General features: G+C 42.9%; 1 protein-coding gene and 1 pseudogene across 14 annotated transcripts; one reads left to right on the forward strand and one right to left on the reverse strand.

The window, feature by feature from the left end:
- Window positions 1–6,053: 6,053 nt before the first annotated feature.
- Mcur1 (mitochondrial calcium uniporter regulator 1) lies at window positions 6,054–72,126 on the reverse strand. Of its 14 annotated transcripts, none has more exons than XR_015439316.1 (12): window positions 71,628–72,113; window positions 66,148–66,267; window positions 62,307–62,410; window positions 61,716–61,817; window positions 60,785–60,826; window positions 59,592–59,663; window positions 56,537–56,590; window positions 55,034–55,148; window positions 45,906–46,022; window positions 44,115–45,329; window positions 14,438–14,542; window positions 6,054–7,342 (listed from the first exon to the last, which is right to left on the reverse strand). XR_015439316.1 is itself a non-coding variant. In XM_087181785.1 (10 exons), exons 1-10 carry the CDS (start codon window positions 72,022–72,024, stop codon window positions 45,199–45,201), a joined length of 1,254 nt encoding a protein of 417 aa, XP_087037911.1. In that variant the 5' UTR covers window positions 72,025–72,113; the 3' UTR covers window positions 29,218–45,198. The 14 variants fall into 14 exon arrangements, 9 of the variants coding, with proteins under 9 accessions (XP_087037911.1, XP_087037917.1, XP_087037915.1 ...); XR_015439317.1 differs by having other exon boundaries at window positions 71,665–72,111; XR_015439318.1 differs by lacking the exon at window positions 59,592–59,663 and having other exon boundaries at window positions 71,628–72,125.
- Window positions 53,933–54,067, forward strand: LOC147826199 (U2 spliceosomal RNA; annotated as a pseudogene).
- Window positions 72,127–144,179: the final 72,053 nt, after the last annotated feature.

Below are 144,179 nucleotides of genomic sequence, written 5' to 3' on the forward strand. Positions count from 1 at the left end.
GCTACAGCCCCAGGCCCAAGGGAAAAAAATATAAGGAACATAACATTCTTGCTCTCAAGAAGTTTCAGCTTTATGGAAAAAAACCAGTTACTTACACAGCCATTTTTCTAGGGTAGAGAATGAAAAGTGCTTTAACAAAGACAAAAAGTGTCATGGATTTTTTCTGATATCCCAAGAAAAGGAATTCTCCTGCCTAATTCGTTGCTATAAATGGAATGAATTAATTCTTCAACTTAGATTTCTTTGTATCTAGGTTATAGAGCAGGGATAATTGATACAAATTTTTTTTTATCATAATGGTCCTCAAGGAAGCACAAGACCTAATTTGTGATCTAAGTACTTAAAGTGATTTAGTAAAGAAACTTATTTCACAGATCTCTACTTCTTTCATGATGGCTACATATCATTTTATGCATGGTAATTAATTTTTTAAACATTTTTGTTTGTTTTCCTTAAGAGCTTTCAAAGATACACAAAGAAAAATATACTTAACAATATGTGAGATTTTCTAAAATTGCAATATTTTGAAAATGTAAGAACATCTGTATCTTAAAAAGCAGCATCAATAGTAAAGCTGTTTCAAAGAGTCCTTTAGTGTTTTTCTGTTCAGTTGCAACTGGTTTATTTAACTTAGAAAGAGACATCGATTATTTAAAGAGGAATGGAATTTGCTGTGGAATTACTGCTCTGGTTCCTAATATCACCAACTGTTTCTTCTATGTAGCTTTTGCCATTGTACTTATGAAAACTTCCTATAGATAAATGGATCTTTGACGTTTTTAAGAGACTCATGCTGCTCCCTGAGATTCAGTAAGTATAATAAGAATAGTTGACATGACTGGAGAAAAGCAAAGCCACTCAGATGTCGGTGTTGGGATAGTTGGCCGATCTGCTCAACAACCAAGGGCATTTTCCATGCACTGCATAAACCTCAATACATATATGATCCAATCTGCACTTGACAAAATTATGTGAAGAACCTATTAGAGGTTGCTTTAAGAGTCAGTGGTAGCCAGATGTGATGACACACACCTGTAATCCCAGCACTCTGGGAGACTGAGGCAGGAGGTCACAAGTTTGAGCCCAGCCTGGGCAACTAAGTGACTTTGTGAGATCCTGTCTCAAAATTTAAAAATGTATAAAAAAAGGCTAAAGATATAGCTAAGTATGAAGCCACTAGGATTCATCCTCAGTACCAGAAAAAAAAGTTATGAGAGTATAAGTGTTCAAGTAGTCTCCTGGTCAGATTCTTTTTCTTTTTCCTTTTTTCAGTACTGGGGATCAAACTCGGGACCTTGCACTTGCGAGGCAGGTGGCGGAACCACTGAGCTAAATCCCCAGCCCCAGGTTCTTAAAAAAAAAAAGCATATGCATACACAGACACACACACACACACACACACACACACACTGTTGTAGACCTAAAATGCCTTCCCCCCAAACACGTCCACATCAGATCTCTGGAATGTGTGAATGAGAATTATTTGAAAAAAAGGTCTTTCGCAAATGTGATGAGGCATCTTGAAACAAGATCCTCCTATGGGCTCTAAATCCCATGACAAGTGTCCATATAAGAGAGAGGCAGAAGGAAATTGGAGACAGAGAGACAACTCACATGGGGGAAGGTCACAGGAAAAGGGAGCTGACAGAGATCAGCCACCGGCCAAGGACAGCACAGCCACCAGCACCTGGAAGAGACAAAGAAGAGCCTCTTTCTCTGCAGCTGGGGGTGACTCAGTAAAACCCAGATGGCCCACCTCAGCCTCCAGAAAGATAAGAGAATAAACTTCCAATGTTTTAAGCCACCAAACTTCTGGTCATTTGTTGTGGCTCCTGGGAAACTAACATACATGTACACACACACACACACACACACACACACACACACACACATCTAGCTTTTTAGATTCTGGGGAGAAAAAGTTGTACAAAGTCAGGAGGATTAACCATACTGTCTATTGTGGAAGCCAAAGTGCTGTAATAATCACATTCCCTCATCAAAATCGCAATGATTTTGAGTGTATTTTTCTGTAAGACAGAGTTTTATGTGTCATGCAAATTGTACAATGCAAAATTAGGCTTGGTATTTGTCTTGATAATTCTCACTCTCTCTCTCTCTCTCTCTCTCGTTCTGACCACATTTCAGCAAAGGAAGGGGTTATATAAGTGCTCTGGTTTAATGGAAAAGTAATTTTGCGATTGGGGTATGAACTGAAATGGCTGTTCCACTGGGCAGAGACATAAATGCCATAAAATTACCTTTAAGGACACTCTTAGAGGGCCACTGGGCTGCTGCAGCTCAGGGCCATTACTTTTTAACCACTAGATGCCTAGTGTCATATCTACTATGCTTTAATAACCATTTAAAGCTCTGACCCCCATCAGAGTGACACTGAAGAAAAGGTTAGGAGCCCTAGATCAAGTTTCCTAGGGAGGGAGCCTCACATGGGGTTTTTGGTGTGAGCATCATTTGCAAGCGTGCTCTTAGGGGCAACCACAGGGGGAGAGGGAAATAGGAGGGTGCAGAGGAAGGAGCCAGCCGAACCCTAGACTCGGTAAGTCTGGCTTCAGTCAGACCCCATAGGGAGCTCAGAGTGCCTATGCACCACCCAGCTGTCCCAATTTAAGGCTTGAGTCCAAGGCTTTTATAACCTGTATTAATTACTCATTGGCCACAGATCATGTCTCTCCCTAGGGTAGCACAAAATCCTGGGCATCTCTGGGCAAGGAGCCATTGGCAACCAACGCTCCCTGCAGCCCTGGGGTGGGTGCACCAGCAGGTGGTGGATGCTGCTAGGAAGACCAAGAGCAGCCAGGGATGCAGGAGCCTCACTTCCAGTGGTTTTTCTAATTCCACAGCCTGTCATTTCAATGAGAACATCTGCCTTCAAAGAATTCAAAGCTGGGTGTGGTGGTCCACACCTGTAGCCTGTAATCCCAGCAGGCATCATCTGGGAGGCTGAGGCAGGAGGATTGCAAATTGGGGCTCAGCATGGGCAATTTAGCAAGTCCTTGTCTCAAAAAACAAACAAAGGAAAGAAAACAAAGAAAAAGAGAAAAAGGCTGAGGATGTAGCTTAGTGCAAAGTCACTAGTTTCACTCTCCAGTACAGAAAGAGGGAGGGAAGGGGGGGAGGAGAAGGGGGGAAAGGGGAGGGGGAGAGAAAAGGAAAAAGAACTGGCCAACAGAAAAAATACATACATAAAACACATGTTGACATTACTAAAGAATGACGGGATTTCACAAGTCTTCAACTCATATGGGGAGATACATTCAATGAATATGTTCACATTTTTATAGGTTTAATCTGGGAAGGTCTGTTGCAAAGAAACTAGTTTTTAGAACACATGTGTGAGCAGGAGCCCAGACTGACACAACCATGTTTATTTTCATAGTTTTGTTATCTGTTGACCCCAGTGTCTGTTGGTATCCTTGTGGTTTATCTTAGTCTGTAAGGTCCTAGTACTTACAGGTCACATCTAGTTATTGTTCTGTAAGCAACATGTTGCACCATTATAGGCTTAATAACTGCTTCTCCTTGATGATGCAGGGTAGATACAAGACTGTTTACTTTTGTTTGTTTGTGGGTTTTTTTGGGTACTGGGGATTGAACTTGGGACCTTGTGGTTGTGAGGTAGGCGGCAGAACCTCTGAGCTAAATCCCCAGCCAAAGACTGTTTACTTTTGATGGTGGTAAAGATATTCTATGAAATGATGGCCCAGGATTTTAAAAATATGACTGAGGCATCATCCCAAGCAGGAACTGCTAACTCAAATACCTCTGGAAGCCAGATAGATAATGTAAAAGTGAACCAGGTCAGGTATATGTTAATAACAGACTGGAAAGCATAAAGGAATTTAAATTGAAGTGTTCAAAACACTACATGGGCCAAACAAAACACTCCCTGGGTTCAGGGCTGGCCACTGGGTCACCAGTAGGTGGCCTAAAAATTGAGCTTTAACTCAGAACCAGAAATTCAGGCCAATCACAGATGTCCCAGATCTGTTTTATATTTGTTTGGGTGACCAAGAAACCAAAAGCTGTCATTATTTGTCTCTGCCCACATTGGGTGAACTGAAACACCAGGTTTTCCAGTAAAGCTGCTCTGCCTGTAGAACTAGACCTAGAGATCTCAAGATAATTCCCAGCTTGGTAGGGAAATCTGAGTCATAGGGGCCCCACCAACAGCATGAGAAACACCTTAGAAGAGCCAGTTTCCTATTATAGTGTCCTATATCAAGTAGCTCCTTAAATACTTCCTGAGGATACGAACAAGCTTGTTTCATAACACTTGATTCTTGGTCTTTCTAATTCACCCAATGGTTTTCATTCTAAGAATGATTTTTTACAGTTCAATTATGATGCAAGATTATATGTAGTATTATAACAAGTACCGGAGGGACGTGAAGACATCGAACTCTGATACCCTCATATACTGCTGGTGATGGAAAGATTAAGCATAGTGTTATCTCAAGGCCCAGGATTTCTACTCCCGAGTATCTACCCAAGAGAAATGAAAAACACATCCATGAAAAAATTTGCACACAAATGTTCATAGCAGTATTGTTCATAATAGTAAAAAAATGAAAACGATCCAAATGTCCTTCAGTGAATGAATGGAGAAATCAAATGTACATCTACACAAGGGAACATGATATGGCAATATAAAGGAATGAAGGTCTGGTAAATGTTACATGGATGAACCTTGAAAATACTATGCTAAGGGAAGGATGCTATCACAAAAGGCCACATATCCTCCTATGAGTCAACTGATATGAACTCTCCAGAGTAGGCAAGTCTATAGAGGCACACATAGATTAGTGGATTCCAGGAGCTCAGGGGAGTAGGGAAACAGGAATGGATACAAGATTTCTTTTGGATGAAATGTTCTAAAATGCATCGTGGTGATGGTTGTACAATTTTGCGAACATACTAAAAAAATGAATTGCACCCATTAAATGATAAATTAGTGGTATGTGAATTATACCTCAATAAAGCTCTTATTTATAAACAGATGGCAGGGCTAGGGGTATAGAACTTGTCTAACATAGACGAGGTCCGGGGGTTTGATCCCCAGCATGGCCAAAATGAAAATAAAAAGATTACATGAAAGTTTTCGTCAAAGCCACCAAATACTGTGTTCCTGAATCTATTTATAGTACAACTTCTGATGCTTTTCTCACTTGTGGCAGTCAACAGACGTTTGCTAAATAAATTTCTATAAAGCTAGACTAGTCTATAAATTGGAGTGGAGGATTCTTTTTCTTTCTTTCTTTTCTTTTCTTTTCTTTTTTTTTGAAGACAGAGTCTCACTGTGCATTTCAGGATGGCCTTGAACTCGTTATGTAGCCCAGGGTGGCCTCGAACTCACGGTAATCCTCCTGCCTCAGCCTCCCAAGGGCTCGGATTACAGGTGAAATGGAAGATTCTGATCAATCAAATTTTTGAAGTTTCTAGATGATCTCCTGAAAATCTGTGGATTTTTTTTTCTTATGGAAAAGAAACTAACATAAATATTAGCATAGGGCATACTGTCAGTAAATAACAGTTCTTTCCTTCTTTTAAAAGTTTTAAAGGTCTATTACTTTACTGTTTTTACTTAGTATGAACTTTGCCAGCATTATAATGGATTATCCACTGAGACAGGGATAGGAATTTAAAAAAACCAATCATATTTGTGTTCGGTAGTGGGTGGCACACTAGGCTAAGGAATGGTTTTTCAAATGTTAAACTGTGAATAATGGGCCAGTACAGTGGCTCTCAGACTTTAGAGCACATCAGGCTGTCCAAAGACCAAAGTTTGAGAATCACCGGACTACTTCTTCCTTTTAAATTTTGTTGATCGAATGATTATTCAGGGGATCAACACTTCCCCAGCCCTTTTTTTAAAAAAATTAAGACAGAATCTCACTAAGTTACCCCGGCAGGACTCCAACTTTCGATCCCTCTGCCTCAGCCTCCCTCCGTGCTGAGATCCCAGGCATGTACCACCACGTCCTGCTGTATCATGCTTGCATTTCAAAACAATCAAAAAGTTACTGGGAAATTGATAACACAATTGAAAGAACTTTTTAATTTACTGCGCCACTTGAGAATAAGTTGCCAACACGCTGCATTCACATCTTTGTGGAATTCCTATACAGTAACAGGTGTCTACCATCACCCTGCTCAAAATTTGCTAGTTGCACCAACAACATTATTCACAGCCAAAGGATCCAGGTCAAAATCACTCACTGCAGTTTCTCGTCCTGTGTCTGAAGTCCTGGACCACTGCTTCAGCCTCTCCTTGACTTTCATGACCCTGTTGCTTTTGAAGATTGAGGCCTGTTGGTTTTTAGAGAGCACTTTTTAAAGTTTACATCTGTCTGCTATTGATTCTTGAATAGATTCAAGTTACGTGTCTTGTGCAGAGATATCACAGAAATGGCTCTGTGTCGTCAGTGAATCTCGTCAGGTGGCATGTGATTGCTATGTGTTCCATTAGCGATAATGCTACCTTTGATCACTTGATAAAGGTGGCATCTGTCAGGTTTCTCTGCTACAAATTTACTTTTTTTGTTGTTTTATTTTTCAGTTAACTAATACGTTATAGAGATGTATTTCCAAATGATATAACTATCCCATTCTTCCTAAAACTTGCAATTTATTCCATTATTTATGTGTAGCTCTATGGTCTTGTGGTTTCCTTTTATATCCAATAGGCTTGTAATCCATCATGATTTCATTTATCTGGATGCTCACATAGTCCCTGATTAGACCAGGAAAGCCTCTTCCTGCTGGTTCCATGTCCTCCTGACATGTCCCCTCACCCTTTGAGAGCTTCCTCGTCTTCTGGCACAAGAGAATGCTCTACACTCATCCTTTACTTCCCAAGCCGCAGACCTGGGAATCAGCCATTTCTCCAAAGAGCCGTGGCTCCTTTTGGCTGAGAACTGCATTTGATGCTCAGATCTGGACACCCCATTGTGCTGGGGTGTTACTGTTGCTCTTAGACCTTCTCAAGAGCCAGGGAATGCACATACACATAAGCATTTGTCACCAGTAGCTGTGCAACAGATTTAGCAGTTAAAACAAAGCACATGTATTGTCCTACAGTTTTTGTGGGTCAGGGGCCTGGCATGGCTTAGCAGAGTCCTCTGCATCTAAGTCTCACAGTGTCAGCCAGGGCTATGGTCTTATTTCAGGGAAGGATACACTTCCAAGCTCTGTGGTGATGGAATTCAGGTCTTTGTAGTTCTGTTGAGCTGAAGCCCTTAGATTTATGCTGACTGTGAAGTGGAGGCTGCCCTCAGGTCCTTGGCACATGGGCCTGTCATTGGGGAAGTCACTGCACAGCAGCCTACTGTATTAAAACAGAGAGAGAGAGGGAGGGGGAGAGAGAGAGAGAGAGAGAGAGAGAGAGAGAGAGACTCCATGTAAGATGAATGTTACCATTCTATCCATCACAATCATGCAAGTGATATCCCACTATCTTTGCTCTGTTCTATTGATTAGAAAATGGCCATAGGCTCTTTCCATGTACCAGAGGAGGGAATTACACAGGGCAGGAATAGCAGGAGGTGTGGGATGACACCTGAGGCCACTTCACAGGAAAGAGTTTCTTACTATAGTGACCTTACCAAGTGGCAGGTGCACAGGGAGGAGCCAGGCCTGCCAAAGTGATCAACTGGGGTCATCTTAGAGAGTCTGTCTGTCCCAGTACACATGCAAATGGATGCATTCATGTTTCTTTTTCTGTCTACCCGTCCATCTATCAGCTATCTTTCTATCTCAAAAATCTTGGTTCATACTAATAGTATAATTCATACTAATAATACAATTCCAATCTCACATGATGCCATGCGTCTTGGTTTTCTCCCTTTCTATATTTGTGATTCTCTTTTCCAACATTAAGAAACCTTAAGATACTGATTTACGGGCTGGGGATTTAGCTTAGTGGTTCCGCCGCCTGCCTCGCAAGTGCAAGGTCCCGAGCTCCATCCCTGGTACCAAAAAAAAAGAAAAAAGATACTGAAGATTTGATCAGTCCTGTTTCCACGCCATCCACACCCACAAATGGACATGTTACTTTCTGCTATGCTTTGATGCCCCATCTTAACCTGGCCCATGCTTTAGTTTGGATATGGTCTGAGTATGTCCCTCAAAGGTTCATGTGCTGGAAGCTCGTTTCCCAGTGTGGCAGTATTAAGGGTCACTTCTTTTTTCAAAAGGTGGGGTCTAGTAGAAGGTGATTAGGTCGTTGGGGATGTCTGCAGGAGGGATCCCTGCATTTATCATGAAACCTCAATGAGTTCACTCAAGAGTGGGTTGTGCTCCCATGCTTATAGTGGCATAGTTTGTAATAGCTAGATCATGGAAACAGCTCAAATGCCCATCAACCAACGAATGGATAAAAAAGATGTGGCTTTTCTATTCAATGGAGTACTACTCTGCCATAAAGAAGGATGAGCTTCAGACAATTATAGCTAAATGGATGGACCTTGAGACCATACTCTTAAGTGAAATATAACAGACACAAATTTTTTTTTTTCAGTACTGGGGATCGAACTCAGGTCCTTGCACTTGCACAGATCAGACACAAATGTTTAAATATTGTGTTGCTTCTCTGGTGTGAGAAACCAAAAGTGGAAATAAGGACTAAAATGTATAATAATATTGGAAAATGGGAAGAAAATGTTCAAATGGAAAGGGGAACAAGGGAGGGAGAAAGAAAGGAAGGGACAAGAAAAAAATGAAAATACAAGGAAAAATGGAAACAAAGCTTTTGTACATAGGGAGGGCAGGGGAACTAAGGGGAGGGTGTGATAAAATAAAATTTATTTTAAAATAAAGAGTGGGGGCCGGGGATTTAGCTCAGTGGTTCCACCACCTGCTTCGCAAGCACAAGGTCCCAAGTTCAATCCCGGGTACCAAAAAAAAAGAGTGAGTTGTGTTCCAAAGAGGAGGACGGGCTCCCCACTCTCTGGCCCCCCGTCTTGCTCTGTGACCCCCTCACACACACTCCCACCGTGATGCAGTATGCCGTGTGGTGATGTAGCCAGAAGGGCCTGCCCAGAGCTGAGCAGAAGCCAGTGCCATGCTCTTGGACCTCCAGAGCCATGAGCCAGGTAAACTTCTTTTCTTGACAAATTTCCCAGCCTCCGATATTTCATTGCAGAAATGGAAAACTGACCAACTCATCCCACATGTGAATGCCTCTGGCCCTGATGCACAGCAAGCATGCCCACGTGTGGGTGCCCCTCACCCTGTGGGCTCTGTCTGCTCATGTCAGGCCTCCCTTTGATGAAGACCCCCTCTACCTTGCACGGCCAAAGCACACTATCTCCCCACTTCATGAAAGACTATCTTATTCGGGCCCATGTAAAACTTTAGGACAGAGTCATTCAGGAAGAAAGGGAAGGAACACATTTCTCTTTAATGTTTTCATTTTTTCCCCATTAAATACCATTCCCCCCAAAGATGATAGACAGTATAAAACATTCCCTGAACAGATGGTACAAAGTGTGAGTGGCTATTCTATAAATCTGTGGCTTACTGGTGGGAGATGAAGGAAAAACTCTAATGTATGAACCAACAGAAAAAAAAATTTTTTTAAGAGGGAGAGGGAGAAAAAGGACAAGCAAACAAGCCTAGTCTTTTTATTCTACCTCCATGCCCTGCCCAAGCTCATCTCTTTTGCATTCTGGGGACTGAAGCCAGGGCCATCTCACTGAGCTACATCCTCAGCCGGCCCCCTACCCTTTATGAGACAGGGTCTCACTGCATTGCTACATTGCCCAGCCTAGGCTCAAACTTGTGATCCTTCTGCCTCAGCCTCCCAGAGTGCTGGCTTAACAGGCATGAGTCACCACGCCCAGGTGTTTTCCAGTCTGAAATGCCCACTCTTCTCTCTTTGGCAGTTCAGTGCTGCACTTCAGTCAAGCTCCTGTGTATCTTCTGCACTGAAGTTCCTTATAAACCCAGCTCAGCCATTTTCTTCTCTTTTTAAAATTCTAATCCTCCAGGTGTGGTAGTGCATACCTGTAACCCCAGGTACTTGGGAGGCTGATGAAGGAGGATGCAAGTTTGAGGCCACCTGAGCAATTTAGCAAGAGGATCTGGGTTCAATCCCCAGTACTGAAAAAAAAAAATCCAATTCCAATCCCTACTCACATCTCTGTCATACACCTGCTGCACTGGATTCTATATGACCTCTAGCTTTTTCCAAATATGCATATTTTTTTTCTGAACTAGAAGTTCCTTAAAGATAGACTATATTGTGTCTTTTGCACACTTAGGTGATAGAAACCAGCCACACCGTAGAGGGACATGATGTTTGGATCCAGTAGGACTTGAAAGGGTAGCTACTAACTATTTATGTTTTGTTCTCTTGTTTAGTTCACTCTCTTGACTTGTGGCCAATACAGCATGGAAATGTTCACTAAGTATACAATGAACTGTCATTTAGCAGTTACAGTAACCATGATCTCTCCAGAACGATGGACCCCAGACTACACATGCAACACACTTCACATACCTTAAGTGGACAGTCAATGGCATGCGTGGAAAACTGGAAGGATGGCTTTATTTATGCCCCCATTTTTCTGAGCCCTGTACATCTTACTAACCACATAACTTGGAAAACTTCACTGAGTGTGAAAGAGAGAGATCAAAGATTAAGATGGTCTTCTGATGCAGAATCAGAGTTTAAAAAGTCAGCAGCCTTTGTTGTGATAGGAGAATAATAAGAGCAACTTCCTGGTGTGCTGTGTACTTTCCAGCCCTTATGGTATCACAGCCATGGTACTGAATGGGTTGCTTCTCACAGATCTTTCAGAGCTCTTCTGTGTATGGAGCTACACGTGGTTTGAATCTCAAAACCAGAAATCAGAAGTTTGTCCACTAACAGAATCCCTAGAAACTGTATAGGGGTTGGATATCAATCACAGTGGCAGAAATATTAAATGGTTTGACCCAAGTCACTAAAATGGATCAAAATGTGGAAAATCTTGATCCTTTGACAGATATATTTTCCTAGAGTCCTTGTAGATATTATCATTATTTTTTTTTCTTTTGTTGCTGTTCACAACTACCAAGAGAGAGGCTTTGGGCTGCACACTGCGTTGGAGTAACGATGTCAAGCGTTTGCTTACCACCCTGATTGAACATCCCCAAGCAGACTGAGGCAAAACATCACACAATCCTGACACTGCTGGCGTGGAAGGCTCCGTTCCACGGGGCTGAACGTGGCCCCTTTAAGGGGGGGAGAAGGAAGGAATGCGGGGGGGGGGGGCTGCCAAGGCACCACGTGAGCTGGTAAAGATGATCCTGAACTTTAGCACATGAAGAGAGCCAGGCAAAATGTACACAGTGCTCTTTCTTTTCGGCAAAAACAAGAGACAAAAGACACCTCGTAGGAGAAAAAGGGAATTTTTAGATATGATAGTTATAGCTATTTTTAGAGGATTTTCCCATCAAAGTTAAAGTTGTTTTTTTTTTAAGTGGAACATTTGAGTCTGGTCCCATAAATAATTGGATACACATGTGTACACAATCACACACATGCCCCTTTAGCTGTCCAGGGAATATCTGCAGAAATCAAACCAGCATTTTGATGTTTGTTCTGTATGTCAGGGAATTGCACGGAGGTTGTCTCTGAGCCTTCTTGCTCCTGTGAAGCCTGGGTGTCATGAACAGAGCTAGATATAGAAGGAAGTGGGACATGCCTCAAATCCCAGTGCTCAGGGAGGCTGAGGCAAGAGGGTGACAAATTCAAGCCCAGCCTGGTAAATTTAGCATTTAGTGAGGCCCTGTCTCAAAACTTCAAAAATAAACAAGGCTAGGAATACAGCACAGTGTGATGCCCCTGAATTCAAACCCCAGTACCTCAAAAAACAAACAAACAAACAAAACCTATTGAGGTAAGAGCCCATTATAAAGGAGTTTGGGCAGTCGCAGGAAAGTTAAATTTATTCTCCAACACACAAATGGTTGAAATGTTCTTTATCTGAGAAACTGAGTAAAAAATGAGAAGCTTCTTTTGCTCAGGAGAAAGTTCTGTAAAGAATTCTTTTGTTTAGAAAATACCCTAGTTTTGGATATACAGTGTATCTGAATCTTCAAATTATACAGTTTGTTTAATTTAAGTTCCATCTGTATTAATCAGAATGTTATTGAAAAATGCTGGAAATGATTGCTATTTCCTCTGCCAGATGATGAGGTGAAATAAAAGGAGCAGAGCTTTTAAACGAGACCTAGCTATAACCCACTTCTGTTCCCAACAGCAGACACGTCGTTTTGCCTCTCTGATCTTCAATTTCCACATCTGCAACATGGGATCATTTCCCTAGCCTCCCCAGCCGTGTGCGTGTGCGGCAGCCAGGCCAGCGCTGGCCCGAAGCAGGTGCTCCGGGAATGAAAGCAGCCATTGTTTTTGTTAATTGCAGAGCAGATGCCTGCAGGGGTTGCACACACAGCCAGCAGCTCAGACCTCAGACAGGGACGGCAGCCAGCACCTCAGAGATTTCAGAATTCAGGTTTGGATTGTACAGAAAAAAATACAAAACCCCACGTCCTTCAAAGCCCATGGGGGCACAAAAGGGTAATTCTGTATGATTCCCTGACTGGAGGAACCTGGAGCTGGCCAGCGCCCCCAGACAGAAAGCAGAACGCAGTGGGTGGGGGTCACTGTTCTTAGGGGACGGTGTTCCTGTCTGCCGTGGTGAAAAGTTCCAGAGGTGGATGAGCTGTGGGTGTGTAGCAATGTGGAAGCACTTAATGGCACTGAGCTGTACACCTGAAAATGGTTAAAAGGGCAACATTTTGTGTTATACACATACTTTACCACAATTTTAAAAAGAGAAAAAACTCCACTGGAAGGAAGCGAATCAAGACACATCTAATCACTGAATACTAGCTGTTAGAGGAAATGAGGTAGATTTGATTCTACTGACATGGAAAGATGCCCAGGATACACTGCTAAATTAAAAAAGCAAGTTGCAACCATATGTGCAGTGTAAGACCAGTTTTTCCCCCTTGCTTGAGTTGCTGTACATTTATTAACTGACCAATCTTCACAACACTCCGAGGGCATCTCCTCTTATCATTCACTACCCCATTCTCCATGTGAAGAAACTGAAGACTCAGACGGGCCAAGTGCCTTTCCCAGGACCAAGGCCTCTTGCTTGGTGGAGCCAGAGTTTGCCATCCAGAGGCAGCTACCTGGCTCCCTTTGGGGGTCTGAACCCCACACTTCATGCCGGGCTCCCCAGGAGCATTTCAGATGCACAGATTGTCTGACCCCCCCCCAAAAAAAGTCGGTGGGGAACAAGATCCCCAGCGGTTCCTGTGCACATGCAGAGAAAACCAATGACTAAACCATTACACAACACACTGACAGTTTTATAATAACAACAAACATGAATACAGACAGAAAAATGTAGTTGGAATTCTTTGGACTTTTTAAAAAAATGAGCAGTTAATTCTAGAACTTAGACAAAAAAATCTGTATAAAATTAGTCATGAATCACTAGGCATAGTGGTGCATGCCTGTAATCCCAACACTCTGGAGGCTGAGGCAGGAGGATTGCTGCAAGTTGGAGGCCGGCCTGGGCTACATAGTGAGTTCAAGGCCAGCCTGAACTACACAGACAAACCTTGTCTCAAACAAACAAACAAAATTAGTCATGAGTAAGATTAATTTATTTTTTGCATTGCTGAGGATTGAATCTAGGGCCTCTCATGCTAAGGGTGAGCCAGGTTTACATCCTGAGTTATTGTCCCATGAAAGTTATTCCATCAGAAGCTAGAGACTTTTTTTTTTCTGAAAGCTCCTACCTGGAGCCTTCCCAAAGCAGTTCTTTTGATATTATTAAATTTTATTAGTTTAACTCAATTCTGAATTGAATACATTTCTTTGGAATATGGTGACTCTTTGATTAATTTAAGAAGAAACTTTTAGTAAGCAAATAAGCAACAGACTTGTGAGGAGGCAAATTTAACCGCTAAACAAAGCCAGATCCTTTCAAGGGTTTTAGTTCATGAATTGTTCCCGATTATAAGTGAGACATCAAGATTTATTAACAGAATGTGACAGTGTTCCCCCAGTCAGTCCAGAAGTACTTAATTTATTGGGTAAATATAGTTTTACATGACAGAATGAATTTTCTTAGGAATAATTCTACAATTCATACACTTTTCAAGTGGTGTAAATTCTATTACCCTTCTACATCCACCCTGGCGACTGAACTGAATTAAGTAGTTGGTTTTTTGGGGTTTTGGGGGGTTTTTTTGGTACCAGGGATCGAACTCAGGTCCTTGCGCTTGTAGGGCAGGTGGCAGAACCACTGAGCTAAATCCCCGGCCCCGAGTTAAGTAGGTTTATTTCATTAGGCTTTGAATAGTATGATATAGTTACCATGATGTTGATTAAACCCTGAGTTAGGACCATTTCTCTTACCATCTCCATGCCTCCATTTCTCCATCCGTAAAATGGGCACAAGTAGGGTAGAAAAGTTACCAGATGGGAGGCTCTGGTGCAGATTCTTTGCAGGTTCTTGGTGTCCTAAACAAAGAATTGGACAAGACATACAGAGAAGGTAGCTAAAGCATGTATTTATTGAAGATGGAAAAGAAGTTTGTTCTACAGGGCAAGAGCAGGCTGGTGAACAGACTCAGACCGAGGATAAGGGAAAGGGGTCTTTTGTATCTAAAATTCCTGGATTGGCTTCTGCCTCAGGCAAATGAGGCACTGGGACAGTTGTCCTATCAAAAACTCACTCGGCCTGGCGCCAGAATTAGAAATTACTCTATCCTGGAAGACTCACTTGGCTTCCGGCCAGATGTGCACGAAAGACTGAAAATAGCACTTTTCTGACTGACCCTGCAAACAGCGCCAGATTCAAGTGAAGGATTGAAAATATTTCTTTGTGATTGCTTCTGTGTACAGCGATCGGGAGTCGCAGTCTTTTGGGGTCCCGCGTTCTGCGCATGTGCTTTGGGTTTCTATGACCTTTGACACATCCCGCCCAGTTGTTCCGCAGCAGGTTTGCTCCACCCCTAGCCTCCTTCCTCCACGGCACAAGGTTGTGCAGAGGAAGGAGAGCACAGATGTTGGGCACCATTCCCAGCCTGCGTGGCATCAGGGTGCTCCTCTGCTTGGCAGGTTCCGCACAGATTAAAGGAGTTAACACACACAGACCAAGTGAAATTGTGCCCGGCACAGAATAAGCACCATTTAAATGTGGAATAATTTTAACAGAGAAGGTCTTAATTCAAGGAGTTACTCCCCTCCCATAAAGTTGCAATGAATCTCAAGAGAAATGAATGTGAAAAGTCTGACGCACTTTCCTCAATCAAAAGTAACTGATTTTGGGGCCGGGGATTTAGCTCAGTGTGCCACCGCCTGCCTCGCAACACAAGGTCCTGAGTTCGATCCCCGGTACCAAAAAAAAAAAAAAGTAACTGACTTGGTAAATGAGTACAGCATTCATATTTGCACTTAACCTGAAAAGCGACTTATAATCTAGACCGAAATAACATCGTTCAGCACTAGATGCACAAGTAGAACTTGCTGGAGAAGAGGCTAGGAGTGCAGGTTGTTGACCACACAAATGCCCGATCCCACCTCTGGCATCACCAGCTTTAAGACGTTACCCTCAACCTCAGAGTCCTGGTTCTAAACCCAATTTCTTAGGGGTGATGGGGCGAATGACAATGACATCACAGAGCTGTCAGGAGGGCCAAAGGAGACAAAGCACATAAAGCCATGTCACTGTTTTGGGCTCCAGCACAGCACTCAGCTGTGAGTGCTGGTTGCTGATGTTTTATCTCATCAGCCTCACTGTTTTTTTGTTTGTTTGTTTTTGTTTATCGGTACCAGGGATCAAGTCAGGACCTTGTGCTTCTGAGGTAGGCACAATGCCACTGAGCTAAATCCCCGGCCCTACTTTCTTGATCAGCAACTAGCTTTTTCCCCTTCACCCTCCACTCCCCTCACACCTGCTTCTTTCTAGAAGCTGCTCACCTCCACTATCATGACGTCAGTGTGCTCTGCCTTCTTAATCTTTGCTGTGTAGTTTTTATTTGCAACCCTTAAACCGGCCCAATCCAAGTCTTACCTCCTTGAATTGAAGCCCAGGGAAGAGGCCCAGAGAGGTGGAGCCTGATTCCACTACTTAGTACACACTAGTTCTGCTCCTGTCCCTTAGGGATGGCAAGTTGGCAGTGGGTTTGTCCTCATCACGGCAAATGTGGTTTTGCTCTTATAATGTCATGGTATAAATGGCCTCAAATGTAGAAGGGAATGTGTCCTGGGGTTTTGTTCCATGTTTAGCTCCTCAGGGCATCTTTAAAGAACAAACATTAATTGTTGCCACGCTTAGTAATTTTTAAAGGTTGAATTTGTACATGATTACTCACTTGGTCATGAAATGAATCTGCTGGAAACCAGCTGGGTGTCAGACATTGTGCTGGGTGGGAGACACAGAAAAATAAGACACACACTGATTTTCAAGGAATGTCCAGGCTTGTGAGGGAAACACAAGGAAATCACAGTCACATAAAAAGTGCTGAATCACGCAACACACGTAAGGGCTACGATGATAAGGCACTTGTCTAGCATGAGTGAGGCCCTGGGTCCCATCCCCAGTTCTGTAAAAACCAAAAACAGATAAGCTTAGGGCTCTGGGGAGAGGGGCTGGTTTATCAGCCACCACAAGGAAGAACGTTAGGCCCACAAGCTGTCCCAGTGCAGGGCATGGTGGTGCACAACTATAATCCCAGCACTCAGGAGGTAGAGGGCGGAGGATCACCGTGAGTTTGGGGCCAGCCTGGGCTACATAGCAAGAACCTGTCTCAAGAACCCCCCACAAAGAAAAGTTTGAGTCCTGAAAAGAAGTATTATGTCCAAAATATGGAAAGAAGATGCCAATATCAAATAAATGTTCAAGTGTCTGCAAAATGTAACACAATGACAACCATATGCAAGTTCACTTGGTATTTATATAAAAGGTCCACATCTGAAAACAATTTATAAGACTAGTGTTGTTCACTTGCCTACAACTCTCAGGTACACAAAACTATACCTGATTATCGCTGACCGAAACAACTGTAAATTGAAATGATTACTCATAGTCGGTTTCCAAAACAACACTGTAAAACAAATTTCTTTCAAAGCTGTTTGCACCATAAAATTATATTTAACTTAGGACGCAGACACATTTTAGTATGTGTAATAGGAGGTGGGGTGGGGCATCTCAGGTTAATGGCAAGGCCCCCCTGGGGCCTTGGAGGAGCCTCGGTTACTGCCACAAAAGCACCTGGGAATGGTCCAGACTAGGAGACCAAGAACAGCCTCCGGTTAATGTTGACAAGGAGATCTGAAGGGAGATGCAGGCAGCTATAGTGCTTCTTAGGGCTGCCGTAATAGGTGAGGCAGGGGGGTCAGGGATTTAGCTCAGTGGTTCCACTGCCTGCTTTGCAAGTGAAAGGTCCCAGGTTTGATCCCCGGCGGCAAAAAAAAAAAAACCTGTTAGTTACATGAGCCCCTCTCCCCTGCCTCACCTATTTTATTTTTTATTTTTTATTTTTTGGTACCAGGGATCGAACTTGGGACCTTGCGCTTTCGAGGCAGGCGGTGGAACCACTGAGCTAAATCCCCAGGCCCCTAACAGGTACTTTTATTTGTAGCTGCCCCAACTGCCTGTGACCAGGCCTCATCTGCATCAGATACCCCACTGCCAACCAGGGAGATATTTGCTTTGGCTGCAGCAGACTTTACTTGTGGACCTGTCCTAGTGACTCTGCCCGCTGCAAGGCCTCAAATCACGACTATGCTAGATAAGCAACCTCACAAGAGTCAGTCCACACAGGTCCCCTTTATGCTGCGGCACTGCAGTGTAAGCTCTCATACAGCTTCTTCGAGATGGTGGATTCCTGCTTTCCATGATTTCTCTCTGGAGTAGCTCATGCTGAGCTGGTAACACTGAACAAGCTGCTGTTGCTGAGAGCGGCGGGTGCCCAGAACTGGTAACACTGAAGATGGAGAGCAACAAAGGAATGCTGGGGGCTGCCATCTCTGGTGGCCGAAAGAGTTCCCAAAGCCTGTGGGTCACTGTCTGCCCTGAATGGCAAGGAGGGATCCTAGCACTGAAAGAGCTGAGAGCGGCTGGCATCCAAGGCCCAGGCTGTTAACACCAAGAGAGCTGCACTTTGTCAATGTGTGATTCCTATGCAAACCGACCAAGAACTCTCACTGACTGGTAACATCTTGAAGCCAGTATGAGGAACTATTGCTTCAGACAACCCTGAAGGAGAGGGTGGATCACTGTCAGCAGGTTCAAGGATCAGCCGGTGTCTGATTTCCATCCTACATGCACCTAAGAATCCACGCTAGCCAGTGACTAAGATACCATCAGCTGTGCAGTTTAAACAACAGAAATGTATTTTCTCACAGTTCTGGAAGCTGAAAGGTCAAATTCAGATATGGGCCAGGCTGGTTCCTTCTGCAGGCATGTGAGCCTGTCCCTTGTCTCTCCCCCACCTTCTGACAGTTAACCCCGCTCCACGGGACTCTTTGCCTTGAGACAGTGCAACTCTGGTATTTACATGGCATTCTCTCCTGTGTCTCTCTGTGTCCAAATTACCCCTTTTCATAAGGACACTGGTCTTATTAAAGTCAAGGCCACCCTACTCCAGTATGACCTCATTCTAATATAATTCGTTACATCTGCAATGCCTCCATTTCCAAATCTGGTCGTATTCTGAATTCCTGGTTCAGATTTTAGTGTATGACTTTGTAGGAACACAGTTCAGCCCATCACATGGGTGCGGAAGTGAGGGAGGAAAGCCCAAACAGCACACACAAAGGCCTCACGAAGCAAAGAGAAGCCAGGCGTGGTGGCGCACACTTGTAATCCCAGCACTCAGGAGGCTGAGGCAGGAGAATGTCCAGGGGCTCAAGGCCAGCCTGAACTACATAGTGAGTTCAAGGCCAGTCTGAGCAACACAGTGAGACCCTGTATCCAAAAACAAAAAAATCCTGAGTTTGATCCCTGGTACCAAAAAAAAGATAAAACTGGTCTGGGGATTTAGCTCAGTGGCACTGCACCTGCTTCACAATTGCAAAGACCTGAGTTCGATCCCCGGTACCGCAAAAACAAACAAACAAACAACCCCAGAGAGATCTGGGATCAGAAACTGGGAACAGAAAGGAATGATGAGGCTGGCATAGGCAAGGGAGCAGCTCATGGAGTATCTTGTAAACCAAATATGGGTTTAATCCAAAGGTCAGGATTTTTCACTGTGATATTTAAATATTAAAATGAAACAACCAAGCAATCCTCATGACTCTCCACTCTCCCTTACCCTCAAAATCCTGAAAGCCACTAGGAAAGAACCAAGCCTGGGGCCGGGAGATTTAGCTCAATGGTTGTGCCACCTGCCTCACAAGTGCAAGGTCCCGAGTTCAATCCCCAGTACCAAAAAAGAAGAAAGAACCAAGCCCAGAGCTTGGGGGAATCCTCTGAGTCACATGGCTCAGGCCTGGAACAACCCAAGTCACGATCCAAGGAAGTGACTCATGTCCAAGTCTCTGCTTTCCACTCAACATGCTATTTTTTTTGGTCTCACTTAGAAAGCAGTTGTTTTGTTGTGACAAAATCTGATCATGATTCATTGGATCCACTTTTTAAAAATCTTTTTGGTACTGGGGCTTGAACCTAGGGCCTGCTACATGTAGATGCTCTACCACTGAACTACACTCCCAGCCCCCTTTAGACCTATTTTTAAAAACTAGAGTTCTGTAATAGTAAATGAAGCAATCTAGTTCGTATCGCTATCTCTGTGTAAATGTTTTATGAGGGTAGAGTTGACTGTGAATCTGCCTTAGCAGACTGAATCTAAGACTGAGTTTTCCTGCTGATGTGTCTGCCTGCTTCAGTACCACATGAGCACCTTGAGGGCAGAGAGCACTTCTACCTCGTTTCTATGTCCTGCCAGTGAGCACTGCGTTCAGTAAATGCTAAACTGAAGACAAGGACTGCTCCATCTGGTCCAGTGGACTGCTCTTGGATGGGTGTCTGCGGTGTCCAAGGGAGTGGACTTTGCACACAGTTTTAATGCCACACTGGGACTGACATCTTTGTCAGCCCAAAGAGCTGATAACATAATACCCAGGAGGCCCACACTACTCTAGACAAAGATCCATGGCGAGCCCCAAACCCAGGAGTGATCCTGCTCTAAATAGAAAAGCCAAATGCACATCAGAAATCTCAAACAAACTAGGCATGGTGGTGCATGGCTGTAATCCTAGCACCCAGTGGCCGAGGCAGGAGGATTACAAGTTGAAACTCAGCCTGGGCAACTAAGCAACTTAGTGAGACCTGTCTAAAAATTAAAAAAATAATGTAAAGGGTGAGGGAAATAACTCAATGTGAAGTCCTAATTTAATCCTCAATACTGAGTGGAGGGAGGAGAAAAAAAGAAAAAAGACACGATCCAGAAATCAAGGGGAAAAAATGGACAGATTTGACTACATAAAAAATATAAACTTCTACACAACAAAAGATGTTTTAAAAAGTGAAAAGAATGGCTAGAATGAAGTATTTACAGCCTACATCTTAACTAAGGTTTAACATCCTAAAGGCACACACAGAGCTAGAAAGAAAAAGGCAATCTCAGAAGGAAAAGAGGCAAACGGGAAGGACAAGCCATCGGTGTGGCAGCGATACAAATGGCTCATGAACAATACAGAGTCTTGCTAGTGATCCAAGAATCGCAAATTAAAACTGCAGTGATTTACTAAAATGTGTATAAATTGTACTGAAGTGATTTGACATTTCTCAAAAATATAGTAAACAAGATAAGAAATTCAAATGGAAGAAGTAAAACTGCATAGAGGAAAATTTTTTACCTATCGGACTGATAAAAAATTAAAAGAACCAGTGTCTCTAAGGTGATGGGGTGAAGGTCATTCTTGGAGAGTACTCAACTTGCTGTAGTTTTAGAGGAAAATTGTCAACAGCTATGAAAACTGGAAAGACAAGTTAACGTTCAGAAGTCCAATGCCAGAGATTGATTCCATTGTTAATAAGGACAACTAGTCTTAACTGAGCACTTACTATGTGCCAGATCCCCATCCAGAGCACTTCAAGAAACATCTCAATTCCTTCCCAAGATGGCCAGGGAATGTAGACCAATAATGACCTCCCTTTTTCAGAAGGAGAAACTGAAGTTCAGGGAAGTGAGGCAGCCTGCCCACATCTGCACAGTTAGTCACTAGGAAATGTAAACCCAAGCGGTGTGTCTCAGTTACTTTTCTCAGCGCTGAGACACAATACTCAACACCTACAAGATAAGGGAGGAAAGCCTTATCTACTATTTCAGCTCTCAGTGTGTAGAGGTTTCAGGCCATAGTCAGCTGGCTCCAAGGCAGGGTGGCATGGCAGAGGGGCATCTCAAGAGGAGAAACAGCCCATGGAGAAGCAGGCAGAAGGTCGAAAGCAGCAGGCCTCCCTGTCTCTTTTATCGCATCCAGGCTAGAAGCCTTTTGGGTGGTGCCACCCAAACTCAGGGTGGGCCTTCGCATTATCCATACCCAGAACTATGCTAAAGCAATCAGTGGAATAATCTAGCACGTATACCCTTAATCTGACTATCACACAGCCTGATCCAGCATCACACACCCATGCCACCCAGCCACCTCCCAAAAGCCCCTATGAGCACATGAGGCTTTGGGGACAGCCAGGTACAAGTCATGACAAAGTCTGATTCCAGACCTGTGCATTTAATCACCACCTGTAATGTGTCCCACACATGCAGGAAACGAATATTCACACTGCATAATATGGAGGTGAAACCCAAAGTTCTGAAGAGATTGAGATGAACTGCCGCATGGTGGTCATTTGAGAGAGGAGGTGTGACATGGAGGAACAAGAGCTAGACAGTAGGTAGAAGGCCTGGATTCAAACTCCAGCTCTGGCAGTAACGAAGATCTTAGGAACACCACAGAGGCTGGCTTGGTTTCCTCATCAGCAAAAGATGCAGTTGGATTAAACAACTTTTAATGTCCCTTCCACCTCAACAATCTCTCTAAGATTTATCTATTGATGTATTCATTTATGTTAACAATTTTGGGGGGAGTAAAAATAGCATATGCACAAGAAAGCTATTCCAGCAATACAAAAGTACACACAGTGACAATTTCCCTCCTGACCCCAACACTCAGAACCCTAGCTTCTGCCCCACTATAACAACTCATAAGATGCTGCTGCATATTCGTATGTTCCCCTTTTTCATGTGACTCCCCAGAAATGGATCTGCTGGGTAAGGAGAGATGTGTTCTAGACCTTAATAGATGTTGCTCAATTGTTCAACCAAGAGGACAATGCTTATTTCTCCAGTTCTTTATCAACACCTTCCATCATCAGACTTTTTCATGGTTGCTATTTTGCAAGATCAAAAAAAATCACATCTGCTGGATACAGTGGCACATGCCTGCAGTCCTAGCTACTCAGAAGGCTGAGGCAGGAGGATCGCTTGAGCTCAGGAGTTCAGGGCCAACCTGGGCAACAGAGTGGGACTATTTCAAAAAACAAAAACAAAAACTCATTGTGGTTTCTTTCTTGGATATGAAGTTGAGAATCTTTAATATGATTAAAAGCCACTGACTTTTTTATATGAATCATTTGTTCATATACTTTGCCCTTTTTCTTTTGTGAAAGTAAAATTTTTCTTGGATTGGAAAAAATGGGGCATCCTTAATACTCTTCTTATGGAAAACTGGGACTGAAAAGATGGAGCTTTCCATTGGGTTCTGAGGGGTGGCAGCAGGGGTGCTCAGGACTGAACTACGGGACAGAAGGACTCATCTGTGGCTGGTCAGCTAAGAATGGCCATCACCTTCCAAGGGGGTTAAAGCAACCTCAGCAAACAAGCAAAGAAGAACACGTGTGGAGGGGACTCCTGACCCATGACGCCTAAAACATTTACTTTCTGACCCTTTACAGAAAATGCTAGCTGACCCCTGAAAAGCATGAACAGAAAAGGGAGCTTGAGCTGGGGCCTCCGAGAAGAGGGAGGAGGTGCAGACAGACTGGGTCTCTGTGGGGAAAGGAGTCGAAAGTCCATGCGTGGAGGGGTTGATGGGGTGAGTGTAGCAAAGAGCTGGGAAAAATGAAGATAAAAAGGTGCCTTAGCAAGCAGGTCACTGTGATTTCAGCAGAGAAATTTTGCATACATTTTCGATACAAAATGTAAAGAAAGAAAGAAAGAGGGCCGGGGATTTAGCTCAGTGATTTCACCGCCTGCTGCGCAAGCGCAAGGAGCAGAATTCGATCCCTGGTACCCCCCCCCCCAAAAGAGAGAGAGAAACAGAGAAAGAGAGGGCAGATGAGGTGGGTGTGGGGCAGACCTGGTCATTAAAAATGAGCTTAGTACAAGAACTCAAAAATTGGCTTGAGTTCTTTCAGACAGATAATTAGTATAAATGTAAATGTTTTTCACATCATTCATTTCTTTAAAGTACACCTCGGGTCTGTCTGATTCAAGGGAGAGATCTTTCTATTTCTGATCTCTCCTTCTATAAGGGCCTTGGGGGAAGCCAGTCCACCTGGCTGGGGTTGTCGATGCAGCGAGTTGTTCAGCAGAGGAACCCTGGGGACCAGGCCACCGGGTAACAGTGCCAGAGATACAGTCTGGCTTTCAACACCAGCTCTTCTCTACTCTACGGGTGTCATGATTAACTTCTTCAACACTCTGGGGGCATCTGCTGTCTTGTTAACGTCTAGTAGGCATCCACAAATGTCTTCAATTGTTATGTTCTTCATTTCCAGACATTGTATTTTATTCTTTTTCACCCTTCTATTTTCAATACCCTCTTTCATTTTGGTAAAATCAACATAACTGGAATATAATTTAGGTACAGTAAAACACCCTATTTAAGAATACAGGTTGCTGGATTTTGACAGACTTTCACATAATCACCATAATAATTAAAATTTAGAATATTTCTGCCACCACAGAATATCCTTTCCTATTTCTTTCCCTTTCCTACCTTTTATTGCTCAATAGCATTCTATAATATAAACACACTATTACCTCTCTAAGATTGAAAAATTGTTATTTGACAGGCTCTTGCTAAGTCTTCCCTGAAGTTTGCAAGCTTCCTGACTCAGCCTCCACAGTAGCTGGGATTCCAGACAAAACATTTTATTCTAATCCTTTCTCTTGCCAACAGACGTTCTGGTTATTTTCTGCTTTGTGTTTGCTTGTTATAAAGGATGCTGTGTGCATTTGTATGCAGGTCTGCAAGGCCACATTTTCGTTTTTCTTGGATAAATAACTCAGAGTGGAACTTCTGGGTCCCATGATTATGGAACTTCAGAGTTATTTTCCAAGGTATTTGTTATCATTGTGAACTTTTCCCAGCAATGTATGAGAATCCCAGTGGCCCTGCTTCCTTGCCACTAACTTGGTGTTGTCAGTTTTTAAATTTTTATCCATTCTCATGGCTGTGTAGTGGCATCTTATTGTAGTTTAATTTGACCATCTCTAATGAATGGAAATGTTGAGGACTTTTCATGGATTTATTGGCCAATTTTATTTTTTATTTTATTTTAGTTTTTTGGTACCGGGGATTGAACTCAGGTCCTTGCGCTTGCACAGCAGGTGGGGAAACCACTGAGCTAAATCCCCGGCCCTATTGGCCAATTTTATAACTTCATTGGTAAAATATTTGCTTAAGTCTCTCATTTTTTTTTTAAGTCTCTCATTTAAAAAAAATTAGGGTTCTGTCTTATTGTTGATCTGTAAGAGTTCTTTATATATTCTGGATCCAAGTCCTTTTTATTTCTGTTGAACGTGAATGTCAGAAGTTAAAATTCTGATGGAGTTCAATTTATTTATTTTTTTATTTTTCATGCTTTTTCATCCCAGATCAGGTATCTTTGCTGAGTCAAGGCTGTGAACATATTCTGACCTACCTTCTCTTCTCTTCAGGGCTATTAGCTTTTGGGTATAGATCTTTGATTATTTCAACTTAATTTAGGGATGAGTGTTTGAGACAGGAACTTGTACATAGCCCAGGCTAGCTTAAAACTCAAGATCATTCTGCCTCAGCCTCCTGAACCCTGGCATTACAGGAATATACCACCATGCCTGGCTTCCTGTTAATTTTTTTTATATGATATAAAAGTAAAGGCTCATGTTTTTTTCCACGTAGAGGTCCAGTGTTTCCAGCATATTATAATGAAAAGATATCTTTTGCTAGTTGAATTACCTTGGCACTTTTGTCCAAAGGCAATTGACCATATATAAGACACATGACCCTAATATTCTATCATTTGCCCATTCTAATATTGTCACACTGTCTTATTATAGCTTTATAATTACTAGTGAAATCAGTGTAATTTCTCCAAATTTGTTTCTTTTAAAAAATTCTTGGCTCTTCTGTGTCCTATGCAATTCTATGCAGAATGAGCTTGTCAATTAAAAAAAAGTGTGGTAGAATTTTGGTAGGCATCGCTTTGCATCTAAAGATGAGTACTTTTTTATTAAAAGAATATGATTTAAGCGAGCCATGAAAATGCTATAATTCCAGCTACTCAGGAGGCTGAAGCAGGAGGATTGTAAGTTTGAGGTCTACTTGGGCAACTTATGAAGACCCTGTCTCAAATTAAAAAGGACTGGGGGAGAGCTCAGTGGTTTTGCCGCCTGCCGCGCAAGCGCAAGGACCCAAATTCAATCCCCAGCACCAAAATAAATAAATAAATAAATAAATAAATAGGACTGGGGATGTAGCTCAGTGGCAGAGTATCCCTGAGTTTAATCCCCAGTACCACAAAGAATAAAATAAATAACATCAAATAAAATAATATAATTCAGGGCTGGGGATTTAGCTCAGTGGTTCCACCACCTGCCTTGCAAGCGCAAGGTCCCAAGTTCAATCCCTGATACCAAAAATAATAATAATAATAATATAATTCAGAGTTGGCTGGCTCTTATGCATGAGAGCTTGTGTATTCTGAGATATTTTTACTGTGAGCTCACATTCCTTGGAAACCTATCTCTGGTAATTTGTTTGGGACTGGATGTAAAATGCATTTTCCAGAGAAAATTTGTGTTTATTTTTCCCAGTCACAATTTATTACCCTGGATTACTTTAAACTAAAATTTAAACAAAAATAGTTTCTCTTTTTGTTGTAGAATGATGTCCAATTCTAATAATTCTTTGCTTTTTCGGTTTTCCCATGGATGTAGGAGTGAAGAAGAGCAACCAGTTTATGGCACTGTACATGTGTGTAGAATGAAGTTATAGTAAGGTATCGTGTTCAGATAAGATTAACCAATTGGGAGAGAGGGGAGGACAGGGATGAAAAAAGGAATGAAAATGTGTTATGTATCCATACCAACTGCACACAAGGAATGGAAACATTGTGCACTGCAAACACAGGCTAACAAAGGAAGGGATCTAAAAACAGATGAACCCACTAGGGGCCTGGGGATGAGGCTTAGTGGTCCAGCCTTGGCCTGGCACGTGTGAGGACCTGGGTTCCATCCCCACACCAAGAAAGTAAAAAAGATGAACCAACTGGTACAGGGCTGGATTAGCTAATTCAGAGAACATGCTCCTTCTGAACTATGGGAGTTTTTAGGGTGACAGAGAAACTGAGCTTCATTCCTTTAGTTTGAAATTGGAGCCAACCAGCAACGGGCTTATTCCAAATCTTTATCACAATTACAAATTTACTGTGCAAATGTAAAAGTAGATAAATAGGTTCACAATATTCACCACTGGTGGTGTGTGGAGGCGTTTGTGCGTGGCAGTATAAGGCAGGGAGCTTGTGGGGGTGAAGGGAGAGACTAGATAATGTTAGCAAGCAGATAGAGGGGAAGAGGCAATAAAAGCAAGCAGGTGCTCAGCCTGCAGGAATTTTACCTTCATCTATCTGACTTCTCTAATTTTTAATGACATGTTTTCCATGCAGGTGGAATGGACAATCCCAATGTCTCAAGGATCCCTAGCCCAGCACTGTTCAAATTCTCCAGTGGCCAGGAATTGCCTGGAAATCTCATTTAAATACAGATTCTGAACCAGTATGTCTGGGTGGGACCTGAGATTCTGCATTTATAGCAAGCTCCCAAGGGATCTCAATCCTACTGGTCCATGGGCCGTATGGTAGAAGAGCCCTAGAAAAATATCCAGCCTACAGTTTATATTTGTCTGTTTGAAATTCCACCATCAGCACTATTTCATCTCTTTTTTTGGTGCAGGGGGTGGAATCCAGGGCCTTGTGCACGTAAAGCACATGTTCTTCTCTGAGCTGTCAGAACCCCAGCTCCAGCACTGCTTCTAAAAGTACAAATATCATTATTCATTTATATCTTGATGTGAATTTGTTTACCAGATCTTTGTTGATTGGACAGCAATAGTTCATAGGCAAGGGATTTGCAATTTTCAACAAGATAATACTTTATAGGGCTGGGGATGTAGCTCAACAGCAGGGTGGGTGCTTAATATGTGTAAGACCCTGGTTGATTCCCACACTGTAAAAAAAAAAAAAAAAGAAAAGAAAGAAAGCAAAAAAAGAAGTAGTTACTGAAACACCCCTTTAGCTAAATCCCATTTTATATCCTGAAAGCATACACCTCCATAAACTAACAGGGAATAATTACATAATACCGAACCACAGTACACCAGGCATACAAAAGATGCCACATATAAAAAAGACATAAGAGAAAAGTGTCACACACTTGTGTTTAATCTCTGTAAATAGCCTCAAGAGGGGTACTATTCTCATTCTAATTTAACAGACAGGGATTCTGAGGCCTGTAGGTCTTTTCTTCTTTTTCCCTCCCTCCCCTTTCTTTTTTCTTTTCTCCTTGCCTCTTCTCTCCTCTCCTCCCCTCTTCCCTTCCCTTTCCCACCCCTCCTCTCCTCTCTTCTCTCCTCTCCTCCCCTCTTTCCTCTCCCCTCTCCCGTCTCCTCTTTCCCCTAGCCCCTCCCCTTCCTGTCCTTCCGGCCTGTCTTCCTTCTTTCTTTCTGACAGGGCCTTTGCTATGTATCCCAGGCTGGTCTCAAACACGCCACTCTCTGGTCTCATTCTTCCTGAGTGCTAGGAGTGTAGGCATGCCACTGCACCAGGTTCATTTGGTACAATTCTTAAAATCACTCAACTTGAAAGTTGTGGGCCTATCTATTGCTAAAAATCATTCTTAAATTTTCATTCGTTCATTCATCAAATATTTGTTAGGTCTGTCTGTGCCCAGCACTATGCATGCACAAGGTTCTGGGGTTGATCCTAAGCAGAGAAAGGGGGGGGCACTCTGTGTCTTTTGATTATCTCATTCAACCAGAAAAAAACATCTACTGCTGACTAGGAAGCTAAATGAAGAAACTGTACTGAAGGACCTTAGAAAGCAGGCTTCTGACATCTATAGTGAGAAGGTGAAGGCACAGAGGCACGATGGTACTTTTTAATTCCTCAGTAACTGCTAGCTTCTTTACTTACAGGTGGGATTGCTTTCAAGGAGGAAAGGATGACTTGGTAGCAGCTGGCATGTTGTGGCTGAGCCTGGCACTCACAGAGGTAAGGAACAAGTGGTTTGTGGCCCTCGAGAAAGGAAGTCTACTGCTCCTGGGCATCCCAGAAAGCAGCCTCAGGATTGCAACTCCAGAGCCAGGAAAGCCCTCAGCTGGTAGGGTCCAAAGTGTTCCAGCCATGGTTGTCTTTTGGGAGGAGGGAAACCTGGTAGAAATTCAGCAGGCCTAGGAAATCTGGGTGCCTGGCTTTGCCCTGGAGTGAGCCATTTCTATGAAGGCACTTGCTGTGACTTGTCCTCCTAATGGGGAGTGGGGGACCTAACAGCCTTCACAAGGGCCGCCTCAGAGGCGCGAATTCTCTCCCTCTCCTTCTCCCTCTCTGTCTTGCTCTTCCCCTTTCTGAGTGAATATCTGACAGAGTAAATGATAGGAGACCCTGTAAGGTCTTCTCATATCTTCCTTCTTTCCAGCTGCTTTGGTTAGAACCTCATAAAAATATACCAGCTAAATCTTAAACAGGGAGAGCTCCATGAAGCAGTGGAAAGCTTTAGAGTGATTTCTACACAAATCAAAATGCTCCTTGATGAGAAATGCTTATCAGGATATTTATCTGCAGGAAAATCTTTGGTGACCACTACCGTTGGTCCTCTGTATCGGTGGGTGCTACATCCATAGATTCAACAAAATGTGGCTTGAAATTATTTTTTAAAATTTTATCTGTATTGAACAGATACACTTGTCAATATCCCCTAAACAGACTATAATGACTATTTACATTATGATAGGTATTACAAGTCATCTAGAGAAGATTTAAAGGCACAGGAGGATGTCCATAGATTTGTTTGTTTGTTGGCTTGTTTTTTGAGACAAGGTCTTGGTAGTAGTTCAGGCTGGTCTTGAACTCACTGTGTAGCCCAGGCTGGCCTCCAACTCACAGCGATCCTTCTCCTGCTTCAGCTCCCAAGTGATGGGATTATAGGCCTGCACCACCATGCCCGGCTCCAGGATGTGCATAGATTTTACACAAATATTTATTATTCCAGTTAATACAAAGAAATAAGCATCCTCTGATTTTAATGTCCATGTACATCCAATCCTCTACAGATATAGAGGTACTCCTGTACTCAGTGAGGAATTTTCTTAAAATGTTTTCCCCAGGATGTAGAACAAACTGGTGAGACTCTCTCAATTAACTGCATATGGTGCTGCTGAAATGCTCTATCCCATAAAGTGGGGGAGGAAGGAAGGTGGGGGGGTGGTGTTCAAATGAGCAGCTAAAGCCAGGAGAGCAGCTGGAGATAGCAGTGTGAACAAGCTGTTTCCCAGGTGACTTCTTTAATTCAAGAGGCCCCAGGAAGTCAGCGCCTGGATAAGGATAGAGAACTGGGATGACAGGTGCACTAAAACCAACAGGTAAAGGAGAAGCCAGGGGACACATCTGTACTGCGTTATGGTTTCTATTTAGATGTCCCCCCAAAGCCTCATGTGCTCATAGGTGGGACTGTTGGAAGGTGACTGAATTGTGGGTGTGTGATACTCATCACTAGATTAATCCACTGATGGGCTTAGAGCTGGGTGTGATGTTGGGAGGTGAAGCCTGGTGGGAAGAGGTGGGTCACTGTGGGTGTGGCCTGGAATGGTACGTGTCCCTTCTTTTCCCTTGATCCCTCTGTGCTCCTGCCTACCCTGCCATGAACTGTTTCACCTCTGCCATACTGCTCTGCCTTGGAGTCAACCAACTATGGACTGAAACCTCTATAAACTGTGAACCAAAATAAACCCTTCCTCCTTTGAGTTGTAGGTGTTGGGAACTGTGTCTCAGTAACCAAGACAGAAAGAGAAACTGAAGGAGGTCTGGTGAAGTTGGGAGGCTCTCATTTGTTTGGAGGCCTGGGGGTCTTGGGCTGGGCTGTGAGGGCCCAAAACTGTACCCTGGCAGCCTGCCCTCCTGTTATCTTCCATTGACTGATGGACTCATTCATTCTTTCATTCAACAAATACTGCATTATCAAGCTCCCACTATTTATCAGGCATTCTTCCAGGTTCTGGAGATATACCAGTGAGCAAAACAGATTCCCTGCACCCTGGGGAAGGAGGAGGTGAGCCAATAAACAAGCATGCAAAAATGCCATAGGAGACAGGAGAAAAAATAAGCAAGGTAAGAGGGATGAAGAGCATGTGGCCTGGGTCATTTGCTATTTTCTGCAGGATGTTCAGGAACGGTGTCTATGATGACAGCTGTCAGAGACCTAGAGGAAGGAAGGGAGGGGCTAGGCTCCTCCTCCAGACACATTACAGACCTTACTCACAGTGAACCTGGAAGGGCCCAGAATCTTCCATTAATGCTAGGCTTTACTATCCACACCATTGGCAGAGCTCATAAACGATTGGTAATGGCCTAGTCAGGTATGGTGGGGCATTCCTGTAATCCCAGCACTCTTTGAGGCTGGGGCAGGAGGGTTACAAATTGGAGTCCAGCCTGGGCAACTTAGCAACTTAACAAGACCCTGTCTCAAAATTTAAAAAAATATTTAAAAAGGGGAGTTCAGTGTGAAAGGCTTGGGTTCAATCCCCAGTACTCCCCCTCCCCCAAAAAGCTATAATGGCTTCAATCGAACTTTATTTATTTATTTTTGCTGTACTGGGGGTGCTGTACCACTGAGCTACACCCCCAGCCATTTTATTTTTCATTTTGAGACAGGGTCTTGATAAGTTTCCCAGGCTGGGCTCAAATTTATCTTAGCCTCTCTGAGTACTGGATTACTGGCCTGTGCCACTGTGCCTGGCTGTACCTTATTTACTGAGATGCTTATAGATTCCTTTTTTTTTGGCACTGGGAATTGAACCCAGGGCTTTGCATGTTAGACAAGTGCTCTATGAGGGAGCTATATCCACAGCCTTTTCTGTATTTCATTTTGAGAGAGTCTTTCTCCTTAACACAGGCCAAAGCCGTTACCACCATCCTCTCTGGAGGCACTGTGGGCTGTGCACATCTTCGGCTCCCTGCCACAGGCTGCTATTGGTGTGTCCAGCACAAGGAGATATGTCTACATGAGATTTCAACCTCTTAATTTCTGAAATCCCTCCCTAGCCTTTTGACTGTTCTTATGGCTCTGGTCCACATCTCCCCTGGGTCCCGAATGTGACTGGCCCTGCATTCCTGTTCCCTTTCTTCACTGGCAGGCTGGACCACGATTTATTCAGTGACATCTGGAAAGTAACTTTCCTGCCCCATGTTTCAGCTTTTAAAAACTACATACCATTCTGCTATGACACAGTCCTATTGTGATGGCCTTAGTTTAAACAAAAATCTGTGATGCTGTGAAGAAAACATTATATATTTAGTTTTCTATTAGTTGGAGTGGAGAACTGAAAGTGTAATTATAGGTGTACCCTGTTTTTGGAAAAACTGACACACGGAAATTCTCATAACACAGTTATATTTATATGGAGAAGATTTTTCATGTTAAAAAAATCTCTTTTGGTTTCCTTTAATTTCTGCAAGTATAGTCATAAAATAAGGTCAAATTTTCAAAAATTCAGCCCAACATTTCAGATACTCACATAAAGAGAAGCATGTCTGCACTCTACCCAGGACTTGCTGGGCTCCTCCTCCTCCCAGAACCCTTAATCCCTAAGCTGCAGCTGGGCAGCCTCGTGCCTACCTGTGTCAGTCAGCTTTCTCTTGCTGAAACAATCACCTGAGCGAATCAGCTTATGAGGAGAAAAGGCTGCCTTTGTCCCATGGTTTCAGAGGTTTCCATCCATGATTGGCTGACTCCCTTGCCTTCGGGCTTGTGCAGGTAGCACATTGTGGCAGCAGCATGTAGCGAAAACTGTTCACCTCATGGCTGGGGCACGAGAGTGAGGAAGCGGAGGGGGGGGACCCCCACATCTCCTTCAAGAGCACATCCCCAGGGACCAGAGACCTCCCACTGGGCCCCACTTCTTAAAGGTTCTACCACCTTCCAAGAAACGCCAAGGGCCGAGGACCAAACCTTTAACACGTGGGCCTGTGGAGGACGCTCATCCAAGCCATAGCAACAGGCATAGATTTGGCGCAGCCTGGACTCTGGAACCAGAGCTGCCCTGGAAGACTCTGGCTTGAGGCCTTCTCTTGCTTCCAAACCCTTTCCAGCTACTATCCACTGCTCGGCTCCTTTGTGTACCAAAACTCTTCAGAAAGTTGTCTATACCAATTGCCTCTCCTTCCATTTTCTCTGTCTGTCATCATTCAGGGTGCTTTGGTCAAGGTCACCAGGCAAATGCAAAGAGAACTGTTCAGTCCTCAGCTTGCCCGACCTCTCCAGAGCTGGTCACTCCCTCTGCTGCGGAACCCCTTCCTTACTTGGCCTCTGGGCCACAGCTGCCTCATGCTTCTCTCCCACCTCCCTTGTCACTCTGGGTTCTTCCTCATCTTTCCAGTCCTCATCCCGCAGAATGTTCTGGGGCTCAGTACTCAGATTTCTGACCTTATTCTACAGTCACTCTCTAATTGATATTGTTATGTGGATCTACTATCTCATGAAACCTGCCCAGTTCATGTTTCAGTAGTGACCTGCCTTCCGAATTTGATTCATAGATCCCACTGTTGACTTGGGGTTTTCACTGGCACATTTAAGGAAGCATCGCAAATTGCATACAGCCACATTGGATACAGCTACAGCTACAAGGCAGAATGAGCTCTCATTCCACCTTGCAAGCCGACTTTTTCCACAGTGTGGGATGTAGACATCCCACCCCAACCTCCAGGACCTGCAGATCCATTGCCTTACATGCGGAGACTACAGATGTGATTCAGCTCACGGTCATGATGAGGAGATCATCCTGGATCGAGTGGGCTGGCCAATGTAATTGGGAGGGTCCTTGTAACATGGAGGGAGGCAGGAGGAGCAGAGTCAAGGAGAGAAAGAGAAACAGTGACAGCAGAGCTGCAGGCTGGAACGATGTGCTTTACCATAGCGCCTGAGGCCCCACACACTCTGGCTTCTGCTCTTGTCTCCATGCTCATCTGCTATCCCTCCTCCCTGCTCACTCTGCACCAGTCACACCAGCATGTTTCCCAGCTCAGCCCTCAGGCAGTGAGGAATGCTGCGGGCTGACAGCCCAGGTGCTGAGGATGACCCTGGCTGGGGAGAACCGCTCCCCCCCACATCCCATCCTGTCCTTTCCTGTGCATCAGCATCTGATGGCTGAATGACTTGGGAGTGCAAGGGCCCGGTTCCAAGCATTCTGTCTTCAGATCTCCCCACATGGTTGTCTGGGGCTGTCTGTGTTAGTCAGCTGTCACTGTGACAAAATACCTAAGAATAGCAACTTGAAGGAGGAAAGATTTACTTTGGCTCATTGTTTCAGTATATGGTCAGCTGGATCCACTGCTTTTAGGCCTATAGCAAGGCAGAAACATCATGGCGGAAGCTGGTCACCTTGTAGCACTGCCAGAAAGGGGAGGAAGACAAGGAGGGCAAAAAGGAGGGAAGGAGGGAGGGAAGGAGGGAAGGAGGGAAGGAGGGAGGGAAGGAGGGAGGGAGAGAGAGAGGGGGAGAGAGAGAGAGAAAGAGAGAGAGAGAGAGAGAGAGAAACAGATAGACAGACAAACAAGATATAGCTCCTGAGGACATAGCCCCCAAGGATATCCTCCTTCAACTAGGCCCCACCTTCTCGGTTTCCATCACCTCTCAATTGCCCATCAAATTATGACTCATCAATGGGTTAATCCAGTATTAAGGTAGCACCTTTGTGATCCAATCACCTTCCAAAAGCCTCACCGCTGAACATTGCTGCATTGAGGCCAAGTCTTGCATACATAAGCCTTTGAAGGACGTGCACTGGCTCTGTATCACAGCTCACCTTCCTCTGCCACCTTCCCCTCCACTGCCTCCCACAGCTTCACCCAGAGCACTCTCTAAACATCATGTGTGCTAACTGCCATCTGATGGGTGCTTTCTGGGAACGCAATCTGTGAACCTGATGTCTTGGCATGTCCTCCAACAAGCCAAGTACCCCTGGCCTCAGGGATTTTTGTAACTTTTATTCCTTTCATCTGCAGAGCTCTTCAGCCATGCATTCACAAAATTTACACCCTATCTTCCTTCAAGTCTCTGCTCAAATATCCCATAGCCTGTGACCTTTCCTGATGACCTTACATAAAACAGCAAACCCCACCATCACCACCAGATCTTCATTATGCAGCTGAAGTTTTCCTATACTATTTATCCTCATCCAATATATATTTTGTTGTTTATTTTCTCACTCCAATCTAGCTTCATAAGGGCAGATATACCAGGCATGGAGGTGCATGGTTGTAATCTCAGCACTCATGGATCACTGTGAATTCAAGGCCAGCCTGGACTACACAGTGAAACCCTATCTCAAAAGAACTAAAGCAAAAACAAAAAAACATAAGGGCAGACCCAGTATTTATCTATTTTGTCTGCTAGTACATGTTGACAGGAACAGTGCTTGATTAGTACCAAGTCAGGCTGGTGCTGGTCTTGCTCTGACTTGATTCTAGTCACTCACTGCTATAACCTTTGTGACTAAGGTCCTACCTTGAGGGCTTTCAACTTGACCACTTTAAGTCCATTAATTCTTTTTCCCTTGGTGCTGGAGATCAAACCCAGGGTCTTGCAAATGCTAAGCATGTGCTGTACCACTGAGTTATGTCTCTAGTCCCCGACTTCTCTGATTCTGAGTCAATGCCTTCACAGCTTCCAGTGCATCCTTCACAACTAAGGGTCTGCTGTGTGGCCTCCTCCACAGTCTCTCTAGAGATCCAAATCTGTCCTGAGAGCCCAGTTCCTACATACTTGCTCTTAGGCCGATAGGAATCCCACCTCCCAGGTTCCAAATGTCTTCATGTTGTCGATTTCTGGAATATTCCCTGGACCACCTGCCTAAGGAAGGGCTGGCCAGCCTCCCTGAAAGGCACATTCACACTGTGAGTCCCACCCTTCCCCATCAAAGAAGACATTGCTACAGGAGATGATGTGAGCATCTGGGCCAGAACAGCCTGGGCGTGAGTCCCAGCTCTGCCACTCCCCAGCAGGGCAACCTTGGCAGGGCACTCACTTCCCTGTACCTTTGCTTGCTCCCTGGTATAGCCAGGCTTGTGGCATCAGCCTGGCAGAGAAGCTGGGCAACAAGACATGAAGATGCATGGAAAGTGTCCAGCACATAGTGGACAACTGGTAAATATCTCCCACCGGCACTGAAATCCCCTGGAATAGCGGCCCCCTTGTGTTAAATGGGCAAGCACAAGAGGAAAATTTAAGAGTAGGTAGCTCCATGTGCAATAGAAAGCATTTGCTCTGGGGAAGCATTCAGTATGACACGAAGCCCCATGATAATTCCAAACATATGTGAACAGTACGATAATCTGTGCAGCAAAATTATACTGTCAGCCACCTCTACTAGGTCCTGGCATCATCTCATGTACATGAACGCAGGGCTCCACCTATGAATGGTAACCTTTAGTGTCCAGGTAACAAAAACATAGACAATGGCTGGATTTCCCTTTCCCATCCCCATCTCTGCCCGATTTAATGGAAACAGTTACACTAAATCTTACCAAATTCACACCAAGCTTTTCTAGTTCCCATCACTTGCTATTCAAAAAGGAGGGAGTAATCACTTAAGAGGCAGGCAGGGTGTGGTTGTTTAACACAGTGCTGACAGCAAGTTCAACACAAATAACCAATGTTGGCAGACTGCACAATCCTGAAGTTATTTTTGTGATGGCCGAGGTTTTTCCTTTTTATTCCATTTAAGGGCCCCCGCCTCCCTGCCAGGAATTGGCTAATGATTTCCAATGGATAGAACTCCACCTGGTACAATCCAGTTAGCCCACAGTGAATGTGCAGTGTCCATTAGCGGTGCTGTGTTGACTCTATTTCAGTGGATCTCAGCATAGTGATGATGGCAAAGGAGCTGCTGTGGGGTTTTTTCATTTGTAATTTGTACTCTCGCTTTGCAAGTGTCATCAGCTCAGCAAAGAGAGTATGAAATCAGAGAATAAGGTCGCCATGACTTCTGAAGTAGGAGGCGTTGCTTCCTGGAGAATCAAAACATGCGTAGACACATTATGAAGGTGTTTACGTGAAGGGTTAGGAAGCTTCCTTGAACAACCTGGTGAGCTGTTCCTCGGTTTGGCAGCCCACCTCAGACGGGCCTTGTCACATGGTGTTTCACTCCCTGCAATCAGCAGGCTGCTGTGTTCACTGCCAGCTGCACTTTCCTGCGATACTGCTAGAAAGAACGCACTTCAAGTCACTATTGATTACTCTTTAATCCACACCATGTTGGGAATGGAATCAAATCTGACAGACATGGTATCTCCTCTCCACACATTTTATCCATTCCAATTGACAGGGACGAGAACTGTCCCTGAGGGTACGTAACATGTATCCAAGAAGCCAGGCAGATTCCTTCTTTGTATTCAGCCCATGACTGTTCAGAGATACCCAATTTCCTCCTGGGAAGTTGAGGGTGGTGGTCAAGAGGGACATTTGAGTTGAAGAATATTTCCCAAGAGAAGCCTTGGCATTTAAACTTCACTTGCCATTTTTTAGGAAAGTATTACATGCTTATGGTAAAAAAAATGAACTGAAATTAACCAGGACATGGTGACAAGCCTGTGTCCCTTACATGACTGACGCCCCTAGCTCCTTTCCCCAGAGCAACTACTGTTATCATTTTGTTGTGAATCCTTCCCATGTCTCTGCATATGCATTTGATTTTTGAAATGCATTTTAACATGTTCAGCTCAAGTGTTTCATAGACACCTTTTCCAAACAGCTCTCCATGGCAACATAACTCCGGAACACACACCCAGACACACACATGTACACACACAGCCATTCTTTTAAGCACAAAATGGAGGGGAAATGATGCAACAGTAAACCGCAGTGGTTAGTGGCTTCTCAGATGGTTCCAGACAGCTTTTTATACAGAAATAGCTCAGTGAGAACAGCCCAGCCTACTCAGGCTGTAGAACAGATCCCAGGAACTTGTCTTTGTGCAGCCTTCCCCTTGGAGCTCAAGTCTAAACACCTCAGAGCTTGGCAGGCTGGGCTGCAGGCTATGTCACCCTGCTCCTCAGGATTTCCTTGTTCTCTCCCTCAGAACTGGCAGTTTCCTTATAGCTTACACCTGCTCCTCACCTGCCCCAGCAACGTCTAGAAGTGGAAAGCCCCTCAGGTTTTTCTTTCACTAGGGTGCATAAAACCCAACTCACTCTCCCACTCTAAAGAAAAGGACCAAAAACCCAAAACTGAACAAAACAGATTTTTTTAAAAGCCCTAATACCAGTAAGTGCAGAGCACATTCTCTTTTTTGTTCTCTCTCTCTCACCATTTCACAGAAATAAATCAAGAAAAAGCATTCAGTCTATGAGGTCTCCCAGAAGCCAAGGGATGCACAGTACTGTTGAAATCTGGCAGATGTATTTGTCGTTATCGTGGAGTTAGCAGAATGGGAGTGATACGGAGTCGCTTGATAAGCTGTTCTAGAGATTTCCCATAGCTGCAGCATGAGAGAAGACATTTGGGCATTTTTACTTAAGTACTGCTATAGCATAAAAAGAACTGTCATAATTATTAGGACCCTGAGTAAAAATCTCTCATCTAAAAGTAACTTCTCACGTAGGAGACACACAGAAACCAATGGAAAAGGAAGGCGCCATCTGTAAAGTGAATATGCACACTTAGAAGCGCAGGTCTTACTTTTGGTCAAAGAAATATTTACTTATCATTTGGTGGACACCGGAAAGATCACTCTTCAAGAAACTATGTCCTTGCCTGTTGACTAGTGCCTGAAAATCCTTTACTGGTTTCCTTAAATTCTACAGTAACAGACAAAGCGGAAAAAGCAAATTCTCCTACAAAGAACAGCAATGACTAAATGCTCATTTCCTGAGCACTTAAAGTAAATGCTTCACTTCCCCTGCTCAGGACTTACACAAAGGTCTCCTTTAACCCCTGTGGTGGCTACTTCCAGTGTCCTTGCCTTTGCTAATTCATGCCCTGGCTGTGCCTTTCCCTTGAACCTGGGCTGGCCCTGTGACTCACCTGTAGCCAATACAATGGGGCACAGGTGATGCTGTGTGGCTTCTCCAAAGTCAGATTAAGAGAAGCTTTATGCCAGCTGCCTTGGTCTGCTGGAGTGCTTCTGCTGGAGAAAGCCACTTGCCATCTAAAAAAGTCCAGTGCTCCTGCGACTACCATGACGTGAGGAAGCCCAAACTAGCCTTGTGGAGGAGCTGCCTGGCCAACCCTCAGCTAGTCCAGCTATCTCACACACTAGACATGTGGATAAAGATGCCATCTTGGTATAGTTTTTGGATGGTTCAAGTCCCAGCCTACATCTGACTAGAACAGCATGGAAGACCCCCAAAAACTTTTACCAAGGAAAAAACCTAAATAAGCCCTCTAGCTTCATTTCTTCTTAGTCAACTTGAAATTATTAATTTTGGAGGTCACAGCTGGGCAATACGTCATTCGTTTCCCACTAGCTTTGTGGTAGGTAGCATCTCTGATGTGTGGGTTGAGATAATAGTTGCCTGGGTGACTGCCCAGGGGCCTGAAGGCTGCTTTTACTGAAAATGCTGACTCTTCACTTGGGCTTGTAGATGTTGGGTGGATGACTAAACAGGAACTAAAAGGCTCGGGGTATTGTGGCTTCATATTGCCTCTGTCCCCTTTGCTGTCTTAACTCTTAAGTCAGAGTCTACTCAAGTCTCTGTGCAGACATGTTGATCATTTAAAAAACATTCTGTCCAAGCCTGTGATATAGGGTTGACTTGGCCTGGAGCCCACTGGAGCTGGTATATGTTTCTTCTACCTGATTCTTGGGCTTTGTCATTAGCTCAAACACTGCAAGTCCTTCAGCCCTATCATATGGTCAGGGCGTTTATGCAGGAAGATGATGCTGGCTGTAAGAGGACCGTAACAGTTCCCAAGCAAAGTGGACCACCTGTTAGCCCACCAGGTGCAAGGCCAGGTGCTTTGTGCAGGAGGGTGATGCCACGTATATGGAAATTGAACAGCTTCTAGGATGAGTTGACTGTGACCACCCAGTGGTCCAAGTCCATTACAAGAAAAAGCATCTTTTGAAAACATGCCCGTGGCCAATGGAAATTATTGGGATTTATGCAATCCCAGCAAACGAATAAGAAATCTGCTGCTCTTTGTTCTGGAAGCAGAAGCTTAGTCATTCTCTTGACCAAACACTTGCTGAAGTCTTTCACTTCTGATAAAGCTCTGTCGGTGCAAGAGTATGTGTGCTTGCAATAGTTGGCTTAGTCTCTGGGTCAAAAGATCCTGTTAGTGGGCCAGGGACTTAGCTCAGTGGCACTGTGGCTGCCTCCCAAGCACGAGGTCTTGAGTTCTATCCCCAGTGCCAAAAAAAAAAAAATCCTGTTATTTCAGTAATCTAAGGCAGCCATTTTGACTGGGAAGAGAGCCAGTCTGAAGACCTGGTTTGCAGAGGATGGAAAGCAGAGATACAGAAAGAACCTGGGTCCCCGACACCAGGGTGTTGGAAGGTTGAAGATCCTGCCCAGAAAGGCTAAAGGAACTGGAGATGAATGTCCCAAAGCAATGGCACTGACTGGAGCTCCTCCAAAAAAAGCAAAAGGGGAGACTTCCTTCTCCTTTCCCTTTTCATCCCATCCAGGCTACAAGCCTATTGGTTGGAGCCATCCACCTCCATGGTGAGTCTTCTGTCTTCAAGAGTCGATCATCCAGACACACCCAGACTGTTTCACTAGTCCACTAGGCATTTCTTATTCAAGCTGACACTGCAGTTAACTATCACCCTCACCTTTGGGATGGAATTATAAATGGTGGGATTTGCTCCTTTCCTAAGAGTACAGGAATTTGTGTCTTTAGAGAGTTAGAGTAGGAAGAATACATGAAGACAATGGGCATCTGACAGAAGAGAGAATAATGCATTGACCTTAATTGCCAACTTGATTGGCTTAAGAGAGGCCTAGGAGATTAGTACAGCACGCTACTGGGTGCGTCTGGGTCTGGGTGGGTCATGGGGCCGGAACTGGGGACTGCATCCTTCCCTGCCTGCTCCTCTTGGGTTCTTTCCCTTTCTCCCTATTTCCTGGCTGCCATGAGGGGTCACATCTTCTGCCATGATGTTTCTGCCATGGAGCCAGGCGAATGTGAACGGAAGCTCCTGAAACTGTGGGCTAAAATAAACTTTTCCTTTAAATTGTGTGTGTGTCAGGTAACTGGTGACAGCAATGAAAAGCTAATTAATAGCAGATATGGAAGGGAATAAAGAAAATGTTCAGAGGGAAGAAGGAGGATTCATAATTCCTGCTGAATTCTATTCAGGGCTGCCCCCATGCTCTGATATTCCTCCATGTCCTTAAATCAAGTGTTGTCCTTTCTCCTCTCCTTTCCTCCAAAATAGATTGACATAATATGTTGTTTTGCAAGACCCACGCTGGACGAGTATAAAGCTAGTGTTCCTTTGAGGCGTAGGCTGGTTGGTCCAAGCACTTCTATAAACTGCCACCTCCCACATCATATTACTCCAAAGACAGTTATAACCACAAAAAACAAAACAAGACAAAAAGAACAATCCGGAAGATTCTGGTTGTCAACGCAGTGAGAAGGCAGCAGCAGCAGACTCTGCCCAACACACCATGGCATAAATTCAGTGTTTTTGTGACTGTGGGATCCCTAGCCCGGTTCCCTCTCAGAGGGGTTCATGTCTCTTTGTCACTTTACTGCTGTCTCCATTGCAGGCCTCTTTCACCCGCTTCCACTCCGCTCCTGCCTCCTCTGTACCCCTCAGAGTCATGGGGCTAATTTTAACCTGCAATCTGAGCCAGGAACAGGGAAGTCCCAGGTCCCAGGGCTGCAGCTCAAGGAAACATGACACAAGGCTCTGGCAAAACAAGACAAAGCAGATGGTGACAGCTCCTTTCTGCCCAGAGTTTAAAATAAGAGCAGACCATCTTTGTTAACAATTCGGATGAAAAACTTTCTTCTAATTTGAAATAAATTGCTGCAGGAAACAGCGACTGAAGGCTCTCTCACGTACAGGGCATTATCTTGGGACCAGAAAGGGGCTTTAGTAAGGGAACAGGCCTTCCAGTGGAATTTGGAAATGGCTGTAAAACAGGACAGATACACACACACTAAACACAGCGAGACACACTAAACACAGCGAGACGCACTAACACAAAACTGTGTTTAGGTATTGGGGCTTCCATATCTAAACTAAGTCAATGACAACTATGAGACAGATACAACCAGCCCCCTGCGGCCGTGGATTCAGTCAACTGAGGTTGGAAAACAGCCTTTCCCCCCACAAAAAACAGAGTCTGCACTCAGCATATGTGGATTCTTTTCTGGTCGCTGTTCCTGAAGCAACACAGTATAACAACTATTAATGTCATACTAGGTATCATAAGGAACCTAGAAAGCATATGAGAGGATGTTATGTAGCTTGTACGTACATCTTACGCCATTTGGACAAGGATCTTGGGCATCTTAGGTTTTAGAGTCTGAGGGGGGTCCTGGAACCAGTCTGCTATGGGGACAACTATCTGGTTAAGACCCCTACTTTGCCAGGCGCAGCACCACATACCTGTAATCTCTGCTACTCAGGAGGCTGAGGCAGGAATGTAAGTCCAAGGCTACTCTGGGCAAATTAGCCCAGACCCTGTCTCAAAATTTAAAAATATTAAAAAGGACTGGAGGTGTGGCTCAGTGGTAGCACGGTTACCTAGCATGTGTGAGACCGTGGGTTCAATCCCCAGCACTGCTATATACATAAATACAGCTCCCAGTTCACTGATGAGGCAACTGAGAGGCGAAGTCAGTTGTCCACGGTCACACAGAATTCAAGCCAAGGCAGCCCGGATGTGGAGGCCACACTCCTCCCTTGACACAGGACCTTGACAGGGAGAAACGCAGGGAACAACGGGGTGGGTCTAGAAGCTTCCTGGAGGAAGTACTTTTTCCTTTTGAGGATTGAACCCAGGGCCTCTGCTCGGAGCCTCATCCCAAGGTGCTCCCCCACCTCACCCTCTATTTCCGTTCCTTGAGGAGGTCTCACTACGTTGCTAAGTTGTTCAGGCTGGGCCCAAATCATGATCTTTCTGCCTCAGCTTCCCAGAGCGCTGGGATTACAGTCACGCACCACCTTGCCTGGCTAGGAATGTCGGGGGTACAAAGCCTCCTTTTTGCTAACCTACGTTACATTTTTTTTTTTTTTTTTGGTACTGGGGATCAAACTCAGGACCTTGCGCTTGCCAGGCAGGCTCGGCGCCACTGAGCTAAACCTCTGGCCCTAACCTATGTTACTTTTGACGATTGCGCCGGACCTTGTCTAAAGGACGGTGTTTTCCTCACGCGTTTCCCTCTGATCTCACCGGGTACGGGGGCCTCAGTGCTCGAGTCACAGGACTTAACTGTTCCAGGGTCAGACAGAGCCGGGGGGGGGGGGGGCTGCAGAGGACGACGGGACCGCCTGCTTCACCTCCTTCTCTGGTGGAGGAGGCGGCCGAGGCACGAAGAGATTCGGGGATCGCCCCATGAGGCGCTGCAGCCCCATGCCTCTCAGCCAGGCCTTCCTGCCCACTGCCCTCTCCGAGACCCGGATGCAGTGGCCTGAGTGGGCTGGCACTTCCGCTGGGGTCCTGAGGCTGTGCAGGGAGCCCTCCTGAGAGGCCTCTGCGTAGGTTTGGGCAGCCTCACCCACCACAACCCTCTGTGTGTCCCAATTCACTGGCGGCGGTGAGCAAGTGCTGCAGGAGACAGGGAGACAGGCTCATGAAAGGTGATTGCAGTTTCTCTACCTCAGCAAACTTGTATTTTATTTTTTTTATTTTTGGTACTCAGGATTGGACCCAGGGCTTTCACACTGAACTACAATCCCCAGCCCCTTTTTATTTATTATCATTATTTAAAAAATATCTTGACACTGCCTGCCTCACAAGAGCAAGGTCCAGAGTTCCATCCCTGGTACCAAAAAAAAAAAAAAAAAAAATTAATAAAAAATATCTTGAGACAGGGTCATTCTTATTATTTTGAAATCTTAAGACAGGGTCTTGCTAAATGGCTGAGTTGCCCAGACTGGGCTCAAACTTCCAATCCTCCCGCCTCAGCTTTCCAGAGGGCCAGGATCATTTTAGATATACAGATGATGGCTACAGATGGTGATTGGTTTTCCCTGAGCCCTAATAAAAGGTAATTTAGGGTTCAACAGCAACCAGAACACCATCTTCTAAGGGCACTGGTCAGGAGTTGAGTAGCATCCAGGGGGACTTAAGCCTGGAGGTGTGGCACATTCAGGAGAGATGAGCTGAATGCTCCGAAAGAGGTGCTTTTGATTTCTCTTCTTCGGCTGCCCCAATACCTGGCAGCCAGCCTGGCTACAGTCACCCATGGCCAATCTGGGGGACATTTGCTGGGAAATAGCCCGGATGACTCTGCCTTTCTGCTGCTTCGCTGTCTCCTCAATTAGATCTGTGAGAGACTCTTCCCCTCCCCACAACCGAACCCCAAATCTGACTGACACCGTGTGGGAGAGCCCTCCTTTCTTCCCTAAATAAGCAATCTTCCCATACCTTAGTGAGTCCATCCATGCGTGGTTGCCCCTCATGCTGCAGTCTCCTCTGATGGCATGTTCTTGCCCGCTCATGATTTCATGTGGAGCATGCTGAGCAAGGTCACTAAGAGCTGTGGTATCTGAGGCCGCTGGTGCTGAAAGTGGCTGGCAGCTGGAGTGGGTAACACTGAAGTTGTTAGCTGCCAGAGAAGGCAGACAGTAACTGAATTTTGGAGCTGCCTTGTCCAGTAGCCAGAAGAGTTCCTGAGGCCTGTGGGTAGCTGCCTGCTGCAAATGGCAGGGAGGGGTGCTAACACTAAAGGAGCTGAGAGCTGCTGGCATTCAAAGCTAGGGCTTTTTTTTTTTTGATACTGGGGATTGAACTCTGGTCCTTGCACTTGCAAGGCAGGCGGCACAACCAGTGAGCTAAATCCCTGGCTCAAGGGCTCTTAACACTAAGCTAACTACACTTAACCAATGTGTGATTTCTATACAAACTGAGCAAAAGAACTCTCAGCCTATAGGTGATATCTTGGGTGGCTGAATCTTGGGTGGATCCTGCCCTTTGGAAGGCCCTGAAGAAGGGGGAAGATAATGGTGAGGGATGCTAGCAATGGAGAAGCAGGTGAAGAACCAGCCCATGTCTGATTTCCATCTGACACGTAGCTAATGTCGTACACCAGCAGGTGACAGATCTGCCAGCAGCAAGCTGTGTGATCCACACAAAACCCTGCTTCAGTTCTTCATCCTTATGATGGAGGTATGTGTGGATAGCTGATTTATGAGATTCCTTTCAATATTTGCTCTCCTCTTTTTAAAGAAATGAGAGCCTTCTGATGTTATTATTTTTTTTGGTACTGGGGATCGAACTCTGGACCTTGCCCTTGCAGGTGCAGTGCCGCTGAGCTAAATCCCCGGCCCTGATGTTGTATTTTTATGTCAGTGTATTAGTTAGGGTTCACTAGAGAATAGATTTAATGTAAAATATATGTATCATTATATGAAGGATTTACTGGGGGAGGTCTATGGGATTATAAGCATAAGAGTCCCAATGACTGTCTGCCAATCAGAGGTGGAAGAATGCAAAATGGCTGTCCATGCATTCAAAGATGGAAGACCTGGAGCTCACTGCAGAGTCCAGTGTGAGCCTGTGTTGTAAAGCTGAAGAGTCTACACTGGAAGCCTAAAGGACTGGAGATGAATGTCCAAAGGCAATGGCAAAGACTGGAGTTCTCTGAAAGAAAAAAGGGACAGCTTTCCTTCTTTGTTTTTTAATTCTGTCCAGATTACAAGCCTATTGGTTTTTCACCTACATCTGGGATGGGTCTTCTCACCTTAGTTTGGGGTCTACATGCCAACCATCCATGGACACACGCAGAGCTTTACTAATCAGCTGGGCAGTTGTTACTCGTGCCAAGTTAACTTGTCACCATTGATGGTCATAGTCATCTTTACTGAGATATAATTCAGTATACCATGTACCCCTTCAGAGTGTGCAATTGATGGTTTTTAGGATACTCACTGAGTTGCACGGCTATCACTGTAACCCATTTTAGAAGTTTCATCACCTCAAAAACAAACTCTGTGTCATTAGCAGTTACTTCCCATTTCCCCTCAAGTTCACCAGCCTTTAGCAATCACTAATCTATTTTCTGTCTCTGTGGATTTGGCCTATTCTGGTAACACACACACACACACACACACACACACACACACAGACACACACGGACACACACAAACCATCACCAGAAAGGGGCAAATACAGATGAAAATTTTAACACAGAGAGATGGGGGTGTAAAGATGGTGTACCTTGCAAGGGTGCAAAGGTGTCCATGTTTTCTTCTGCCTTTTTCAGGCCTGAGGTCCTGCTTTGCTTGAGAAGTGTGCTCCCTTGGGGTGTCCATGGGTCTCCAGGAAGGCTGAGAGCTGGTGAGAAGAGTTTTATATGCAAAAAATGTGGAATTTGGGTAAGATGTGGATGCTCCCAAGGACCTGGTTGGGTAGCCCAGGTTTCTGGGAAACTCTGGAAAAACTGCTGAAAGAAAATATTTTCCAGTGAAGTGCTGTAGATGGTCAATCTGGATAATTAAGAATGAAATATCCTAGTTAGCAATCATGTCAGAAGAGTCTTGAATCAAATGGCTGGAATTATGTAAAGCCTAAGCAATGGGCTCTATGTTGCTATCAACCCCTTAATATAAAGATACTCAAATAAAAAAGTGAACATTCCCAATCACAGTGGGACCTATATAAACACCCAGGAGCTTATGGGACTTCCTAGGTACTATCTGTATTCTTCCAGTAGCTATTACAGTCTGTACCCTAGCCATTCCAAGATTTTTTTTTGGCTAGGACACTGTGTTTTTCTCAGTAAATTGTACTCTGGGGTGGTTGCAGGGAGCATACTAAGGGAAAGGTGTTTATTTGGTGGTTGTGCAAATAGAATTACTAGTATTTCTCTTATCACACACAGACTACTTAACGTTTTCTATGCTACATGTACAGAGTTTATCTTTCACAAAGTGTTTTCACATATTTGACCTCTTGGAGCCTTACCAAGTCTGGTCAGCCAGGTAGGGTATCTGTTCCCTGGGGTCAGAATGCTTCAGTGTGAGTCTGGAGTCACCACACAGGGTGCCCTTGGAGAGTTACTTCTATTTTCTATGCCTCAGTGTCCTTATCTGTAGAGATCATTACAGAATTTATTTCCTGGGGATGTGAAGATTAGATGAGCATTGGAGACTTCGGAACTGTGCCTGAAATGCAGTACATCCGTGCTGTGTAAGTATTCCCATCACCATTGTCCTCATTAATTTAGAAATATGAGGACTAAGGTGCTATCAACCAGATGCTTATGTTCCCCCCAAATCCCTGTGTCGATATGCTAACCCCAGTGTGGTGGTATTAGGTATTGGGGGGTGATTAGCTCAGACCCTTCAAGATGAAGTTAGTGCTCTTAAGGGACAGACAGGTGAGGAGACACAAGGACACCGCCATCTGTAAACCAGAAGCTGGATCTCACCAAACACTGGCTCTGCGGGCGCCTGGACCTTAGACTTCCCAGCCTCCAGAACTGCAGGATGGAAATGTTGTTATTTAAGGCGCCCCATCCACAGTATTCTGCAGTAGCTCCCAGAGGGGGCTAAGACAGAGCCTTGGCGAAGCTACATGGCTTTCCCAAGACTGCCACAAATGGTGAGGCTAAGAGCTACACCCAGGGCTCCTGACTCATCCTATTAGTGGTTGTCAAATTCTCTGCCTGTGAAAATGGGTGTTTTGCAACCATGACACAGTGTCATGTTGCTAAAACAAAATCATGGTTTTATTAGCACACAGGAAAGCCAGTAGGTAGATGTTCCTCCTAAACATTGAGGGTTGCTGGTCTGCTAGCATTTGCGGGTGCTCACAACTCAACATGACAGTCATAGAAAGATCAATGGGGAAAACTCAGGAAAAAACTGACCAGGCCTCATGCAACAGCAGTTTTGTTTTCATAAGCACCCGACCTTGCTATTCAGTTGCACACATGCATCACAGCCCTCATTCTGCAGGTACACCTGCTCTGAGGGAGTGAAGACACTGAACATGTAATTTGCAACGTCCCTCAAAGGTCATACTTTCTAGTAGAAAACACAGTGGCTTCCAGGTCCCTACCCTGGAAATAGCATGAAGGCCACTGACTGAGTTTCGATCATTCTTTAAAAACCACCAGCTCTCCCAACCCTACGTAGATTTGCTTTTTTGGACACTTCCTATAATTGTGCAAAGTTCAAACCCCGCGTGTATGATCTGAGGAACTCCTGTAGAAGAGGGAAGATGGAGCCAGCTAGCTGCGAGGAGGGATGGGGTGCAGTACAAGGCCCAGCAGCACCGAGGCCAAGCCAGCAGCTATCGCTCCCCTCTTGCTGTCTGAGGGAGGGGGCAGTACCTCAGTAATGCTGCTTTCTGGTTAGGACCTGTGACAAAGCCAAGGACAGAAAGCTCTGAATATGGAGTTCTGAGAAAGACCCCATGTGCATGTGCGTTCTCTAATTAGCCTCAAGCATCCGAGCTAACTCAGGGCTACTGGTGGGATCCTAGAAAATCACGATGACCCTGAACAATAAGAAACAGGTTTTGTGGGCCAGGGATTTGGCTCAGTGGTTCTACCACCTGCCTCGCAAGCACAAGAACCCAAGTTCGATCCCCGGTACCAAAAAAGGAAAAAAAAAGAAAAAAAAAGAAAGAAAGAAACAGGTTTGAGAGCCAGTAAAAAAGTTACGTGAAGGGCAGTAAGAGAAAATTATCCACACACCCCTGGAAATAAAAGGAAGGCAACTTCTGAGGTGTTTCTAGCAAGTAAGGGATGGCAGCTTAATCATGTGGCTCTCTGTAGGGTACAACCTGTTTTTTATCTTCATGAACACTAATCAACACTGATGAGTGGCAACCCAGCAATAATTTCCAGCCTCCTTCAGGCTGGGCCACCTCCTACCAGAGGAGCTGAAAATGCGAAACATTCCCTTTGCAACCTGTCTTTGTAACTCAATCTTGGCCTATGAGCCCATGAGATACAATGGCATTTCTTTTGAGAATGGCCTTTATGCACCTCCTCCCCATGCTGTCAGGTGAGGATGTGATGCCTGGGGGTTCAGCAGCCCTCTTGTGATCAGATAACCTTTAGCCCGAAGCTGAAAGCTATCATTTAAAGGGAGATCAAGAAAGGAAAGTTGAAAACAGTCTTATTCCTTGAAGGCATCACTTAACTCATAATCCAATCCTGATATCACCTATCTTTAGACTTAAAAGGTTACTAGACAAAGCCACTGCTTATTTTATGTTACCTGCACAGAAAGCACCTGACACAAATGTAAAAAGAGAAAAAAATCTAAGTGTGCATGGGTTTGTTGAGTGCCTTGGTCCTTTGAGCTTTATCTTTTCTCCATAATCTTGATTACTGAGGTTTGCAGATAGCCATTCTTAGGGTTGGAGAGGCACTGGCTGTCACAGCGCCCCTCGGAAGGCTGCGAGGTTCCTATAAACCGTACATACTACGAAAATGCAAAAGAGAAACGGTAAGAAATACTTGCGCTGGGAAAAGACACCAACGTTTGTGCTGTGAGGGGTAAGATACCAGCAAGCAGCTTCGCTGTGGATCCTGACCAGGAAAGGGTTTGAAGACCCTTTGCTGAAGGGCACGAACCACAGATGGTCAGCTCTGAGTGCAGCTTTCTGGGCTTCCTGGGCATCCATACGAAGCTGACCTGAAGCTTCAGCAGCATGAACAACTGAGAGCGCATGCGCGAAAGAAAAAACATGGTTCTGAAAGAAGTTAGGGCCTCGTTAACACCGATGTATTTCAACCACTCACTCCTTTAAAGGGTTGGCCTAAACAGTTCCCTGCTACTTGTGACCTGTGAAGGAAGACTGGAGTCTCTAGGAGCTCCAGGTTAAGGCTGCCATCCTGGGCGGCTTCTCTAGACCCCCTCCGGCTGCTCCCTCCCGTGCAGACGCAGAATTCCGGTGGGCACAGGACGGGCAGCATAGACAGGTGAAGCTCCGCTGTGGAACACCAGAGCTTTGATTCCAGCGAGAAACCTGTTTCTAGATACATGCCTTCATTTAAAGCAATTTTCTTATTTTTGGAAAAACCAAAGCCCAAGGCGAAAGGATTTAGTTTGCACATACACTGGAGATGTGAAATGCAGCCCGGCCCTTCCCACATGGGGTTCAGTCACTGTGATACCCGGATGGCCTGTATTTCCGCCTCCCTGAGTTTTAGTTTTGTAAGTCAAAAAGGGGTTTTCTTGCTGAGGGTACCTGATTTGGTTTTTTAAAAATTTATTTATTTATTTATTTTTGAGACGGGGTTTTGCTCTGTAGTTCAGGCTGGCCTTGAACTCACTATGTAGCACAGGTTGGGCTCGAACTCCTGTTGATCGTTATGTATCTGTGTCCCAAGTGCTGGGATTACAGGCATGTACCACCCTGCCTGGCCAGGCTACCTGATTTATATTTCCATTACTTGGCACTTGAGTCCTCATTGCTCTCTAAACACTTGTATATAAACCTCATCATCTCCCATCAAACAAGTAGCTACAAGAGTGTACAGAAGCAGGCTAAAGAATTATTTTGAATAAAAATTTATTTGGCAAATCAAGTATTTCCTCTCAAGTTTATTTTCTGTATAAATTCAAAGTTTCAGATATGAGGGTTATTTATGGTTCACTAGTGTTCTTGTTATACCACTGGGTGGAATTCACAGTTGCAGGGGAGGTGATTGAGCTCCTCATCCGGTCAGTTAGGTGCCTTAGTGGGCTGGGAGGTGGCCCAGGGTGGCCCAGGCACCTGCCTGGAATGCATGAGGCCCTGGGTTCAATTCCTAGCACCCCCTCCCACGGGAAAAGAAGTGCATTAATCACATAGAATTAAATATTTTATTTTAGATACAAATATTATATATATTTTATTAGATAATACAATGTAACTGAATACTCGGGTAATAAAAGGGCTGAGAAATGATTTGGCTTATAATTGAAGGAATGTAAGTGTAAATTTGTAGAAAGATAAATATTTTCCAAATAAAATCCAATAGACTAAAAATTCTCAAATATTTTATATAATGAATAAATTATTTCCAGTCAACAGGTTTTTGCTTTAGTGCCGAAAAAGCCACAACAAATTCGATAAACAAATGTTACAGTCAGTTTTCTAGATGAGTTCCAGTATGGAATATTGATTCGGAACGATGCAAAAGTCTGAGAACACAGGATCTGAGGGTGGAGGGAGAGAAATGCTTGCCAGGGCTGATGCAGTTAATTGATGAGCAGAGGGTGGGGAGGGGGACGAGAAGAGGGGACCATGACGTCACTGGGTACAGCTACAAAGTGAAAAGCAACGTAAAAGCCGGGGCAGAGACAAGCCAGGCAACAGACAGGTTCGCTGTGGCTCGGGACTTTTATTTTTCAAGTGTTCCAGAGGCAAATTCCAGCAAGGCTTCTGGTTTGAGTCCAGCCTTTCTTCTTGAACTTGTGATTTCCCAACTGAGCTGCCTGGCATACTTGACGGGTAAAAACATACATGCACACAATCTTAGTTTTGTTAGATATTAAGCTAGAAAACCAGCTAAGACAATAAAACCAACAGAGAAATAAAAATGAGTGTTTCCAGTAAAGAACTGTACACACCAACAGGTATTAGTAAAATGGGGGGGGGGGAGTGAAATTGTAGTTTAGGTTCCTGAAAAAAGATAACTGGCAGGGGAGGAGAGAGAGGAAAGCAAGCAGGCAGGGGAACCTGGCGAAGATGAAGAGGATTAGCACATGACAAGGAGGCGCCAAGGCTCTACTTTGTGCTCCGCTCTAGGCTCTGCACTGCGCTCCCACCCAGGCGCGATGGGCATGTGGTCAGGCCGAGCCTGGTGGCAGTCCCCGTGCCCACAGCCTGCCACCTGCAGCTTCTGCCAGCCTCTTCCCACTGCATGCTTCTATCTCCTAAGGGATCTGCATCCCCTGCCAAGGCAGCACAGGGTGCTGGCACTGTGTGCACGCGTGGCAAATGTGACAGGCAGTGGTGGGAAGGGTGCGTTTGTACTTCTGGCTCAGTGCTTTTCAAATATAACCCTTGGGACTGAACAAGGGAACATGATTCGAAGCCCTGCTAGCTCCCCATGTGCACCCATCCCACACTCGAAAGCACGGTCCGGTGTTCTCAAGGCCAAAACAGGCTGTGCTGTGCTGCGGAGAACCACCCGGCCCAACCAAAGGCCCCGGTTAAGTGACAGGGTGACACGGTCCACTGCCACCAGCAGGGATGACGGTAGGGATGCTTTTAGCAGAGGTAAGAATGTCACCCCACCATAGTTTATTTTAAAAATATCTGATCAGGATATAAAGATGTAAGGACACTTCACTTTGTTTTAACATTTATGAGGTTAGTGTTTACTCTGAAGCATAATTGTGCACAGCACTTTCTCCTCTTGGGAGCCTTTATTTTGGAGGTGTGACCTGGTAAGAGTGTCTGACCTCCAAGCCCTTTCTCCAGCTATGCCTAACAAAGTTGTGTGACTTCCAGAAGTTACAAATGTGGCCTTACAGCGATGTCACTCAGGAAACCCCATAATACAAAGGTGATGGCTGGATGTGCTGTCTTTTCTGGGACCTCTTTTAGGAAAGGGGGGAAATATAGCAAATATTCTAAGTTGTTAAGACAATTTTTGATCTACTTGAAAAATACTAAATTATGACATCCCACTTTGAAACTGCTTCCAATGATATAAAAGTACTTGATTTTTCTGTTGTACAGAGCACAGAATTTTTGGTTTACACAAATGTTTTCTAAAAAGGCAATGACAACACTTTCTAAAACTTAGAAATTACACCCAAAGGGCAAAAGGAGACTCATTTTTACCAACTTGGCTGGTGACGATGGGTAATTGACCCTTCCAGGGTGAGCAGCTCTTTACGTGGTTTCTCCGCTGTGCCAGAGCATCTGCGCATGTGCTATGTGCATGCCGGGAAAGACAGGCCCTATGGACGCCATTGCTCCCACACTGCTTATTCTTGCCCACAAGCCAATCAGTCAAGTAAGGTGAGAACGCACCTCTGCAAAATAAACCAGCTGTATCGAGGATGCGAGTTTTAATTACAGAGGTAAGGCATGGATAAGGATGTCTTCAGAGATCAGTGGCGCTGAGGCTGCTGCCGGGCGCGACTGCTCTCTTATCTGGAAAGCGTGCCGTCTGAGCTGGTCACAGGCAAAGGCAGACTCGCTAACGGCGTGAGTTTCATTGTGAAAGTGGACACCCCATCTAGTCACCTTAGAGAAGGAAAGCAGAGTGCTCTGCTTACTTAATAACCCGAGGAAGGCCAGAAGAAAAGTAGATTCTGCACCATAAACTCAAGTAGGATTCCATGCTGAGAATGAGTAAGTGTTCTAGGTAGGCAGTGGCACAAGTAGAGTATTAGTATAGTTCTCAAATCATGAGGAAAAGGAAGAGAAAGACGAGGGAGGAAAGGAAATCTAGCATTTAAGAGGTAAAAACTCTCCCTCATAATTACAAGGCTTCATTAGGCATAAGTGTTTCTTGTTGGAAGGCACATTACACGTAAATGTAACACAACTGACTCAGACAACGGCAGTCACTGAGGTGCAGAAGTGCAGGTGTGTTATTAACAAACCAACCCACTGCAGCTGAAGCACCCAGGTATGGGAGGAGCTGGGCTGAGGACTGGGTCCTAGGTCAAGAGGAGCTGGTGCTTTGGGTTGAATGTCAATGATTCTTCAGCACTTAAAGTCACTGTGTCCTTTCAGTGGAGACCTTGAATCTCCAGTGTGACAAAAGATTTAAAACTGCAGAGAATTATACCAAAATTTCTTGTTGGTTTGCACCACAGGTTAGGCCAAGTTCACCAGTTCAGCGGAGTGGATCTTTGATGTCTGGTCCACACCACTCAGTTACAGTCAATTAAACAGGAGACGGAAGGAGCGATTGAGGGATTTCTGACCTCATTATCTTGGTTATGTGCCCACAATTTTCATAAAAATAAATAATATGCATTAAGTCAAAAATCAGGATTCAAATTTGAAACAAGAAAAAAAGGAACAATTTAGCATTCTTAAGGGAAAACAATAGAAATCTCTTTAAATAGACATTTTATTATACCCACAGGCGATAAAATCCCAGAGCTACTGTTAGGCAGGTAAATATGGACCCTGTAAGGAAAGACGATGGAGACTGCTATTAGTTCTCCTAACTGCTACTTGAGGAAGTAGCTTTTTACATTGTATTAGTCATAGTAAGTAATCTACAGATGACTTGAAGTACAGGGTCACCTGTTTATTAAGAATACAATGATATCGCTTCTCGGCCTTTTGGCTAAGATCAAGTGTAAGAATACAATGATACCTATTCACCTAAAAATTTTTTTAAAAACTCTAGAAAAAGTAGTTTGCTTAATGGTATACCGTACTCCATAAAACACCTGCCTATTAAAAAAGAAACCACACTCCTTGAAACCATCATGCTCAAAGTAAAAATGTATCCAATATTCCAGAAAAATTTTCAATACAAGTTTTGAATCACAAAAACTCCACTGTCACAAACTATATGTATCTGTAGTTACAGGGACACATAACTTTAACATAAAGAGCAAAATCTCACTGTAACACTGCTGTAACTTTAAAATATTAATCCAAAATGATAAAACTGACTTGAAATAATAGCTAACTTTTAAAAAAATATTCACATCTTCACCCATCTCTTGGATCAAAAATTGTAAAGGCAAAATAACTCCTTAAAAGTAATGTCACCAACTGCCAGACATGGTGGTGCAGGCCCGTAATCCTAGTACTCTGAAGAGGCTGAGGCAGGAGGATTCCAAGTTTCAGCCTAGCCTGGGCAACTTAGCAAGACCCTACTTTAAAATAAATAGCTGGGGATGTGTCTCAGTACTCACTGAACCACAAAAAGAAAAATAAAGTAGTGTCACCAATTGAAGTAGAGCGATCATGACTCAACTGGCTTTCATTTCATTCATAATATATTCCTTGTATTGAGTTTCACTATAATCCGAAATATCCACAGCCCAATGATAGTATCCTATCAAATTTATGATTCTACCAACTGTAAACTATATCATTACTTTTATTTGCTACTAAGAAAGAAAAAATGCCAATTAAAGTATGATACTTCATCTAATGGAAATTGTTTTGTTTTGTTCTTTCTGAAACAGGGTCTCACTATGTAGTCCAGGCTGGCCTTGAACCTGCAACAATCCTCCTGCCTCAATCTCCTGAGTACTGGGAGGGAAACTGAAAAGGCTTTCAGTTTAAGAGATGTTAGAACACATGCACAAAAGTGCTAGGCTCAAATAAATGCAGTAGTTGTCGCCGACTTTATAAATCCCAGGTACCTCCTTTCCAGGTTGCCTGGAGAGCTTAGACACGGAACGGCTTACCTGCTAGATACTTGATCGTGTCAAGCTTGTGCGCCTCCAGCATGGTCTTGAGGCCAGCGACCTCAGTTTCGATCTTCCTGTCTGTCTGTGTCAGTGCCCGATCCTGCTGGGCATGCTTTCAAAATACAGAAGTTCCAGCATGAGCGTGCTCTGGCTACTGTCCCCTCTGTTCTCAGTCCTTCTGGGCAGGGAGCACACAGGGCAGCCTGGGGTAAGCCCAGGAGCTGGGCTTCAGGCCACCAGCCCAGGACCCCTACAGTGTCTCCAGGCCTGAGTTTCCCTGTGTTTAGAAAAATGAAACCAAACCCAACCCAACCTACTGCCTTTACACTGGCCACAAGGGCTCCTGAGAAAATCACAGGTGATAATCTATGAGAAAAACCTTCGGTAAACTATAGACTGTCCTACAAATGACACGGTATTATAGCATGAGGCCAGTCTGTGATCAACGGCAATGATTTCGCCCCATCTCTCTAAATACGTCTTAGTGGAAGGTATAAAGTAAACTCAGAAGTTATCTGGAAAAATGAATATAGCCTTAGATAATCTAAAAGCTTGTCTTGATACTATTCTAGTACATTTTTATGAGTTGTCTTCTTCTGCCATTTAAACACTACATGTTTTATTAGTACAAGGCTTGTCTACTAAGGCTAGCCTTTGTGTTCTTCTCCAAAAATAAAACAGTTAAATAAACTACATATTTAATCCCATATGGCAGTGAGTTTGACTGATAAAGGTTATATAATTGCATTAATGCATAAAAACACCGAGAATGCTTCACTAAGTATCCTAGAACAAGTAGCTTCCTATGGTTACCAATTCAGGTGAAGAAAAAGGAAATAAATGCTTGAATGAGTAGAAAACTAATCCAGGATAATATTCCAATATTCCAGAATCCTCTCATGCAAGACTCTCCCAGGTTTCAGAAGTCCCAGGTAACATACCCAAAAGAACTGAAAGCAGGCATTTGTACAGCTACGTTCATTACAGCATTATTCACAACAGGCAAGAGACAGAAGCAACTCAAGTGTTCACTGATAGATAAATGAGATGTGGTGTATACACCCAACGGAATACTATTCAGCCTTAAGAAAGATCTGTCCCTTGCAACAACATGGTTGAGCCTTGAGGACATTAGGGTAGGTGAAATATGTCAGCCACAAAGACAAGAACTATTATTCTGCTTCTTTGAGGTTATTCAGAATAGTCAAACGCATAGAGACAGACAGAAGCACAGGTGGCTGCCAGGGGCTGGAGGAGGAGGCAATGAGGAGTCAGAGGTTACGAGACACAGAGTTTCAATTTTGCAAAACAAATGCTGTTGAATCATTCATATATATATATGTATATATATGCTAATTTTTATGTTAACAGATACTTCTCCACAATAAAAAAAATGACACTAAGCCTGCACATCTTCCTTAACATAAACAACAGTAACCATGCTTGGGATAAAGCAAGGATGAATAAAATGACAAAGAAAGTCAAAGTCTTATATCTTACCAATTCCACTATTTCCGTCCTCAATTCCAGCAGTTTCCTTTCGTTCAGTGAATACTGAAACAAAATAACTCGGGTCAGAGGTGGATCTACTTCTCCCTTCTCTGCTGCCTTCTCCTTTCTGGGCCTTACCAGAAAACCAGGTCCAGGACAACAACCCACTGGCCTCCTTCTCCACATCTGTGATCGGAGGTTTCATATTTATACTCCTTCCTCTGATTCCATTTTGTCACCTGTCCCCTCTGCTATGTTTCTCTCTGCATCTCTTGGTTATGATATCCCCAGCTTCCTCCCACCATGAGAATAGCACTTCTGGAGGGGCTGAGGTCTAGCTCAGTGGTAGACCACTTGCCTAGCATGTGTAAGGTTCTGGATTCAATCCCCAGTCCTGGGGGCAAAAAAAAAGTTCTGACATTTCCTAGGACCAATTTTGGTAGATCCTGCGTCATGTGCTTTTTGCTTTGAAAGTGGCAAAGAACCAATTCAGTGTAGGAGCTAGCTCAGGATAACTATAACCAGAACAGGCCACCCCTGTGGCTTAGAGAAAAGACCGGAACAATTACAGTTAGGGAAAAAATAGCTGCAAGGATATTGTTCTGTGACAGGGACACTGTACCATGATCATGAAACACATTATAAACACAAGGAACACACTAAGCCATCACATGCTGGCTTTAATAACAAGTGATCCTACTTGGGCGTGGTCCCAGTACAGTGTTACTAAGAGGTGACAAGTTAAAATGGGTTCTTGCCTTTGGCTATTAACGTCAGTGAAAAGATTTGGAACAGTTTTGTTGACACTAAAATCAAAATCAGACACATCAGTGGTGGGCGTTAGGATCAAATGAGCAAACGACAACCCCGAAGTTTAACTGATGTTCAAGACCTAAATTAACATGGTGATAGCAGAAAAGTGAATACTTGGAAGTATCTAGAAATTTTCTAACTATAAAATGTTGCCCTGGGACTGTCAGGGGGCTAGAGTATAAAAACTGCAGTGCTGAGAAGTAAAAACAAAACAAAAACCCTAAAACCTCCTAAGCCCCAAATTAAGGACGAGTCTCAAAACCGAACAATGCTCTCTCCAAGGCCAGGGCTTCAACCCAGGAGGGTGCTATGCATCTGACCACCACCAGAGGGCAGGGTAGAATGGCATTTTCTGCACACCTTTGCATTCTATTCTTCCCTGGAACATTGATTCATCCACAAAGGAAAAGAAAAGCCTAAAATTTTGATATTGTCACATCTATGTGACAATAACATCTATGTGGCTCCAGCTCCCTGATCTTCAAAACAGTTTATATGCCATATAGTCTTTGAAACTGGCTGTAAATGTCAAAACAGTTAATTTGTTTGTTTGTTTGTTTGTTTTTTTAATAGTGCTAAGGATCAAATCCAGGGCCTCACACAGACTAAGCATTCTACCATTAAGCTACAACCCCAACTCTAATTTAATCTTTAATTGGATATTATAACTGTACAGAGAATGAGAAGGCTAAATAACTCGGCTTCATCACTGCCTGCGACATAACACTGGCTATATAAGCACTGTCCTGTGCTTCAGAGTAATCCAAGTTCAGGATCGCTGAGAACAACTTCCCAGCTGGGTCAGTAAATCCTGAAAATTCACTGGGTTTAATTTACATTCAAATCCTGTATTTCCCAGTCTCCTTGATGTATTTCTTTCCGGCTTGGTTAGCTACAGGCACACAATCATTTTCCTAAACCAAGTGAATTCACAGTTCTAAAAACAATCAAAAAGGACATAGGTATAACCAGAGTTTTTTTTTATTCTAGATACAAATTCTAGGCTTGAAAATTTAATTTTCATGGTTGAAAAGTGTTACAAGACTAGAAAGATGACTAATATGAACAATAACTTTTATAATGAAGCTCAACTTAGCTATCCATATCCAGCAGTGGGGCCAAAATGCAATTACCTACTTGAGTTTCAGTATTAGCTTCATTTAGCATTTAGAGGACATTTTGATTAAAGGTAAATTGTAAAAAAGAAGATGAAGAACAGTTGTGAGAACTCAAGTTTCTGCATGCATCTTCAATTCACACTATGAAACACCCCCCACAGGCCCTGTTTCTCGCTATACTGAGAATAAGAGCAGTGTCTCACTAGTGTCACGGAGCAGGAGACAGACGAACATCCAGACAGGTCAGAAATCACCAGTGGCATCCAATGTGTATTCTTTTTTCCTTTCTTTTTTTGGGGGGGGAGGGTGTTACTGGGAATTGAACTCAGGACCTTGAGCCTGCAAGGCAGGCATGGTGCCACTGAGCTAAATCCCCGGGCCCCTCTTGTTTTCTGTTTTTTGAGACAGGGTCTCAATATGTACCTCAGGGTGGCCTTAAACTCATTATGTAGCCCAGGCTGGCCTCGAACTTGTGGCAGTCCACCTGCTTCAGCCTTCCGAGTACTGGGATTACAGGTGTGTACCACCACGCCTGGCTCAATACCTATTTTTATGAAAACATAAAACTTCTCTTTGTATTTAAAAGAAAATATATGGAGCTGAGGATGTGGCCCAGTGGAAGAGCTTGCTTAGCATGAGTGAAGCCCTGGGTTTCAAAAACCCCAGCCAAGCACAACCCCCCAAATAAACAAACAAAAACCTCCTCAAAAAAACCAATATAGAAATATGTTTTAATCTTATATTTCAGTGATCAATTTAACATTATTTTATATTAATAACCTAATAAAACTTGTCTGAGACAATCATCTTTTGCAGAATTAGGGCATGTGTAGATTTAAATCAGTATTAAATAGATCAAGATTGAGTTTCGTTTCTTTATCAATGTCTATGTAATATATAATCAAACAAAGAATCAAACTCTATATGACCAAGATTTTAATTTCAGTGTTACTTTTGAAAGGATCAAATAAAAGCACTAATCCAAAATATAACTGAAATTTAAAAATCTGTTTATCCTGATTCAGTAGGTAAAAACTCAACAGTACTTGTGACCTGTATATGAACCAGACTTAACCCAGCATTCTACCCTGAAAAGAAATGAACTCAGAATCAACTTCCATAAAGGAACATACCAATTCTTTTACTCTGCTTTTTTCTAGATTGAAGTCTAACTTGGTATCTGTTCGGACTTTGATCACTTCATCCTAGTAGGAAGGCAAATGACAAAGAAAAGAGAAATCCACGATCAGAAATCCAAACCTTCTGAGGTTGCAACGTGGGGATCACCCACTGTTTCTGCCCTAAAGCAGCCAACCGGGGTGAGGGTGCAGCCAGGGGTTCCTGGTAAAGGCACCTAGGGCCCAGTGACATGGGGACCCTGGACAAGCCATGCCTGCAGCCAGCTCTGTCTTAGGGCTTCCCAGTTATCCATGCATCCATCCATCATCCATCTACCTATCTATCTATCTATCTATCTATCTATCTATCTATCTATCTATCTATCTCTCTATCAATCATAATGGTTTTGGCTACTGGGTTTTTGTTGTTTTTGAGGTGGCATTTTACTTTATTGCACAAGTTGGCCTCAAACTCCTGGGCTCACATGATCCTCCTCCCTCAGCCTCCCGATTAGCTGGAACTATAGGCCTTATTGTTGCTTTTAACCTCAAAATTCCCATATATTCTCCCTTGTGGAATTTATAGTTAAAGCAGTTCCTTGGAAAGCAAAGATGTAGTCAAAGAAGAAAAATATTAAATTGTGGTTTAAATAAAAGCCTTCTCTCTGAAACTTATCAAAATCTTTTCTTTTTAAACACCAATATTTTTTCTACCAAAAAAAAAAAAAAAGCTGACCTGGTATTTTAGAAAAACCACCATTAGGGTCAGGGATCAGCAGTTCCCCCGCCTGCCTTGCCAGCGTAAGGTCCTGAGGTCGATCTCCAGTATCAAAAAAACAAAAACAAAAAACACCTTTAAAAATCACATGTAGGGCTGGGGATTTAGCTCAGTGGTTTCGCAGCCTGCTGTGCAAGTGCAAGGGCCTGAGTTTGATTCCCGGTACCAAAAAAAAAAAAAATCACATGTAATTCTAAGAGATTCTAAGGGTTCCATGTAGCTACTTAAGAGATATTTTTATTTTAAAATGATTTAATTCCTCCTAGAAAACAATTTTCTTAATGAATTTCGTTAGACACTGGTTAATTTATTCATTGTGTACTTTTGAGGCATATTACACAAACATTTGACAGAGAACAAAGTTTTTAAGAGCGTATAATGCATTCCTGACATATATAATTACAAAGCAGCAAACAGGAAAGATTCTTACCGTTACTTGCTGTTTTAACTGATGTAGTTCAAGCTTTATTTTCTAAGAACACATTAGAAAGAAACAAGGATATGATAAGAAAGAAAAATACAAAACTTGATCAATAAATATTACAACATGCATTAATGTAAAAGTTCAACTTCTTCCCTCATTCATCACACACATGAATCCATTTAGGATACAAAGCCACAACTGTACCACAATGCATGTGTAAGCCCTGAAATTAGTTTTAGTTCTCAGTGAAGGTTCCATAAAACTGGTGATACAATTGTCTAACATACAGTTTCTTTCAGCAACCCTGCTTTCTTCAATACCTCCTTCAATTTTTATTTGAACAAATTCTGCCCTCAAATAGCTGACATCAAGGACAATTTTAGCGGTCAATTTTTTAACAAGGTTTATTATGAAGCTACAATCAACTAGCAATAATAACCTTCCCTTACGGAACTTTAAGTAGGACTGAAGATAAGGATGTCAGACAGATAGCACGCATACAATGGTATCTAATGCTGCTCTTCTAGACCGCACATTAAGGAAGGGAAAGAGACACACAGCCCAGCGGCACTGGTTCGTGATGACTCAAACCCTCAAACCTGACCCTCCTAATGACATCACCTTAGATGTCATCATCCATCCGGCGCATTCCTTTAGCACCACAGACAATGAGAAAAAAGACAAGATACACTCTGTACTTTCATCAGAAGTTCTAGAACAGGCGACACTGGTGCAGGGCGTCAGCAGCCAGGAGAGCAGCGGCCTCCAGCAGGGGAGCAGACGTTGGGCGCTGGTCCCACTCTGACTCCTAACCCGGTAGGTGGTGTACACTCAGAAATGTGCCGTGACACACCTACTTTACCCTTTTATGTAGGTATTTCTCATACATCTTGATGTCTTAACAAAACAAATTCTGTAAGTGGCTCTGTAGTTTTACCTCATTTTCTGCTCTGAGGGCTGAAAATTCACTCTTCTCCAAAATAATCATATCCTTTTTCACATTTGCAATCTTCGACATTATTTGCTGAAGAGTGATCTCCTAGGAAAAGAGAAACAAAGCCAATAATATAGCACAGCCTAGACGTCTACCTCCTGTTGTCTCTGCATGCTATCATCTTAATGAGGTAGAAGAATACAGGGCTGGTAGTGTCACTCTCCCTTGTGAACTGAAAAGAACAGAAGCACACACCAGCATTGCTACCAAACAAGTCTGTCAGAAGTGTGGCGGCCTGAGGCCCAAAAACGTGACACCATGCTACAACTCCAGCCACAGCTCCACTTATTAAGTTTGTTTTTGCTGGAAGTCCGCGTTTGAGCACAATGAACTGTCAAGAATGATGAGTCGATAATAGTTGACTAAATAGCTTTTAATACTGTTTATACTACTGCAATCTTTTGCCCCTTAACTTCAGCTAAAATTATGACATACTTTTCAATTGAATATTATCTGAAAATGGCATTCACATTTACACAGTCAATACCCTTCTTTCAGATCTCAAATCCATGAAACCGCCCAGACCATGCTAACCTGCTGCACCTTGGTGACCATGTCTTTGTAGACGATGTTCGTGTTGGCCTCCATGATCTTGACCAATGCAGACACAATGATTTCTGCTTGCTGAGTTGTAAACCCTAAGCCAGCACACAAAGACAACCATGCTCAGAAGAAGTGCTGTTGTCAGCAAAAGAAAATACACAGCAAACTTACACATTCTTTCAATGGTCTAAGTTCAGAAAAGAGGGAAAGCACAGTGTGACAAGAAAGTGGGGAGAGACCAGAGCCACCGGGGCGGACGGACCTGTCTGTCACCCTGACCTGCTTCCATCATCTGTCTCCCCAGGCACAGCCAGGGGGCTGGGCTGAATGATGATCTCAAATGCCCTTCCTAATTGTCCAAAATTGTGTCTTCAAAGAAAGTTTAATGACACAGGAAATGCCTGCTCAAGGTCAAGTGAAAAACAAGAGCCAGACCCACCATTACAGATGCAAAGACTACTTCCGTAGTAATTCTGCTGAGGATGCAACCCAGGGCCTCGGGCACACCAGGCACACACACCACCGCTGACCTACACACCCAGCCTCCCAGCCTGTTTCTGTAATTTCACAAAGACTCACTGCAATTTTCATTTCCTTTTTCGTATTTCTCTCAATTGTATAAATTTTCTACACCGGACGAGATACTTAATTGTAAAATGCATGTTATTAAAAAATAAATTTCTTAAATAAGAAAGTACCATTATTTTATATCCAACATATATTAGTCACATTATTGATTATTATTGACTCTAAATAGTAACCTAGCTGTCAACTGATTTAGTGCTAAAAGTCACAATCAATTCTTTCCTTTTCGCTCCACAATTTTTCTTTAGTCACTAGGCTGGAGGGTCCAAACTGGAAAAACAAAAGGCTGTTCTTTGAAACTTAAAAATGATGGTGAACTGAATTATAGAGATTCAACTCTCTAAGATTTAGTAATCTTATAGGTAATGCATATCTCACATTAGAAGTTCTACAATGCTTAAAACTCAGTCCCTGAAAAGTAGTTCTTTCTATTAAATCCTTTCATTTCTAAGAACTTCAGAGGAGCTGCTGATTCTTCTGATTAATCAATGATATATTTGTTTGAATCCAGCTGTAAGTAATATAATATCTAAGAATGAGATTAAGCATAGGACTAAATTAACAAAGACACAGGTTGAAAGAAGAAAAGGATGCCCAAAGACCTACTCCCACCGCTTTATTCAAAATCTTTTACTTTCTCAAAATGTGTGTTCTGTGATAGGTCTCCCACCACCTCAGCAGCTATTAAGTATAGTAGCTGCCCTCTTCCTATGGTGCCTTGCCCCCTCCCCTGTGTGACATCATGCCAAGATGGTTGCTCCCACCAAAGAACAAACCCTTCTTCCCAGCATGCCCCTGTTCCCACCTAGACAGTAACCTAATACTCGCTCACCTCCTACCACCTAGTGACATCACCGGCTCCTCCATTCCCTAGTCACTACCTCACTCAACCCTGCCTCAGCCCCTACAAGCCCCACCCCAGTCTCTATAAAAGACTCTCCCTGCCCCAGCCATATTGCTTTTGTCTCTCCTTTGTTCAGAGACAGCCCGGCAGATCTATTCCCCTAATAAAGGCTTGTTGTGACCTGGTCTGGTCTTGGTCTTCGGCCCTTTTACCTGACATTCTGCACACCCAGAAGGAACACCCAGCACAGGCCCTACCACTGTTTAGCTCTGGTGTATGAGGTTCTGTTTTCTATTTTCTTTTCTGCCTTCCTAATATTTAGAAAATGAACATGACTTTTGTGAATTTTAAATTTTTATTAAAAAGAATGGTTAAACATAATTAGGTTTGACAACTGTGAGAAAAGTATACATATCCTATTCAATATGTAAATTTTTTTTTTTTTTGGTACCAGGGATCTAACTCAGGTCCTTGCGCTTGCGCAGCAGGCGTAATATGTAAATTTTTAATGAATTAACTAAAAATACAAGTTTAATTTTTTAAAAAGAAGGGTCTGGCAAGAAGATGGCAAGTTTGAGCTCAGCCCGGGCAACTCAGTGAGACCCTGTCTCAATAAAGGGCTAGGGCAGTGGCTAAATTCAAAGGCCCTAAGTTCAATTACCAGTACAGCAAAAATAGAGAGGGAGGAAGTGTGAGGCCGGAGTGACTCCATTTTAAAATTTGGCCCCATCTTAGAGTAAGGTGGCCTGGACATAAACTCTAGTTCCAAGAAAAACCACAAGATGTACTTTGGCCACCTGCCTGTGATAATGTTCAGCAGTCGCCTAGCAACAGCTAATCAGTAGCTGCCTCAATGTCCCAGATGCTCTTCTCGATGGCCTGCAACAGCTAATCAGTAGTTACCCCAATACCCCAGTATCCCAGATGTTTTTTTTGATGACTTGAGCAGCCGTTTGCAGTTCAGCGCACAAGGCACAGCCAATCAGGTTTAAACTTTCAAAACTTGCTAAATGCTAGCCAATTGTGTGATTTGCGTGTGATTTGAAACCCCGCGCCTTTTTGAAAACCCCGCACCTTGCTGTAACCTCTATAAAAACCCCTGGTGTTTTAGAGTCGGGGATCTCAACCCTGACCCGCTGCGTCAGTGTCAGTGTCGGATGAGAGTCCCTGCTCGAGCTTGAATAAACAACCCTCATGTGTTTGCATCAGAATTGGCTCCTTGGTGGTCTTTGGGGACCTCGCGATCTGGGCACAACAGAAGGAAAGGAAGGATTTATGCAGATGACAAAACAAACTCCAAAAACATAGTTTATAACCACCTGAGGGAGGAGAAAGAGGTAAGAAAAATCAGAAACGAAGCCTTAAAACCTATTGAGTTATGTATGAGCTATGCTCATACAGCATGGGAATGGGACAGCAGAGGGGTGAGATCACAGACTCAGGGAAGTTTCGTTCATCAGGAGGCATGGCTCTGGATAAAGACAGGGCAGATACTCCCTGGAGAACCCTTCCTCACCTCAACCTAGACTGGTCAGCTCAGACTTGGCCTTCACCCAACATGGGCAGAGCCCTCACATCTCCGGTATTAAAAAATGCAAATAACCATGGGTCAAGGTTTGAAATCAAAAGTAAGAAAACCACTTATCAAGATAACTTTATAACAACCCCCCATCTTTACTTTCCTTTAAAATTCTGAGCTGAAAAAAATTTTGGTGAAAAAAACCGTTGTTTCAAATTTGACAAGAAAAGCTGTGAACATTATTTATTATACAGCACTTAGCTTTTCAAATATGAACATACACAACTGGATAAACAACTCGACCGTGAGGTAAGAACACAGTTATTTCAAGGGCATAATTTGAAATTCTGATTTTAAGACTATATGCATGACAGAATACAGAATTATAATGGGTGTGTTTATCTGAATATGGTTAAGTACGAGACTGCTCCCTACATTCTAAGTGCACTTTGAAGGAATGCCATACATCTTGGAGTAATCTTTTATATTAATTCACTCAACAGCAACACATGAAACAAATGAGTTGGAAATGATCAGTACCTACTGCTCAGCAACATTTCATTTTTGTAAAATTTGTAAAAGCACACAGGATGCACAGTGATAAAACTACTTCTTTTGTGCTCATCAGAGGAATTATCTCTGAGTTTTACCGACTTGCGTCTAAATTTTGATCTAGAAGACTACTCTTCCAGAGTGAGGTTATAAAAATGCATTTCACTCACACAAAGAGAAATGTGTAAGAGAAAAATCTCCATTGTAGTGATAAAGCAAAAACACCCTTCAACAAAAAATGAGGACTTAAAGATTGAAAGGTTAGCTGCAAGCTATATGAGAAGGTGAATGAAACTGTTTTCTGTGGCGCTGAGGGACTGAGAGAGGATTACCTTTTTCTTCCAGGAAGCACACTATGGCATGGGTGTCGAAGTAGAGCTTCTGATTCCCAGGCGAGGTGAAACTTGTCCTTTTGTGCTCCAGCTGCAGGCACTGCGCAGACAGGCTTAGCTCTAGAATGGTTTAAAGGAAAGGAAGTTCAAAACAGGGTTCATGGTAAAAATCAGCGCCATGAAAAAGTAAGTTGTACCTACAAGCCTATCAATGTGTGTGTGTGTGTGTGTGTGTGTGTGTGTGTGGTGCTGGAGACTGAAAACGTGGCCCTCACGAATGCTAAGCATGTGCTCTAGCACTCAGCTACATCCTGGGATCTGGTTTTTCATAATAGCTTTAAGGAGCTCCTATACCATATACCATACAATTACCCACCTGAAGTGTAAAGTTCAACTTTTTCTAGTGCATTTAGAGTGTTGTGCATCCACCGCCACAATCAACTTTAGGATACTTTCCTCACCCCCAAGTGAAACTCTGGACCCTGTAGCTATCACCTTCCAGTGCTCCACCCCCTTCTCACTCTGCCTTCTTACCTGGACAGCACTAATCTATTTACTATTATTATTTACACTGTTGTTGGCATACTCTGGAGATCTCCTACATATAAATGGAAATGGCTTCTTTGACTTAGTGTAACATTTTCAAGTGTCATCCTCATTGCAGAACGTCTCAATTCTACTTCTTGGTACTGTAAAATAATACTCCATTGTATGGCTATTCCAAATTGGCTCCATCCATTCATTAGCTGAAGAACATGGGCTGTTTCCACTTCTTGGCAATCATGAATAATTCTATGGACATTACGTTTTATGCCAGTGCCACACTTTGTTGATCACCTGTAGCTCGGTTGTGTGTTTTGACCTCAGAAAATAGATCTGAGACTGCTCTTTTCCAAGACTGTTGGGCTATTATGAGACCCCTGCATTTCCTTATGAATTACAGGATAAGCAATTTTTGCCAAGAAGCCAAAAGAGAATTGTTGTTGTTGCTTTGGTTTTTTAAGACAGGGTCTTGTTATGCAGTTCAGGCTAGCCTTGAACTGTGTACCTCCAGGCTGGTCTCAAACTCATAGCCATCCTGTCTCAGCTTCCCAAGTGCTAGGATTGCAGGGCACCACCACACCCAGTGCCAACTCAGATTCTGAGAGGGATTTTATTAAATCTGTGGATCCATTTGGGGAGTACAGTACAGTACTGCCATCTTAACAATACTAAGTACTCAGATCAATACAAGTGGGAAGTCGTTCCATTTAGTGAGGTTTTTAATTTCTTCAACAATGTTACCTGGTTTTTCTAAGTCTCTTCTGCTCTTTTTTAAAATTTATCCCTAAGAATTGTATTCTTTTTGATGTTACCCTAAGTGAAATTATTTTCTTACTTTCATTTTCAGGCTATTTATTGCTAATGTATAAAAATACAACTAATTTTGTACATTGATCCTGTATCCTGTTGAACTTACTAGGTCTAATACTTTAATAATTCTTTAGTTTTTGTTTTTTTTTTTGGTACCGGGGATTGAACTTGGGTCCTTGCGCTTGCGACTTTTAGTTTTTTTTTAATATATAAAATGTCATCTGAGAATGACGATGGTTTTACTTCTCCCTTCCAACTTGGATGCCTTTTTACCTCACTTTTTTGCCTACCTGTCCAGTGCAATGCTGAACAGAAGAGCAGCAGCTGGTTTCCTGTTCTTGTTCCTGAGCTTAGATGAAAAGTGTACAGTCTTTCTCCATCCAGTCTGATGGAAGTTTTAGCTGTTAAGTTCCCTTTTATTCCTAGTTTACTGAGGGTTTTAAAAAATGATGAAAAGCCATTAAATTTTGAAAATGCTTTTTCTGGGTCTGTTGAGAACCGTGTAGGTTTTGGCTTTCATTCTGACAAGCAGGTATAGTACCTGAATTTTCAGATGTTAATGAACCTACTGTTCCTGGGATACTCACTTGATCACGACACATAATATTCCTGGCTACGGTGCTGGATTTGGTTTGCTAGTATTTTGTTGAAGATTTTTTATTTATATTCATAAAGGGTAATTTTCCTGCGATCTTTCAGGAGATGTGTTCTAACAGTCTTTCCCTTTTTTATGAATTGCCATATATTTCACAGACTCAACCCATTTTGTTTCAAGGCACTCATTTGAGAGAGGTAATATAGCGTCCTGCAATGGTTTCCTGGCTTTTAGACTTCAAACTACTAAAACAGTTTAAAAAAAAAAATTAGATCAACATTTGGGTTACCAGTTTTTAATTTTTCAAGAAAAGATATTTAAACAAAATAGCTTCTTACTATTACCAGCAAACTAAAAGACATTTTGACATATTTTGAGGAAAAAGATGGACAATGTAAAATGAAGACCTTTCATTTAAAGGTAATAAACTTAGCTACATGGAAATATTGCTATGTAATGGTCCCCATTTTTCTAATTTTGCCGTGGACTGGCACCAGCCCAGGGTCAGGAAGGAGAAGAGCGTTGGGAGAGAGAGGAGTCATCTAGTAACTCAAAGGGCAAAGGTTTCCTCAGCAGTCTCTCCCGAGTGACTGAAAGTTACTTCAGCCAATCAGCAATCATTCTCCATCCTTCACTCCTAAGAGCTCTAAAAGAAAACTGCAAGTAGGCAAAAAATGTAACATGGACAACTGTGACCCCACAGATCTGATGCGGCCTGTAGCAGTCATCCCCGAATTACTGGCAATCTGGGAAGAGGAGAGGAGTGCCAGCAGCAAGGTAAGTGTAAGAGATGCCTCGATATTTCCATCAACACTGTTTGTTGACTGACAAAATCTAATAAGCAATGGCATGTGTGTTTCATGGTAAAAATAGGCTCTTATAGTTAAAGGCCCACTGGCCTATTGCTTAAGGTCCTGGCCCACATATACAAAGCCCTTCCTACTTCAGCTCACTCCTATCCTTCAGGGTATTTCACTTCCTGCACTTGCACGTTTTAAGCGTGGCTTGCTCCCCTTTCCCAGCTGTTATATTTTTAGCATCTTTTTATACCTTTCTTCATTTGATTGGGCAATTTACCAAGCATACATTATGTTCCAGGCCCGGCATTCTATTATGATTTATGGTTCTCCCTGCTGGCTCCACCAAGGGAAGGGAGCAATAAAGGCTTCCTGTTTTCCCAGCTCCATCGTAGCACTTATTACTTCTATATCTGTATCACTTATTATCTATGTTGCCCAAGGGAATTTTTTTTTTTTGGTACTGGAGATTGAACCCAGAGCTTCCACACTGAGCTATATCCTGACTGTTTGAGACTGGGTCTCGCTAAGTCACTACGTTGCCCACGCTGGTTCCAACTCTATCCTGTCTTGGACAAGAGCAGCCAGTCTTATCTATCTTTAGCATCCAGCAGAGGGCCTCACATATAGCAGTTGGTAATATTTTTTTTTGTAATTGAACTGTAATGAATTCTAGGATCTGGACTGTGAGACTAGAAAGAAGCTTTGAGATCAACTTCTTTGTCCTCTTCATCTCCCTTTCCACATAAATAAACTTACTTAATTCTGGTGCCTTCTTCCCCCCCTTCAATTATCTCTGGTCCTGGGACTAGAACTGGCTTTTACAGGAAAAGCCCAAGAAAGTCTGCCCAGCACAGAGCACAGCCAGCCTGAGAAACAAACGGTGATGAATGAATAGATGAAAGAAAGCACTTGTCCCAGCCACCTCACTCAGCTCTGTTACCCTGCTGGACTGTCCCTCAGAACCTGTAAAAGGCCAAGTCTGGAATGGCTTGTGAGGAATGACAAGGTTATTCTAGTCCCAAATGGCTTGTTTCTGATAACAAAATAACCACCCATATGATTAAAACATGAACAACCTCCTCACTGCCGCTCACACACACACATACACAAAACAAAGCAAATAATCCCACAACTGCTCTCTAAGCAAGAGCTAATGACAATTTGGACATCAGAATTTTTCTTTTCCAGAAACAAAATATTTCCCAGAAATAGCATGCTTACTTCAAAGAAACTCTACCTCTACCTTCTGAAAAGTGGAGAAAAGGGCTGGCCACGCTCCACTGGGGCAAGGGAATGCCACTTTGGCCTCAAAGAGCAACACCTAAGGACACAGTAGCACTCTGAATTCCCACCAGCTAGCAGGCAGCAAGCACACCAGCTAAAGGGCCAAAGTGTCAGACCCAGCTCTCCCTCCCGGAGACCTCCAGCATATGAAAGGATCTTGAAAACACAATTAGTACAAGAGAGGCCCAAAGTTAGTCTTGCACAGATAAAAAGCCACATACAAATTTCCTTCTCATAAGGCCCTTAAGTCATTCTACCAAGATCTCAGGCACCAAACGAACCACTGGGCTGAAAATAAAGGAACAAAAATACTCCTTGGCTGATGGCTCCTGGGCACATATGCTTCTTTAACAGTCTCTGTTTTGTGTCCCACTTTTTATGCATCATTTTACGACTGAAGAAATGAGATCTTTGACACTAAAACAAAGTACCATGTTTCTGACATAATGACAACAAATCAATGAGAAAGAAACTGCTTTGGGCCCATAATTCAGAATTATGAGAGGGAAACACACTGGAAGTTACCAGCATGTTAACAGCAGCACAGCAAAAGGCAAACAGGGTCAGGCCAAACCCTTCCATAACTCCTGATTGCTGCAGGACAAGGATAGAGTTCACCACCCCTCCCACCTTCTACACACTCTCTCCTCACACTGCAGTTCATGCATCAGCTTCTCCCCCAGCCAATGGTATCTTTAAATTTAGATGCAGCCAACACTTGATGAACATTTCTCTTGAAGAGAAAAAAAAAAGTGGTTACTGACTGCTATTAATGGATATATATATGATATGTGTGCCACATTTACTGATTATCTAATAGGATTTTTTTTATCAGCAATCTGAGCAAATTCAAACCTGTCTCCTTTTCTAATCTGCAGGGGAGTGATCCTCCTCACCTCCTTTCTGAATTTACTCAAACGGTACCTTCTCAACGAAACTGATTCTGATCACTCTATTTAAATTCACAAGTGAATTTAACTCACCCGCCCACTCCACCAGCAACCCTGACCTTGATTTTTCCTACAGTATTTATCAAAATGTGTGTAAAATTATAAATGCAAATAAATACAAATGAATGTATATTTGCATTCCTACATATACATGCGCAACGTTTTACTGCACTTCTTGGGCTCCAGTTAAGCTCCGGAGAGGGTAAAAATTGTGCTGACTGGTCTATACCGCAGGTCTGGAGAAGTGCCAGATACAGGTTAGGCTCAGTGCTTCCTGGATGCACCACTGGACTCTATCAGGGTTTTAAGTGAAACTGTCAAACGGCGCTCACACCCCCGAGAGCTCAGTTCGGCACAGTGCACGCGGCCCGCCCTTCTCCGAGGCGCCCGCAGGTGGGCGGCCGGCGGATCGGAGCATCCTGGGGCGCACAGCCCTCCCCCGGGAGCGGCCTCCGGGAGAGCCGGGCCCAGACCTTCGCCCCGGTATCCCCGGCTCACCTGCCCGCCTCCCGCCGCCCGGGCGCCCGGCCCTCACCTCTCCTGGAGGACAGGAGCGCCCCGGCCGCCCCGGTCCCCGCCGGGCCCCTCCACGCGCCGCGCCCGGCCGGGGGCGCCTGAGGCCCGGGTCGCGCGAGCTCCCAGTCGGCCAGCGGGCGGCACGGGGCGGCGGCCCGGCGTGGGGACGGCAAGAGCAGGAGGAGGAGCAGCGGCGACGCACGTGACGCGCCGCCCCGGGCCCGCAGCGCCCCCGGCCCGCTGGGCAGCGGGGAGAGGCCGCGGCGCGCAGGGCCTCCGAAGCCGCCCGGGCTTCCGCAGCGGCCCTCGGGCAGGAAGAGCAGGAGGCGCCGGCGACCCGACTGGCGCTTCGGCCTTTCGCCCGCGACCGAGCCGTCATCCATCCCCGAGCCAGTCACTGGCCCGGGCGCGCGCTCAAGACACCCCCGCGCGCCCGCGCCCGGAGTCCCACGTCGGGAGCGAGCATAGGCGGTGGCGCTGCCCGCCCTTTCCTGCCGGGGGTGGGGCGAGACGAGGCCCCGCCTGGCGAGACCGCGCCCACTCACGACCCCGCCCCTCGCTGGGTATAAGCGAGGAACCTGCGGGCCTTCCTGGGACTGGAGGGAGCTCCTATCTGCCGCGATTTGCATATTCATTGCGCTGGTGCTGTACTTAAAGTGTTAAGGACTCCGCCGCCCTCCTGAGTCTTGTGAAAAGTCCTTGGCCACCAAGCTGCCCTAGATTTTACTGATTAACTCTGCCCGACCTAAGTTCCTTAAAGCGCTGCTCTGGGGTGCATTTTAAGGGATTATTACAGTCCAGAGGGAACTGTGCTTACCTAGTTTATACATTTAGAGACTAAACTTTCAGAGCTCAGTAGACATGAGAAGTTTGCCATCTGGGAATTTTATTAAAAAGCAGGGGCTTTTTAAGAAAATATCTATATAATAAAGGGATATTCGAGACAGTATCATCTCAACGTCAGCGAGCTTTCTGAATGTCTACTGCACTGATCACAGTTACTGGTCCCCTTGTGTAAACTCTGAGATGTTTGTTGAATAAATGAATTAAATGCGTGAGGCATCATACTGGAAAATGCCAAAACAAAAGGGATTGTTGTCCTCCAGGAGAAAGTAATGATTAGTTCCTTTTTACTGTTGGGCACTATGCCATATGCACATACATGATGAAGAAGATGCTACAAGCCACAGAGAGGTACAGAGAGCTGGGAAGCGGAGAATAAGTATAGTTGTGAAAGATACAGTTACCTATCAAAATAGATAGCATGGCAAAACCTAAATAAACCCTCTAGCTTCACTTGCTCTTAGTTGACTTAAAAATCACTAATGTTGGAGGTCGTGCAGGTGGACAAATTATATTAGTATCCCTGTAGCTCTGCTGTCAATAACATGTCTGCAATGTGGCTTTATAATGGTTGCCTAGGTTACTTTCCAGGGTCTTGAAGGTCACTTTTCCTGAAAACATTGATTCTTCCCTTGGGCCTGCAGCTGTCTGATGTCGAGTGACTTAAAGCTGATAGAAAGGATTGGCATCTGTTTTCATATCATATCTGTGCCTTTGCTGCCTTGTGAGTCAGATTCTACTCAGTGGTACACAAAGGCCCGATGATCATTTGAGAAATGATTTTCTCCAAAACTATAATGCAGGCTTAATCTGAGGTACTTTTCTAGTGCCTCTCTCTCCCCCTTCAAGGTTAAAGACACCTGCCACCTGCCATGGCCAGAAACACCAGGCCATAAAAGGAATGAAGAGGTAGCACCCAAGTTCCTGGATGATCTCTGCCTAGTCCTAGAAAAGATATGAATATTCCTCCTCTGTAGTATCTTCCCTCTCCCTCCTTATGCCTATGTTATATCTAACTCAGCTCCCTTGAGCTGAGAAGTTAACCTGGGACCAAAGCTCTCAATTCTTCATTCTTTAGCCACCAAATATAGCTCTTGCTTCTGTCTCTTGGGTCATTGGCCATATCAAGTAGCAGCAGAATTGTAGCTTGTCTTGGTTACAAAAATATAAATAATTAAAAAATAAGATGCACATCAGATATTTAAAGAAAAGGTTGGTAGAAGAATATATTTATAAATACTAATATGTTAGTAGGGAAAGCAATTTAACAATATTCATCAATACCTGTTCATAAATTTTGCTCAAGTTACCCAATTCTGAAAATTGAACCTCAGGAAATAATCCAACATAATAAAAAAATTATTAGGTAAGACCACTAAAGTGTTATTTTTATAGGTCAAAATTTTGAGCATTAGTAACTTTATATGTGCACAAGAATATTCATCATATAATGTGAGCGTGAAAAATTGGACAAACTAATATCCAACATTAGTGGTATCATTAAATAACTATGGCACATAGTTTTTTTAAATTGAAGCTTAATTTGCATAAAATAAAATCCACAGATATTATGTGTTCAACTTAATGACATTTACCAATTTGTATGTTACAATCAAACAAGATCTAGAACATTTCTCCATACCAGAAAGCTCCTTTATGGTTCTTTTTTGTAAGTCTGTGTAGATAATATGTTTTTAATCCCTCTTGGGGAAATATCGAAGAATCACATTGATGAATCATATGATAAGTGTAATTTCACTTTATAGACACTGAAAAATTGTTTTTCCAAAGTGATCACATTCATTACACTATTACCAGGAATGGATGAGAATTTCCACTAATTTACATCACTGGCAAATTTGGAATTTTGGGTTGTTTTGGGAATGGCATCTCATTGTGATTCTAATATATAATTTCCTGATGCTTAATAATGTTGAGTAACTTTTTAATGTATTATTATTGTCGTTAGTACTGAATGTAATAATATATGTAAAGTACTTAGTACAATGCCTGGCACACAGTAGGAGTGAAATAAATGTCAGCTCTTACTGTAGGTTGGAACAACCATGTTATGGTTTATGTCTGGATGTCCCTCAAGAGCCTCATGCTCACACAGGTGGGACTTTTGGGAGGTTATTGGATTATGACAGCTGATAGCTAACTTATTATTAGGAAGTGGGGCCTGATTGGAAGAGATGAGTGACTGACAACATGGCCCAGAAGGATATCTCTCCCTCCTTAACTCCCTCTTTCATGTTCTTTGCTTTCTCTCCACCATGATGTGAGCAGCTTTCCTCCTCCCAGGCCCTTCCATCATGATGTTCTGCCTCAGAGCCAGCTACCTATGAACTGAAACCTCTACAAAGTATGAGCCAAAATAAACCTCTCCTCTTTTAAGTTGTAGGTGTTGGATATTTTGTTCCAGAAATGAGGAAAGTGACCAAGTCAGATTTTGGTACCAGAGAAGTAGGGTCCTTGCCATGACTAGAGCCAACCATGTGGTTCAAGAGCCTTTAGAACCAGTTCATGGGTAAAGTTTGGAAAGGTTTGAAGATGCTGTTTGGAGAAGCAGCCCTGGAATGCTATAAGCCAAGCTGGATGGGAAATTCTGGTCAGAGTGCAGTAGACCAGAATGCTGATAGAAATGCAGATGGCAAAGACCAGTCTCAGGACACTTTAAAGGACTCCATTGGCAGTCGAACTGCAGACAATGCGTGTTATACTCCAGTAGAAAAATTTGTCTACATTTTCTCAAGTCTTGAGACTTTGTGGGAGACTAAGATTAAGGGCAGAGAAAATTTCAAGGCAGCCCAATGTTCAGGCTGTGGCATGGGTTGTGCTGCCAGAGTTTAGCCAAGTTTATACTACAAAACAGGAACAAAAAGCCTATTTAAAATATTTTCAGTTTTGCCACAGATAGACCAGAGGAAAGCTTGGTCCTGAAAAGATCAGCATTAAAAGAAGCCAAGTACTTTGGATCTAGACAATAGGAAAAATGCCTTGAGGGCATATAAAGGATCAGCAAGCCCTTCTACCTTTCTAGGGCTCAAAATTGCAAAAGTGAAAGACTGCTTTGAGAAGAGAGCCCCAGGGCACCATGCTGTAACACTTTGGCCACCTAGGGAATTTGTTCTCTGGGATTCAGATATGGCACTCAGCCATCCACCTCAAAGACCTCTGTAGCCATGATACAAGGGAGCCAGGCTACTGCTTGAGCTGGTGGCAAACCTTGGTGTCATCCACTGGTGCTGGTTTTGTAGGCACGCATGATGAAATAGTTGTGGGTCAAGGAGGCTTCCACTCAGATTTCACAAGAAGACCTGGGAGACCAGGCAGTGTGCCCCTAAGAAGGAAGTGCATGAAACTGTAAGAATGAAGTTGAAAGTGGAGACTCCAGAAAGTCAGAGTAACAAGGGAGTGGGATGTCTTAGGAAAGCCATAAGGCATGAGCAAAGCCAGCAAAGACAGAAGCCAGGAGAGATAGAGCCACCAGCAATGCCATGGGGGCAGGGCCACAACTTGCCCCAGATGCTGGACTTGGAGCTATAGGATTTGATGTTTTCCCTGGTGGTTTTCAGTCTTACTTTTGTCTCATTGGTCTGTATCCCCCTATTCCCCCCTTTTGGAATGGAAGTGTGCACCACATGCCATTGTATATCAGAAGGTTTAACTTCCTTTTTGACTTTTATAGAGGTTCACAGCTAAGAGTTTGCCTTAAGTCTCAGAGGATACTTTGAACTTGAACTTTTCAGCAATGCTGGAACTGTTAAGACTTTGGCAATTCTCAGAGATGGACTAGATGCATTTGCATAAAGAGATGTGTATGCATCTTTTGGGGATCAGGGGTGGAATGTTATGGTTTATATTTAGATGTCCCCCAAGAGCCTCATGCACTCACAGGTGGGACCTTTGGGAGGTGATTGTATTATGGGGGCTTTCATAGCTCGCTTGCTGTTAAGAGGTAGGGCCTGGTTGGAAGAGGTAGGTCACTGGGAGCATGGCCCAGAAAGGTATATTGCCTTCTCTGGTTCCTCCCTTCATGTTCTTTGCTCCCTGTCTGCCATATCATGAGCAGCTTTCCTCTGTTCAGATCCTTCCTTCATGCAGTTCTGCCTTGGAGCCAGTCAACTATGAACTGAAACTTCTACAAACTATGAGCCAAAGTAGCCCTCTCCTCTTTTAAGTTGTGAGTGGTGGATATTTCATCCCAGAAATGAGGAAAGTAGCTAAGACGAGCCAGTAACATCTCTTGTTTTGCTGTTGACAGCATTTCCCCATTTGCCTGCATCTGCTAGAGTACAGTTGTAGCTCTTATCCCAACACAGATGTTTAATGGAAAAATTTTATTTAGGGCTCTGTCTTAGTTACTTTCTTCAAAACCAATACAATCTTCGATGCCCACAACCTAGGTTTATTTCAGCTCACAGTTTATAGAGTTTTCAGTCCATAGTCCCTGGCTCTCAGCATGGTAGCAGGAAGCAGAGATCAAGTATGAAGAGATACTCATCAACTAATGAATATCATGTCCACATGATCCAGTAACCTCTCAAAAGCCCCACCTATGAGTGTATGAGGCTTTAGAGGACATCTAGTATAAATCACAACAGCCTGTAATGTCCAATAAAAAATTATCAACTAATGAATGGACCAGGCAGGAGCCAAATAACCTCCAGGGTTCGGAATTCCTGACAAAGCTGGATTGGAAGATACTCTTAGATATGGGGCTAAAGTGAGGTCTTTCTACTCTCTCCCTACATCTATACCTAGAGTCTTTCCATGACCAGAGTTGCATTACAGAGCAGAGCCTGCATTTTCTCTCACCTACGAGAAGGTAAAAAAAATGTTGTGGGCCGGGATTTAGCTCAGTGGTTCCGCTGCCTGCCCCGCAAGCGCAAGGACCTGAGTTCGATCCCTGGTACCAAAAAAAAAAAAAAGATGTTGTGTTATGTATGTAAAATGAGTGTAATCATTATGTACTACAAACAGGTACTAATAAAAATTTTAAAAATCAAAAAAAATAAATGCTGTGCAACAGTGAAAAAAAAAGACAGATTGTCAGCATGAACTAAAACATAAAAGCAAAAATAAACCAGGAATTACTATAACTATATGCTACCTACAAGAAACTCATGTCGGTTATAATGTTATAAATAGACTTAAAGATAAAGAATTAAGAAATGGGGATGGTTTCTCCCTGCCATTTCCTTCTTCTTCCCTTATATGATAGTCCAATTTCTAGCAACTCCAGAATTGAAGAACGCAGCCTTGGAACTGGAAGGGGAGAATGGCTCTGAGTTTCTTCTGTAACCCAGACCAAACCTGAACTAAAGGCCATAGCAGAGGCCTTTAGAAACTAATTCTGAGTCCACTTACTCTTTTTTTTTTTTTTTACATATGCAGTTAGATACATTAGCTCTTTTCCCTATCTCATTGGATAAAAAATAAATTAGAAAGAAAGTGAAATGAGAAAATAACATGTAAGGAGACCTCAAAAAGGTGAACTACAAACACTACAATTGCCCCTGGCAATATAATGGTAACTTATAAGATTCAAAGGAAATTGAGATGGATAACCAATTTCTCCTGCTTAAGTGCTTCATTCTGTGTTTATTTAAAAGATAAATTTCAATCTGTAGATTCCAGCTATTTTATTTTGTGGATGTTTTCTAGCTCTTTGTTGAATTTCTTCTTCAAGGACAATTATCCATGTATTGTGTTTTAGTCCCTTCCTTGTCCCTGAGACACAATACCTGACTCTTGCAACTTAAAGGAGGAGAGGTCATTTTGTTCATAGTTGGTGGAGGTCTCAGCTCATAATTGGCTTATTCCAAGGTAGCACATCAGGATGGAAGGGCCTGGGTGGAGGAAAGGTGCTCACAGCATGGCAGATAGGAAGCAGAGGATGTGAAGGGAGGAGGTAGAAAGGGAGGATAAGCAGTCCTGCCTCTGATGTTTGTAGGGATAAGCAAAGAAACAAATGGAGGCCTAGTTCCATCTAAATAAATATTTAAAAGCTATAAATTAATCTAGGAAACTAAGATATGGTCTATCTTCTTTCTTTGGCAAATACTTTCATACTGACAAAACAGATAATATATGCAAAAGGTCTGGTTTTTACCTCACCCAATTTTAGACAAATATTAAAAATAATAAATATAATAATAATTAGCACATTTAGATATTCTGTTCATGGAATAGTAAGGTTTTCTAAAATAGAGACTTTCATAGTTTATACATTTTTATCTATTCCACAAAATGAATTTTTCTTTCCTTTATTTCTGTAAAATCACTGATTATGAAGATTGTCACTTCATTTATTTTCTTAGGATAGAAAATACCTACAGGATTAAGCAAAGTTGAACAAAATCTGAACATCTTACCTCAAAAACAAAGTAATTGCACAAAATTATTATTTAGCACCATCAGGGGTTCTATTGTTGTGCAAACATCACAGAATACACCAACCTAGATGGCATAGCTCGCTGCTACTGGGATTCCAGCCTGTACAGTGTGAGTTCACACTGTAGCAAATGGAACACAAAAGTATTTGTATATTGAGGCATATCTAAATATAGAAGAATGCAGTACAAAAGATAAAACATGGTGCACCTGTCTAGGGCACTTAGCTCAATGGACCTTGCAGGACTGGAAGTTGCTCTGATGAGTGCGTGAGAGTGAATGCGAAGGCTGAGGGCGTTACTGTTCACTACTGCAGACTTCCTAAATATCACGCACTTAGGCTATACTAAATTTATAATTTCTCTTTCTTCAATAATAAATTAACCTTAGTGTGCTGTATTTTTTTTTACTTTATAAACTTAAATTTTTTTTTTATCTTTTTGACCCTTTTGTAAGATGCCTGGCTTAAAACCCAGTCTACAATTGTATAAAAAATATTTTCTTGCTGTATGTCTTGTTCTCTAAGATATTTTTCTATTTTTCTTCTTAAAAAATTTATCTACTTTTTAAACTTTTTTGTTAAAAACTAAGACATACGCATTAGCTGAGCACTATACAGGGTCAAGGCCACCAGTATCCCTGATTTCCATCTGCACATCTTGGCCCCATGGAAGGGGCAGTGGCATGCATGGTGCTGTCTCCTCCTATGGCACCACAGTGCCTCCTGGATCCCTTCCTGCAGGCCCTGCCTGAGGGCCAGTTCAATCATAGCCTTGCTGATTTTTGCAGACTCCTCATCATTGGCAAGTTCTTTAAAGTCATGTTATTCTCCAAACACTGGCATAGCAATTCAGGAGAGCATTTTAGAAGAGGACACGGGTCACCCATGACTTCTCTCAGCTCCGGTAGGACGCTAGTACTGTGTGCTTATTGACACGGTTGAAGGCCCCGAGGTCCTTACTGTGCCAGGTCACAAAGGGCTTCAATTTGTAGTCTGCAACATTGTGCCCAGCAAGACTGTTTTCCTGTCCAAAAAAGCCTTTAAATGGGCACTGGCTTGGTTGTCAATGAAAAACGATGCGTTTGCTTTAAAGGAAATAAGAAAATACTTTATTCTGAGCCAAATGTGAGCAACCATGGTCTGAGAACATGGATTTGAGTTACCCTAAATGATGCTCTACCATGGAAGATGTTACATCAGCTTTTGAAATCACAGAACAAAAGAAACCCATAAATCAATAATTTACCAATCACATTGGTGGGAACATCAAGCAGGCAGCCTGTAGCAAGGCAGAGAAGTCTCTTCTGCAGATTTCAGATGTCTGTAGTCTCAGCTTGGGTGGAGGCCAGAGGCCTGCTGCATTCAGTGATGGTGCATTCCGGGAAGTTTAGAGCGGTTTATCTATTAGATAAATTAGATTGATACAAAAATTAAGGTCACTGACTCTTCAAGGGCCTGACGTAGCCCGAGGTAGTCCTGGCTGTTGCCTACAACATTCCATCTTTCCACGATCACTCTGATCAAGTTGGCCCAGGTCTAGCTGGCTGTAGGATCTTTGCTATGGATGCAGCTTCTTTGGAGGATTTTGGTTCACATGGCCTCCTTACAGATTCAAGTCCTTTCAGGCATCTGTTTCCAGAAGAGGGAGGTGTCATCTATATTTGAAGATTCGCTCTGGCAAGTGACTTTCCTCCACAATCACCTTATCTAGAGTTTCCAAACATACTTTACCTACCTTCACATCAGCTCTCATAGAAGGTCCAGCCATTACTTTGAACATCTCACAGTTTTTGCTTTGGCTATGCTTCTCATGGTGCTGAGAGGGACACATTTCTTTGTCTGGTCTTCAATCCATGTCATTGGAGGTTTCACCATATTGATGTAGGCCTTCTCAAATTTTTATTATAATCTTATTCCCTTCAATAAAGCAGATCCTTTAAAAGCTTTCATCACTTTTTTCTTTTCTTTTCTTTTCTTTTTTCTGTATTGGAGGTTGAACGCAGGATCTTTGCACTGAGCTATATCCCTTGCCCTTTTTTATTTTTAGACAGCATCTTATTAACTTGTCCAGGTTGGACTTGAACTTGTGATCCTCCTGCCTCAGCCTTTCAGAGTGCTAGGATTACAGGCATGAGCAATCCTGCCCAGTTCATCACTTTGTTCTTGTTTTTCAGGATTGTAGCTGTGGAATGGGCTATACCTGACTGTGGAGAAACAACCATCACTGATTTCCCACCCTTGTAGTCCTTAATCACCTTTAATTTTGTTTGCAGGTCAATCACTCAACAAAGGCTCTCATTCACAACATTAGCAGTGAGTGGATTTTTATGCTAAAGAGCTGTTGTAAGCAAAACAAAATCAAGCACAAAAGAAAATGATACAATCAAGAGACAGGGTAAACATAAGGTGCAGGAGGCTGGTATCACATAGCAGACTGTTTACTGTAAAACTTGTTTTTCTAAGAAGGAGTACAATCTGGAATAATGGTGATAGAGTACAGTAAATACATAAACCAGGAACACAGGCATTATCGTTATCTAGTATCTTGCTTCACCTATATTTAGCTGGCAGCACAGAAACATCATCTACACCAGCAGCACCACATGCACGTGAGGAATGAGCTATGCTATGACATCACGCCAGCTATGATGGTGATATAGGGGGAAGAGATATAACTCCCAAACCTATTAGATATCTGAAACGTGAGTTCATGTTCTCCAAAATTGAAGAATGAATTCTAAGATCAATGGAGGTTAAGAGTAGGAAAAATTTATTGAGAGAAAGAAAGCTTCTAAGGGAGACAGAAGGGGGACTGAAAAATGGGTTCCCCACCCACCCCACTTTTCAAAGATGTTTTATACAACAAAGCCATGTGGTGAGGCAGGTACAAAGTGGGACAAAATTATAAGACCCAGTGGAAATTTACAAGGTGGGCATGAGGTGGGGCAAAACCATGACCAAACAATAAGATTACAAGTATAGTCACCCAGGTATTATTGATTAAATAGGGGCCAAATGGGGGAGCAAGTTATGTAGCAAGCATAGCAAGAGTACAAGGATTTTCAGTAAGGGTGGGTCAGGGATATTTCCTGGAAAGGCTGGGTTAAAACCTTGGCCCTTCACCCAGGTGATTGATACCTATTTAGAATATCAATCATTGCCATTCATCCTACATGGTTGTGGTAGTTTCTCACCTTTTACAATGCTGGCCTTCAGTGAATGTGTCTTCACTGTCCTCCATGTTGGCTCCTTGACTGTCCTCCATGTTGTCTCCTTCTGGGCTGGCCCTCTCTAACTGCCTACAAGATATCTAATTAACTTACCTATCTGCAATAATGGCACTCAGTGGCAAGGGATTTAGCTCAGTGGTTCTACTGTCTGCCTCGAAAGTCTCAAGTTCGATCCCTGGTACCAAAAAAAAATAATGGCACTCGGTGATAGAAATCTTCAGCTCCATTATAACCTTATGGGACTGGCACCATAGATGTGGTCCGTCATTGACTAAAGTGTTATGGGTATTTTAACAAGTTAATCAGTCTTCTTTTTTTTTTTTTGGTACCAGGGATCGAACTTGGGTCCTTGTGCTTATAAGGCAGGCGGCGGAACCACTGAGCTAAATCCCCAGCCCATTAATCAGCCTTATACCTTTTCTAAACATACTCCTGATAGAGTTCTCTACCAGACAAAATGGCCCCAATGCTCGTACCTTCTAAAATGGTTCCCGTTCCTAAAATTGTTCCTGCTTACAGAAATGAGCCACTTCAGAAAAGTGAAACCTATCCCCTCTGGAGAAGCAAAACCTAACTTGTTGCTCCACCCTGCTACCCACGTGATCCTCCCCTTCCAATCACCCGGTACCTGGTCACTAGCTCCATAGTACGACCAATTCTCAACTCTCAGGATGCTCTTCCCACTGCACCACCCTATATAAACCTCACCCTAGTTAGTCTCGCCCTCTCTCACCATTGTTTGAGACAGCCCGGCAGCTCCTTCTCCAATAAAGCCCTGCCTGGGGACCTCCTGTTTCCACTAGTTTTCTTTCAACTCCTGACCAGTCTCTGTCTCTGATGTTAACATAGACACAAAAACCTTCTAAGCTGTTGCAGTCAGGGTTTGCAAGAGAATAGATTTAATACAGGAAACATAAATTGTAGGATTATTTTATAATATTTACCCAAAGAGTCAAATGCAGAGGAGTGCGAGAGATCTGTCTACACACTAGAGACCCAAAGAATCCAGCTGAGGGTCTTGATCCCAAGGCAATGTCCTGGGCAAGTCCAGCTAAAGGCCAAGAGCCCAAGGCAGTGTCCTGCAGGAGTCCAGCCAGAGGCCTAGAGCCCACAGCAATGTCTCATGCAAGCCCGTATTGAGGATCTGCTCCAGGAAGGCCCAAAGGCCAGTGGTGGAAGCTGGAAAGTCTGCCCTGGTGGGGTGAAGGATCTGTGCCACCAGGCTGAGGGATCTACACTGGAGCTAGGAAGCAACACTTGAGGCAAAGACCAGAGTTTCCCTGACAAGAACATCAGACATTCCCAGTGACATCGAGGCGCCAAGCTCCTCCTCCGATGAGAACAGCCAAGTCGCACCAGGAAAACCTGCCTCAGCAAGCCTCCCCAGGAAAATCAACAGCATACGATTTCATCTTCCCCTCCAGTTCTCTTTTTAAGCCGTTGGCAACAATCCTCAGGTGGGTCTTCCACTACCAGAACCACATTGATTCTGTTCGGCTGGGCATCCAAGTTGACCTTTAGTTAATCCACCACAGTAGCATTGGGCATTCTTAAGTGATTTTGGCCAAACTGTTACTGGCTGGGTGTCTATGTCTCATCTGATATTCAGATTCTTTGTATACCAAACAAATAATTGAGCCAGGCACACAGAAGTAGTAAGAAAGGCAGAGATTATGAAAGGGAAAGTACACTCCACAGAGCAGGAGAGCCTATGAGGAAGCTGGAGGGTGAATTTGACTCAGGCTAGCCGTCTGTTTTAGGTGTGAGCTTAAATAATATGGGTGGTGGTGCACACCTGTAGTCCCAGCACTCAGAAGGCTGAGGCAAGAGAATCACTACAAGTTGGAAGACAGCCTGGGCTACATAGTGAGTTCAAGGCCAGCCTGGACTACATAGTGAGACCCTGTCTCTAAAATAAAATAATTAAAGTACACTTAGGAGAGTTCCAAGCAGGCAGCTCCTAGAGGTGGTAACTGCCAGTAATGAAAGCACAGTCTCAAGAGCAGAGGATGGGCAGAGGCAGAGGTGGCAACTGGACTGAGCTCCAGGGTTGACTTCTCTTGTTTGGCTAGAATTTGGGGCGTGATCAGGGTTGGAGCTAACTGAGCTGTGTTCAGTTGATTGAGTCTCCATCCTCTCATCAGGAGGGGTGTTTGGGGGCCTAGAGGGACCAACATGGCTGCCACAGGGGTGGGAGGTGGGGTCAAACCACAATGCTAATGATATTTTAATGACTGGGGTTACCCTGGGTTACTCTGAGCAGTTACATCAGGTGCTCTTCCGGTGCATGTCAGGGGTCAAGGAAGTGTGCTAAGGGTAGAAGCATTTTTCTTAGGCTCATGTCAGGATGTTAAGGAGCTATGGTGAGACCAGGATGCCCTTGTGGTCTCCAGGAGCTGGGAGGCGCCGTCTGTTGTGAGCCTAAGGCCAGGACATCTCCCACACTGTCTGCCTCCCGCCTGAAAACCTTCCCCTGGGGTGTGAGAGGCATTAGTTATGAGAGCAGAGTTTGGGGTTACTCGTGTCACTGTGCAGCACAGCAGGGCACCATGTGCTTTTTAGGAAGTTTATTTGCTGAGTCCTCGTGATATTCCCACGACCAGGGCCCAGGGCTGTGTCTCTTTTGTCTGCATGGAAGGGTGTCTATGTAAGAAACATAAGTTATCCGTTATGGTCAGTATTCTTTTGTCTTTAATCTATTTATTTAAAATGATAGGTTTCTCTTTTCCTATCATGCTTTAAATTTTACCTCATCTTTCTTATTGAGTTCATATTTTTATTGAGTTCTTTTAGAGAGAAACCATTATAAAGAATTCCCCTGTCTTTGTTGAGTTTTATTTTCTTACTGGATTCTGTTGAGTGCCATTCTACATAATTGTTTTGGCAAAAATCATTTCATAATTAAAGTCTGACTATAGCTGTCTAAGGCCCAGCGTCACCTTGCCCGAGAGCCAGCTGTGGCATGCGGAAACATAGCTCCGCCTGGCCTCTTGTCACACCTGAGGCCTCAATGGTCCCGTGATACTGTGACACCCAAGGGCAAGAGTACATCAGCTGAAGACATCTTGGTTCTTCCAGAATCAGGTAATAATAAAAAAAGAGAAAGGTTTTACCTGGGGGAAGGACAACTTCTTTATTAGCCTGCATTTCATCCCACTACTATTGTAAGAATGCTCTCCTTACCGCCTTCATCAATGTAAAACCCTCAGGAACCTAAAATCCTCATCAACATAGGATTACCACCACCCCCTGAGTCACCTGAGACTCCCTCCTATTATTGTATGAACCCAATAAATAGTGGCCAGCTCGGAGTGTCTTTGTCTTTGCCCACTCCGAGGCACTGACCTCCTGGCCCACCATGTACTTCGAAATTACCCATCTTTACTGTCTTTCTTTAGCCCTCTCCATACCCCTTTCTAGGCAGTCGGAGGACTGATCACCAGCGATAGAAATCTTTTTTCCTTGATCTTCCTTCTTGTTTGTTTCTTTTACTTCCTTTAAAAACATAGTTTCATAATGATAATATTGTTTGTCTTTTTAATGCTTAATGTAGGTGACTCTGTCTAAATTTCAATTTTCTTGCTCAGGTTTCTCTGGAATCCATTCTCATTTGTCTGTCCAACTGTTTGTCTTGCCTCCACCTGCAGCTGGAGGGCATAGTTCTTGGGCTCCACTCACTTTTCTGTAGCCTGAAGTTACGCATTAATGGGAGGCCACTAGCTGGGGTCACTAGTACCCTTGGTTAGAGTGACTATGTTCTAATACCTTTTTGAGGTTTCATTGAGTATCTTGCATTGGATTTTCTTCACCATGACAGGATAGATGGGGAGGAGAAAGAGATGGAGGAATAGTTAGTAGCAAACAAGTCAGTATCTCTTAACACAATAGGGTAATTATAGCCTTGGGTAGGAATTTATCTCAAGTTTTGGGTGGCATTGCTCTTTTTATTGTGAGTATTTTGTTTGTTTGTTTCTAACAAAGGGGTGCTAGTTGACCGAGTTGCTCCAGAGTAGATGTCAGTTACATAGGTTTATCTCAGACCTGAGAATATTTATCTATGCATCAGTGGCTATCTTGTATCATGGGAGTTTTAGGAGTCTGGGATAGGTCAGGATCTCTCTATTTTTATATCTGAGTGTTGATTGTGTTAAAGAAAATATTTTTCATGGCCCTTTTGTTGAAGAGTCTCATTTATGGGCCATTGAAGAAACATGAAACCTGGTAGCAAGCTTTAAAATTTTTGCTATACTTTGTGGTTGTTTCATGAAATTTTGAAGCTTTATCTAGTCATCTGCCAGTAGAGGATATATATGTGATATGTAGATATATATATATTTTCTTTGTTTATAACACCATATATATATATGGTGTTATAAACAAAGAAAATAGTTGTTCATTTAACCAATCATGACATGACTATTGAGAATATTTTATAGGCCAACATTAAAATCATCTTTGACTTTTAATTTTAGTTTTTATTTATTTATTAAAAAATTTTTTTTGGTAATGGGGATCTTGGGCTTTCGAGGCAGGGGGCGGAACCACTGAGCTAAATCCCTGGCTCTTTGACTTTTAAAACTCCAGTTTTTAAGTTACTAAAAGCCTAATGGAACACATAAGAAATTCTCTCAGTAAAATACAAAAACCTTTGTTTTTCAATCTAGTTTTTATAAATTTAACCAAGAACATTTTAGTATCTCAAGAAATCATTGCCTTAGACATAGAAAACTTAACCTTTTAATTATAGTCAACTTAAGTATGTATATGTATATATATATTTTTTGGTGCTGGGGATCGAACTCGGGTCCTTGCGCTTGCGCAGCAGGCGGCAAAACCACTGAGCTAAATCCCCGGCCCCTGTATATGTATATTTTAAATAACATTTGTTCAGGTGGGGGGAAACTGGAAAAGCAACCCATCAGTGGAGAAAACTGAAGTAAACTGGCAGCTTCTTTTTTAGCTAAAGAGTTTTGTTCAGTAACTTTTTAGGCCCAAGGGTAGCCACTTAGGGGAACATTTAAAAAAATATATTATTTTAGTATTAGAAATTTAACTCTTAGTCAACTCAAGAAAGTAATCTTAAACCTTTATCTGAATTAATAATTTATAAAAACACATTTAATAAACAAAATACATTATCTTTTAAAAGCCTTAAGAAGCCAATACTTGAATTTACACTTAGCAATTTATAGATGTTGTTATGAACATTTTTAAGCATTAATCTTATATTTATTTATTTATCTTAACTATTATTTTAGATGATTTATGAGAACCAAAGCATAGCATAGTTACCATTTTTAAGCTATATTATTTTTATCTTTAACCAAAGGGAAAACTCTTGGAAGTTATTGTACATAGGAAACAACAGACATTGCATTTATAAAACAAATTTTTTGGACAAGTATACTCTTGATTGGCTAACAACCTGGATGAGAACCTGTCACCAAGTTTAAAGATATCTTTACTCTTACCAACTTGCTGTTGAGCCACGTAACAAAAGTATTGAAGCTAATATGAGTGTCTATCTAATAAGCCAACTTTAACAGAATTTTTGGGGCATAACATACACCTGAAAGTTAACACACAGAAGTATACATATTAACCTAAATCATATATACTTTCTATGTTTCTTTAAGGGTTTTATTTGTAAGTCTCTTGTAAGCCTTGAGCCTATTAGCCCTCATCTTGTAATGTTTTGAGTTTGATTATCCCCCAAAATCTACACAATCAATTTTTTTTGTATGGAAACACTAAAAAAGCCAGAAGTTTATAAAGGTGAAAAGGAAAAATTTTTGAGCTCAAAAATTTACTTTAATCAATTATTAAAATGGATTAACAGGGCTGAGGATTTAGCACAGTGTTGCCGAGCCTGGCTCACAAGCCCAAGGTCCTGAGTTTGATCCCCAGTACCACCAAAAAAAAAAAGGAAAATGGATTAACAGGCAGACAGACAAGATAACATACCAGACACATAAAATAAAATATATTAGGTTCAAGTACACTCTTCGATATATTAGCAATGTTGAATTATAGTAATTTTTTCATAGTTTTAGTTTTATAACTATAAATGCACTAGTCAGAATTTTTTAGGGGTTATCAGTGCTCCTTTTTATGTAAGTTATGACAGTATTTTTTAAATATCTTAAGCTATTTTGAGTGTCTTCTTTTTTAGTTAACATTATACACTTTTATAACCAATGAGTCAGAAGGAGAAAGAGAGAAAAACTTTGAGGCCTTGTCTTTTTACCCTCTAATTTATCTTTGGAGAAAAATCAACTTTAAAAAAATCTTTTATCTTAAATTGGTCCCAAGTTTATAAAATAACCTGAAGACACCGGGGATTTAGCTCTGTGGCACTGCACCAGCCTCGCAAGTACAAGGTCCTGAGTTCGATCCCTGGTACAAAAAAAAAAAAAAAGAAAAAAAAATATATATCTATATCCTGAAGGTGATGTTTTGGGGACATGTGGACATTGAGTTACCATGATCATATACTACATGTCTTTAAGATCTCTCTTGTGTACTGCTGGAAAGAGATAAAGAAAGAAGAGAAAAAATAAGGGAAAAGACAGGATCCTTCCCCAAGTTCAAGCATGTCACGTGTGTAACCTACCCAGTGCTGGAGTCACACTGTGTATGCAGCCTGCCCTGATTTTCAGAACCAGAACTGCCCAGAAGGGCAGCTATACCCTCTTTCCAGAGTCAAAATCACTCAGAGTTGGTGGCTCGGCCCTGTTTCCGTTGCTGAATAGTCTAGGCATCCCTGTTAGTTGTACAGAAATTTGAGCTATTTCAACCTTTATCAACAGCTAAAGAAAACAGGAAAAGGAGTTATATGCAAGTGCTGGATTATATTAAAAAAATCTACCACGAAGAACTTTATATCTGGGTATCTGTAACATACACACACACACACACACACCTCACAAAGGGTATAAAAAGTCCAGAGATGTCACTTAGTAACTACAGATCAGACATCACCTTAGATAGGGAGATAAACTTAGGGCCAAAATTATCATAAGAATACCTGTGCTAAATATGACAGAGGGAGGAAGAAGCTAGATGAGAGAAGCAGCCCACAGAGGCGGGCTCCATGAGTGGCCGTGGGGCTCCAGGACCTAGGAAGGTCACAGCAGCTGGCTGCTGAGGGCCACTGGCTTCCCCTCTCTCTTCGCAGGAGCTCCTCCCCTCTCCAGTTCCCTGCTTCTCCTTGATAACTAATACGGTTTCCCAAAAAAGTGAAAGGATTTGAGTCAGGGAGAGAGAAGAAAGAAAAAAAAAAGAAAAGCTTTTTGGCCGAGCCTACCAGAGTCCAGTTGTCTCCATGCCTCTTTCTGTGTTCTTTCATGGTCACCAAGATAAATGTCACTGGGCTGGGTCTGAGGATCCTCAGGCTGAAAATAAGGCATCTATCCCACTCTTGCAGAATAAGTGTTTGGGTTCTCTGACTCCCATCGCAGGAAAGGAATCTTCAGGGTGCGTCAGGAAGAAACTGGAGAAGGGCTGATTAGACAGATACAGGATGCACTCAAGAGCAGAGTGGGGATGCTCAGAGAAATGAGGATTGTGAGCGGCAGCTGGGTACATTTAAGTGTCGTCCTCAGGACCCGCGATCTAGGATTGTTCTTGCTGTCTGTCGGATTCTAGTGCAAGCCATCCACATGTGTTTGCAGTTGACGTCAGTTGCCCACCAATAGTGTTGCTTCCTTGAGGGTGGAGGAAGCACAATTTATAGGTAAAAAAGACAGATCCAGGGTCTGGATTTATAGGCTTATTGTTTTTAATATGTTTAGAGAATTTTTTGGGGGGGAGTGAGTTTCCTGGAAGGGAAAACGGCTTGAGTAAGTTTTATATCTTAAAGCTGTAGTTAAGCACAACTTTAAAAAAATTTTATTTTATTTTACCCCTTCCTCTCCACAAGCCCCCTCCCCTCCCTATGTACAAAAGCTTTGTTTCCATTTTTCCTTCTATTTTCACTTTTTTTCTCATCCCTTTCTTCCTCCTCCCTTGTTCTCCTTCCTATTTGAACGCTTTCTTCTCATTTCCCAAAATCCATTATACACTTCAGTCTTCATTTCCACTCTTGCGTTCTCATACCTGAGAAACAATGTGGTATTTCAACATGTGTGTCTGATTTATTTCACTTGAATATGATCTCAAGGTCCATCCATTTAGTTAGCACAATTTTAAAATCTCTTATTTCCTTTTTAAAATCTAGTTGTAAAAAATCCTATCTCAAACCACAGACTCAGAGAGATGCTGTATTTGGGGAAAATACTGTATCAATCCCCAAGGCAGGTGGGCTCCCTGCTGGAATTTGCAATTGCATACCTGGGACCTCTGCTTACTCTGGGACCCACAATCCTCCTGCCTCAGCCTCCCAAAGTGCTAGGATTACAGGTATGTGTCACCATGCCCAGCTCTAAGTGTGGGTTTCTTGAACTACTTTTCCTCTTTTTCTAAAACAATGCTAATGCAAGGCTATTTTGATTAACTGATGCTTTTGAAGTTTTAGAGGATAAATATAGCCTAAGCAAAACAGAGTTCTAATCAGACATTGTTCCCTGTTCTCCCTGTAATGTTTCCTGCCATTCTCTGCCAGGGGGACTTTTCCCTCCTTCAAGAGGCCCTGTCCTTGCTGTGCCCTTCCCTGCCTCCCTCCTTCCTTCTAGGGTCCAAGTCCCTCCTTCTACCTCATACCTCTGAGATCTGCCAAAATTTCTTGAGACTGCACCGTACAGGATTTTGCCTCAACCTTTCCCATATTGGCTCTGCTGAGGGTGTCATGCATTTCAAAGCCAAACAGGCCCCTTTTGGTGTTTTCCCAAGGGCAAACCTGCTCTTGTCTCCTGAGTTTTTTCTGATAACACCTTTCATTGGGTTTTGCTAGTTTTGTTTGTGGACAGGTGGCATAAGCCTCATTCTTAGCCAAGCTCTGTTAAATTCACAATTTCTCTAACAGCAAGCCAGTCGGTTTTAAATGTCTCCCCTGCAAAAATTAAGATAAAATGTTTAGCATTACTTGCAGAAAAATACAGTGGGTAAGGGAATGGGTACCTGCTGACACTACAGATGACTTGGGTTTCTTTCTCTTTCTCACGCTGAATTATCCCATTTCTAAAAAGAACTCTGTCATAACGATACCATCTAGCTCTTAGATGAGAATTAAAATGACCATGAATCTTCAAACTGTACTCCTGGGCTTGGTCTGTCATATGTGCTCAATAAACTGTCCCTATTTGGGCCATTAATTTGTCTATGAATCCAAGGAGTCTCAGATAGCAAGAAATTTATACCTCCAAGGGTACTGTATCTTTTAGAAATGCTTTTGGTTGCAAGTAAAACTAAACTTGACTTATGGTTGTTCAAACAACTAGGGATTTATTTAAATCTTTTATTTTTTTGGTACCGGGGATTGAACTCGGGTCCTTGTGCTGGCACAGCAGGTGGCAAAACCACTGAGCTAAATCCCCAGCCTGATTTATTTAAATCTTATGGAACATGATTAAAAGTTGACAGTACAGGGCTGATTCGGTGTTGAACAATGTCCTGACTCCTGCCTCTCTGTCTTGCTCAGTATAATACAGTTAAACACAGTGGAGCTGAAGGAGTTACTCTCTTTCATCCATTTAGTGTAATTCCAAACAGTGTCCTACAGCCACTCCTGCTTCCAATGTCCCGAGAGAGGTAAAAAATGAAATAATAAAATCCCACAAGATCTCTGATGCCCTAGGCAAGAGCACATGTGTGTTGGATCTCCCCGCCTGACCTTCAGTCACCTTTCTCTTCATTACAGTTTTATAAATATGTAGTACATGTCACGCATTTAATTAAGATTCCAGTGAATTCTGGGACAAGATTGTGTGTTGAACACCCCGTCAATCATTCCTGTTGAGAGATCTACAGATTCCAGAGAGGAATGCACCTGGGCTGGGGTACATACCCTTCAAATTCTGAAAGCTTGATTAGTTGTGCATTGTTGCTGTTGCTGTTTCCATGTGCTGTGACCTAGGTGTAGTACTTTAACTTTTCTGTCACCCTGGCATCCTTTTTCTATCTTTGCCATATCTTTTGTTGGCACGGACTTGCTCTGAGCACAGTTTCCCATGATCTGTAATAAATGTAGCTGCTTGTCACTTGCAACTGGCCGTCCATCTGGGGATTCTTTCCTCGTCACACGCAAGGGCCTGGACTGTACCGGCTCATTTCATAGTAACAAGGGTGTGGCTTTCTTTCTCAAGCTTGTGTGATTCCTGGTCACAAATTGGCTGCTGTAGCACTAAGTCTCATGGTCACATTCTAGGTTGGAAGAAAACCAAAGACAAAGGGGCCAAGGGCTCCCTTGTACTAAGGATTTGCCTCTTATTTCAGAAAAAGTGGCCTTGCCATGGGTATCTGTTAAAATCTCAGTGGCCAGAACTGTGTCCCATACCCAGTTTTAGCAGTCAGGAAGGCTAGAAACATTTGGCTTCTCTGCCTCACTGAAAGCCAAAGAGGAAGTAAGGAATGTATATTGATCCAGCTTTTATCTGTCACAAGGAGTAAGGAAAATTCGGAGTGCAGACACGGGTAGCTTCTAAGGAGACAGCATCACTTCTGCACCCCCAGGGACCTCAGGAAACTAGAGCTGAGAGAATGAGAACAGGAAGAAGTGTTTTACATCCAGCCAGGCACCTGGGAGAGGAAAAGGCTCTCTACCCCTTTTTACTTCCCACTAACACTTATTAAGTGGCTGTTAAGTTACTGGGTTGTGTGGTTGGATAATATTAATGTAGTTTAGTCTCCAGGGATGGAGGAACATGTGGGTGTCAAGCTGTGTGACCTGACAGCCACTGAGATATGCACGAGGTACTTCCAGGAAACACAGGAGAGGGAGTGCTTGGCTCAGACTGGGGACTCAGGAAGTCCACCTTAAGGAGGCGGCACTGCAGCTGTATTTTAAAAGCTGACAAAGACCTGAAGGTGAGCAAGGGGGTGGAAAGATAGCACAGGTGGAGGCAACATGGGCAAAGGGCCAGAGGTAAGAGAACCACCCAGATGACCCAAAGACCCTCAAGGTGTTTATTAGGACTCTCTAGCGAGTTAGGGTCTCTGTTGAGGCCTAATAAGAAGTTGGACCAGGAAGACAGACTGAGAACCTTGTTTACTGAATTAAGACATTTGTATGGAGCCATTGCTCGAGCTCAAGTCAGGAGATTATATGATTCAACTGACACTTAAAATTGCTTCAACATGCAATTTAGAGGAAAGGAGGATGAGATCAGAGACAGAATAATTAGAAGGTAATTGCAAGAATCAGGAAGCAACAGTGGGTATCTGAACCACCGTGGTGTCGGACGAGACCTAGAGGAGGGCTGAGGTGCAATCCATAGGGCTTGATAACTGGGTCTATGTGTGCAGGAGAACTCAGGGATGAAAGAAGCTGTGTTTCTGACTGGGCCACCGCGCAGACAAGGTGCCTCACGGTGACAGAGGAAATACTGAAGAGGAGCAAGGTAGTTGTTGGACAGTTGTGTTTCAAGTGCTTGCAGACACTTTATGCAGTGTGTCTTGCAGATACCAGCTGGAAGTGTGGTCGCAGAAGAGGATGCTAATTCATCAGCTGAAGATAGATAGTGCTTGGAGTCTTTGGGATGAGGTGCACATGCCACTTCCAGGGGGACTGTCTCTGAGCTACCACTGCCCCAGTGCTGCCTTTTGAGGCATCTTTTGTAAAACAAAACAAAACACAAACAAAACACCCCCAACACACACACACACACACACACACACACACACACACACACACACACATGCAAAACATCTTTTTTTGAAGTAAGTGTATTATGTCTCAATAAAACAACCATAAAGTCAGTTTGTATAAACTGTAAAAAGAAAATTTACTTTTTTTGTGTGGTACTGGGGATTGAACCTTTTTTTATTTTGAGATGATCTTGCTAAGTCACTAAGTTGCCCAGGCTGGGCTTGAATTTGTGAACTTCCTGCCTCACTTCAGCCACCCAAAGCTCTGGGATTACAGACGTGCATGACCAAGCCCAGCTAAAATTTACACTTTTAATCAGAGTAATTAAAAATTCAGTCACTAGGTGTGCACAGCAGCCTCCAGGATGGCTCTCCATATTCTGTGACTTGGTATTCATACCCTATGTAGTGCTTTTCTGCATTCTCAGAGGGCCCATGTGACTACAAGAATGTGGCAGAAGCCATGATGTATCAAGTTGGATCATTTGCTCTGGGGGAAGCCAGCTGCCATGTCATGAGCAGTGCTCCAGAGAGGCCCACATATACTGGAACCAAGGCCTTCTGCCAACAGCCCTGTGAATGCACTATTTTGAAAGCAGGTCTTCCAGGCCCATCAAATCTCAGGTACCTGCTGCCTGGCCACAAGTTACTGCAGGCTGATGAGGGGTTGACCTCAGGCCAGAGCCACCCAGTTAAGCTGCTCCTTGCTCCCTGACACTCAAACACCATGTAAGATAAATGATTATTGCTTCAAGCCACCAAATTCCAAGTTAATTTGTTATACAACTGACATAGTCAGAGACCACTATAAGGATGAAGGATAGACTCCTGGGTCCTTAATCTGTTGGTCATCAAAAGCATAATTTGGTGTTTTCTTCTGAGGCTAAAAACTATGATTTTTCACTTGGAGCTACAAATGCCTAATGGTGGCTAAAAGTAAAACAAAACTTGACCTTCATTTTGTATCCTTTACCTCAAAACTTTGGATATAGATATGTTAATCCTTTTTTAGAAAAGTTAACAGAACAATGTTGATTAGCCCTACATTTACAGAGCCCATCTCATTCCCTTCAAAATGGAGGACAAGATAAAGATAATTAAAAGAATTTTCAAAATTTACAGGGACCTCCTATTACCAAACCCTTGCCCTTTGGAGTGACATCCAAAAGTCTCCAGCCATTGTCCTAAACCCATAGTCACCTGCGTCCCAGGAAAAGCAGGGCCACACATAACCAAGACCAACACAAACAGAAGCGATAATTTCACTGGAACAGAACCATTCCTCAGGCCATGAGGATTCCTTCAGAACCACGAAGCCAAGACTGAAATAATAGTCAACTGGACCCTGGTCCACTTTAGCTACACCTTAAAAGCTGGCATCCTGCTTTTGTGGGTGGCCAGTCTGAACCCCCTGAACCAGAGGGGGCCGCCTCCAGATGCTCAACCTGGACAACTTTCTCTGTTTACTCTTGCTTCTTGTTAGGGGACTGACTTGATTAATTAAGCTTTTTAATTAAGCTGTTTCCTTTTTAGGATTTAATTTTCATTATCACTAAAAACAAGGATTTTAAAACTAAAAACAAGGATGTTAGCTGAAGATTAACTATAAATAATAAAATACATGCAATACTTTCTATAAAACTTACATGTCTTGTTTTCATAGAAATAAAATTCTTATGACTACTGCATCAATAATTTATTTTCTATAGAAATGATGTTAGATTCTACAATCTTTCTTTCTTTCTTTTTTCTTTGTTACCAGGGATCCAACTTGGGTCCTTGTGCTTGCACAGCAAGCAGCAAAACCACTGAACTAAATCCCCGGCCCCCACAATCTTTCTTTTGAGATAGCAAATCTTAAGGTTTTAAATAACTATTAATTTTAAGAAGCTATATTTTCCAGTACAGAGAATAATTTAACTCAGCATTTTATGTTAGAATTTATAATGTTTTAAAGTTATATGTAACAAGAAGTTACTGAATTTTAAAAGCAGTTAAAATTCTGTACTTATGATGTTATGGTTTCTATTTGGATGCCCCACCCCCCAAAGCCTCATGCAGTCATAGGTGGTGGGGCCTATTGGAAGGGGCGGGATCTAGGGTGTGTGAATGTGGATTAATGGTATGTGATATGGATTAAGGGTGTGATAACTAAATAGTCCATTGATTGGTTTACCATAATTCTGGGTGTGGATAATGGGAAGGCCCAACCTGGGTGTGGGTGGCACCACCCAAAAGGCTTGTAGCCTGGATCGGATAAAAGGGAAAGGGAGGCTTTCTGCTGCTTTGCTGCTGCTTTGCTTCACTGGCTCCTGCCTACCATACTGTGGACTGTTTCTCTTCTGCAATGCTCCTCTGCTTTGCTGTCCTGCCTTGAAGCCAGCTGACTATGGACTGTGAGCTGAAATAACTCTTTCCTCCTTTAACTTGTGGGTGTTGGTATTTTGTCCCAGCAAAGAAAAAGAAACTAAGACAGATGATAATTTCATAAATATGTGATTGTTATAAAATAATTATTCTATCTTAATCAGTAATTTCTAATTTATTTCCATATATTAGTTATGTCTGTGAATTATTTATGGTATCTATTAACTATTACACTATGGTTATAGATTTAAACTGTGAACTCAGCAATACCATTTTGATACAAAGTAAAAAATGATGTGACCTACAAAATACCACATGTAACCAGTACATTGTATCAAGAAGAAATTTGTTATTACTTTTATGATAGTAACTGATTAGCATGAAAGGAGCAACTCATTTAGAAATTTAGGTTATTGTAGTTAATACTAGATAAACCAGATCTTCCTCCTTGATAAGTTAAAGGGGTAACTACTCTATTTTTTGTTTGTTTGTTTGGTTTTTGAGACAGGGTCTTGTTATGTAGCTCAGTGTAGCCTTGAACTCACAGTGTAGCCCAGGCTATCCTTGAGCTTGCTGCAATCCTTCCATAACCTCCTGAGTACTGGGATTACAGATGTGTACCACCCTGCCCAGCAGGCAATCACTCTATTAGAACAAGACACTGTACTATCATTTTCTGAAAAATTTTACACTGAGTATATAAAGTCTCATCTTTGGAAGAAAAAAAATGCAGAAACAAAAGACACAAGAATTTTCTTAATGATGTTTCTAATGTGAATAGCATGAAGTGATCTCATAACCTAAGCACATGTACGTGGCCTGAGGATGCAGACTGAGCAAAGGTGGAAGTCTAGGAGCCACTGTTTCTCATCTGAGGGAGTGATGAGAACAGACAGTAGGACATTGCTAAAGTCCTCCTGAGTTGGGGCTATGACACCCGGGAGTTCATCCCCTACCCCCAAAAGCAGCTACAAACTGAGAACTGGTTAGCTTTGCTTTAACCAAATTCTTTAAAGGGAAGACTGAAGTGCTGTGGTGTAGACACCTGTGAGGCTTCAGGTGCCTCAGCAAGGAGCCTAGCGGCCACTCTTAGCAACAGCAGCATGGTGGCACTTGCAGAGAAGTACCATGTGCAGGTGTGCCCTGCAGGGGACAGCAAGGAAAGGTGTTGGTGATGCCTGGTCCAGCCCCCAAATGAGCCATTCTGGGGACCAGTGAAGAGGAGAGGAGAGGCAGAGATGCTCTGAGGAAAGAGAACAGGCCTCCTCCTACTTTTCTGTCTTTCATCCTTGGGGTATTCCTTTGAAAGGGGCTCCGCTGGGAAATGGAAACTTAAGGAGCAAACTCTATGCATACTGGAGTGGAAACACCTTTTCCCAGAAGTTTATCGGGGTGAAAGCTGTTTGGGAGGTGGTTTTTGACTGGGGACTGGAGGGCTTGGCAGGAAAGAGCTTGGTGGCCCACACCCTCTGGGAGTGAGTGAGCAATTCTAGGGGGGCTGCATGGGAGGACTTCCGGGTCTAGAGAGGGCATAAAATGACAGGATGGCCGAATCCAGTGAATTAACAACATCGGATACCTAAGGAGAATTGGATGGAGGCTGTGATTGGCTTATGATTGATAGGAACATTCTGAGGCCACTTTTGCCATCTTCCTTATATCTCTCAACGCTGGCGATACTAGGTACTTGGAAAAACTCAAGGGATTTATGTATTTACAACTAGGCTTACCTGTGTCCTCTGCAGGGCAGTAATGATGGAGAAACTTCTGTACCCAATGCCTTTCAGATACTGCTGCACAGCCTCTCAGCCCGGACTCTGACTTCATTCCTGGCTGGAGCAAGTTGTACTGTGTGTGCTTTGACTCATTTCTTGCTGACAGCATCTTACCCGAGCATGGACTGATTTAAAAAATGTTCTCCCCTGCATTGGTGTGAGATGACAGTGGGAGTGAATGAAAAACCTCCCAGATGGAAGGGCTGTGTTTCCTGGACACCAGGCAGAAGTTTGCCTGCCAAATTGTGCACTTGGTCCATGACTTGAGTGAGAAATGCACCTCTCATGTCTTAAGCCACTGAGATTTGGGGGAGAGAGTATGTGTATACATCCCAGCCTGCCCCCTGCCCCGTGCACCCCTGTGCTGTGGATGGGACGCACAGACATGGCAGGATGCGAAAGGAGGCTTGTGGCATGCATGGCTGCACAGTATCCCTCCTGGCCTATCCAGGAGAGAAGCCAGAAACTCACTTTCCTTGCAGTTAGAAAAGTGACCCAATCTCTGCCCTGCAGGACATGTGGCAGAGCGAGGCTGATTGGGAAATGAGCCCTGAGAGGGGAGCATCACAGTTTTTGATGATGGTGGTAGTGGATGCATCTAGCTTCAGAGGCTGCAGGACCAGCAGTTTGGACACAATGCACAGTAAGTACCAGCCGTGAACAGCAGGTCCTTTGCCAGTGTGGTACTGTCGACTTGGGGCAATGTTCTTGGTTGTGTAGACTGAATCCGACTGATCCTCCCATAAGTTCTGTGACCAACTTGAGCATTTGTTATATTAATTAGTGTCTGGCTTTCCTAGCTAAACTGTACTTAGCATACAGGTTCTGCCCTAACCCAGAAGTCCCCACACAAACAGGATTGGAATGTTTTCTCTCTTACTCGACAGCACAGGGTTGATATGGTAGCATCACAGTCCTGGCAGTGCGATGCGGCTGCACCAGGCTTGCTAGGGTCTGATCTGGCTGCACCGTGACCGTAGAGAAGCCCGGAAGGAGCTTTCTGAGTTAATTCCCCAAACACAGAAAGGGTGTCCACAAGTACTGACCAGCCAGGAAACACAATAAACGTACACCTCAGCAACTTCTTCACACAATTTGGTTTTCTGGAAGCACTTCACCTGGAGCCAGGTACTGACTTGAACATAGATAAGAGGGAGAAGTAGGAATTCTCTTTTTTATTTAAAATTTTTTTTGTGAGGCACAAGCAGTACTTGTCTTTCCAGTTCCACATTTCAAATAACAAACACACGTTTTTAACTGCATGGTTTTTTGGGGGTATTTTTGCCCGGCATTAAGCCAGATGCTTTTATCACACCCCTCCTTAGCTCTTTGTACAACTCCCCACCATTTTACAGATGGGCATATTCAGATTCAGAAAGTTGAAATGAATTAAGGTTGGGAACTTAGAAATGAGGGAACTAGGGTTCTAAACCACATTTCCTGACTTAAAGTCTTTTCTTATTATATCATTATACTGCATGGGAAACCTCATGATTTTCTAACACTTGAAAAGGTTTTATGTTTATTTTATGCAGTGCTGAGAATTAAACCCAGGGTCTTATGCATGCCAGGCAATGCTCTACCATAGGAAAGGTTTTGATAAGTTGTAAGAACTTATTAATATATTTATTGTTGGTAGTTGGGAACTCATATTTCGCTAATAGGGAAAAATGTCTCTTTTTGTCAAGTGAGCTCATTCATGAGGGCTTTTAAAAAAGCTATTTCAGGGTCCTTAGGAATTTCTAAGTACCACCTTTCCTTAGAGCAGATGTAAACTTCTCCAGCATCCCTAGAGTTCACTAAGCAGTAACTTTCAGAGTTGCTGCAGTTGATGGATATAATTCACCAGTCAATGGTAATTAGGCCTTTTGGGAGGCAAAATTACAAAGAAATATTTGAATCTGGTGCCAAGCACTCTCTCACCTTCAAATATTTATTTAGATTTGCTTTATAAAAAATAAGTATGATTAATAAGGTTTTCATGACAAAATCAATTTATTCATTGTTTATCATACTGGCCTTTTGGCCTTCCTAATCGTTTACTCTGAATACAGTGACACCTCGGTTGTCGAATGGCTCCAAGGTTGAAATTTCCAACCATCTTGCCAGAACTTCCCATTTCCTCTTGCGCTGGGCTAAGCTCAGAACAGGGAATGTTTCTTCTCTGTCTACTGCATTTTGTTTTTCTTTTTACTATTCCTTTCTCCAGTAAAAGTAAGGGCTTCTACAGGAATAAAGGTGACTGTGTAGAGGTAGAGTTGTGGCTCCAGGAGAATGGCATCTAGAACCCCATTGATTGTAGCATCCTATGTTTGGGGAGACTAGCTGTCCCTGTGTGCAACCTACTGAGTCTTAGAGAGTGCAGGAAAGAATTAACACAGCTGGCCTAAACTGCTCTTCCTGACAAGGCCTGCTTGCTAAGCCAGCTCTTGATGGGTAGCGGGAAACTTAAGATTTCAGGAGGGTTCGCACCAAAAACTGATAAGAGTGGCTTAATGTGTCTGAGCTGTTTGTACAAACAACACGGTTTAGATTCAATACCTATTTTCCTTCTAGCAGTCTGGAATTTTGATATGTGCCGAGCAGAGGCTGTCCACATGACAAACCCCCAAGAAAAACGCTGAACACGGAGTCTCTTCTTTGGTGGGCAACATTTCACACTCTGATTGTGATTCATCACTGGAGAATTAAGCACATGCTATGTGATTTTTTTTATTTTTCAGTGCTAAAGACTGAACGTAGGGCCTTGTGCATGCTACGCTAAGCAAGTGCTCTACTAATGAGCTACAATCTTGTGTGAATCTAATGAGAGAAGATACTAGAGACTAATGCCTGCTTTCCCCTAGACTTCTCACTGTGCACTTGTTCCCTTTGTTGGTTGTGTGCTTGGAATCCTTTTGCTCTATTAAAACTTAACCATGAGTCTGTCTGTGTGTTAAGTCCTGTGAGTCTGCTTAGTGAATTACTGAAACTGAGGTTGTTTTGGGGAACTTCTACACACAGGGTAATAAAAACTCATTAACAATATTGTAACAGCCACCATTTAGGCCATAATTTAAAATCCATCATTCCCATGGGACTGAGCTCCATGAGGTAAGGGACTATATACCTCTCATCGTTATCTTTAGCTTCTGGCGTAGTGTCTATCATACGAATGATTATTAACTGGATTTTCTTTTTTGGTACCGGGCATTGAACTCAGGTCCTTGCACTTGCGAGGCAGGTGACAGAACCACTGAGCTAAATCCCCGGCCATAACTGCATTTTCTAAAAAAAAAACAAAAACTGACTAAACAGGTTGGAAGGAGTAGCTTCTTAGCAAGTGAACTATGGGAGACTGGATCATATGGATTTGGGCTCATGTTTGAGGTTGGTAGAAAAGTGATCCAGACTGTGGGAATATATTTTAAGCTAAAAACCACGTAACCCTTGTGTTGCCACCTCTGGCACAGGCCTCGATCATATTTATGTGCTATATATTTATGTGACTCATCTGTATTCCCCCCTTTTCAGAGTTGAAGGGCATCTCCCCAGTATTCAGGTCCCCCTGGAATGTCAGAATGTGACCTTATTAGGATATAGGGTCATTGAAAATGTAATTAAAGTGAGATCAAATTGGATTATGATGAATCTTAATCCATTGATTGGTGCCTTTATAAGAAAAGACAGAAATGCAGGTAGACGCAGAGGGGAAGACAGTGTGACGATGGATCAGAGGTTGGAGTGATGTAAGCCAAGGGACACCAAGGACTGCTGGTAATGCCAGAAGCTAGGAGGGAGGTGTGGGACAGATTCTCCCTCCCAGTCTCCCGAAGGAACCAAATCCTGCTGACACCTTGATTTCAGACTTACAGGTTCCAAAACTGTGAGGGAATTAACTCCTGTGTTTTTAAGCTTCTTGGTTTATGGTACTTTGTCATGGCAGCCATAGAAAACTAATACTCTCTATACATTTTGAGCCTTTTGTATAACCAAGATGCTTAACTTTTTTTCTACTTCTAGGAAAAAGTAAGTCTACAGAATTTATTTATAAACATAGGGCTTCATTCTCATATATAAGTTCTCACCTCTAAAAAGCATGTCTAGTTGGCATATGTTAAAGTTAAAAGGAAATTACCCAAACCAATAATTTTGTACAACTATGTCTCTATAGCCATTTGTAATATGTGTTCCTTATTTGAATTCTCCTATAGAAGAAACGGCACAACATGAATTCTATAAGTATATATTCACCAAAGTGCAGTATAAATATTTTCTCTTTGGTGAAATCAGTGAAGCCACTTGTAAAGGCAAGAAGGAAAATCCCGCAAATGCTACAGCAGTAAGTGGACAGAATACATTCCACTCTGTTAAAACAATGCCCAGGTGTATCTGGCCAGTGCTGGGGGTGGGAAAGAGGAAATAAAAGCGTATTTATTTTTATCTAGTAGTGAAGAAAATTCACTCAAATTACTTGGTCAATCACCAAAACTGGTTAATCAACAATATTCCTTGAGCATTTAGTCTGAGCTATGACATGACAATGATCATCATCATCATTATGAGGTCAATATTGATGCTTTTTTTCCTGTCAAACTTGCTTCATCTAACTCAGGATAGAGGGCATTAAAACTCTTAGAGAACAACTCTTAGAGAGAGTTGTGAGAGTGACAACACACAAAAAAAGGAGTCAATCTTGGCTTTTGAAATTTCAAAATAGATTTTTGTTTTAAAATGTAGGGTTTTTTATTAGTTACAGTGAGACCAAAAGAACAGGAAGCAGTTGGCCTTTGAAGGGCTCAGTTTGTTAGACATTTTTCAGACCCAAAGAGGAAGGAGCCAGGTACACCATGCAGGACCATGTGGGAAACACCTGGGACTTGAGGAGGCAGAGAGAGCGGAGGGAAAGCTGGGGAGGAATGGGAAGGCAGGGTGAGGAACTTTGGGATTGGCTAGTTTGAAGGGTTTCATGGGAGGGCCTGGGGCTCTAGGGCTTTCCATATTGGGTACTGGCCCAGGCTGGTTGGTGCTGGGGAGTATTAGTCCTGAGTGTGGATAGAAGTAGTGGGAGGTGAGGGCTTTAGATTGCTTGGCTTGCATGTGACAGGTGCACTCTTAGGTAAGTCATTTTCTGTCTCCAGGAATTATCAGTTTTAGGAAGGGCAGTCTCTCCAAGGTTAGCAAGGCCCCAGATGTCAAAACAGCAGAATTATAGAAAATGAAAAGGCATATGAATATAACTTCAGGTTTTTAAATTATAGAAGTGTTCACTAGTAAAACAAACTCCCATGTACCTGCCTTGCAGCTTCAGTAATTATCAACAAATTCTTTTTATTCTACCCCCATCTTCTCACCATCTTACTTGCCATTGGACTATTTGACACAAATCCCAAATGTCATAATATTTCATTCATAACTTTCTCTCTATCTTCTAAAAACAAAGGACTTTAAAATACAGACTCTCTCTCTCTCTCTCTCTCTCTCTCTCTCTCTCTCTCTCACACACACACACACACACACAGAGAGGCAGTATTACTGCACATTAAAATTAATGACATTTCTTTACTATCATCAAACATCCAGTCAACATTCAAAGTTCCTCTGTTGCTTCATATTTTTCAAGATTTGTTTAAGTCAGGATGCAAATAAGGTCCATGCATATTTGACTAATAGATCACTAAATTCTCTCTTAATTCTAAACGCTCTTCCTTAGAGCTGCCACAGTAGCAACATAAAGAAAAGGTAAAAGGGCCAGGGGTTTAGCTTATTGGTTCTGCCACCTGCCTCGCAAGCACAAGGTCCTGAGTTTAATCCCTAGTACGAAAAAAAAAAAAGAAAAGGTAAGAGTCAAATTTCACCTTTGGAGCTTCACCGTAGACTTTTTCTTTCTATTTTAACTGACACATAAAACTTGAACATATTTATGGAACCATGTGATGTTTTAATACACGTATTAAGAAAAATATACCTATCCCCTCACTTATTATTTCTTCACGGTGAAAAATTCAAAATCATTTCTTCAAGCTCTTTTTTTTTTTTTTTGCCATCATAAACTTTTGAATATCATAGCAGAGATAGCAGCTGAGAGAAAAGGTTTTGAGTCTCAGGTTTGGGGATGGCCTTTTCTCAGGGTTCCGACTGTGATGTTCATGCCATACGGAGCAGATGTGGAGGGGTGCTTGTTGAGCCGTTCCCCTGCCTCTGAGGAACTGAAAACATCTGGGCGCTGGGAGAAGGGTCAGGGCGGCTGGAAGGTCTGCAGAGTCAGGCAGTGGCTGTCCAGGCAAGAGTGCCGAGCACGCCTCACGCCTTGTTGCCAACGCTGCCTGTGAAGGGTATATGGAAACAGAATCGCTCAGCGTGTTTTGGAATCAGAGGCGTGGAGATAAATAAAGATCAGCCGAATGAGAAAAGGCAAAGTCTGTTTATTCAGAAGTTGTCAAAGCAAGAAAGTCAGCTACCATCAGCACTTGTCTTTCGGCAGTGACTCACAGTGTCGCATCGCATCCTGGGTATAAGCGCTGCTGCTCCCCTGCAGGCAGCTCGCCGCGATTCTTAGACTCCGTATCAGTAAATACAAAGTTTAAGGAAAGGAAGGCTTTATTAGAAAGGAGGATAATGGAGAATACAGATAGCTGCCCTGATAAGAATCAGGGTAGGGGCTCCAGAAAGATGGAGGATTTGTGGGCTCTTTTTTTCCGAGGTGCTTTTGTAGGGGGCCAAGGACCTTTGCCCCTACCTGGAATTTGCCCGGAATTTGCTACCCAGAATTTGATTGGCTTTCGGGGACCTCTGCCTACATCATCTCTTCCGGTGATCTATGGTCTTCCGGCTTCTATTTGTCCTTGATAGGGCCTTATCTTTGGGGTAGACAGCAGGTTGGCAAAGGGGTACCTTATTCATGGTTAGCTTAGAGTTAGTAAGGGGGCATGTGGATGTCTATTGTAGTCTATAATTATATGTACTAATATATATAATATATTAATAGTAATATATAATATTTATACTAATATATATTTGTACTAATATACAATACTAATTATATACTAATATATAATATATTCATATATAAATATTATATACACACCAATATATTATCTATTTATATACTAATATCTAATATATGAATATGTTAATATATACACTATATTACTAATATATAATAATATAGTGTATTTATATATATACTAATATATAATATATGTATATGTTATATACATTATATACACACACACACACACACACACACACACACACACACTGGTTAAGAGCTTTCCCCAAAGTTAGCCAGCCCTCTTCCCCACTTTCCTCCTTCCCCCGCCTTCTATTGGCCTTCTCTGTGTGCTGCCTGTCAGCTCCCTCTCTCTGGTAAGTCCCTAATGCTGCCTGTGCTAGCTTGTGTCTTTTTTACCTGGTTTTTCTCTTTCTCTACCCTATCCTTGAAATTATTCCCAGAGGAATTTCTCTGGTAAAGTTTTAACCCCTTCTAGTCAAGATTAGCCAGAGACCCAAAGAGGCCCCGATTCTGTTTTTTTGTCTACAGACCCCTGCCCCTACAAAAGGCAGGCAGAGGGGGAGAGGGTTCAGAGTGGGAAAAAGCCAAGGTGGAGGCATAGCTGGGTGGCACTGCTGGCTCCTGCAGGCATCCTATGTGTCGGTTGGGGGGGCATATTTGGCTTTCTCTAGTTGGCTACTGAGTTGGAAACAGAGACAAAATCAGGACCGCTGCCAGTTGTTAGTCAAGCCCTGGGACTTTGGGGCTGAGTGTGAAAAGGGATTACTGTTTGGCTTCCTGGATATTAGTCCTACCATCTGACTTACAGCGGGCTGGCTCTCTGAGCCAGCTACTGTACATGAAGAGCTGCTTTTCTGTGCAGGCTGCTGCAGGTTGTGGACCAGAGTTTCTTTAATTTTTAAAAAATTAATTCTATTGGTACATTTTAGGTATACAATATAATGACATTCATGATTGGAAATCTGCACCTTTACATAATTTCTCCTGGTTATTTTTGCCCATTGCCCTGCCTTCCCTTCAACCCCTCCATCCCTCCCTATTTACAAAGACTTTGTTTCCATTTTTCCATTTTCATATTAATTCTATTCCCTTCTTTCCTTTCCCCTACCCCTCCCACTTCCCCTTCCCCTTTGCCCCTTTTCTTCCTATTTCACATTATCTATTATACCTTTTAGTCCTTATTTACACTTTCAGTTTCTCACACTAGAGAAACTATTCAATATTTACACGTGTGCCCTATTTATTTCACTTAATGTGCATCCATTTAGCTATAAATGTCTCTGATTTCTCATTTTTCATGGCCGAATAGAACTCCATTTTATTAAAAAAACCACATCTTTATCCAGTTTCCAGTTGATGGGCAATTGGGCTGCTTCCAAGTTTTGGCTATTACAAATTGTGCTGCTATGAACATGGGTGTGCATATATCACTGTGCATATATCACTGTGGTATCACTGTGAATATATCACTGTGGTATGATTCTTTTAATTCTTTTGGGAAGATACCCAGCAGGGGAATAGCTGGGTCAAATGGGACTTCCAGTCCTAGTTCTTTGAGGTCTCTCCATACAGATTTCCACAGTGGTTGCACCAGTCTGCCCTCCCACCAGCAGTGGAGCAGGGTTCCTCTTTCCCTACAGCCCCACCAGCATTTGTTATTGGTTGATTTCATGATAGCAGCCATTCTTTCTGGGGTGAGGTGGAATCTCAGCATTGTTTTCATTTGTATCTCTCTAATGACCAGTGGTGTTGAACATTTTTTTCATGTTTATTTGCTATTTCTACTTCTTTCTCTGAGAAATGTCTGTTCATTTCAGATGCCCATTTTTGGATTGGGTCTTTAAATTTGGGAGGTCTGATTTTTTTAAGTTGTTTATAGGTTCTAGATAGTAGACCTTTGTCTGATGAACAGCAGGTGAAAAGTTTTTCCCACATTGTGGGAAGTCTCTTCACTCTGTTTGTGGTTTCCCTTGCTGTGCAGAAGCTTTTTAAATAAGAAGAGATCCCACTTGTTGATTGTGCTAGTTCACAGGCAACTGAGGTTTGGTATGAGAATCTTTTCCTACATCAAGTCTTCAAGAGTTCTACCTAACCTCTGTTCCAGCTGGTTCAGCGTTTCTGTTTTAATATTTAGATCTTTAATCCATTTGATTTTAGTTTAGTGCATGGTGAGAGATATAGGTCTAGTTTTAATCTTTGGCAAGTTGAAACCCAATTTTCCAGCACCATTTATTAAAGAGGCTATCTTTCCTCCAGTGAGGGTGTTTGGCTCCTTTGGCGAAGATGAGGTGGCTGAGGGTATCTGGAGTTGTTTTTGGATTTTCTAATCTGTTCTGCTGGTCCTCAGGTCTGTTTCTTTGCCAGTACCATGCTGTTATTATCACAGTAGCTTTGTAGTGTAATTTCAAGTTGGGGGTTGTGATACCCCCTGCAATGTCTCTGTTACCTAGAATTGCTTTTGCTATTCTGGGTCTCTTCTTGTTCCAAATGAATTTTTGGATTGGTTTCTCAAGGTCCATGAAGTATGCTGCTGTGATTTCAATTGGGATTGCATTCAATCTGTATAGCAGTTTTGGAAGTATGGCCATTTTCACTATGTTGATCTTCCTACCCAGGAGCAAGGGATGTCTTTCCATTTTCTGGTATCATTTTCAATCTCTTTTCAGAGTGCTATAGTTTTCCGAGGAGAGGTCTTTGATTTCTTTTGTTAGGTTGATTCCTAGGTATTTCAGTTTTTTTGGATGCTATTGAGAAAGGAATTGTTTGCCCTATTTCTCTCTCAGTGAATCTGTTTTTCATGTAGAGGAAAGCTATTGATTTTTGTGTGTTGACCTTGTATCCAGCTACTCTACTGAATTTGGTTATTAAGTGTAGAAGACTTTTGATGGCGTTCTTGGGGTCTTCTATGTAGAGTATCATGTCATCTGCAAAGAATGACAATTTGACTTTTTCATTTCCTATCTTTATTCCTTTTATTTCTTTCTCTTGTCTAATTGCCATGGCTAATGTTTCCAAAACTATATTGAACAAGAGTGGTGATAGTGGACATCCTTGTCTTGTTCCTGATTTTAGTGTGAAGGATTTCAGTTTTTGACCATTTAGTATAATACTGGCTGTTGGCTTTTCATAGATGGCTTTTATCACATTGAGGGAGAGAATATCTATTCCAATTTTTTGTAGGTTTTTTTTTTATCATAAATGCATGTTGGATTTTGTTGAATGCTTTTTCTGCATCAATTGAGATGATCGTATGTTTTTTGTCCTTCGCTTTATTGATATAGTGTGTTACATTTATTGATTTGCATATGTTGAACCATCCCTGCATCCCTGGGATGAATCCCACTTGGTCAGGGTGTATGATGTTTTTGATGATCTTCTGGATTCTATTTTCCAGTATCTTACTAAGGATTTTTGCATCTATGTTCATTAGTGAGATTGACCTATAGTTCTCTTTTTCAGTTGGGTCTTTCTTTGCTTTCGGGATCAAGGTGACGATTGCTTCCAGGAGTGAATTTGGGAGTATTGCTTCCCTTTCAATTTCATTGAAGAGTTTAAATAATAGTGGCAGTAGTTCCTCTCTAAATGTCTTATAGAATTTAGCAGTGAAGCCATCAGGATCTGGGCTTTTCTTAGTTGGTAAGTTTTTAATTATGTTTTCAATTTCATTGATTGATATTGAGCTGTTTAGAATTTTTAGGTCTTCTTCATTCAACTTTGGTAATTCATATGTATCTAGGAATCTGTCCATTTCTTCTTCTGTGTTTCCCATCTTATTGGCGTATAGGTTCTCGAAGTAGATATTGATAATCCTCTGGATTTCTGCTGGGTCTGTTGTAATTTCATCCTTTCCATTCCTAATTGCATGGATTGGGGCCTTTTCTTTCCTTTTGCTGATAAGGTTGGCTAAGGGTTGTCAATTTTGTTGATTCTTTTAAAGAACCAACTCTTGGCTTCATTGATTTTTTTGTATCATTCTCTTAGTCTTCATTGCATTGATTTCTCCTCTGATCTTTATAATTTCCTCCCTTGTATGAGCTTTGGGTTTGTCCTGCTCTTCTTTTTCTAGAAACTTGAGGTTCAGCATCAGGTTGTTTAATTGGGCTCACTCTGTTTTCCTAATATGAGTATTCATTGCTATGAATTTCCCTAGTAGGACTGCTTTCATTGTGTCCCATAGATTCCAATATGATGTATTGTCATTGTCATTTAATTGAAGGAACTGCCTGATTTCTTCTTTAATTTCCTCTGTGAACCATTCGTTATTCAGACATGTGTTGTTCAATTTCCATGTATTTATGAAATTCTTGCAGTTTTTTTGCTATTGATCTCCAATTTTATCACACTATGGTCTGATAATATATAGGGGAAGATTTCAATTCCTTTGCACTTACTTAAACATGTTCTATGAGTGAGTATGTGGTCTATTTTGGAGAATGACCTGTGTGCAGCTGAAAAGAATGTGTATTCTGATTTTGTTGGGTGGAACACTCTGTAAATATCTGTTAAGTTTATTTGTTCAAGAGTTTGATTGAGTTCTAGTATTTCTTTGCTTATTTTTTGTCTAGTTGATCTATCTATTTCTAACAGTGGGGTATTGAGGTCCCCCACTAGTCTTGTATTAGTGTTTATTTGATTTTTCATGTCCATTAGTATTTGTTTTATATAGTTGGGCATGCTAGTGTTTGTTGCATATATGTTTATGATTGTCATCTCTTTCTCTTGGATTGTTCCCTTTGCAAGGATGTAGTGTCCTTCTTTGTCTCTCTTAATCAGTGTTGATTTGAAATCCACTTGATCTGCAAAAAGGATAGCTATTCCTGCTTTTTTGGGGGTTCCCATCACATGGAGTATTGTTTTCCACCCTTTAACTTTCAGTCTATGAGTTTCTTTTTGAATTAAGTGTGTTTCTTGTATGCAGCATATTGTTGGATCTTGCTTCTTGACCCATTCTGCCAGACTATTTCTTTTGATTGGTGAATTGAGACCATTAACGTTGATGGTTATAACTGATACGTATTGACTTATCATTGTCCTGACTTTTTCTTTTTGTTGGATTCTCCCGCTTTGTGTTTAATTTCTTGTCATGCCTGATGGATTCATTCTGCTGTGCTTCCTGGGGTTGTGATCCTCATTGTCTTTTCCTAGGATATTGTCTAAAATTTTTTGAGAGCTGGTTTGGTATTCATGAAGTTCCTAGGGTGCTCTTTGTCACCAAAGTATCTTATTTCTCCACCAATTTTGAAAGATAGCTTTGCAGGGTACATCAATCTGGGTTGGAGGCTGTTTTCCTTTAGGGCTTGAAATACGTCACTGTAAGCTCTTCTTGCCTTGAGGGTTTGTGTTGAGAAGTCTGCTGTGATTCTGATGGGCTTTCCTTTGTATGTGATTTGTTTCTTTTCTCTAACTGCTTGTAGAATTTTGTTTTTCTGTTGGGTTTCTGGAATTTTAATTATTATATGCCTATGTGTAGCTTTGTTTTGATCAAGGCTATTTGGAGTCCTATATGCCTCACTTATCTGTATATCAAGTTCTTTTCCCCTGCTTGGGAAGTTTTCTGGCATCACTTCTGTGAACAGTTTTTTTATGTCATCTGTACTCTCTCCTGTTTCTTCATTGACTCTGATTAGTCTTAATGTTATTCTTCTTCACACTGTCTAGCAGCTGCTGGATTGATTTCTTGTGATCCCTTACTATTTTAAAGAAAATTTTCTTTTCCTGGTCACTAATTGCAATCTTATCTTCTATATCTGCAATTCTGCCCTCACATTGGCTCATTCTGCTGCACAAACTTTCAATGGAGTTTTTAATCTCCTGGAAATCTGTTTGCATTTGTTTAATGGATTTCATTTTCTTCCTATGGTGGGATTCTATCATGTTCCTCAGCTCCTCTATTTTTTAATCTGTGTCCTCTCTGGATTTATTAATCATGTCTTGCACTATGGGCACAATCTCTGCTGTTTTCTGAGAAATTATTTCTGATTTCATTTATTCTAGATCCTCTTTTGTTGCCAGTTCAGGGAGTCCAGGTGGATGAGTATCAGATTGTTCCATCTCGTTTCCTTTGTGGTTGCCTTGGGTGATCTGCAAGTCTGTTTTTGAGACTTGTTTATGTGTCTTCTCATTTCATTGTGTGTGGGGGGAGAGGGATGTGTGCTGCTGGTGACCATGTGGCTCCCCTATTTGGCACTGGGGATGGTGATATGGTGGCCTGGAAAGTTCATCTCCTCTGCGGTGGGCGCAGCTCTGCTCCTTGGTGCTGGGGGCCAGAGTTCTATTTTCCTACATGGTCCAGCTATTGTCTCTTTTTCTATTCAGTGTCTGTTATGTCAGAAAGGACACCTGCCTTGTGCTTCCCAGGGGGATCTTGCTGAGTTCTCCCTGCCAATCAGGAGTGACAGGAACAGAAAGTGACTCATGAAAGGACTTGAGAAAGGTTTTTGTGAGTGGCATGGGAAAATAGCCAAAGTGTCCTCTGAGAGTTAGCAAGAGCCAGAGAGGGCCACTGCCCTAGGAGGCCATGTCCTCGGAATAAAGGTACCCTACGTGGTTCAGTGACAAGATTTCTTACTCAGCATTCCATCTTTGCTCCCGAATGGTTTTAAAAAACATTTTATCTTTACTATTACAAATATTGTATCATTTCAGTCTCACAGTAGTGCTGGGCATTGACTGTATTTTCATATTTTCTGGCATTTGGGATTTAGGTCCTGCAGACTGCCCCTTCCAGGGCTAGCTACTTCTTAGATAGCAACCTGTACACATCCTACTATGTATCTAAAGATCTCTAGATGAATACCTAACACAATGTAAATACTACATAAATCCCTTTACACAGTAATGTTTAGGAATAATTACAGAAATGCTTCAGTACACAAACAATATTTTTAAGTATTTTCTATCTGAGGTTGTTTGAATTCATACATGCAGAACTCAGGAATATGGACACTGACTGTAGTAGAATTAGTCATGTTTTACATCTTATTGTTTAAGATAAAAATGAATGTTTATTTGAACTCTAGAATTTTCTTCCAATTTTGGCCATTAGAAGAGCCATCACAGTTAAGGATAAGGAAATTGTCCCTCAGTTTGGGGTGGAAGAATTGTGACCATTGTTTTGAAAGAGACACTGATGAAAAGCATCAGCCAGTGGCATGATTAGGAAGATGAATCTTAAATCAGAGAAATTCCCCATTGAAAAGCAATGCTCTCCCATTCAGCTTGTGTAACAGGTAACTTAGGCTGACACATTTGTGTATCACCTTATAAATAACCAAGCAGTGTTCTTTTTGATGAAATAAAACATTCACTACATTAACAAATTCTGAAACTTCAAATCTAAAATCAACAAAATAAAGACAATAGTCTGCCCATGCAATACTGGTTTTTGATATTATTTGGCATTAAATATGGCAATAATTTCTTCAATTTTTATTTGTATTCATTGCTTGAGGTTTTATGCCATGAGGTACTAACTCTGTTCTTGGCTATTGTCTTATAGAATAGGTTCATGATATAGTTTTGATTTGTCTTTATGTAGCTCTGTGGGCTGGAGTGTGCTTCAGAATCTCTGGACAGCTCATTAAAGCAGACTGCAGAATTGCACTACCTTCTAATCCAACAGGCTGGGATAGGCCGTGGTGAGAATTTGGATTTATTTTTCTCGGTAATGGCATTGGGAATTAAACCCAGGCCCTTTGCACTGAGCTACATCCCCAGTCACCCTTTTTTCTAGGGTATATATGTATATATGTGAGTATTTATAGACAAGATCTTGCTAAGTTGCCCTGGCTGGGCTTGAATTTGTAATCTTCCTGCCTCAGCCTCTCACAGTGCTGGAATTATAGGTGTGCACCACCACATACTAAGAACTTGAAGTTGTAGCTGTTGCTGCTGCTGTGTGGGGAACACACTTGGAGACTCACTGCTCTAAAACACTTGTCTATTTTCCTTATTTGTACATGACTTTTGATATCTTTTTTGAAATCTAAAACTGAAGCAATTAGGAAAGCTTAAGTGCATGCCATTTTATACTCTTTTCTAAAATATTACTTTTGATTGATTTTACATACAGTAGTAAGTATATGAATGATTACTGACAAGTTACATGTAACATTTGTGTTGCACTAAATTTCTCAGAATGGATTTTTCATGCACATGTATTAGAGTAAGAAATACTTCTATAGGGGCTGGAGATTTAGCTCAGTGGTTCCGCTGCCTGCCCTGCATGCACAAGGACCCGAGTTTGATTCCCAGCACACAAAAAAAAAGAAATACTTCTATAGAAGTCAGCAGCTGAATCTTGTGTATGTTTTAGGAAGTTACAGATAATATTATCTTTAATACACATTTCTGCGCTGGCAGTTTGTCAAAGAGGGGCTTGCAATTATTTCCTGTTTGTTTAAAAATTGATTTTTTTTTGGTACCGGGAATTGAACTTGGGTCTTTGCGCTTGTGAGGCAGGCAGCAGAACCACTGAGCTAAATCCCCGGCCCCTAAAAACTGATATTTTATGTCTCATTTCTGTATTGTAGATGTGGCTTCCTTAATGGTTATTTTAAAAACTTGATTATACAATGTTTCTAGGTAGCATAAACTTTATTGAATGTTATTTTTCTTGGTAAATTCAGCACTTTTGCATTATTGCTCAGTAAGATTTTTCCATTAGTATTATGAATAATTTAAAAATCAAAAAGTTAACTGTGATCATTAATCCAAACAGCCTGAGAATGCCTAGCATGTTTTATTAATTAAAATAAGACTTTTCATAGTGTCTTTATTAGTCTGGAAAATTCAGTTTTATAGCAACTGTAGATATAAATGGGCCACAAATGTGTCCAGAATTTAATTTCTTTAATATAGTGTCTGAATTACTTAGAATAGAATTTGAGTTAAATCTCAGGAATTAACACAGCAGGTGAAAAACACATGGTAGTTTCCCAGTCCATTATTGTGGGGATAATGTTCCAAGACTCCAGTGTATGCCTGGAACCACAGGTAGTGCCAAATCCTATAACAAGCATTGTAATGCCATGACATTCAATCTGATTACAAAGATGGCTACTAAGTGACTAGCAGCTGGGTAGTGTATGTATTGTGGACACATTGGACAAAAGAGTGATTCATATTTGGGGCAGGGTCAAATGACGGTGAGCAGGACAGCAGAGCAGTGCAAGAGTTCATTATTCTATGAAGCAACTGAAAACTTATGAATTGTTTATTTCTGGAATTTTTTGGACCACAGATTCTTGGACCACAGTTGACGGCAGGTAACTAAAACCATAGAAAATGGAAACTTGAATAAGAAGGAACTGCTGTGTGTGCATTTAAAAAATGCCAAAAGAGAGCTGGGGATTTAGCTCAGTGGCACAGCGCCTGCCTGGTAAGCACGAGGTCCTGAGTTTGATCCCCAGTACCAGAAAAAAAAAAAAGCCGAAAGAATTAGATAGTTCTGGCACTTGCTTACTATCTTGTTATTAAAGAAACAGAGATTCTGAACCAGGCAGTGTTTGCTGTCATTCTCTTAGGCCTGCTTCAATGCCTGAATATACTTTATTTATTGTATTTATATGGTTCAAATGAGCAGAGCCCCCCAAATTAATACAATTCCACCACTTGGACCATCCTCTATTGCAACAAAATTGAGAGACAGTGCCTTGGTATCAGTTTGTTTCCTTTTTCAAAGAATAGATCTTTGGCAATTTGGATATATTTGTATACTAAACTTAAGAGTATTACAACAAATATTTTGAGTTGTATAAGCAATGAAAGGAAAATATAGAGGTTTTTTAGGGTTGGCTCATTTAAATTTTAACAATAAACTATATCATAAATGTAAGAGCAGCCCAATGCTTACATTATATTTCATTAGAATTGTGATGTTCAAAAAACATTAAAACTTTTAAAGTCTTACTGGATAAAAATTTATGAAAATCATAATTTCATAATTTAATAATCCAAGAAATATTGGCATTTGTAATTCAAGTTCAAGATCTCTTAAGTCTCTTTGAAACATGCTCTTTATGCTCAAGAACCATATAGTTATTTAAACAGTATTTTAAAAGTAAGATAATGCTAATTTTATTACTTTGTAGTTATGTCAAGGACAGATCTTCAGATAAATACATATTGTTCTGATTCATTATTTTTCATTGCTGTGTATTTTTATCATATCATTCTTATAGTCAACAAACTTCCAGAAAACTTCAGAATTATTTTAATTGGTTTCCTAACTTTTTTTTCACAAAACATTCATTTTTACTATCATTTTATCTGTCATGATGTATTTCCCTAGAGTGATCCTGTATATGGGAATCTGAATAAAGGAAGAGTTTGAAGGACGGAGAAACCAACAGAGCTAAATCATTCTGATTGATCAAGTTAGGTGAGGACTGGAAATTAACCATTGGATTTAGCAGCATCATGGAAGTCAATAGTGAGGGTGACTTTTGGTGGAATGGCCGATGATAGCTGGTTTGGAGGGGGTTCCCCCAAAATGAAAAGAGCTAGCAATAGCAAATATAATAACATTTTAAAGAATTCTGCTAAAGGTGCAGAGAAATGAAAGGGAAGCTAGAAGATTAAGTGGGATGGAGAGAAGCTTTAAAAAATTATATTTCATGTGAATAATTATAGTATGTTGTGTGTCGGTGGGAATGATCTCCTAGAAAGGGAAGCATGCAGGTATGGAAGTGATGGGGACAGAGGCAAGAAGCATCCTCTGAGGAAGGGAGAGCAGTGGCCACTGTGTGGGAGGAAGGACACCCTGCAGTCCTTTACACTAGGGAGGAACAGTGCACACCTAGTGACCCGGGCTGGCTGGTGCTTGTTGGGGGAACAAGAGGGGATTCTCAGATGCTCTTATTTTCTCAGTGAGGTGTAAAACAATCTCTCTGGATGCCATGTCGACATTCTCATTATCCCTGTTTTACACGGTAATAAGATGAGAAATAAAGGAGGTTTGAATACCACACAGTGATAATTGTTTTGTTGGGAAAAGGAAGATTAGGAGCTAGAAGTTAACAGAAGAGCAATTTTTCCACAGTTATTTTTCCTTTAGGCATTTCAGTGTAATGTAAAAGTACTGTTTTTATTATAAGTAGAGAGGTATTCAACCCAAATGCCCACTGAGCAAATTCAATGCTCAATTATATCTGGTTTTTGCTTTTTTTCTTTAAAAATGCCCTTTCCCCCTATTATCACCACTACTCTATCCTTAAGAGCTCTCTGTACCAGTTGTAGTGGTACATGCCTGTGATCCGAGCTACAAGAGGCTGAGGCAGGAAGACTGCAAGTTTGAACCTGTCTCAAAATAAAATAAAAAGGGTTGAGGATATAGCTTAGTGGCAGAGCCCTTGCCTAACATGTGTGAGGCCCTGGGTTCAATCCCTAGTACTGGAAAAAACAGAACATTCTTCTGTGGTTTGGATCTGGGAAATCCCACAAGGTCCATGTGTTGAAGGCTTGGTCTCCAGTCTGTGGTGTTATTGGGAGGTGGAGGAGCCTTTAAGTGGTGGGACTAGTGGGAGGAAGTTAAGTCATTGGGGGTGTGGCCTTGAAGGGATTATTGGGACACCAGCTCTTTTCTCTTTCTCCCTCACTGTTTTCTGGCTGTGAGAGCAGGTCTCCTTCACCACATGCTCTTCCACCATAAATTCCTGCCATGATGAACAGTGCCACCATAGGCCTAAAGCCACGAGCTATGTAACCATGGACTGATGCCCCTGAAACCAAGAGGCAAAATAAACTTTTCCTCCTTTAACTTGAAACATCTCATGTATTTTACCACAGACATCTCACACTCTTTCCCTGTACATACTTTACCTTTTTCACATTCACCACTCAGTGTTATGAAAAAGACAAAACATTTTTAAGTAAAATAATTTGGTTCATTCAGTGGTATTTAAAAAAGTGAATGTGTTGGTGCCTTATTACTATGTTATATGAGAAGGTAGAGAATTTTATTCACCAGGACATTCTCTTTTTTGTTTTGTTTTGCTTTTTGGTGCTGGGGATCAAACCCAGGACCTTGTGCATGCCAAGCACATGCTCTACCACCGAGCTATATCCTCAGCCACCATCAGGGAATTCACAGGAGAGAAGGATTCTGTCTTAAAGAACCCCATGGTGTACAGTATTTGACAAAGTAGAGAGAGGTTTTAGATGAAGAGAGAAGGAGAAGAAACGGATTGGAAGGAAAGGTGTTTGGTAGAGTTTAAAGGGGTAGATTAAAAATTAGAAGAAGCTGAGGGATACAAGAGCTACTAAAGAACTAGAAAGAAGCAAGAAGAAGTAATAAAGCCCCTTGATTAGTCTGGGAGATAAAAATAAAACATCATGAATTATTATTTTTTTTTTTTTGAGACAGGGTCTTATTATGTTACTCAGACTGGTCTTGAACTCCTGACCTCAACTGATTTTCCTGCCTCAGTCTTCTCAGTAGCTGGGACTACAGGTGTGTACCACCATGGTTAGCTCATAACATTATTTTCAATTACTTTTGCTTGTTGGACTTTTATTTTTGAATTTATAACCTTCTTTGTACTGAATTATGTGAATCCCAAATATAATAGGGTTATAGTTATAATCAACAGTGGCCTGATTATTGCAAATTTTGTGTCGTAACTGATTGTGTGATAGTCAAAAAGATATATCCTTTTCACATTTATCAATCAATGTTATAATAAACATATGCTTAAAAAGCACAAGCATTTAAGTGAAGTGTATTGCTCAGTCAACAGGTTTCTCTTTTATTATTATCAGAGCAATGGTGTTAATTCTTTACTACCATGTTATTGTGCAAGGTGAAGGATTTTATTCACCAAGAAATTCTCATTTCAAACTAAAATGAAGCTTCATTTGTTATTTCATGTCCTCAGCTGCTGCAACTTTTTTTGATTAGTAGTGATTTTTTCTATATTGTGCTGGGAAATGATAATTTATTTAGAGATAGATGAATTTTTCCTTTTAGATTTGTCCAAAACTTGTTTTCTTCTAATTATTGTTACCATTTATTTCTATTATTGGTAGCGTAGTTGTGTTATTTTAGTGGTTTAAATTTTTTTGTTAGTATATGTTTGTGATACGTAATAATCTAACCATCATGGCCTGTTAGTGGCTTTAACATGTTTTTTAAAAAAGAATAGAGTATGCTTTGCTTGTGCTTTCCCCTCTTAATCAGTATGTGCTTATGATGGCCTCCAGAGTTATTAGTGTATTTTATATTTCAGATGTATAATTTAAAGGACTGTATGAAATGTGAAATAATGACTGTGCTCTGAGAATGTAATGGATAGGGATACAAAGTAGCCCCATAGCTATGCTTATTTGATACCAGGGAAGCTGGGAGACACATTTTCTTTTGAACTGAGCAGTGTTTTGTCTTGAGATCGTGGCATTGGTGGCAGTCACTCATCAGAGTTGAGCCCTGGGAAGCAGCTACCATGGGCATCAGACACTAGGTAGCTACTAAATGAGGCATCTCTTCCAATGAACTTCAGGACTCCTTGGAGTCTGTGGGAAGAGGGAAGAAAGCACATCCGTCCTTTCCCCAGATGGAGGGTGTGACTGTGGCCAGAACTGCCATCAGAGAGCTGGCGGAAAGGCAGGTGCCATCTGTGATGGCAGCTCAGCCCTGGCCTCTTCCCAAAGCCCAATATCAGCGCTAGAGTTGCCTGCAAAATTGGAGACAATAATTAGACCTCAAAACTTTTCCTGTTCTCTCAGAGATGATGACTTGGTATATGTAACAACATAGCTTTATAAACTGATGAAGGACTAGATGAATGTTCACTTACACATGGGGGTTGAAACTAAGTTCTAGAGCCAGGCCAGCCGAGTGTGAGGCTTGCTTCTGTCATTTACCAGTTCTCTGTCAGGGCAAGCTAACCAAATCCTCCTGGGCCTCAGTTTCCCCATCTGTAAAAGGAGATTGGTGACAGAACCTACCTCACAACTATTAGAATTAAATGACCTTGTGGAGGCAAAACACTTAGAGCATACAGCAAGCATCCGATAAATGCTATGGTTAGCATCATCCTCCTCAGTCATTTAAGTAAAGGGCTCCTTCATTATGTTTGAAACATTTTATCAAGTAGTATACCGGAAAGAACATTGGACTTGGAATCAGAATCAGTGGGTTTGATCCCAAATTATTCCTCTGTGATGCCTTGAACACGCTGCTTAACCCTGGAAACCTGAGCGTCCTTGCTTATAAAATGGGATGAGGTAATGGATGATGCGGCTTTCAACACTACATTGTCTCTTTCTGTAACTCCTGCTTCTTATAGTCACTTAGGAAAACTGTTGTAGTATTGAAGCTACACTAAAAGTATGTACACACACACACACACACACACACACACACCAAGCCCCTAACATCTTGCAAATAAAATCCTTCCATGTGAATCCACAGTATTTTGACAGGGCTATTCAATTGGCTCCTTGGATGTAGATTCATTTGAACACAGCCTTCAATGCTAACATCACTGAACAAACAACTAACCCTAAACACATAGGTTCTGAAAAAAATATTATCATCATAGTTTGAGTTATCCTGAATCAGGATAACTGATCCCAGAAATAAGAAAGGAGAGGACAGAGGTAGAAGAGGAAAGGAGAATGCTGATATTTACTTAGCTGAGTTAGCCAGGCGACAGGGGCAGGTCTGCCTGGGTCTCTGAGTTGGTGGTCCCTGAGGAGGCAGAGCCCCAGAACTGTCCCTACAGGATGGTCCCTGGCCACTAACCACCCCACTCTACTCAGTCTCCACTGGTCGGGGTTGCCTCGGGGATGCCAATGGTGCCATGTGTCCCAGCTGTGTTTGTGTCAGGGCAAGGGGGCTCCTGAGGGTTCAGGGAAGGGTCTGAGGCAAGATGTGGGGACCAGAGGTGTGGGCTCCGGCTGAGCTCTGTGTGAGCCTAAACTAGCAGAAACTGTCGGACAGCTGTGACCAAAATCTGAGATGAGCCAAGGGCATGGGACACAGGACCCAGAAAAAGGGCTTCTGTTCCTCATTAATATGGCCTCATGCCTGTTCCTGTTGGAGCTGCCCAATTTCTCCTGAGCCTCTGGCCGCCGCTGTGCCAGGAGTGAATGCAGCATGGGATAGGATGACACTGGGTGAAGGGCAGGGCTATCTGTCACTCTGTGGTAAAAGCCCTTTGATAATGAAAAGGAAGCAGAGTTTCTGCATTTGGGGCATTTACTTTGATTCAAGAGTATGGGAGTAGAAAGGATAGCAGATAGGCTAAGTCTCCAGTGGAGTAAGTTTAAATATTCCTGGCTTATAAAGTATAATGGAGGCAAAAATGATGTTTCTTCATTGTGAAGCTGTGTTTCCACACAGGGGAAAAGGGTGGGTCAGGACATCGGCCCTTCGTTCTCCATGTAAAAATGCCCTGTTCTGAGCAGCAGTGTGAATGCGTTCCTTCTAGTCAGAGGTAAGAGGATTTAAATCAGAGTGGGTTTTGGATTAGTTAATATCTGTGCTAATTTTAAAAGCTCTGTATTCTAAGGTATACAATGTGATGTTGTGACCTACTTATCTTGATAGATCTATATTCAGATCCTGCTACATCCTTAGGTGATTGCGTCCAGGAACTCTGCAAAGATATCATAGTTTTTGGTTGCTCAAATCTCTTATATAAAATGGCATAATATTTGCATATAACCTAGGCACATCTTCCTGTATACATCTCTGGAGTACTTATAAGGTAAATGCTTTGTAAGTAGTTGCTGTTCTGTACTGTGTTGTCTAAAATTTACATTATTTTTTAAAATTTATTTTAATTTTATTTTTTTATTTTTTGAGACAAGGTCCCCCTATTTGGTTCAGGCTGGCCTTGAACTCACTATGTAGTCCAGGCTGGCCTCAAATTCATGGTGATCCACCTGCCTCAGACTTATGAGTGCTGAGATTTCAGGCATGCACTGCCACACCTGGCTGTTTTTTATTTTTAAAAACATTTGCAAGCTGGGGTTGGTTGAATTTGAGGATTGCAGGACCTCAGATGCGAGCCCATGGCTATGGAAGTGTCAGGTATGTGTGTTTCTGTGTGTGCGTGTGCATGCACGTGCGATAGGCAGACATGATACAATCCAATGTCTTAGCTAACTGTTGGCACACGTTGTCTATCCTTTATTTTCATGTGGGCACTTTGGGTGCTTACACCTTTTGGCTATGGTGAATAAGGCTGTCATGGATATGGTGCACAAATGCCTGCTCTCAATTCTTTTGGGTCTCTATCCAGAAGCAGAATGGCTGGGTTATATAATAATCCTATTTTTAGTGTTCTGAGGAATGGCCACACTGTTTCCTCTAGTGGCTACTCTGTTTCACATCTGTCCCCAAGGGTCCAGATGTGTCCTCATCCTCTACACACTTCCTCTTCTCTGGTTTCTTGACAGCAGCCGTCCTAATGGACTCAGGACCCTCCTTCTCTTTTGACTGGTACCAGGAGTGAGGATTCCAATCACTTGGGACCAGTTGCCTTGGACAGTCTCTGGGTAAAGGGAGCCAAGTAGCTCTTGGCAGTGATCAAGGAAACAGGATACAAGATATATCGAGCTAGAAAATGCTTCACCATGCAGAAGTTAATTGGGATCACAGAAAATGGCTCATCATAGCCGTTTATTGTACTTTAATAGACTCAGTCAGGGTAAAGGGGCAACGAAACCTCTTCAGCTATAGTACTGTGATGGGTATGAAGAAAAGCTGCAGAGTACTTCTATCTTCTCCAGGAGTTCTGCAAGCCTAGAAAGTGGGGAAGAGGTAGGAGGAATGGCTTGGGGAGGGTTGGGGGGGGGTCGGTTTTCACTTTAGTTGCTATGAGTTACATTTTGGTGAAATACTTCCTTGAAACAAAGTCAGCTATAATTCTCATGAATGCTTACCAGGGAGCCTTAAGGCAGTAGGAGAAAAATCTTCAACCTATTGATGTGAGGTCTTGGGGTTCAGCTGATTCCAGTGCCATTGGCTCCAATCCCCATTACTTCCTTCATTTCTGCTAAGACTGATTCCAGGGTCTTTCAAATCTCGTATCTGTACTCACGGCTCACTCTCTTTGTACAAGTAGAATTTATTTCTACTAGAAGGGAAAGAAAGTACTATAATGATTCTATCATTCCCCTCAGTTCTCCATATTTTGCCCAAGAGCTGGGAACAAGTTTCCTGGCGCCCACTGGAGGCAGTGAAGGTAGAATGTCACACCAACATTTGTGAAAGGGAAATGCTTAAATGTGGGTGACAGAGGGCCCAAGACATTAACTTCCTCTCTTATCCATCACCACCTCTCCTTTGCCAGCACCAATGGTCAGGACTGGGGTGACTGTTAAGGGTTTACTTGTCCGCCTTCCTCCTAACTCATCTATTGGGGTCCCAACCCCCAGATCCTCAGAATACAACTGTGTATGGAGATGGGATCTTCAAAGAGGTAACTGAGGTAAAAGGAGGCCATTCGAGTCAGCTCAAATCCAGTGTGACTGACACTCTTAGAGAGAGACACCAGGGGTGTCGGGTACAGAGTCAGGACCAGAGGGGGACCAGCCTAAGGCAGCCACCTATAAGTGTTGTGCCCAGATCGCGATGTCCCAAAGACCACCAGGAGACCGTTTCCGATGTAAGCACACAAGGGTCGTTTATTCAAGCTTAAGCAGGGACTCTCAATTGTCACCGACGCAGCGGATCGAGATTGAGAGCCCCGAGCCTCGAAACTAGCAGGGTTTTTATTGAGTATACAACAAGCTTTGGTTGTTAGTAGCCAGGTGATTGGTTAATACTAAATACATATGAAGTGTAGGGTTTTGATTGGTTAGGCTTAGGGGGGGTTAAGGGGGTTACGTATAGATTTTTGCAAGGGAGAAGGGGGCAAAGGTTAGTGGTCGACTGTCATAAGCTGATGGTTAGCAGATCCACTGACTAATGGTCACATCTATCTTTTGTGGGCAGTTAGCCATTAACTGCTTACCTTATAGATAGTGTGTCCGGAATGTCCTTCCTGAGTACACAGATGGCTGGGTAATAAACTTAGGAATTTTGAGTGGATAAGCACAAATTTGAGAGAACAAAGGAGACAGCTCCAAAATGGAGTCACTCTGGCTCCACATTCCCCCCTTCTCATGGTGCTATAGAGGGCCAATCATGGGCCTCTGGGGGTTAATTCTGTCAAATCAATAGGTATTGGCTGGTATTGGGACCTGAGTACCATTAACTGAACAGCGTTAATTCGTTTTTTAATGAACGAAACTAGTCTATTAAGTATGCAAGGTCCAAAGGTTAATAGTAGCAACACGATAAGCAAGGGGCCCAACAGGGTAGAAATTAGGGTAGTGAGCCAAGGGGAAGAATTAAACCAAGATTCGAACCAGGTTTGAGATTGTTCTCTTTCTCGTTTACGTTTGGCGATGCCTTTTCTAACTTTAGCCATGGATTCTTTGACTACTCTTGAATGATCTATATAGAAACAGCATTCTTCACCTAGTGCAACACAGAGTCCTCCTTGTTGAAGGAAAATTAAGTCCAGCCCCCTTCGGTTTTGGAGGACTACCTCTGCTAGTGAAGTTAAAGACTCTTGGAGGTGGGAGATGGAGCTTTCTAGCCTTTTAATATCTATATCTATGGCTGTCCTTAAGTCATTATATTTATTGTGTATTAGTAGCGATGAAACTCCCGTTCTTGTCCCAGCTAGTCCTAATCCTAAGAGAACGGTCAAAGTAATGGCCGTTACAGGTTCTCGCTTAACTCTGACCTGGGTTTCAGCCAGGCGGCTGGGGATGTCTTTTTCTGAGTGATATAACAACCGGGGGACTAATTGTACAAGTACACAGAAATCTCTTGTTTGTTTTAACACTAGCCCATGTACACAAGGGGTAAGTCCAGAGGAACAGGCCCACCACCCGTCGTAAGGGGGAATGAGATATTTAGGCCTAGGTCTAAGGATGGTTTTGTTACAAAGGTGTTGGTGGGAGGCCGGGACACTGCCGACACAAGTTCCTTGCCCAGTTACCGATTGTAGGGTCAGCCTAGCTGTCCCTTTTTGTTGCCATCTACATTGAGTCGGGCTGTCTGACTTAGTGAAATTGTCTAGATAAGCTACTGCTTCATAGTATGGGGGCTTAGTATCATAACATAGCCAGCAGGACTGAGTGAGGTCTGGCCTAGATGCATTTAGGGCTTTAAAGGTGTGAACCATCAGTTCCCAAAGGGGGTCCTGGTCCCGGTTATGATCGACTTTATCAATCTGGGTGATCATTTGAATCAAGGGCGGGGATGTGGAAGCGGAGGTTAAGTCTGATGGCCGTACGGAGGCGTTTGGTTTTGGTGACATAGGCGAGCTTTTTGGGGGAGGGGGCTCAATAGGTCTGAAAGGGGCTATTGGAGCTAGCGCCAAGTTTGGCCCTATCAATTGGGGAGACCCTATGGTGAGCGGCTCTGCCTTCAGTTTTATAGTGAATAACAACCCGGTATCATAACCATCTTGATATAGACGGAGTCCCCAAGTCTGGCCTGTTTTCCATTTAGTGTACCTTTTACCTGAATCCGTGAATGAAAGTCTGACCGGGTTACAGAGGAACCCGGTACAGGGGCCACTAAGAACTAAGAAATTACCACCCTTTTGATTTGTCTGCAGGCCAGGGGGCCCAGGGACTCTTTTTAAAGAAATAAAATCGTCCTTGACAGGCGGGGCCCAGGAGATGGTGCCCGTGGACTCACATCCCCATTTGGCACAATAGAACTGGTCAGGTCCCCCGCACTTGTTTATCTGAGACTGTGTGCGCCTTTCTCCCGGACAAACATAAAAGGGGGTGCTTTGTAGGATGTTTTTATCAAGAGAATGGCTACACCCAGGGTCAAGTCTAGGAGGGGCCATGGGTACTGGAGCCATGGGCAGGGATGTTCTATTAGTATTACATTGGCCTATGTCTTTTTTACATATTGGCTCTCCTCTAGGCCCAATTTTCCAGTTTTCAGTGTTCTAAGTCCCTGTGGCGAGCGAACACAGGTCAAAGTCTAGGTCTGGCCACCAGGTAAGTGGTGGAGCCACTTCGGATGAACTGTTAACAATGTTGCCCGTAGACGTACTAATGATCATCCAGGTTAAATTTAAGGGAGCATATGGGTTTTGTCCTCCTAGTGTCGGTGTCAAAAGTACAGTTACCATAATCACGATCGTCGACGACGTAGCTTGAGTTTGAGGGGATTGTCTTGGTCTCTGGACACCTGCCATGATGGAACGAAGTCTTCTAGGACAGTGTGAGGATCTGCAGGGCGAACGTGGGTGTAGTGTACCCACGAAGCAATCCCGTCGACCTTGAGAGCAGTGGGCGTGGTCAGGACTGTGACGTAGGGTCCTTTCCAACGGGGCTCAAGGTCTTTCTGCCGGTGTCTCCGAACGAAGACCCAGTCTCCAGGTCGGTAGCGATGGGGCTCAGGAGGTGGTCCGGTCTGGTATAAGGCTTCTAACTTAGGCCAGATGTCTTCGTGTACACTTTGGAGGCTTTTTAAAGAAAGTAACAACTTTTGGTCATCAAATTCAACAAGTACATTTGAGTGAAGGTTGGGGATAATGGGAGGGGGAATTCCAAACATGATTTCAAAGGGGGTCAACCCCATTTTATAGGGTGAATTGCGCACCCTATAAAGGGCGAAGGGAAGGAGAGTCACCCAGTCACCGCCAGTCTCTAAGGTTAATTTAGTTAAGGTCTCTTTTAAGGTTCTATTTATCCTTTCTACCTGTCCTGAGCTTTGGGGTCTGTATGTACAATGTAATTTCCAATCTGTCCCCAACACCTGTGCTAAGGTTTGACTCACCTTGGAAATGAAGGCGGGTCCATTATCTGATCCTAGCATTACTGGAAAACCGTACCTTGGCAGGATGTCTTCTAGCAGCTTTTTAGTCACATTTTGCGCTGTCTCGTGTTTGGTAGGAAACGCTTCTGTCCATCCTGAAAAAGTATCTACGAAAACTAACAAGTATTTATAACCGTACTTCTCAGGTTTTACCTCGGTGAAGTCCAATTCCCAATAGGCTCCAGGTCGGTTTCCCCTCAGCCTATTTCCTGGGTTGGCCCTATTGTGGGTGGCATTTGTCAATTGACAGGCTTTGCAGGTAGCAACAATATGTTCAATTGTAGAATTAGCATCACGGATCTTAATTTCAGCATGTCTCAGGAGATCTTGCATTTTCCGAGTGCCCATGTGGGTGGTCCGGTGTATCTTGGAGAGAACTTGTTCTCCCAGTGTTTTAGGCAGGATGACTTTACAATCAGAAGATTTCCACCACCCGTTGAGGCACTGGGGCATAGGTAATTGTTTTATCCAATTTAAGTCCTTTTCAGTGTACTGGGGTTTTTCTGGTAGGGCTGCACTTTCCGGATCGGGCAGCTGAGTGGCCAGTGTCAGATCAACCTTTAAAGCTATTTTTCGGGCCGTCTGGTCAGCTAGATTATTTCCTCTGGCAATTGGAGTGTCGCCCTTCTGGTGTCCTGGGCAATGGATAATGGCTAATTTTTTCGGTAGCCAGAGGGCTGTTAAGAGGGCAAGGATCTCTTCTTTGTTTTTAATAGTCTTTCCTTCAGCTGTCAAGAGTCCCCTTTCTTTGTAGATGGCCCCATGGACGTGCGCAGTGGCAAAGGCATACCGGCTATCTGTGTATACATTTAACTTTAGGCCCCGTCCTAAAGTCAATGCCTTGGTCAGGGCTACGAGCTCTGCCCGTTGTGCTGAGGTCCCGGTGGGCAATGGTTCTGCCCAAATGACCTCAGTTTCTGTCACCACAGCTGCCCCAGCATACCTGTGGCCCTCACGAACAAAGCTGCTCCCATCAGTGTACCAGGTGTTGTCTACGTCTGGCCATGGTTGGTCACTCAGATCTGCTCGAATTCCGTGTACCTGGGCCAGGATGTCTGTGCAGTCGTGAAGCGGAGCCTCTAAGTTCGGGTCTGGCAACAGTGTGGCTGGGTTTAAAGCAGCCGGGGCCTGAAAGACAACTCGGGTTGGATTTAGGAGTAAGCTCTGGTAGTGGGTCAGGCGAGCATTACTGAGCCATCGATCCGGAGGCTGTTTTAGGACTCCCTCAATGGCATGAGGGGTGGTCACGCATAGTTCTTGGCCTAATGTCAACTTGTCAGCGTCTTTGACCATTAGAGCTACTGCTGCAATCATTTTTAGGCACGGGGGCCATCCTGACGCAACTGGATCAAGTCTTTTTGATAAGTACGCCACTGGGCGGCGCCATGGCCCTAGATACTGGATCAGGACGCCCTTAGCGACTCCTTTGTTTTCATCAATGTAAAGGTGGAATGGCTTAGTAATATCAGGCAAGCCCAAGGCTGGTGCCGTCAGCAAGGCTGTTTTAATTTGATCGAAAGATTTTTGTAGCTTTTCTGTCCATTGAAAAGCCTGACTGTCTCTAGTTGCCTCGTAGAGGGGCTTTGCGAGCTCTGCGAACCCTGGTATCCATAGGCGGCAGAAGCCCGCCGATCCCAAGAATTCTCTGACTTTTCGAGGGGAATCTGGTGTGGGTATCTTAAGAACTGTCTCTTTTCTAGCATCCGACAGCCATCTCTGCCCTTCTCTAAGCACGTACCCCAGGTAGCTTACCTCGGGTTTGCAGATCTGGGCCTTTTTAGCGGACACCCGATACCCCAGCTCTCCTATGACCATCAAGAGTCTCTTGGTTCCATTTAAGCAGTCTTCCTGTGTCTCAGCTGCCACAAGAAGGTCATCTACATATTGTAACAGAGTTAGTTGGGGGTTCTGGAGGCGAAACTCACCCAGGTCTTCATGTAAGGCCTCGTCGAAGATGGTGGGAGAGTTTTTGAATCCTTGAGGTAATCGGGTCCACGTCAGCTGTCCGTTGATGCCTTGCTCTGGATCACTCCATTCAAACGCAAAGATGTGTTGGCTTTTAGGTGCCAGTGGAAGGCTAAAAAAAGCATCTTTGAGATCTAAGACCGTGTACCAGCGATGGCTCGGGGGAAGAGAACTCAATAGGGTGTATGGATTAGGCACTGTGGGGTGGATGTCTATAACCCTCTTGTTTACCTCCCGGAGGTCCTGCACTGGTCGATAGTCATTAGAATGAGGTTTTCGTACTGGCAACAAGGGGGTGTTCCAGGCCGATTGGCAGGGTCTGAGAATCCCCTGAGCAAGCAACCTCCTGATGTGTGGAGTTATTCCTTTCTGGGCCTCCAGGGGCATAGGATATTGGCGAACTCGTACCGGATCTGTTCCAGGTTTTATTTCTATAAACACCGGTGCCCTGTGTATAGCTAGCCCCATGTCTCCAGTTTCCGCCCATGCTTGTGGGAACATGGAGAGCCATTGTTCCATATCAGGATCAGGAGGGGCCCTCTTTTGATGTAGTAGATATTCATCTTCCAGGTTTATGGTTAGTACCTGAATGGGCCTTTCCTCTTGATTAAGGACTTTTGTGCCCCCGGGTTGGAAATGAATTTGAGCCCCTAATTTAGTCAGTAAGTCTCTTCCCAATAAGGGGTAGGGGCAGTCTGGTATAATCATAAATGAGTGGGTTACTTGGCCCACTCCCAAGTCTACTGTTTTTTGGGTTGTCCATGAATACTTTTTCATGCCTGTAGCTCCTTGAACCCAGGAGGTCTTATCAGAAACATGGCCACATGGTTTAAGTAGGACCAAATGTTGAGCCCCTGTATCCACTAGGAACTCGATAGGTCTCCCCTCCACTTTTAGGGTTACCCTGGGCTCGGGGAGGGGTGCCGAACCCCGTCCCCCCTAATCATTTAATTTATCTATAGCCAGGATAGGGGCCTTGGGGCGTCCTTTCTGTTGTCTCTTTTTGGGACAGTCTCTGGCCCAGTGTCCATACTCTTTGCAATGAGCACATTGATTTTTCCCCAACTGGGGGCGCTCTCTGCGTCTCTCTTTGTTTTTTCCTTCCACCACAATCTTTCTTAGTCTACGTTCACGTTCCTTCTGTTTTCCCGCAGTGGCAGCCAGAAAGATCCGAGCTAAGTTTCGGGTCTGGCGGTCATCAGCTTTTTTTCGTTTCTCCTCTGTGGTTTCTCTATTGTTATACACTTTCTCTGCCACTGTCACTAAGTCCTGAATACTCTTTTCTCCTAACCTATCTACTTTCTGTAACTTTTTCTTAATGTCTGGCACCGCCTGGTTGACAAAATGTATTATTACAGCTGCCTTTGTCTCAATTGCTTCTGGGTCCATAGGAGTGTACCTACGAAAAGCTTCCTGAATTCTTTCTAGGAAAGCAGCAGGGCTTTTATCTAACTTTTGTTGTATATCCCCTACCTTAGCCAAATTTGTAGGCTTCCTCGCTGCTGCTTTTAGACCTTTTAATAGAGCCTGGCGATAGACCCAAAGCCTCTCCTTACCTTCTGCCGTGTTGAAGTCCCAGTTGGGTTGGGACAGAGGAAAAGAAGTGTTGATAGTGTCAGCATTGGTGGTGGGTTGACCATTGTCACCAGGAACCAATTTCCTGGCCTCATTCTGGATCCTCTCTCGTTCCTCAGTGGTGAACAGGACCTGCAGAAGCTATTGACAGTCATCCCAAGTGGGCTGATGGGTAAACAAAACAGTTTCTAACAGGTTAATCAAATCTCTAGGGTTATCAGAAAAATTGGCGTGTTGTCGGCGCCAATTATAAAGATCACTGGTAGCAAAGGGCCAGTAATGATGAGGCTGGTTTCTATGTTCATCAGGGGGCCCTATTGCTCGCAGCGGGCAGACAGTTGAGTCTGCCGGTCCTGCCGGCGAGGCGGCGCGCCGGTGACGAGTATTTTGGGCGGGACCATCATGGTTGTCGGCGGCGCCCGGGGTGGGCTCCCTAGTCCCGGCTGGGACTGGGTCACCTCTTCCAGCCTGCTGTGGCGGAAGAAAGGGGAGGGAATAGGGGGGAGGAAATATAAGATCTTCTTCGGTCCCTCTCTGGAGGACAGGGTAAAGTGGCGCGGTTGGCTTGGTTTCGGTTTGTTTTTCATCCGCGCGCTTTTTAGGAGCCTTTTCATTGGCCGTCAGGATTAACTCCGGTTGCTGCTGCTGTGAAGGCAAAAAGAGCTTAACCCATGGGGGCGGGTTAGAAATCAGAAATTCCCAAACGGCGATGTAGGGTATCTGATCGGGGGGGAGGATGGCTTTACGAACTCTGCGAATAATCTGCAAATCAAAAGTTCCCTCGGGGGGCCATCCTACCCCGAGGGTGGGCCACTCCGAGCTACAGAGGGTGATGAACCTAGCCTTTTTAATTTTTAAACTTAGGTTACGAGCGCTCTCCCTAACTTCCTTGAAATGATCTTTCAGGAGGGAAAGAGGGGTAGTCACAGTCTGTCCCATCGTCTCAGTCCAAGTCAGTACAACACACAGACAAACACAACAGAAAAAAAACACGCGAGACAAAACCGCCCTCCGCCTGATCGGAGGCAATGCAAATGGGACGACGGCCTCCTGCCGTGCCGCGGGAGCGACCCGCACCGTCCCTCCAGGAGTCTCACTGACTCGTACTCTTGGGGCACTCCGTCCCCACCAGCGGAATCCGGAACGTCTTCCAGGATCCCGGGTCGGCGGCCCTTGCAGCGCGTCCGCCTAGACCGTCTGCCGACCTTCCCAGAAAATAGGCCCAGACTTTACAAACACAAAAAACACTCACCAGCCGGCATTGACCCTCCGGTACGGGAGTCCTGAAGGTCTTGGGATCCCGGACGAGCCCCCAAATGTTGTGCCCAGATCGCGATGTCCCAAAGACCACCAGGAGACCGTTTCCGATGTAAGCACACAAGGGTCGTTTATTCAAGCTTAAGCAGGGACTCTCAATTGTCACCGACGCAGCGGATCGAGATTGAGAGCCCCGAGCCTCGAAACTAGCAGGGTTTTTATTGAGTATACAACAAGCTTTGGTTGTTAGTAGCCAGGTGATTGGTTAATACTAAATACATATGAAGTGTAGGGTTTTGATTGGTTAGGCTTAGGGGGGGTTAAGGGGGTTACGTATAGATTTTTGCAAGGGAGAAGGGGGCAAAGGTTAGTGGTCGACTGTCATAAGCTGATGGTTAGCAGATCCACTGACTAATGGTCACATCTATCTTTTGTGGGCAGTTAGCCATTAACTGCTTACCTTATAGATAGTGTGTCCGGAATGTCCTTCCTGAGTACACAGATGGCTGGGTAATAAACTTAGGAATTTTGAGTGGATAAGCACAAATTTGAGAGAACAAAGGAGACAGCTCCAAAATGGAGTCACTCTGGCTCCACATAAGCTAAGGAGAAGGTTCTAGAAGAAGCCAACACTGGGGCCCCTGGTCTTCAGGAGTGTGAGAAAACAAACACTTGCTGTTCTCTAGGCTCCTGGTCTGTGGTGTTGTGTTATGGGAGCTCTAGCAAACTAATGCAATGAAAGAGGAAAGCCAGTTGAGAGCGGAGAGGAAGGGAAGGGATAAAAGGTAAAGGGAGAAGAGGAAAGAGGAGGGGCGGGAAGAAAGGGAAAGACTATCCACAGCCCACCAGGTGGAGAGGGCAGGGAGCAGGCAGGTTCTCTTTCTTTTCTGGAGAACAGAGTTAAGGAGGGGTAACTGCTCCATCTCTGAGGAAGGGGAGCTCTCACCAGCCCGCTCCCCACTCAAGCGTTAATGGCTGGCCACTCCTGAAATTCGGGGGCCTGCAGAAGGACCTGCCCAGGCCCGGGGCAGCCTGGCCTTCCTTCCTCGGTGCCCATCCGCCTGGGGGGGGAGGTATCAGAGAGGCCAGAGGGCCGGTGCTGCAGGACTGCAGTCAGAATGTCCCAAGGGGAACTCAGGACGCCAGCCCTGCCCAACACAGGGGACCCAGTGCGCCTGGTCCCGGGAGGGAGGATGCAGGTTACCGCAGGTCCTCAGGGTCCCGAGCCTCTGCCCCCAGGTGGGGCAAGTGCCTCGGGCACCAAAGTCCACCTGCGTGCCATGCGTGCCAAGCGACAGAGCCGACAGTTGCAGCTAGAGGTCATCAGCACCTGGGACCCGCAGGGAAAAAAGCCTAAAACCAGGAAAGGTAGGGCCTGGGAAGGCGGGGCGGGCGGGGCCCGGCAAGGTGACCCAGGGGCGAGAAAGGGCCGCCTGAAACTCTTGCTGCCTGGGGGACAGGCTGCCACCTGGACAGTGACCCTAGCGGATGCGACCCAACAGGACAAACTCTCAGGATGGTTCCCGGATATACCTACAATGATCTTGAAATTACCAGAAGGGACAGAACGCTTCATTCCACTCCGGCTGCCTGGGCCCCAGGGGCACCTAAGTCCTTGCAGTTACCAGGAAGAGCTATTCTTCAGGAAGATGGGAAGCTACCTTAGGAGGCGGAGCCAAGGTACAAGGAGAAGCTGGGAGTAAAATACACTCTACACTGGCCCTCTGCTTTGTGGGGTTCTCACCTCCCAGTGGATGCCTGAGAGTGCGGATTCTTTCAAACTTCTGAAATTTTCCTAAACATATAAGCTAATGACGAAATTAAATTTATAAATTAGGCACAGTAAGACGTTAACAACAATAACTTACTATGGATCTTAGCAGTCTCAGCATACATTTTTTTTTTCTCTTCTTGCCACTTTTTCTTTTTCTTTTTCTTTTTTTTGGTATTAAATTCTTTTATTGGTACATGGTAGGTATACAACACAATTACATTTCTCAGTGGGAATTGTACCTTTACATAATGCATCTTGGTTCTTATTTTTTCCCCATTCCTAGCCCTCCCTTCAACCCCTCCACCCTTCCCTATTTACAAAGACTTTATTTCCATTTTTTCCATTTCTCATCATTTTTTCCTTTCCCTTCTTTCCTTTCCCCTGCCCCTCCCACTACCCCTACCCCTTTGGACCTTTTCTTCCTATTTTACATTATCGATTATTCATTCTAATAATTGGTACATTTTAGGTATACAATATAATGACATTCATCATTGGAAATTTGCACCCTTACATAGTCTCTCTTGGTTCTTATTTTTCACCCTTGCCCAGCCCTCCCTTCAACCCCTCCATTCCTCCCTATTTACAAAGATTTTGTTCCTATTTTTCCATTTTTTCATATTAATCCCATTCCCTTCTATCCTTTCCCCTAGCCCTCCCACTTCCTTCCCCTTTGCCCCTTTTCTTCCTATTTCACATTATCTATTATACATTTAGTCCTTATTTACACTTTCAGTTTCTCACACCAGAGAAACTATTCGGTATTTACACATGTGTGTCCTATTTATTTCACTTAAGAGTAGACATCGGTGTAGGAAAAGATTTTATGAACAAAACCTCAGTTGCCCATGAACTAGCACAAACAATCAACAAATGGGATCTCTTCTTATTACAAGGCTTCTGCACAGCAAGAGAAACCACTAGCAGTGTGAAGAGACAACCCACAATGTGGGAAAAAATCTTCACTTGCTCTTCCTCAGACGAAGGTCTACTATCTCGAATCTATAAAGAACTTAAAAAGATCAGACCTCCCAAATTTAAAGACCCAATCCGAAAATGGGCATCTGAAATGAACAGACATTTCTCACACAAAGAAGTAGAAATAGCAAATAAACATGAAAAAAATGTTCAACATCACTGGTCATTCGAGAGATGCAAATGAAAACAACACTGAGATTCCACTTCACTCCAAAAAGAATGGCTGCTATCATGAAATCAACCAGTAACAAATGCTGGAGGGGCTGTGGGGAAAGAGGAACCCTGCTCCACTGCTGGTGGGAGTGTAGACTGGTGCAACCACTGTGGAAATCAGTACGGAGATACCTCAAAGAACTAGGACTGGAAGTTCCATTTGACCCCACTATTCCACTGCTGGGGATCTTCCCCAAAGAATTAAAAGAATCATACCACAGTGATATATATGTGCACCCATGTTCATAGCAGTGCAGTTTGTGATAGCTAAAACTTGGAAACAGCCCAAATGCCCATCAACTGGAGATTGGATAAAGAAAATGTGGTTTTTTATAAAATAGAGTACTACTCAGCCATAAGAAATGAGAAATTAGAGACATTTATAGCTAAGTGGATGCACATTCAGCATACATTTTTGTTCTTTCCTCATGAAGTCAGAACGTTCACCTTTCCACTTACAGGAAGTGGTTTAGCTGCCCAGGCATATCTGAAAGGCCAGCATCTCTACTCTTGGGCTTGGTTCTGTTATTTTGTTTTGTTTTTTTGGTACCAGGAATCGAACTTGGGACCTTGTGCTTGCAAGGCAGGTGCCAGAACCACTAAGCTAAATCCCCAGCCCTTGGTTCTGTTATTAAGTAAAATGTGGGATAGTTGACTGCGAGCACTGCAGACCTTGCCAGCCAATCCCACAACCCAGACAGTGAAGCGACTAATGTGTAGGTGGTGTATACAGCGAGGTACACCGGACAAAGGATGTTATCTCCCAGGGAGGCTGGCATGGGGTTGCAGGAGATTTCATCACACTATTCAGAGCAGTGCTTAATTTAACTTGTTGGAAGTTTTTACTTCTAGAGTTTTCCATTTAACTTTTCTTATTGTAGTTAACTGTGGTTACATGAAATGGTGGAAACAAAAACACAGATTGGGGAGGATTACTGTAAAAATGTGGAGAGATCTTAATGCTGATTTTGTTTTCTTTTTCCTTTTTCCATTAGGTTTATTGGTACATTTTAGGTATAAAATACAGTTGCATTCATCATTGGGTTCTTGTATCTTTACATGACATATCTTGATTCTTATTTTTTTCCCCATTCCCCTGGCCTCCCTTCATCCCCTCCACCCTTCCCTATTTACAAAGACTTTATTTCCATTTTTTTCCTTTTCTCATATTTTTCATTTTCCCTTCTTTCTTTTCCCCTACCCCTCCCACTTCCCCTATTCCTTTAGACCTTTTCTTCGTATTACACAATATCAATTATACATTTTAAAAAATCACAATATCAAGATTTAGAGGACATTATCACAGATTTTACAGAATTTAAAAGGATATAGAAAGCATATTATGAAAATCTTTTTTGAAATAAATTTGACAACTTCTATGAAGTACTTTGGAAGACAAATTAATGAAACTAACTCTGGAGGAAATATAAAATTTGAATAGCACCTATTAAAGAAAGTATATTCCTAGCTTGAAAACCTACCTGTATGACAACAACAGGGTCATATACATTTTAACTGATGAATTATATCAAACATTTAAAGCAGAAAAAAGAAGGAACACATCTCCCCTCATTTTAGAAAATCAACATTGTGCTAATACTAAAACTGGATAAAGATAATAGAGAAAAGTATGAACATAAATAAAAATTTGTTTAACAAGACGGACTATTAGAAGTCAGATCTGGCATTGTGTAGTAAGTAGTTTTATTATAGGGATGGCAGTGTTGGTTCAGCATTGGAAGATCCACCCCCAAAAGTCGTCATTTTAACAGAGGAAAGGAAAAAGCCATATGATCCTGTCACTAGTTGGAGAAAAAGTATTGGACCAAATTCTACAGCTGTTCATGGTAAAAGCTGTCAGGAGAGTAGAAGTAGAACAGAACCTTCTCAACAGATAAAAGACATGTACTCCATACTTCCAGCAAAAATGCTTTATATGAATGGAAAAGATACAATGCTTTCTCCCTAAGGTGGGGAACAAGGGCCAATATGCCTACTCTTCATGTGTCCATTAAACTTTGAAACATAGGCCCAAACCAAAATACTCTGGCAATAAAAAGAAACAAATAGCATAGGATTGGCAAGGTAGAAGTAAAGTCTTTATATGTAGATGAAATGATCATCTACAGAGAAAATACTAAGAAATCTGTAGGAGCCCCTAGAACTTGTATTTGAATTTAGCAGGATTAGAAAACACAAGGTCTATATAAAAATTCAGATCTATGTATACTTGCTATAAATGAAGAATTGGATATTGAAATTTTAAAGTTATGTAGTAGTAGAAAGGACCTGGGAAAGTAAAAAGAAAAAAAAATAACAGTGTTGGAAGACATTTAGTACCTAATTTTAAGACTTCCTCTAAAACTACAGTAATCAAGGCAATGTTGGCATAAGGAAAAAACATATAGATCAATGGAATAAAACAGAGAATCTAGAAATAGAACCACACATATATGGTCCACTGAGTTTTGAAACATTATTTAACATTAACATTTTATAGAACATAAACTCAACTCAAGAGCAGAGGAAAATATGTTTTCAACAAATGGTACTAGAACACCTGGTATCTGTATGTAAGAGATTAATTTCAACCCTTTATATCCATACATAAAAATAACTTGAAAGGATCTATGAACCTAAACATAAAAGACTAAAACTATAAAACTTTATGAAGAAATTATAAGGGAAAATGTTCATGAATTTAAGGTAGGCAAGAATTTCCTAGGATACAAAAAACATGATGTAAAAAGGAAAAAATTGATCAATGAGATTCCATCAAAATTTAGAACTTTAAAAGACATTGTTAAGAAAATGAAAAGTAGTTCTTAACCAGAACTTATTTATAATACATAAATAAGTTGACCTTATTTATGACCAGAATATATAAAGAACTCTTACAGCTCATTAATAGACAACCCAATTAAAAAGTAGACACAAGAAGATAATAAATAGCCAGTACAGCACAAAGAAAAGTGTGCAACACTAGAATCAGAAAAATACTAATCAGTACAATAACAAGATCATATTATACATTCATTAGGGAGATTAAAGTTAAAGGCTTTAAAAGAACAAAGGTCAGCTTAGGTGTGAACATGTTAGAACTTTCTAATACTGCTAATGTGAATGTAAAATGATAAAACCACTTTAAAAAACAATAGAGAAATTTCTTGTATTACTGTTAAGAACCAATAGTTCTGTTTTTAAGTTTTTACTTAAGGGGAATGAAAACACATGTTCACAATAGATTTGTACATTATAAGTTGACTATCTCTTATCTGAAATTCTTGGGAACAGAATGTTTCAGATTTTCATTTGAAATCCACTTGATCTTCAAAGAGGATAGCTACTTCTGCTTTTTTTCGGGTTGCTGTTGCATGGAGTATTGTTTTGCACCCTTTAACTTTCAGTCTATGAGTTTCTTTTTAAATTAGGTGTGTTCCTTGTATGCAGCATATTGTTGGTTCTTGCTTCTTGACCCATTCTGCCAGTCTATTTCTTTTGATTGGTGAATTGAGACCATTAGCATTGATAGTTATAACTGATACATATTGACTTATCATTGTCATGGTTTTTTCTATTTGTTGGGTTCTCCCTCTTTGCATTTAATTTCTTGTCATGCCCGATGGATTCATTCTGCTGGGCTTCCTGGGGTTGTGATTATTGTTGTCTTTTCCTAGGATATTGTGTAAAAATTTTTTGAGTGCTGGTTTGGTATTCATGAAGTTCCTAAGGTGCTCTTTGTCATGAAAGTATCTTATTTCTCCATCAATTTATTCTTAATTTTTTTCCAGAACCAAGGATTGAACTCAGGACCTTGTGCAAATTTTCTCCATCAATTTTGAAAGATAGCTTTGCAGGGTACATCAATCTGGGTTGGAGGCTGTTTTCCTTTAGGGCTTGAAATATGTCACTCCATGCTCTTCTTGCCTTGAGGGTTTGTGTTGAGAAGTCTGCTGTGATTCTGATGGGCTTTCCTTTGTATGTGATTTGTTTCTTTTCTCTAACTGCTTGTAGAATTTTGTTTTTCTGTTGGGTTTCTGGAATCTTAACTATTATATGTCTATGTGTAGATTTTTTTTTTGATCAAGGCTAGTTGGACTCCTGTGTGCCTCACTTATCTGTATGTCAAGTTCTTTTCCCCTCCTTGGGAAGTTTTCTGCCATCACTTCCATGAACAGTTTTTTATGTCATCTGTACTGTCTCCTGTTTCTTCATTGACTCTGATCAGTCTTATGTTATTCTTCTTTGCATCATCTAGCAGCTGCTGCACTTATTTCTCACAGTCCCTTACTATTTTAAAGAAATTTTTCTTTTCCTGGTCACTAATTGTAATCTTATCTTCTATATCTGAAATTCTGTCCTCACTTTGGCTCATTCTGCTGTGTAAACTTTCAATGGAGTTTTTAATCTCTTGGAAATCTGTTTGCATCTGTTTTATGGATTCCATTAGTTTCCTATGTTGGGATTCCATCATGTTCCTCAGCTCCTCTATTTTTTTTTTACCTGTGTTCACTGTAGATTTATTAATCATGTCTTGCACTATGGGCACATTCTCTGCTGTTATCTGAGAAATTATTTCTGATTTCATTTTTTCCAGATCCTCTTTTGTTGTCAGTTCATGGAGTCCAGGTGTTAAGAGTATCAAATTGTTCCATCTCATTTCCCTGTGGGGTTGCCTTTGGTGATCTGGAAGTCTGGTGTTGAGGCTTGTTTACGTGTCTTCTCATTTCAACAGATGCAGCCTGCTGTGCCTTTGTTGAGGCAACTTTTTGTCTTCAATTCTCAGCAAGCCACAGAGCTGCCTTTTCTCTGCTGTTCACCAGTACACTAATTCCTGGGTTCAGAAAGGTGGACTTCTGGATCCCTGAGCTGACCTGTTGACTGGGTGGGCTTCTGGCTGGGGCCTGTGCACACTTGGGATGATATCTAGGTGTGCCACTGGCTAGGGCCCCTATGTAGCTGCTGTCTGCAAAGGTCCTTGGCTGGGGCTGTGCAATCCAGTTCTGTTGTGTGAGGAACCTTCTGGCTAGGGTCTCCTGCACTTACTGATGGTATTGGGGTGAACCTCTGGATGTTGCTTGTGTGCCTGGGCAGTTCTTTTTCAGGCAGGCCCTTGGCTTGGGCTGGTGTTCCCCAGCCTCTGGGGTCAGGGTGGAGCCCTGGCTGGGTTCTGCTTGTAGCCATGCTGCTCTGGTCCATACCGCGGCTCCCCCAACGAAGGTGGACCTTTATTGCAGAGATTTTCTTCACTTTTCCAGTGGGCTTTAATTTTCATCAAGTGGCCTCAGAGAGACCCTCTTTCTGTTTTTCACTTCTACTGTATCTTCTCAAGCTCAGAACAATGTCCTTTATGACCCCTGCAACTCTGCAGTGTGGATCTAGGTAATGGCTCAGCACAGCCGGGTAGTGGTGGGGGTGCACTGCCGCCCATGCAGCTCACCTCCTCGTTGCTCTGGGGTGATGGTACGGCAGCCTGAGAGGCTCACCTCAGCGCTCTGGGCCTTAATGCTGATTTTGTAAGTCAAGTAACTTCTGTGACATTAAAACTAATAAAATAAAAATGGCTGAACATTGACTGCTTGTGATATGGGAGTGAGGTGAAAAGCATAAAACTGCTGAGGTTTATTTATGTAGGAGGAAAATAAGACACTAACTTTGAGTTTAAGAAAGAGGGTTACTTCCCCAAATGTAATCACCAGAAGATAGAAATAGGATATTTCTGTTTTCAAATCAATCAGAGGGGAAACAATTGGTAAAAAATACCTTCAATTAATCCCCATAAAGCGAAGAGGAGGAACACATACACATAAACACACACATACACACACACACACACACACACACACATGTGAGGCAGAGAGAAAACACCAAGCTAGGCATGGCGGCACACAACTCTGTAGTCTCAGAACTCTGGGAAGCTGAGCAGGAGGAGGACAAGTTCAAACTCAACCTTGGCAACTTAGTGAGCCCCTGTCTCAGACAAAAAAAAACAAACAAAAAAACACCAAATAAGACAATGGAAACAACTTAAATATACCAGTAGTCACAATAAATGCAAACAGACTAACCTCTCCAGTTGAGTAGTATTCAAATCAGACAAAAAGCCATGATGCAATTATATGGGGTTGTAGTGATGCACCTAAAATCTAAGGACAGAGAGATTGCAAATAAACCCCTAAAAGAAAAGGAAGAAAATATACATTGCAGGTAACATTCTTCTCTGTTAGAGGCAGAATTGCAGAACCAGGCTGAACGCTCTGTACCTCCTGCCCAGATCCTGGCTCTCCTGAAAGTCGTGTGGCGGTCACTCCTGAAGCCTGGGAGGTGGTGCATGGTCCCAGGACTCTTGTGGCTCTTACTGGTGGGGGCACGCAGGGTCCCAGTGCTGGAGCCCCATCACCACTCCGGTGGGATCCTCAATAGGCATGGAAAGTTGGTTTTCCTCTCAAGGCCTAAGAAGTCCCTGATGACAATGAGTTTCAAGTGTCAAAGCAAAAAGGTTGTCAACGTCACATTGTATACCCAGAAAACCTGTGTTCCCAAGACAAACTTCGTTCTTGTTATCCTATTTGAAACTGCACCTTTCCCTCCTCCCTTCTGCCCAGCCTCTCTGATCCTTCTCTAATTTTCTCACAGAACTTTACTGCATCTGAGATATTGCATATTTTTCTTAACTGTTGGCTTCTTTTCTTCTTCCTCCCCATCTCAGTAGACTGTAAGCTTTGAGGGCAGAGATTCCCAGAGAGTGACACAGAATCCCCTGATAAGTATGTCTGGGGCCGAGGGTGCTACATCAAAAAAAGGATCTTAAGTCCACAGAAGATGTGCAGTGATAAAATAACCACAGAAACTTTTTAAACACTCCTGTTATCCACATTATTTCTGGATTTAGTCCTTGCCTAGCAGCTGGTGTTGGCCTCCCTAGGGGAGCTCAGGCCCTGGCTGCTTCTCCCTTCCATCACAGCCCAGGAGGCCCTAGCACAAACTGGCATTTATTCCTTACCAGGTAAGAGGGTTGTTGTAGGAGAGATTGCTAAAGACAAAGTTTTCTGGTTCCTTGCCGGTTGACAGTGAATTAAAATTGAGATGATGCATTTCTGATTAGGTTGCTATTTCTCCCCCTGATGTATAGATTATATAGTAACATAGCACTTCCAGAAAACCATGATAAACAGTGATTTCAAGGCTCGCAGTTGTGTATCTAGTGGGTTTCCAGTAACTCCTCAAATTCCTCCTTCTGGCTCAGTGTGTAGCTAAGAGTGTGTGCCTGTGTGTGTAATGAGTGTGTATATATGGGGATGTGCATCTGTGAGTTCATGCATGTGTGAGTGCACGTATGAACATGTGCAATGTATGAGCACATGAGGTGTGAATCTGCATGTGACCATGGGGGATGTATGTATATCAGTATGCATGTGAGCATATGGCACATATGTCCATGAGCCTGTGAGTGTGCATAAATGTGTGTGTGTGAACATGTAGGTCCTATATACATGAGTGAGTGTGGAGGGTGTGTGTGTGTCAGTCTTTGGGAAATCACATGTTATGGTTTGTATAAAGCATCATGTGATCGTGGGCAGGACCTTCGGAAGGTGATTGGACAATCTGGGCTTATTCCTGACTTGCTGTTAGGAGGCGGGGCCTGGTGGGAGCAGGCTTTCTTTCTCCCTGGAGGCTTTCTTCTTCCATTGGCCCCATGTGACTGTGGGCTGCTGTGGCCCTCCCCTTCCGAACCTGCACCGCTGGACTGCTGCTCCGACTTCCTCTGGAGATCAGGGAGCTTCTACTCCCGCCCACCGCCCTGGTCCATGCCAGCTCCTGCCTGCCTGAGCCTCCCGAGGAAGAATTAGTGGTTCTCTCATTTGGATATCTGATATCTGTTTGATAGAACCATATCTTTTCAAAAAGTCACTATTCCACATAATAGTGTGTGCATAGCCACCTTAACATAGCAAATGTGCTTCTATTTGTATAAATTATATTATAATGGCTGATAATAAATATTTTCCTCGATTGTGGCTTCACAGTTTTGGTCCTTAAAACAAAAAGCTGATACTTCACACATGAGGACACTTTTCTTCTCTGGAATTTTCTTTTTGGTATTTATAAACTCCCCTTTGGATACCCTGTCTCCCCCATCCTTCTGGAGCAGAGTATATTCAGCTTTTGGAAACAATACTGACTAGTTTTATAGTTTTTCTGGTTCTTTTCTCCTCTTAATTGCTCTTTGGATTTTCTCCAACATATTAGCATTTATCTCCAATTAAAAGGTGCCAGAAACATGGCCATATTTCTTCCCCTCACTTAGAGCTCAGCTAATTTACTTCATAATCGAGCCAGTCCCCATCTAACTCTGAATACAGCCAATTGAGCTGTGAATAAGACAAAGAACCAAACTTCATACTCCAGAAAGGCCATTTTATAAGGAATGGAGTACATTTTAAAATCAGGACTTGCAGTCTTATCTGTAACATGGTGGTCTTCAAACTTTAGAATCATCTGGAGATCTTAGTACGAAAGGGACAAGTCTGGGCCCACTTCATGCTAAATTAGAATCTTCAGGGAATAGGGCCCAGGCAAGTCTGAGAACTGTGTTCACAAAATGTAAATAACTGAAGATAAAGGGCCTCTTTCTGTAGCATAGTGATCTTGTGTTTGAACTTGTAACAATTTGATTTTATTCATTTCAGAAGGGAAAGAAAGTAAGAGAGGATGAACAATTAGCAAGAGCAAACCTCAGGGCCTTCGAACTTGCTGATTCTTCTGCCTGGAATGCTCTTTCTCTTTGCTGATTTTCTGTCTTCTGTTCATTCAGTGTTCACTAAAATGTACCCTGGTCAAAGAAGGTTTCCATGATGATCTAATCTGAAGAAACACCCTCTCTTTTTCACTCCTACCTTCTATGCTCTTGCTCTGTTTTGTAACCTTCCTGATACCAATCACTGTCTGAAATTATTTTGTTTATAGATTACTTATCATCTCTCTACTGCTTCTGGAATACACTTCCTGAATCTTCAAGCCTAGGATAGCACCAGATATATCACCCATGCTTAAACATGAATGAATAAAGCTGGGTGTGGTGGCACACACCTGTGATCCTAGCACTAGTGAGGCTGAGGCAGGCGAAATGTGAGTTTGAGACCAGTCTGGGCTACATAGTGAGATTCTGTCTCACAAAAAGCCAAACCAACTCAAGCCAAGCCAAGCCAAGCCAAGCCAAGCCAAGCCAAGCCAAACCAAAACAAACCAAGTCAATGAATGAATAAGTATGCTAGGTTTATCACACACATGATTTCACTTTATCCCACAGCAACCTAGTAGGGTGGATATTATTATCAATCATGTTATAGATCAGGAAATTGAGGCTCAGGTCAATAAAGTCACTTGCTTTGAAGTCACTTGGTTAGTGGGTTGTGGAATTGAAACGTGATCCCAGCTAAGCTGGGCCTGAGTCTGTTTCTTCTAGTAGCTTTTATGAAGCAGTAGGAGGCACTGTGCCTAGAGAACAGAAATGCAAAGTATCACCACGTCGTCAAGATGCCCTGTCTCAGTGAGGGGACAGATCTGCAAACACTGATGAATAATGACAGGCGAGGTCTGGAAGCTGTGACCACAGCTAATAGGGTGATGGCCAGTCTGTGAGTCCAGGACACCGCTGTGTCTCAAAATGGCTCCACCATGCCATGAGTTTTCTAAATACCCCTGTCTTTGCCACTCCGCAGAGGGCGAGCCAGTTACAAGGTCTCCGGCTTCCAGCTCACCCCGCAAGGAAGGCCTATGGAGATGCGTGCTCAGCTGTTTGCCGCAGACAGGCTGCCGTTCCTCCTCCGTTGCTCCACTGCAACCACCCTCTGGCTTCACCTGTGTCCTCTCTGATCTACTCTTCAGCTGCCACCCATTCTCATCCATGGTGGAGCAGCCAGCATTCAGATGGTGTCTCATCTCTCTGTGCCGGGCTCCCCATGGTCCCCCAAGCTCATGTGTGGTCCACAGCCCTGGACGGCCCCATTGCTCTCTCACTTCTCAGCCTCTTCTCTGACTGTTTCCCCGTCACTCTGTGTTCCAGATTAATATGGTGTCAGTCCTGGTGCACACCTGTAATCCCAGCACTCTGGGAGGCCGAAGCAGGAGGATCATAAGTTTGAACCCAGCCTGGGCAACTTAGTGACTTAGTGAGACCTTGTCTCAAAATAAAAAATAAACTAAAAGGAGACTGGGGAGGTAGCTCAGCATGAAGGCCCTGGATTCAATTCCCAGTATATAAAAAAGTCATCAATCCTCGCCTCCAGAGCTTAGCAATACTGTTCTTAATTCCTGGATGTTTTTCTGCCCTCACTTGGGCTGAACATCTCCTCTTCACCCAGGCAGCCATTTCTTCCCACCAAGGCAAATGAAGGGCCCCCCTCCTGCGTGTCCCCAGTAAATGGTCCCTTCTGTGTCGTCACACTTATCCTGCCACCGTGACTGCTTGTCTGTCCTTGTCCTTGAGGACACGTTCATTGTTGTACTGTTACTGCTCCTAGTGCGCCTGGCATGAAGGAGGTGATTTACATGGAGGAGGTGTGTTGTTTTTGTT

This window comes from Heterocephalus glaber, unplaced genomic scaffold (assembly GCF_053883595.1).
Source record: "Heterocephalus glaber isolate CG9 unplaced genomic scaffold, H.glaber_assembly_v1.0 deba00001472, whole genome shotgun sequence".
NCBI lineage: Eukaryota > Metazoa > Chordata > Mammalia > Rodentia > Bathyergidae > Heterocephalus > Heterocephalus glaber.

Coding starts and splice junctions, on each gene's coding strand:
- Mcur1 (XM_087181785.1), bottom strand. CDS start 72,024: ATGACGGCTCGGTCGCGGGCGAAAGGCCGAAGCGCCAGTCGGGTCGCC. Junction 56,591..59,591: donor AAAGCAGAGTAAAAGAATTG/GTATGTTCCTTT, acceptor ATTTTGTTTCAG/TATTCACTGAACGAAAGGAA. Junction 55,149..56,536: donor GGACGGAAATAGTGGAATTG/GTAAGATATAAG, acceptor GTATTTTGAAAG/CATGCCCAGCAGGATCGGGC.